At 42.8% G+C, this 117,884-nt stretch overlaps 3 protein-coding genes across 11 annotated transcripts in view; all 3 read right to left on the bottom strand.

The window, feature by feature from the left end:
- Positions 1 to 18,863: 18,863 nt before the first annotated feature.
- Positions 18,864 to 47,760, bottom strand: ADORA2A (adenosine A2a receptor). Of its 7 annotated transcripts, none has more exons than XM_042829157.1 (4): positions 38,549 to 38,778; positions 36,264 to 36,384; positions 32,990 to 33,873; positions 18,864 to 24,882 (listed from the first exon to the last, which is right to left on the bottom strand). In XM_042829157.1, exons 3-4 carry the CDS (start codon positions 33,337 to 33,339, stop codon positions 23,922 to 23,924), a joined length of 1,311 nt encoding a protein of 436 aa, XP_042685091.1. In that variant the 5' UTR covers positions 33,340 to 33,873; positions 36,264 to 36,384; positions 38,549 to 38,778; the 3' UTR covers positions 18,864 to 23,921. The 7 variants fall into 7 exon arrangements, with proteins under 7 accessions (XP_042685091.1, XP_042685090.1, XP_042685092.1 ...); XM_042829156.1 differs by lacking the exon at positions 38,549 to 38,778 and adding an exon at positions 36,918 to 37,354; XM_042829158.1 differs by lacking the exons at positions 36,264 to 36,384; positions 38,549 to 38,778 and adding an exon at positions 47,709 to 47,760.
- A 6,537-nt stretch (positions 47,761 to 54,297) lies between these two features.
- On the bottom strand, positions 54,298 to 113,027 carry SPECC1L (sperm antigen with calponin homology and coiled-coil domains 1 like). 2 transcript variants are annotated; one of them, XM_042828861.1, is made up of 17 exons: positions 112,961 to 113,027; positions 103,740 to 103,929; positions 99,006 to 99,165; positions 97,547 to 98,064; positions 96,437 to 97,498; positions 94,173 to 94,380; positions 88,802 to 88,875; positions 88,153 to 88,328; positions 87,183 to 87,346; positions 85,476 to 85,567; positions 81,478 to 81,568; positions 79,566 to 79,649; positions 78,764 to 78,920; positions 75,756 to 75,858; positions 65,170 to 65,286; positions 64,757 to 64,816; positions 54,298 to 61,799 (listed from the first exon to the last, which is right to left on the bottom strand). In XM_042828861.1, exons 2-17 carry the CDS (start codon positions 103,890 to 103,892, stop codon positions 61,710 to 61,712), a joined length of 3,309 nt encoding a protein of 1,102 aa, XP_042684795.1. In that variant the 5' UTR covers positions 103,893 to 103,929; positions 112,961 to 113,027; the 3' UTR covers positions 54,298 to 61,709. The 2 variants fall into 2 exon arrangements, with proteins under 2 accessions (XP_042684795.1, XP_042684794.1); XM_042828860.1 differs by having other exon boundaries at positions 96,437 to 98,064.
- Positions 113,028 to 116,536: 3,509 nt separating this feature from the next.
- BCR (BCR activator of RhoGEF and GTPase) overlaps positions 116,537 to 117,884 on the bottom strand; it is a 96,224-nt gene continuing 94,876 nt past the window's right edge. For both annotated transcript variants that reach the window (XM_042828857.1, XM_042828858.1), the window contains exon 23: positions 116,537 to 117,884. This exon is cut by the window's right edge and continues 3,499 nt beyond it. The gene's annotated coding sequence lies outside the window, so the exon portion shown is untranslated.

The raw sequence follows: 117,884 nt of genomic DNA, 5'->3' as shown, positions 1-117,884 counted from the left end.
GAAATAGGAAGGAGATCATAAAATGACAATAGTTTTCACGGATGTGTGTGTGCCCATTTTAGTTGCAGTGAGACTCTGATCGTGAGCCAGGAGTAAAAAATAATTTTGCCCTCAAGATGGATTTGAGACCAAATGTCATCAGAAAATCATCCCCAAAACACAGTTAATGTCCAGTAAAGGCTAGAACACGTTAAGGCCTGGATCTAAGAGAAGAAAAGAACACCTGAAGAGAAATGGCACGCGCCCCACAGCCACCCTGCCTCTACTCATGATCTCTGCAGCACTGGCCATTGCATCTCCTTCAAAATGTTACTGAAATGCAGAATATCGGCACTTCATTGATTGAAAATAACAGCTACCAAGCCCAGGAATGGGCCACACACATCCAGACACATCACACTGATTTCAAGCACTGTTTTTTGAATCTTCTAGAGGATATAACAATGTCCAGCACTTCACATCTACAGCTGTTTGCTGTTCTCAGTTAAACATTAAGCCCTTTGGACCAAAAAAAGAATATCATGGAGAGAGTGTCTAATATTTAACTTCAAACAGAAAGTGCACAGGGACAGTCAGGTGTCATCATGGCATTCTGAGATGTGACTGTGCCTTTTTTAACCCAAATGGTGCAGAGATGCTCATGGTGCACAGGGCATCGCACTGCTGCTGTGAGGGATGGGGCTCCTTGAGGCAGAAGGCCTTGAGGAGAGCCCTTCAGTCTCAGGGGCATTTCCAAGATCAGCTAAAATTAAGGGCGACAGCACATGACAAAACAAAAGCAGTGAATACGAAAGAGAAGAAATGCCATCATTTGAAAGGAAGGATGTTTAAAAAAGCCTGGATAACTGGTTTGTTATGTTAGTATTTGTCCTGTAGTCATTGGTGTAGCATTGTGTCTGTTTTTGTGACCAAGATCCTGCAAACCTCTTCTTAGTGATCACTTTCCAGGCCCAAACATACTTCTGCAGAGCAACAATAAGCAGTGGCTGACAGTTACATGGTGTTTTCCTTTTGATGATCCTAATTTGCTTTAACAGTCAATTTTAAGGGTATGTATCAATAACATTTTGTTCTCTTCGTGGCTGGCAGGTCTTTAAACATCACTGAATGAGATAGCAATGCAAAAATTCAGGGAAATTAGGAAACCAAATTACATTTATTTCCCTATCAGCATACTCAGGATGTCAACTAACAAATAAGGCATTTCTGGAGATTCGTAGAAACAAACAGAAGGGCCTGGGTTTCTTTGGGAACTATTCAAATTCTTTTCAGCCTGGCCTGCAAATTAAAAGAAAAAACAGCAGGTCTATTTTGTATCCAGCTCCTGAAGAAGGTCACATAACTGAACTTTTCTCTTCCAGCTTCTATTCTTAGTGTGAACTTTCACTGACTTGTTTGTTTGTAATTTGTTAAAGCGTGCTACATGTAGGAAACGGACTTTGGGGCAATAAAACTGAAGCCCCTGAAAAGAATACTCATGAACAGTCGAGATCTGAAAAAACAGTACATTTCCTGTGTGCCGTATCAACCATCCTGCAACAACACAGCCAAGTCCAGACTGCGTGAACAGGAAATGACAAGCCTAGGATTACTAATAATGATGAAAGGAGACCAGGCTATTCCATAGGGACTATGTGTATATAAAGGTATAATTCCAGCCAACACAATAAACCTTCAAAGCATGAAATGTTAATGTTCATCAGGAAAGTAACCTAATAAAGGAAGATGCTTTCCGTATCCCAGACAAAGCATATTAGAGAGCTTGGATCTAAATCTGAATGTTCCACCTTGGTCATTGCAATTATCTGCTAAGTATGATGCTTGAATCCAGAGCTCAATTCTGGTGTTGAATTCTTCAAATCTCTGTTTTTAAACCTCTTCTCAGTGCTGCATTACCAGGACCAAGGAACTATTTTGCAAAAAACAAAGCTCAACCTTTTAGCATGAAGTCAGCCCATGAATAATTGGTTTGGAGGAAAACACATTTTAAGGATCAGAAACATTTTTTTAAATAAGGGAAAATTCCTACAAAACACTTCATCTCTATTGCCCTCAGGTGGTCCACTAAGTCAGGCAAAGATTTCAGGACCACACGGGTGTAATGTGCACAGAAAGCAGTTTGTCTGTGCTTCTGTGATGGAGCCCTGTGCTGCAGTTGCCATCTCAGAGTTAAAACTGGGTTTGTTAACACTGGATCATATGCCCTGTGCCGTAAGACTGCTCCCAAGAGTTCCTGTAAAACCCCACAGCAGCACCCTGGCATTACTCAGAAGCACTCTGGAGGATGAGTTTAAGAGCCAAATATCTAAAGTTCAGGCTAAAGCTGGGAAAGACCCAAGAAAAGACTTAAACAAACAAAGTGTCTCCACTGTAACCCAAGATAGAAGTAAAGGCTAAACAGCATCACATATCAGAGCTAGCAGGCAGAGACTGAGAAACAATTTCCTTTCTATGTTTGTAATATGTACATACACTCTCTCTGAAGCACTCAGCTTTTTACAAACTCGGCTAATATCATGCAAATCATGTTTCCAGACACTTTCTTCTGCTGCCATTCCTTTAAATGGGTCACACAAAGCTCCCCAGAGTAGCGAAGTAAATAAATTGTGTCCCAGATGCAATAAGGGGACAATCTGTCTCAGCCCGTGCATGGGGTCATGCTGTTTGTTAACAACACCTACCAAGGGATTTAGGTGGACGTGGATCCAGGCATGTCCTGCAAGGCCACATGATATTGATGGCCTGTCTAAACTTGCTTTCTAGACACTGCAGCATTCTTCAAAATGACCTTCTACGTGTTCCTTTGCTCGTGATCACAAAATAAATTACCGAGCTGTACTGCAAAAGCGATCTCTACATTGCTTCTCCTCAAACACAGATCCCTTTGGTTCATGTAGAGGTAGAAAGCAATTATCTTCAGAGATAACTGATTCAAAACATTTCAAATGCAACCAACAGGCCATAGAGGGTAATTAGTAAGGTTGTAAGAAAAGAAACCTAAAATGCAGGGTGAGTTTCATGCTACTTAATACACAGCTACAGGAAGGAAGGCAGTTGGTAAAAAAAAGCTTTGGGTCCTGGTTTGAGTTATACACAGATACAGACAAGATGCAGGGGTGTTGCAATGTAGGAAAATTAGAATTTTGTTCTGAAGTCACTCATGTACCAGGATCTCTTGCCACTGCTAATTTTTGGTTTTGCCTTTTGTTTTGCAGGGGGATAATGGGGCTGGGGGAGCTTTACAGTGCCCACACACAAAGAAATCTTTTACTAGTTCTACTTAAATCTTCAGAAGCACTCTTATCAGTTTTAGAAATGGGCCTGCATGCATATTTAATTCAAAATGGAGATAAGGATTTTGATATGGACAAAAAAATCAAGGTTTGCATTTGGATTCTCCCACTTTTCCCATGGACTAACAAAGCCACAGGTACAATCACCTATGAAGCAGGAGAGTCAAATTATAACCTCATCATCTGCTCCTGGCTTCCTGCCATTCTGAAGGCTGGTTGAGGGGAAATTGCTGAAGAATGGAGGAAGTTCAGTGTTGACAATACATTTTGTCTGCTCTCTGGCATGCCAGGGACCAAAGGAGTCCCTAACCAACCCTTTGTCTGGGAGGCAAAATGTAGGTTTGCAGTCGCTTTGCTTGCCTCCCTCACTTTGATTCAATGAGAAAAGATCAGCTCACAGTTACCACAGAGTTAACCTACCTTTGGAAGAGATCTGTTGTCTTTTTATCGAGAAACACTCTGCTTGCTTGCTTTGACTAAATCACACCTGGAAACGCATCTGTAAACTAGAAGAGAATCACAAATCGACCACTTTGGCTAATGAAAAAATTTCATTCTACCCTGTGATATCTCTGTCTCTCTGGCACACAGGAAGTGCATTAAAGAGATAATAAACACTCATGAAACACATTTAATGACCTAACATTTAAGAGCAGCGCTCTCGTTCATTACTGTAACTTTCTGCTAAATTGTCACCATCAAGATTGCTCATGGGCTCAAAAGGTCAGTGTTATTTTTGCTGTTGAAATCACAGAGTCTGGGAAACAACTGTGTGTAAATTGCTGATAAACTGGAACAAAGACGGAGGAGAAAAACACTGAACATGTAAGAATGCAAGTAAACCAGCAGGAAAGGAGGGGAGGGGAAGAATCTCACGGACAGTTTATTAAAAGAACAAAAGAATAAAATCTGGTGCATTTGTTTTCCACTGGTGCAGGAAGCCCGGTCTTTAAGCACCTACTATAAATAGAGTGCTCTAATCCTTCATCAAAGCGGGTAGTAGTCTACAACAAAATGAATGAATTTTAAGTATAATCTGGGAAGAGGAAGATGCCACTCCCCTCATAGTAGAAGAATCTTTGTCTAAATTCTTACAGAAATTAGTTATTTCGTAGCGTAAAAGAGCTGGGGAGACGAAGCAAGGCCCGGAGCTTGATGTTTTACACTGCAAGATCCTCAGCAAGAATATTGTTAGAGAATGGAATGAGCAGTCATCTACATCAGGATCGAATAATCAGTTTTGGAGGAAGATGAACTTGAATCTACTGCATGGCGAACCTGAAAATCCCCAAGGAGTTCCATTCTGAGTGGAGGCTGTATGTGAACTCTGTACACTTTGGAGTAAGTGTTCAATAGGGTGATAGGAATACCATACAGAAAACAACAGGAACTTCGAAAACATGAAAAGGACAATCTTCAGTCATTCAGCTGTCTATAAAGGGGGTGAATAGAAAGAAATCCCAAGTATTCATCTCAGAGCCATCCAAGGTCAAAAATGCGGAATACAGAGACTTACACTGCCCTTGAGGAAAAAAAAATCACTGAAAAGAATTTCAGGAGAAAGAATGTAAATTGTCATTAGATGGCCTCAAAGCCCTAACTCTATAGGCAAGCAGCTCTGGCTAAAACTCTGGCAAAATGACTCAGTACTTTTAATTGTGTGGGCTTGGGTTTGATGCTACTCAGATGAACCCAACGAGGAAATTTGTTCAACTTGCACACTGAACCAGATGCTTAATGAGTAAATTCTAGAATAGGCACTGAATATTCTTCCAGCAATCAATAACAAGTGGGAAAAGTGGCTTCAGCTGAATTTGTCCCATGAATTGATGCACACCACCATCAGACAGGAACCCAGACTTAAGATTATAGGCATTCAGAAGCTTTATGTATGGGGTCATACATTGACAACCAGTTTGCAAACTTCTGCTTCAGAATAACTTGATCTACTTTGAAATTTACTTCTGAGTAAACAGCTTCTTGTTCCACAATGGGAATACGCACACACAGTGCTAATCAGAAGTAATATTCCACTTGAACTGCTGACTTTACTGCAATCCAAATGAGTTGCCCAGTGTAAACAAGTGTTTTCTTCAGAGAAGTGGGAAGATGACAAGCATAACAACTTTTAAGGGCAGCTCATGGAGGGGAGATTGCGAGGCCTCAATGGCACATTTATGTAAGGAAGGTTAATATCTCTGGCTCACAGCAACATGTGAAATCAGGAAGACAGTTGCAGCTGCATTTGGCAGAAAAACAGTAGTAACCTAAGCTTGACACTATAAATGATGGTTATTGAACCAGCGTCCTCATGAAAAAGCTAGATGTTGGCAAGAGGGCATGAGGAAGACAAAACAGAAGCTTAATTAACTTAACAGGAAAGAAAAATCTCCTAGATAAAAGGAAGAGAGCCATTTCTGAGCCAAGTACTTAAAGGGTTCTCAGACCTTCCCAGGCCAAAGAGTGTGTGTGTGTAATGCTGACTTCCTTCCAGCTCTGTCTGTGCCAGAAATAACTCTTCAATGGAGTATATCTCATTAGTGTACCTTTTACCAAGCCATTCTTTCAAAAGAAAGTGATACTTGCTGCTGACACGCTGCTGGCAAATGAAGAAGGAGGCTGCTTTCACGAAGAGTGTAGCACATTCCTCTATCCCTCTGCCCAAACACATACAAGTTTGCTGACTTGTAATAGCACGAGCTAAAAATTGCATTGAAAAAAATAATAATGAGAGAAAGAAAGAGGCAGAGAAAATCTGCAGCGACCAACATGAGGGTTGACTGGCCTCTTCAAGACAGCAAGGCGAGTTCAGCATCTTTCAAAGACCCTTTTGCAGCTCGTATTGCTGATGCTGCCTTTCAAGTCATTATGTTCTTAGCCACAGAAGGGTGAACCTGGAGCCATATACTGTGAATGTCACATAAAACCCTGAAACTCGGCCAGCTGGGTTGTAAGTACAGAACTTACACGTTGCCTGAAGATAATACATAACTCTTCACCCAAGAGAGGCACTGAGAGAAACATACAAAACATACTATCTATATGCTAATGCATCCATCCACCAACTAGCTGTTGCATAGTTGGTGCACTCCAGTTCAGGATCTGAGATTTAATTTAGGAATAAAAGTGCATTTCTATCTTTCATAGTTTCAAAGAAAATAATCCACCCATGAACAGAACAGAGCAGCTGAAATAGTATCTGCTGAAGTCTGTGAAGAACCTGAAATGAAAGATCTGAGAAGAGCAGTTATGTTCCACCTAAGTATCCCACTGGGCTGCAAAACTGGGCTGCAAAACTCTTTGGAGGCTTTATGAAGGAAAAATAAAGTAAAAAGTGCATGTTAACTATTTCATTGTTAGACAGCAGTTTAGGGATACTGGAAACTAGAAACACAAAAGCTAATGGAAAGAGAAAGAAGGACAGGAAGAGACTGCAGAGGATTTACTGGTAGACACAGCTTTCCTACTGAGCAAAAACTGGTATGCCAGTAATTTCTAAGGAAATTTCTAATAGTAGCTCTAGAAGAGCTTTTTGTTTGGTTTTAGGTTGTTTTTGTTTGTTGGTTTTTTGGGTTTTTTTTCTGGCTTACCAACTAGACTCCATACAGGACCTTTGGTCCAGCCTCACAGAGGACAATTCTGTGAGTCCAGAGGAGAAGACTGCAATAAATTTATCATCCCAAGTATCATTAAATATGGAATTTATTCTTTTCCTGGAATGAGTGGGACACTCCTCCCACAGACAAAAAGGGGGTTTTATCTTTTTTCTTGTACACAGAAGTCACCCCACACACAGTGCACTGCATGCGTAGAGCTGCTTCCTGAAATATTTCAAAATTTGTTTTCCTTAGATTATTTGTGCCTACAGCCACCAGCTGGTCTGTGTCAAAGCCGATATATTCAACATATTATTCCATTATCCTATTAGGTTGAACATGTCCTTCCTCCCACGAGTGCTGTTAAGATATCATTCTTATATAAAAGAGAGAACTTTAGTCCCACTGTCACCTCTTTTCTCCTTCAGAATAAGGCACTATCCTCAGTGATCAGATGACTTTTTAGCCCATTCTGACACTTCGTGTTCATATATGCAAGAAATGATTCCTGGGCATTTAACATCCAGCTCTCTCAACAAACAAGCTCCATACATACATCAAATGGAGGAAAAAACAAAAGCTCTGAAGTCTTGAAAAGACAAAGTCTGATGATTTCTTTTTTCAAATGACACTTTTCTATATTATGTTATTGGACTCTCACTTGAAACCATCACTTCTCTTCCATCAAGACAGCACTCATTTCCCAAACTGCTCTCTCAAATTCTGGTCAATGACATTTCAGCTAAGGAAACGGTCACCTTCAAGTTTTCTTCTGCAGGCTCTTCATGCCCCTGGGAATGGGAGAGCAAAAATTCCTGGCTGGTTTCCACGACCTCTGGGACTGAACATTCCTTGCTTGAAGAGCCTTCCCAACCTCTACACAAGCTATGATTAAGACTGTTAGTGTCAGCAAGGATTAGTCAAAAAATGCCATTTTAAAGTTTGATAGGAGTAGGAAGGCACTAAAGAAGTGAGATAAAGCAGAGAGCAAGCACCAATGGGAATGGAGGCAACCAACCAACACATAAATGTGCCCACGTCAAAAATGTGTAGAATCACCTGTGGGAACACTTAAAATCATTGGCAGTGGCATGAACACTATCTCTTGCTTCTCTCCTCTCCAAGATATAGCTTTGGGTGAATAAGACTCTGAACAAGGGAACTTTCTCCTTTTTACATCCTAGAAAGAAATGTATTTTGGAAACAAAGCACATCCCTCTTCATTTGTGTGCCTGGAGATTTCCAGTTAGCCCACACCATACTTTTTCACAGGATCTCAGATGTAACTGGTGAGCCAATGAACACTCCCACAGTCACATGAACAGAAGAGAAATGTAACACATTTCCTGGACAGATCATTATCAATATGCAGTCTCTTGATAGGGGAAAGAAAGAGGAGAACAGGGAATGAAGGAGTAGCAGAGGTGTGTGAAGGATAACTGGGGTATGCATATATAGAGAGCTGAGATAACACATCGTCCCATAAACCACAGCAAACACTAGCACAGCAAATTCAATCCTGCTGATCAGACAGGTTAATCATAGCCACTGGTGACAAGAAAGGAGCCTTTTTTTTCTTTTCTGATTGTGGCAGAAACAAATGCACTACTTGTCAAAAGGCAACACTACAACATCCTCCTATATATATTAAGCTTGATTCATTCTCCAGAGCAGAAAGAAGCTTGCAAAGGCTTCATACCCATGTTTTATCACCTATTTGCTCACCTCTCAGATCTTTTGTTCCATGGGAAACAGTAGTTAGTCACTCACAAACATGCTGACACAGTTCAATTTCCTCCTGGTCCCAGCACAATGGCAACCACTAGCATCAGCTCAGCTCCAGGTACTGAATAAAAAACAAAGCAACTTTATCAAGCCAAATTGTACTATCAGAAGCCTCTCTAACACAGCAGCCTCCTCCTATGTTAATCAGAAAATCAAGGAAGGACACATAATGGTTACCTACTCATCCATCTACCTCTCCTCACTCTTGCTCACCAGAAAAGCAACAGGTGCTTCACGCAGAGATGCAGACATGCACATTTATTCTCTTCAAGAGGCACCACAATCCAGAAGTGTCCCAGAAAGATAGTATTTCTTTTTGCTCCTACTGCATCCTCTCTAGGTATAGTTTTTTATGGTCTTTTGACATAAGGGCCGTATGTTCTCCCTAGGGAGGTATGCTGCCATAGGTAAAGATGAACAGACATGCAACTAAAACATAGAAAGTGAATGAATAAATGGACATCAGGGCAGTGTGGAAGAGGTTAATATTAGTACATTGGGAGCGGCTAGTGGATCGTGTATTACAGATAATAGCAGAGGGATCTGCTATTTTAAAGATTTTAAAGATCTTTTAAAGATCTTTTTGCTGAGAAGCTGTCATTGAGAGTAGTGTTTTGTAGCAGAGGAAAGCAGCACTGGTGCTGCTATAGTGGGTTGGGCAGTTATTATGGGATGCTAGAATGTCTCTCAAAGTGTGCTGTGGCTCCAATCATGCCCAGCCTCCTTGCTAATGCACTGGGGTACCATTTTTCATTTCCTTCCTTGCTGGATTGCTATTGTCACAATAAATCCAGACGTTTGGGCTTTGGGAGGGAAGAAGCAATTATACCAGGGGGCTGCTCAGCACTGCAAACCAACACTGAGTTCGGCTGTGGTCCTCAGGAATTGCAACACTTCTGAGGTTCACTCAGCCCTTGCATTCCTTGTACAAAAACACAATGCCCTAATTGTCACATCTGCTGGTTCATGCTATCTCTGCTCTTCCTGTTCACGCTGTGTGTTTAATTTCATGTTAACTACTACAGTTCTTCAAAGCTTCCTTCTAATGCAGTGTAATTTTCCACTGTAACCAAGCACTCTTTAGAAACCAGCTCCAAAGTACCTGGAGAGCTTCGTGCACACAAAGCTGCAGGCTTTGGTTCAGAAGCTCTCCCCATGGCTAGAAGCAAAATCTTAGCAAAAGGATGCCTCCCTTCTTAAAGGTACAAAGAACCATTCTCTGGTTGTGTTGAGTCACAAGACCTTGAATTACCAGCTTTAGAACAATGTTTACGTGCAAAACAATGATTTAGCAAAATGTTTGAATAAAAAAGTGAGAGAATCAGCAGCATTATTTGATCTCTTTTGATAAAACTGATTGACCACAGTTTCAAAATGTTAAAGGCAAGACCCTGGAGCCACAGATTAGTGGACAGAGACTGGGGGGAGCAATCAGGGTTGCCTGCGAATGCTCTTCATAATGATTGTGCAATTTAACCCAGCTATCATGAAGATGGATGAATGTAGCATGTGCATGTATTGCTGCTCGCAACCAATAATGGCTCAAATTGGGCAGAAGGAAAGATGACATGCTACAATTTGCAAATAATTAGTATGCCTGTAGCCTTTGTTCACCTTTCCATCTCATGCATTAGAGGCAAAATATTCACATCCCAGGCAATTTAGCCCATCCCATTTTAGACTTTCTCATCCCATTTTTTCCTCCTGTTCTGGTAAGCCTGCGATTGAACTTGATTCGCCCATATGTGCTTACCCTCTCTGTATGCCCTCAGCTACTTTCATACACTCAAAACTGAAATGACTGCCATTTCGTGTTTCAGCTGCCTGCTCAAAATCCACAGCTTCCATATGGTCTGGATAAACTCAGGCTCATTGCTACATTGATGCTTATTGTTTCTGTTAGTCCTTTGTCTTATTTCTATGGCTAATTCAATTATTTATTTCTTATACTGCATTCTCTTTCAGTTTGTTCAACATGCATAGCTGCTAGCATAGCAAGGGCCAGAGCAAGACACATTTAAGGAGATCGTTTCCTTTCTTGTATGCAGAGAGCTCAGTTTAACCCATGGAAAATGTCTCTTTGATGGTTCAGCACCAATCTAACACAGGAAACACCACAGCAGCTGATGTTGGGCCTTTGCAGAGAACTGTAGTGCAGCATTTTCCTGTCATGCTGTAGGCTGTTCTGACACATCGTCTCGCTGTTCAACTCATGACAAATAACAGAGAGAAGCATTGAAAACAGTCTAATGCCAGGCCTCAGAATGACTTACCTTGTTTAACAAGGAGCCCTTTGGGTTTATCAAGCCTCTGTTATCTTGTGCATGCTGGGACATGTTAGCAGCTTCGCTGGGGTGAAGAAAAACAGTAGTGAGAGCAAGAAAGTCCTGTTTTTATTGACCAGAGCTGCTCACCCTTCAGGGGCACCTAGCTGAAACACCATAACAAAGCATTGATTATGCTGCTGCTGAGAAACACAGGAAGGTCTTCCTGAGCGCAGTTCCAAAATGCAGCCTGGAGAGAAAGAGAATGGAGGGAAAGACACTACAACACAAATGAGAGGTATGACCCTCCAAAAGGAAAAGGAGACCTCACAGACACGAAGCAAGAGGCCAAAGGGACCAGTCCAAGGCTGAGAGGAGTTGCCACCCACTCCACCTTCTGTCTGTATTCTGGCAAGGAACCATCTGGTTCAACTGACCAAAACATTTTCAGTCTACAGCAGAACAAAGAATTACCTGGGTTAGTAGCCTTCATAAACCCAGGATGTGGAGGCTTTTTTGTTTGCTTGTTTTTTTAAATATGCAACCTAAGAGCAGAAAGCTATTTTTGCTCTTAGGTTACATATTTGCTTTGAAAAAAATCCTTCATAGTTGCCACATTCCTACCTGATTTCTTAGCATCTCCCCAAGGGCTTCAGGCTTGATGCTGTGTCAAAGTCATCTCTGAAGAAGTGTCCTGGTGAAGACAGTCGAGTCTCCATCATTGTGGGGAAAATCTGCCTGAGGTGAATGGCCTAAGAAGCCATCAGAACAATCTGCTTTAACCAGAGCTTTCCAGCAAAGGGACATGTGGATCAAACTAGTTGGATCCTGAAGTCCCACAGACAGCAGAGGGAGCTCTCTCTGCTCTCTGTCCTCCAGGATCAGACTTAAACCTGCCAGAGTTAAACAACCAAAGAGAAATTAGAAATGACATCAGTGAGTACAAAGGCTGCTGAGTTCCTACACTGAGTGAGATGCCCAAATCCTAAAGAAGGGCCACACTTTGGAGGTTGCTCCCCTGCTGTACAGCCTGGCTGTTAACAGCCCACACCAAGTGCTTCAGGTGCAGGCAGGAGATGGATTCCAAAACAGGAGTTTAGTTCACGTTCTGGTTTGAATCCAGAGTTTCACTGGGGATGAAGAGACAGGAGTGAGGTCTGGACAGTGTCCTAGAAGCACTGGTTTCAGTCCCACCTTCTCTGCTGTGCTGCTGGATAATCCTGGAGGCTTCCTCTGACCCATTTTGTGATACCTCCATCTGCTGCCCGTGTGACACAGTTCCCTGTGAATCTCAAAGACTTCTGACAATTGCTGGGTGCTGTGGGAACCGATTCCAACCAAGTTAGTAACCAACATTTCTGTAAATACCAAATGCTAAGGAGCTAAAGAAAGAAATGGTCAGGGGTGAAATGTCAAGTTTATGCTACTGTAACGCACAGCAGATGCTTCCCCGTCTGCTCACTGGCACTGGTAGCATAGTGCCTGCAGTTCTGACAGCCCAGGGCTTCAGAGGTTACCTTTCCCCCAACACGTGCTTCCCACATTGAAGAATCAGCAATCACCTCTACTCTGCAAATCCAGCAATCTTGCTTAGAAGAAAACAAACCCTTCAGGCAGCCTTTTTCTGCTCCCCTGGCCAGCAGAAGGAAATGCTGCACACGAGTGAGAAGGCTCAGTGCTGCTGCTGCTTCCTGACTCCCACACTAAAAGGGAGCATGGGGGTCTGGGCTGGAGGAGAACAGTCCCACAGATAAACTGTCACAGAAGGAGCCAGGCCAGAGACCTTTCTTCCACAGGAAAGCAGGCACCTTCAAGAAACAGCACAAGTAGCAGCTGGGTAGGCAGGGAGTGCAGAGGAACACGTCAAAGTCCGGATTTACGGGAACAAAAGGGTTTTCTTTTGTTCCTCCAATTACCTCTGCCGGCAGTCGTGCCACGTTCCTCCCCCACCCATGCAACCTCACCTTCAATTACCTCAGGAACTTTCGTTACAGGAAGATGCCCTGAATGGATCAAATTAGTGCCTTATAAAAGCTCATTTGGGAAGCATCCATGTGATCCTTATTCAGTTAGCAGGAGGGGATGGAGTGGGGATGCCAAGTGAGGAGCTGAATGCTCAAGGCACACTGACATGGCTTCAGTGTATTGAGAAGACACAGCCAGAGAATGATGCCCTGCTTCTTAGGGGGCTTGGGATCTCATAGAAACATCCTCCTCCTGCTTGCACTGCTCCAAGGAAATGGGATGTAACACGCTGCCAGCAGCTGCAAGCAAATAAGATTGTCCACACGGCAGCTGTAGAGGGAACGGGACTGGACAGAGATAAATTCCTGTCTCTGACAATAGCTAGTGGGCTCCAGGCAGACTAGCAGCTGCAAAGCACCCAGTTCCTTGTGCTGGTTCAGATGACCAGGCACCTCTGGGACTGTGCTGGTGAAGAAAAGAGGCAGAACAAGTCTGCTTCCATCTATTTTTATACTGCAGACCCATCTGCTCCTCTCCACAGCTGGCAAGGCATGGAGCTCAGCTTAGATCCTCCCAACAAAAGCCTCTTTATGAGGCATGGGAATCCCTCCCTCTACCAGCACCACTTGGCTTGGATTGCCTGGGCAGAGCTATTTCAAGCACCACAGGTGGCTTCTCCATCTCTCTGAGCACAGGATGGAGCAGCAGATGCCTCACCACAACACTGCCCAGCAATACCACTGGGGACAAAGCTGGGAAGCACACAGGACCTGCAGACGTGCCACACAGAAGAGGCCAACAGGAGGAGTGCAGGGAATGGGTTTCACAGGCGAGACAGAGCAGTGTCTACCTGCACAGAGACACAAGTACTGATACTGGGACAGAAAGACAAGAGTCACATCCAGTTTTTGCCCTTTGCAAGCACTAACTCACCCACATACAGGCCCTTTCCTTGTGACAAGGCCTGACATTTGCTTGCTCCAAGCTCTGTCCCCCAGACACACACACAGGATTGCTCCCAGCCGCTTGTGTCTCAGTTATCTGACTGCAGGGATACTATTTCCAGTGCTTATTTTTCTTGTCTGGCTAGTTGGCCTGGAGGGTCTCACCTGTTGGAAAACTGCCATTGCTTCCCCATCTGCAGCACTGACCACAGCTCAGTGAAAAACAGCCTTAGGTCACTTTTAACTTCCTTAGGACCAGGAGAGGGCAAAGGCCACAGATGCCAACATGGAGCGGGTTCCTGCATGCCTTACCTGGAAGCATCAGCAGATGCATCGGTAGCGGAAGCACAAGGACACGTGTTTTGCAGCACTGGCACACATCCGGTGCACAGCAGCCACCTGGAAAACACCAACTGCATGGCTACGTGCAGGAGGACCTCCCTTCTGACAGAGCGAAAGTGTCTGTGCGGCAAACGGAGCACAGCCTCTTCCAAGACCTGATTCACACGCAGGCTTCAGTGCTCCATGTCATCTGTAAGTCACTGACATCCTGACCCCAGAGCATGGCCTCATGCTTCTGATGGGAAGAAAACCATCAAACTCGTCCTGGGAGGACTGTAAGTCCCACATGGTGCTTCCAGATCAAGTGCTGGTCCTCCTGCAAGGGAAACAGAGACTGCTGTTAGCATGCAGACAGCACAGGCCATACCGCAGAGCCGCACGGTGAACATTTACAGAAACGTTGTTGCTACGTTTTTGGAAGCTTGGGTAGTGCAGAACCACAGGAAAGGGAAAGGCAGCCCCAGCATCTCAGATAAACTTGTGCTGCCCAGGTCTCGCATGCTGCAGGAAAGGTTGGATCACCTGCAAATGGAGAACATAGGAGGGGAAGGAACCAGCATGGGAAGCAAGTGCTTAGAGGAAGCAAGATGTAAAGATTTATTGTGAAAAGCCTCAATTCCCAAGCATTGGCTCAATTCATAAGGAAAAGGGGACCTTGGGTTTAACACAGTTGCAGTTGAATGTGACATGGGTTAGTGCTGCAGATTGGAAGGTCTCAGTGCAAGTCAGGGATATTACTGTATATTTCCTCTGGAAGGAAATCAAAATGCTATTTCTCATGAATTCAGAAAGAACACAGCTGTAGAAAAAGCAGCTGACTCTCAGCTTTAGTTGTGGCATTGAGTTACCAATGGTGGGAGAAAAGACTACTTCTGTTTTTCTAATGCAACCTTTAGCATTTTGATCCTTCTGGAATTAAGAGGATGATCTTCAGGAGGGTCTGAGATTTTTTGTCTCCACCCTATTTCTATTAGTGCTTCTGGCATGAATATAAAGGAAGGCAGGAAACACTTGGAATACTGGACTGCTCCCATATGGCAGACACCTCAGAAACGAAGCAGCCAGTTGTCCTTTACTTTAAGGTGCTGAGCACTCATGCAATCAATGCTGAGCAGTTGAGGCTCTGCCTTTGGCTAAGCCATAATCGTCGTGAACCCACTGTGTTCTCTCTGGGATGGGGAACACAAAAACTCACCTCCACCCAGCGCATTTTTGCTCTGCAGAGTAACTTCAGTCTGCTATGTTACCATCACAAAATGGCTTCAAGTTTAGCAGCAAACGATTCCAAGTTGTTCTCAAAGGAGCAGTGTGTTTCTCAGTCTCTGCCACCAGGGTTAGCTCAGAAAACCTGGCTGTGATTGCTCTCAGTCAGTTAGCAGAGGAGATGGCTTGGCAGGGATTCACAGGCAGCAGGCAAGCCTCAGAGCTGCCATTCCTGTCACCTGCAAAATTGGCCACATCCTCTGGATGATGGAGATGTTTAATATCGCAGGATCCAGAGTGCATGGCAGAGCTGCTCAAAAAGCAATACAGGAAGCAATAGTGTTCAGTGCTGATTGAAATGCTTGATGGATTATACAGGAATGTGAAAGGATGGAAGTCCTCCTTGCCCCAGGATTCACACCAGTGCAAGCAGCATTCTTACTTTGCAAGACATTCCTTTTCTTTTTCTTGCCCAGCAATTAAAGTTTGCATCAGCGTGACCTTCATCCAGCCTGGATCAGCATGGGGAGAAATGGCTGGGCCCGGTGCACCTGCCTGCAGAAGGTTCAGCATCTGCCATTTCTCAGCCCTTCAACACACCTCCAAAATAGGAACTTGGCAAACAAAGCTCACAGAGTGCATTGCTAAGCAGAACATTCTGCCGAGTCCTGACACTGGGACTGCATGTTATAAGGCACTTGCCAATTCCTGAGTCAACTTTATTTATTAAACACTAGAAAGGTCATGACGAATCTCAAAAGATAAAATCTGTGTCTGTCAAGCTGCCTTCCTTATTTTCATTGGCCCAGACACTCACGTTCCACACCAACAATAACAGGACATGGGTTCAGGAGGCACCATGAGTGCAGCTTACCCTGAGATGGCCCAGGCTTGTTTTGCATTCTTCATAGAACTGATCCAGGCCATTCAATTGTCTCTTCATTAGGCCTCCCCACACCTCTCCTGTATATAATCCTCACACTGCACAGTTTTGCTCCCCTTAAAACTCTGAAGCACAGGCACATGAAACTTCCAAATCCTAGATGATGCCAAATGCCCAAATGATGCAGCTGCAGGTTTTCCAGCAGAGTATCCAACCAAGACATGCTTAACTCCCATTTAGAATAATATCCTGGACTAATACTAGCCCAAAAGGCATCCCCGTGATCTCACCAACAGCTGAGGCAGCAAGATACTCCATGTGCATGGACTTTCTTTACTCTCATTCCAATCTGTTATCTAATCTCCTTGCCTTAGGTAAGGTAAAAAATCAGAGCTGCTCAAGGCTCTGGGTAAATCCTTGGCAAACAAAACCAGAGTGATCACAGCTCTTGTGCTTCAGTTTCCAAGCTAGCAGGCTTAAAGGCTGCCCAGAACTCTGGAGAAGTTGCAGTCACCTCTCTGGAGAGCACCAAGACACTCCCAAAAACCACAGTCCCAGGTCTGGAGTTCAGTGCATCGGACTCAGACCACACAGTACAGATCTGCACTCCAAATAACCTCATCCTTACACAGTTTACTCTGAACCTGGAGATCAAAAGTTCTTTGCCTTTCACTTGCCAAAATATCACCATGCTATTCTCAGCCCCACACTTGGCACAGCTTATTTGGTTTCATGCACTGTAAGGACTCTACTTTTCAAAATGAACCTCTGATTTTCTGAGATCTGGGTAAAACTTCCTGTCACTCAGCAGGGTCTCAGTGGCAAACACTGCAGTTTCACAGCAGAGCAATGATTCTGCTCACAGGAGTAGTGCACTCTGCAGCCAAAAAATCCTACAAAAGTCCCATCCACTGGGTCATTTCTGAGGAAATGACTCCAGTATCCAGAAGCATCCTCCTTTCTTCCCAGAACGGCACTGATGAGGAGAATGGGAGGTCAGGAAGAATAACACATCTCCATGTATATTCAGTGAGACTCCAGTCTACAGTGAGTTGCATCATCTAACTTCAGGGATCAGAAGTGGACTCCTCCCAGGATCTGAGCTGGCAGAAGTCACACATGGAGAATCTCACTTGTTCACTTTGGCCAAATGCAAAACAGTGCAGAATCTTTCCTGTGAATGTAAATTATGAGGTCCATAGGGCCCCAGAAAAGATGCTCACAGCTTTTAACCCCCCAAAATTTCTCCTTGAAATACATAGTGGCCGTGAGCACAGCAGGCAACTTGTATGCACTATTCTTAGCAGCAAAGGCTTCCTGTTCAGTGGCAGCAGTGACAAGGAAGATCCTGCTGCTTTAAAGCTGTAAAACACCTTTTAGACAAAGCACATCATCCACCTGTTTGCAGGGAAAATGCCATGCTCCACTGCTCCATCCTATTTCAACACTCAACAATGTCATCAGTTCCCAGTAATGCAGTAAAGATTGCACTGATGATGTCCCTCAGCTCAGTCTACAGCAGCAGCCCTGCAGTTCAGTTTCTCTGGGTGACCATGCCAAGGTGTAGATTTCCGAAGTGAGATTTCCAGATGAGGCCAATTGTGTTGCTGAACTGGGAGCTCTGTCTGTTCTTCCAAGTACTTGCTTTCTTCCCAGGACCAGGTACAGCCATTGTTCCCCAGGGCTCCTGCAGACTCATTGTTCCTCCCGGCTCCTGGCCTTTGATGCAGCAGAACAAAACGCAGGCTGTTTGCAAAAGGAGGGGAAAAATCAAAAAGCTTTTCAATTACACAGTTGGCTGAACAGCTCGGCACAGCTGGCTACACAGCACCAGGGTGCCGGCACCTCTCCACAAAGCAGGGCCTCCAGTGAGGCCTCCAATCCAGCTGCAAAGTGAACGGGAAGAGAAATGAGCAGTAGCTGATGGTTATCTGGTGAACTTTCATTTCAACACTTCCCAATTCCAAATGCTCCTGGATCGTACAGACTTTCACTAACCCCCCCATACTCATTTAGTAGCTGCCAGCTGTGAAAAGCTGGAAATTATTCCTGCTGCATTCTGTCAACATTGCTCAGAATTGGCCTGAGATGCACCAGTAGCATCTAGATTCTCTGCTTCCACTTCCAGACTGCTTTGGCTGACATCATGCTTGGGCAAGCCCAGTCTAAGCAGCATTGGCAGACAGGGGGCTGAAGCAATGGTGTTAGAGGGAGGTCTGATGTGTGAAGGAGTGCCAGAAGGCTGAGATGCTCCAGTCATAGCTGTTCCAGGTACCTCTTCCCGATTCTGTTATGTAACACCATTCCTGACACTGAAATGTTTTGGGAAAATACAGTGTTCTACCTTGTGTTCAGGACACAGCTGTAAACATTTTCTCTCACTGCCAGCATGACAGATCCCAGGATGTCAGAGTTGTGAGGGGCTCCCAGTCTGTCTGGGTCCATCACCGTGTCCATGCTGACATCTTTAATAGGTAGTACCAGGGAAAAGAGCTCTCTGGAAGAACGAGCCTATGGAAAAAGCTAATAAAAGAATAATAAAACGTTCATAAAATAGACAGATCTCCCTTGAACAAAGACACTCATGCTCACTTTTACAAATATATTTTATTATTTTAATGCTTATTAAGAAATGTAACCAAGACAGACTCAGCAGCACCAGTGGCTCCTCACTGCCCAGCAGTCTGATGACTTCACAGATATTAAAACTTCACAGGTTCAAGAAAGAAAACAAACTTTGGTCAATGCACTTTAAATACATATGCATGCACAGATTCTCCCACCCCTTTCCCTCCCCTCCCACTGGTAACTGACAAACAGAGGGAAAACAACAATTATATTCATAAAACATTTAAATTAAGAGAGTAAGTGTTTCTTAGTGACAGCATGTGCAGCAGGTGTTCGTAGTGTCTTGGCTGACAGACCACAGAGACAACCCTCCAAAGAAATGGGGGCAGGAACACCAGCTCCTGAGACAGAACAGGGGAAGCATAGGATGTTCTCAGATCAACAGGTTCCAGTCTTGAATGCAACACATTCTTGTGTTAAGAGTCCCAGCAGATGAATAACACAGGAAGCTATACAGAACACTGCCTCATTTAGGGTTTAGTTGCCTTGTGCAAATCAGGAACTGGTGTCATTTTAGTTACTCTGGATGTGTTTTACTGGTAAAAAAAGGTCAGACGCTCAGGGCCAGAAAGACAAAGCTCCTCGGTCTGTCTCAGAGCAATCTGATGCCCAAAACAAATCAGGAGAGAACTATTAGGCAGCTGATGTACCAAACACCTCTAGAGCATTCTACAGTTTCAATGCATCACAGCTGTTACTGTATGCTTGTCCTTCCCACAAAGCAGGGCTGAACTGATTTTCTTAGGGGTAGGATGGTGTGCGCGGGGTGATGCTCGTGAAGCAGAAGGGCTCATTTCACCTGACTGTGCTTATGAAATAAGCATCTGAAAATGAGATAATTCAGAAAAAACATCTCTTCCTCAGTCACTTATCAACCACACAAAGTCAACCCCCTGCAGTTATCAGGGCAAGGCTGCCCCTCTGCAGTGACCCAGGAGCACCATAACACTATAAATCCCTTCCAGAGTCCTTATTCAGCCATTTCCACTCCTCTGAGGCTATCAGTGCAAACCTCAGCTCTTTCCAGCGCATTCCTGCTCCCATGATAACCTCCCAAACACATACCCTACAAATCTTCCTTCTACATCAAGATTTCCCATCAAACCCTAACACCCCAGTCTGTTCCCACACCTTAAAGACTTTCCTATGCCCTCCAGCATCTCCAGAGTTTCTTTTCAATGAAAGATCAAAGATTCAGAGTATTCCTTGTAACTCCCAAACCTGTCTGCACAATAAACTTGCTAGCAGCAGCTAGGACCAGTGGCAAGTCCTTTCTGTTTACAGTACCCCAACTGTCCTGCCATGCCCTCTGTAAACCGGTATCAGCCTCACAAATCTCCTTCTCATCTCAGTTGGCTCCATTCATAAGCTGTAGTTCAAGCTTGCACAGAACTCTGAGATACTGCCGATCCAAAAGAAAGCACAGAACAAAATTCTAAGTGCATTTATTTGCTCACACAAAAAAGCAGTGCCCTACTGAGGAAAGAGACCTAAGAACTCCTCATGATAAAATTACTCCTGGCAACTGATCAGAATTTTACTTTCTCCAAAACCCTATAAAGCAGACAAACCCTGGAGCCTAGTAGTCTCAAGGGAATGGTGAAATTCATGGAATGCCCTCTCACCAAATGAGGCACTGCATCCCTCTATGGATTTTGAGTCATTTTTAGTAACGTGTTCCAATTCAATGAAATGAGGCTCTTCTTACCCCAGCTGTTACTCTCTGGACCCACTGCACCTTGGATTCCTAAGGAGATCTTCTCTATCCTCTCCTGATGGTCACCCCATTCTTCCCTTTGTCTTGCACCATCTTTGTTTATCCAGAATAGCTATTTCATCAGCTAAATCTCCAGCTGGAAGGAAAATGGGAATATGAGTAGGGAAGTTAGGAAAAAAATGTTAAATTTTAACTTTTCAAACTTGCTCTGTATAGTTTGGAAGAGGTGCATTTCTCAAGAGTGGAGAGCATATTTTATTCATGGGATTTTAAAACTTCTTTTTCAATACAAGGAAGGAAGCCTTGAAATCATGAAACGAGAAACAAGAATTCCAAAATTCTGTTCAAAAGGCTCACGCTCCCCCCTAGCAACTTCAGAAACATCTTCTGAAGGTCCATCTCAGACATATGTTTGCCAGAAGGCACGCAGCATGTGGTGCAATTGCCCTCCGCTCCTTCCTGTGACTACAGACTTCCAATTCCATACAAAACATGCTGCCTTCTTACAACCACTGCACATCCTCCTACACACATCCCCTGGCCCTTTTTCATTTGAAATCTAGATCACTAATGTTGAAAGGGACTGGATACAGTTGGGAGGCAACTCAAACAGCGACAGAGAAACTGATTTCAGGACATCTGGAAACTCTAAGTTTGCATGGCAATCTTACTTTGGTTGGGCAGGATAGTTTTCCAGAGGGACAATCTTAATTTTGTCACATCAACATAGATCAATTCAATTCCTGTGGCAACCAAGCAAGAAGAACCCACAATTGAGTGTGAAGAAGCTCAGGAAACAATAGAAAGCAACCAACCTACATCAGCTGTTGAAAGTCTGATGCAACGTGGCATAAAACATCCCTTTACAATGACAACGAAAGCTCAATAGGAGATACTTCTGCACTTGCCTGTGTTCCAGCACATGAGCTATACTGGTATTTTCCCACACTTCCTTCCCTGCTCTGCTTCTTTGTGAACCTAATTGTTATTGACATGAATACCGGATGTAATCTTGTGTTATTCTTAGAAACATTTCAGCTCCCAGCTGAGGCCTAAAGAGATCAGATCCCCGTTTTTCAGACTGAATTCCTCTGCTGCTGTTTCAGGAGGCCAGAGGAGTCATCCTGCACAGAGCCGACAGAAATATTCCATCAAGGAAGATAAAGAGCAACAAGATCCCAAGGCACCCTGCAGAGGGCCTGCCTACAGCATCAGTCATAGGGAAATGGTCATGTATTTGCTAATGGTGCTAGAGTGATAATCCACACCTCTGACGTTAGACTATGTGGTAGAGCCATGCCAAGAAAGCAGCAATTCAATTAAACTGTGAAGTCTACTGTTCTATATAGCTGCCTGTCCTTCTGCTAAGGATTGTGGTGACAAACGCATCCTCTTACCCAGCTTACAGTAAGCTTTTTGCTAGCCAAGAGCAGTCATGTACTTTGGACACATTCAGTATTATAAACCACTCTTCACCTTCATTCAGACAGACTGGAAAAAAAAGAAAACTTTCTTCAAGTAAAACTTAATTTTCATTCTAATAATTCACAATATTTAAAATAAACATGGACAGAGAACACACAAACCTAGTGTGCCATTCTCCAAATACAAAAATACAGCTCCACTTTCCTTCCTAAAAATGAGATTATCTGGGTTCTGAAATGTTAGTGGAGAGACATAAGGAGGAGCCAGGGTTGGAGGCTGACACTTCTGATATTTTTAGCTAAGGAAAAACTCTTGATTCTCAGAACTGCCAGACTTCTAACTTTCTAGTAGGACCATTATTGCCCATCTCCCTGGAAGGCTGATGGCAAGGGGCATAGAGTAGACATAGAGTATTTGTCTGGAAAACAAAGACTGGAAAATATTTAGGTAGAATACAAGCTAACATGGCACTCTGCTGCCCTTGAGCTACCACGGCTTCATAGGTGATACAGAAAATTACTAAGCTGCTGTGAAACTCCTCTATGACAAATCATATCAGTGCATACCTTTGCTGTAGCAGATTTGCCTGTTCTCTTACACACACTACTGCAGTTTCTAAGCAGACTTCTACTAACACTGACTGCTTCCAGCTCCTCAGAGTATCTTCTAACCAGACAGACTGAGATCTGTTGGCCTCTGCACTGCTGGGACACATCAGGCTTCACAGCAAAGCACATCAGGAAAAAACTGAAACCACAGGAGAAAAAGATGTTCAGACTGAGCTGGGATTCCACAAGTAAGTAGGTATGTCTCATCCTGTGTCATTCCCCACCCTGCCTTCCCATCAAAAAATGAAAAAAAGGTATCCCACAGACTTTTGAGTGAGAATGACAACTTCGGACCATGGAATTAATTTGTACTCTGGGAACCAGGGCAGGCACAGACACAGAGGAAAAAGCAGTAGCCAGACAGTGCCCACCAGCTTGCAGATACCTCACACCTGATGATTCTCCACTGCACCTCAGGGCAGGGCCACCCCTGGTGATGAAGACCATCCTTGCTCTAGCACCAAGTCCTGCTGACTGTCCTTTTGCTAAGGGAACTCCATATTAGTCTCAGTTTTCATTATTTGTTGGATAGAGTGGAGAACTATGAGGTTACATTTGTCTTGTGCATCTGGAACATTGAGCGCCCAGGGAATGGATATGAGTTCTTGTTCATCTTTATAACTTAACACAATGGAATCTAATCAAGACAAGAAAAAACATCCGAGCAACCTGTTGCACTATAAGCTTTAAAAACATGAACTGAAAGACAAAATGTCATGATCGAAGGTATCCAAAGCTCCCATCAGGTAAATTCCTTTCTTGTCCAGGCAGCTGATGGCATCCTTCCTGACCAATAGATGTTGCTATCTTCCTTCCATTTGTTGCAGGGCCAAAGAATTAGATGCTCCCCCTTGTTGCTCTTACAATCAAGTGAATGCTTTCAGCCATGGTTTTATTTCTGTTGGTAAAGACAGCAAAACAGACGTACAACCACAGACACACAGTATAGCGTAATGTCACGATATGCCCTGCTTCAGCAGTCTCCCAGTGCTTAATTTGGAATGCCATCTTTGACCCTGTCACTGCTCTTGGTGACAGGCCATCGATGGTTTATATGTCCCTCCTTTCTCAGTCTGTTTCAATGGTCTCTTGGCTTTTTCTCCAGTCTAGCACTTAGGATTGCCACAAATGTCCTGGGTAAGGACCCCTTCCTCCACAGTAACTTGAATACGTGTCTCTCCCCCCGCCCCCCAGCCTCATCTTCTGCCGTGGCAGAAGCTGCCCATGGAAAATAAAATAATTATACCAGGAAGACTGTGAACGATTCATCAGGAAACATCAGCTGCTGCAAAGGCTGTGCTTTCTAGATCTGAGAAAGATACCTGGGCATCTATTAACTCTTCATGGTGAAGCTCCCTGTTCACACATGCATCTGAGAGAATCCCATTTTTGCAGGAACGTGGGAGATGCCCATTTGTCTCCATGTCCAGAGCACTTCCATTCTGGTGCCATTCCAAGACAGCTTTGCATTTGTTTAAGTCCTGCTTTTCAGGATCCCTGTGGATCTCTCCATTGGTGTACACTTCTAACGCATACTCACTGATTCGTATGCTGGCGTTCTCTCCATCCCCACCATGCGTGGAAGTCCTAATGCTGGCTGCCCCTGCCTTGAACTGCTCCTTCCTTCCCAGGATATGCTGGCTGATGATTTTACGGAAGGTGTATCGGAACTCCCTGATTCGGTAGGCATAAATTAGAGGATTAACAACCGAGTTGGCATGAGACAGGATAATGGCTAGATACATCAGCCAGAGGGGAGCATGGGCACAATTTGGGCAAAAAAGGGTGAAACAGTTAATAATATGTAGTGGAAGCCAACAGACTGCAAACAAGCCAACAATGATGGCTAAAGATTTGGCCGCGTGGACTTCCTTCTGCAAAGTGGAACGTGAGCGTTCCCCATGCACCATCTTGTTCTCCATCTGCTTGAGCTGCCGTCGAGCTGCCATGAAGATTTTCAAGTAGATGCCAAACATGAGGAGAAGAGGCAACAACACACAGGCAAAAAAGTTGTAGTAGACCATGTACTCCATGGTGACCACAGCCTCAAAGAGACATACCACCATACTGTTGCTGCAGTTGATGGGAGAGGACTTATTAGCACCCAGCTCTTCAATCTGGGAACGCTTGTGCCACCCTAGCATTGGTGTCAAGCCAATGATGAAAGATAATACCCAGCAGATGGCAATGATACCTTTGGCTCGAGAGCCTGTCACCAAGCCATTGTACCTGTAAAGCAGAGGAAAAAATGAGAATTACACCAATGTCATTCAACAAGTCCTTGACACCCAGACAATGGTCCAGTATCCTAGAAGGAAGAAAACAGCAAGAAAGGCATCTATTTCTTCAGCCACGCCTTTGAACTGCTGTGTAGAACCCACCCAGCCCAGGATGGACTCCATAGTGACACTGCATGCCATCTACTTTCCTCCTTGCTCCTTTACGCGGTGGATAGCCTACAGAAAAGCAGGGAAATTAAAATGGTTCATTCCACCATGTCACTTGGTCATGCATGCAGATCTTGCAGTCTGAATAACTGGCATCACTGTTCTGACCCTTGGTGGTGAAGGCAACTATGGCTCCTCTGCCAAAGGCATAGAGATGGCTCATCCTTTCTGCCAAGGAAGCAGGCTTCTGGCACAGAATTCCTATGTCTGTCTCACCATTAATCCATCTGTAAGCCAAACAGCACCAAAGGACTGGAGGCACAGTGCCACTGGCCCCGTAACCTAGCTGGGTTCCAGGGAAAATCTGTTGCTGACTGAGTTGCAGAGGTCATGCTGGCATTCCCCTGCACACTACCTCACTTTGCTCCCGCTTTCAACAAGTCCTGCATCACCAGCCTTCCTTAAATAACTGAGACAAGGCCAGCAGTTTTCCTCACCAGCCCAGCAAAGCTGACCCCATATCTTTCTCATAAAATAGGAGTTAAGCTAAGGAGAGTGCTCTGACCACAGGTATACTGTGGGCTGCATTGCACACACCAAAAGCAACCTCAGTGATGAAGATACTGATATACCTAGCTCAACTCAGAGCTCCTAGCAATAAATCCACCAAGATCTGTTGAACAAGACAATAAGCAACATGGTAAGAACCTGACAGGGCAGCCAGGGACCTTTGTTTGTTTGAAATATCAGCCAGTTCCCAAGGCCTCACAGGTTACTGCAAGTCCTGAGCTGACTCCACCAGTTCTTCTCTCTGAAAATGTAAATCAGGGCAACAGTTTAACATTTCAATGCAATTTCCTTTACTTGGTAACACTTAGCATAGAAAGTAGATGGCTGGATTCCCACATTGTCCAGTGTGGGTCCCACACTGCATTTGACCCCATGTGTCTGCAATTGGACCACAGTAGCTCTGGGCTACCAGTGTTGTTTACCCAGTTCTCCTTCTCCCTCTGTCTCCAGAATTCTCTCAGCAAAATAAACATTAAAAATAATAATAATAATCTAACCAGCCACAGAAATCTTTCCATCCCTCAATGAGATAGCCCCTCCCACAGGTTCATGCTCCTATCCTAACACCAGTTCAGAGCAGGGGAAGGGGGATGCTGCTTTCCCCAGGCACAGCAATGAACAGTGATTTTTCCTGTACTTTAAATCCCTGCTGGTGGGCTCTGGAAACAACCTGGCTGATATAAAACCTGGCAGGCTCCATCCTCCATTCCACAGCTGTATTTTAAAATCAGAAAAGGAGGAACAGCTGAAGAAGCCAACCACAATTCCCGGCACTCAAAATACACTGAAATTCACCTTCCAGAAATTACAGAGGGATTCAGTTGATCCTGGGACATAAAAAGTTCCCTCTAGCAAGAGGTGAATCCTACTCAGTGCCTATAGGAGGCTGAGAGCACGGCATGGATGCTAGCTGAGAAACTGCTTACATTCAGAGCTAATTAACACAGCGAAACAGCATCTGTGCTTTGAAAAATACCCTTGGGGAACAAGAGGTTGGCCAAAGGCACTTGGAGCTTTGGAAAAAAAAGAAGAAGAAAAAAAAAAAAATCACAAAACCCTCCAGCCCTGGAATTGGCTACATCTTGTCAGAGGAATTTTGAAATTGTGCAGCTGTTATCCCACGACTAGAGATGTCCCATCCCTTTCACTAAAAATACATTCATCATTGCTCCAGGCAAACAACTCCCCTCCGCTCCACTCCAGCTTCTCCCTCCTTCTTACCCTCTGGGGATTCCTATGCAACAAACTTTACAAGGCTTAGGAACAGCACTTAACCCAAGCAGCCTTCTGCTTCCCAGCTGCACTGTACCAAGTTGGCAGTGCTATCAATTTATCAGTACATTTCTATAATGCTCAGCATCTCCATGGGCTAAGAGCAAAAGCTCACAACACCATGTGTAGCAGCTCTCTGGGTGTCTTTCTGGCCCCCAGGCCAAAACTGCTGCCTGTACCCACAGTGCTGTACAGCTCTGGATGATAAGGTCAGGGCTTTCAGGGAGCATCATGCAATTTGAGCTGCTGGCATCCTGATGCAGGAGGTGCAACCCGCTGAAAGGAGATGCTCACACCTACAGCCCATGCTCCTGCATAGCTGGACAATGACTTTGTAGCGTGTCTGATGTGTCCAGACAGCACTGGATTGCCTGTGCACAAGCAGTTCTCATGCTTCCTGGAAATACTGGACTTGCTACACAAACAACAACTGCTGGTGAAACTGCAGGCACAGAGAACACATGTGAAGAGCAGAGACACTCAGGGTGGAGGTGGATGTGGGGTTGGGGTACCTGGCTCCTCCATAAAGTGCAAATACCTGCAAGCATGGATGTTTTCCCCCAGATAATTTTGCCTGCCCTGCTGCTCTCCCACCAGCAAACCAGTGCATTGTCTCCAGGAGAGCAGCTGCTCTTGTGAATGCACAACTCCCCTATGCTGCCTAAATTAAATTGGCTGAAGATGTGATACCTTATGATCCCCCACCTTAGCTCTGCTATCAAAATAATGACTAAAGCAGAAAGTGTAGCGCTTCACCTGTCTGACCTGTAAGTCTTGAAACAGGGTGGAAGGCAGAGCTGGTATGAGAATCACCGGGTCCTCAGATAGAGGTTAAAATCCTTCCATACATTGTGTGATTTATAGCTGGTCTAACTCATCATCTCAGCTTCTGCTTGGTGTGCTGCTTGTCTTCCAAACTCAGCCCTGGCTGACAGCGTGGCTCCCCTCAGCCAAAACTCCCCACCACGTGCAGAACTCACATCTGCCACTGTCACAGCATCGCAAAGCGACGTGCTGCATGTGGAGGGCACTGCACTTCCATCTGAATTCCAGCAGTGCTCAGTGCTTCTGAACAACTCACTGCAAACACTGTTCACTCAGCACAGTGCCCAACAGCCCACACACCCCTGGCAGCTGCAGTTGCAGGAGGATATTCTAGCCCTGTAACACATATCTGAAAATGAGAGATGCTGACAATCCCAGATCACTTAAGAAATCTTAGAGCAGGATATCAAACCCAGACCTTCCCACATACCACTCAAACAACTATTTCCCAAAACTGTCAGTTAAGGAACATCCTCCCTTGTTACCTGAAGATCCCTGATACTGGTACTTAATCATGCTATGGGGATGGGATCCCACAGCCAGGCACAGGGCTCCGAGCAGTAGAAGCAATGGCAGTGGGCAGGCACTGCTCTTTTGCTCACAGCACTACCAGCTTCCAGACCACAATTTTGGCAGCAGCAAGTTCCACCACACACAAAGCCATAGACAACTCATGCTGCTCTCAAAGCCGTGCCCGTGGTTGTAAGAAGGAGAAAGCAAATTATTATTTTGTATTGGGCTGAATCTGCTCACAGTCTATTTGACAAAATATGAGCGCTTGCTTGTAGGAAATGCTTGGCATAAGGTCAAAAGGCTTATGGTGAGCAGGGAAAGAAGCAAGTGGGTCAAAGTGGCAATAAAATATTAAACCACTGATTCAGATGCTCATCTATGACCGTTTAAGAAAGTCAGCTGTCTCCAAAGTACCTTTCTTCAGAGGACAAGGTCTCCACTTCCAGCTCCTGCAGTTGGCACCTCAAGACAAGCGCATGGATTTACGCCACAGGCCCACACCTGAAGCCAGCATATGGAGCAAGCAGTAACCTGAGAAAACTTTTCTGTTTAGTTGCAGGAAGAAACACCTTCTCTCCTTCCAGTGCATCAGAGCTACCTGTCCTTCAGCATGGGAATCTCTGCACCACCAGTGCATGCACAAGAGCACGTGGCTGGGCACGGTGCCCTCGGAGCATTTCCTGGCACCAAAGAGCCTGGAAAGAGGCAATTGTTCTTGGCCCGTGACTTCATCCCAGAGCTCAGACTCACAGCCAGTTTTGTTTCAAACACCCAGGGGTTTTATATCAGTGAGTGCAGGTTTTCAGGTACCTGCCATGCTAGAGACAGTTTGCATTTAGTCCTACACAGAACAATGGCTTGGCCTCACTTCCTTGGGAGTGCTTTGTTGCCACTTTCAGAGAGCTGCACTCTCTGAGCCACTTACAGAGAGCTGGCAGGATTCAGCAAATGTTTGAGAACTTTTTTTGAAATTCTGCAAAATGTTTTGATTATTTGACAATTAACAATTTTTTTCTTCTATTTTTAAAAGTTACCTCTACCTTTCCTCACTGCCATTCCTTGGGGAAGGTTCTTTTAACCACAGAAAAATCATTCCAAACTTAACACCAATTGCGTACTGAGGTGTCCAAAACCAAGCAGAATAAGAAATCTCATTCTTCTGCCTCCTTAATGCTTATGGCTTATTCGTGTGGCTGTACACAACTACACAGATATCCATCGAGGTGCATGGTTGCCTTAGGATAAATTGGGTATGGAACAGTTAAATGATGAGAAAAAATAGGTTTGGTGCTTTCCCTCCTTCTCCCCCCATATAGGAAGGAGATCCCATTTATTTGTAAGAGTATTTATCTAAATTAATATAGGGAGTATCTGATGTTACATTTCTTACCCTCTGGGGGAGAGAAGAGGTACTCTCCTCAAAGGTCTTCCCATTAAAGAACGCAAAAGTGTTGCATTTTCAGTGGGAGAGCTTTCCTTCCATTGGTTTATGCATATTTGAGACAACCAGGTATTAGAAAGTAAAAGGTGAGATGTGAGCAGTCTGAATCATACTGCTTCTCCCTCTTGGGCTAATAGCTTTCACTTTCTCAGCATGTCAGAAGCTATAAATCTAATGTTTATTCACCCATAAACTCTTCTGAGGAAAACAGAATTGACAACTTCTTCCTTCCCTTTGTAAAAGGACAAACTAATAGAGGACGAGGAACCCACAGATCTACCTGTTGTTTCTGCAGCCAATCAACTCCACTGCTTCTGGGCTGAAAGAGGGTGTGCTCTGTTATTTCTAAAACAGAACAGTGAAACAGGTAGAGTGCCCAATGCTGGGCGAGTCAGAAAGACTTCTTCTGAAAGATACTCTACTTTGGCTAGTCCAGAAAGTTAAACTTTAAAGATAATATAGCTGCAATGCCAAAATAATAATAATAAGCAGCAATCCAGATATTTAAAATCCCTTTCCTGGAAAGTCATTCTCTAACCATATGAATGCTTAAACTTTCAGCAAAAGTTTCCAGAGTTCATTTGCAAGAGATTGAAGACATTTCATCTTTTCACAGCCAAGTCAGATGCAAGCTACCAAAGGCTGCTCTCCATGTGCTTCCTTGTGCATTTATTATCACACTCATTTGTGAACTAAAAACATTTGTCAGTAGAAACACAGAAAAGTGAGAACAGTCCAATTTACAGGTACTAACACTGATAGTTTTCCTCCGCAATGGAATAGACTCTCTTCTTACGACAACACAGTTACACAACTGTAAGTTTGGAAATCAGCAATTAACAGCAGTTGAGATGAGCCTTCAGGAATGGCTATGCTGCACTGGTCCACATGGAAAGGTAGAGCAGGGAATGGGAGATTTATATTAACCAACGTAAGTGCTGGGTGAGCAATGTATTCAGAATGGACAAAACTAAACTAGACAGGCTAGCAGAAAGAGATTTAAACTCAACAGGAGTGAGGATAACCAAAACCCCCAAGTTGAGAGGACAATAGTGAGAATTTTGTTCCATTTTTGCAGTCGTATTTATTACTCAACAGGATAGGAAGTCTCTCCACTGGTGAGAGCATGCTGCGTCCTCCTAAGGACAAGATGGGAAAGAAGGAGGCTCCTATGCTCTGCCAGCCTTGGTCTCTCCCAGGGCTTCCTCTGCATCTCAAGCTTGCTGAACAACACTCAAGCATTGCCACAAAGCATTCAGACCCAGCCCACAAAACACACTGCTGTTTTGCACCCAAAGGCAGATGTATCCAAACACAGTGCAGAAGGCTGAACTGAGTAACAGCCCCTGCACACATACTAAAACTCCTCCTTGTCCCAAATCCTCCCTGGCTGCACACCAAGTTTCAGCTAGTCACATCCAGTTTCCAAACTCAAGTATTTAAATCATAGAATCATAGAATGGCCTGGGCTGAAAAGGACCACCATGATCATGAAGTTTCAACCCCCCCTGCTATGTGCAGGGTCGCCAACCACCAGACCAGGCTGCCCTCTAAACTCCAAAGTGGAGACCATAGAACAACCACCTTCAAGGCTGGCATGGGGACAAGCCCTTCTCTTGACCTAATGCAGGGGTGCCCAACTTTTTTGGCCTGCCTGGGCTGCATTGAGTGAAGAGGAATTGTCTTGGGCTGCATCTACATACGTTGCTCCGAAAGTAATGCCTCCTGATTATTTCGATGGAAAATACTGCTGATATGAAAAGCACAATAATACTCCCTGATAGAACAACTTCTCAGCTACAAAACACTATTTTTAACATAGGCACCATCATTAGCTGCTCATTCTTCCTAGCCATGAATAAAAGCCTGTATGCTATGCCCATAAATATCTGCACCAGTGGAACAAACCCACTGTCCTTAAACTTCATAAACATCCAGCAAGTATCAGTGCATATCAATGGGGGCCATTTTTTTCCACATGGAAGAATCCGATTCCACACCTTTGTTTCATTCACACTTCCATGCCAGATGCCATTTGTCACAGTGCCCCTCTGCTGCCATCTGTCACACAGCAATGGAATCAAACAGAATATTGGTGGGAAGGTTTATTCTCTATGGCCATCCCACCAACATCTGCCTCTGACATCACAGGCCAACATCATTAGGATGCCCAACAGGAGGCCTTACTTTTGGAGCAGCCTTTGTAAAATATACAATATGGGTAATATATAAGTAACAAGACATTTATCTCTTACATTTTAATAGAAAGAGAGCAACAAATGCATAAAACTAGTGGGATATTTGGCCTTGTTTTTCTGAAACTAACTGGTTCAGTGACAGTGGCTGCCAGTCTCAGTGAGCTCTCAAGGTGTCCATCAGAGATTTTTGATGAAATATTACTCCTCCGCTTCATCCTTGAAAACAGCTGCTCATAAATGTGTGTACTGCCAAAAGAGGATGACATGAAGAAGGCGTGGTTGTGAGGGATATTTCTCTCTGATAAGAGAGGGCTTATAGAAGTCCAGTAAAGAGACATGATCAAATTGTGGAGTTGAATATCAGAATGTAGCTGTATACATTCCATTCGAAAATTCGCAGGTCGTGTATTTATAACAACTGAAAAAGGAGTTGCAAACATAAATTGATGATTTTTCTTTTTGAAATCTTGGAATCTATTCTCAAATTCCTGTATCAAAATGGAAAGCAATGCTGTGTGTTTTTTCACTGTTCACGTGACTGTGTTCAGGCAGCCCATCAAAATGCATAACATTATTTGCCATCACTTGAGTCAGCCCTGCACTGTGCCCTCCCTGTGCCCTGGTTTCAGCTGAGGCAGTGTTAATTGCACACTGATGTGCTTTGGCTGTTGCTGAGTGATGGGTGCTCACGCAGGGCTGGCCCAGACGCTTGGTGGGGAAGAGAAATCACCTCTATAGTGTGGGCTCTGAGTGGCCACATGCTGCTTCTCTTCTCTTTAGCTCCACTTTCCTGCAGCACTTGTATTGCTGGTCAGGGCTCAGAGCACAGGTTTGTGAGTGTACAGTGTGCTCCTTTCTAAATATGGAGCAGCAACTTCCAAGCAGCTCCACTGCAAAGCTTTGGGCATGTGCCATATGAGGGCTGGGTAGAACAGGAAAGAAATCACTCACAAATCCAGCAACCACGGCAGCCCCCAGGAATGTGGGTTTCAGTTTATTTTCTCAAATTACAAGGTGAAAAATGCTGCTGCTCATTAGCTCTCTCTTCTGCAGTTTACCTTGAAATCTGCTTTTACTGATGCTCATTCCCCACTAAGTGCCCCCTCTGCTTTTCAGCCCACTCTGCTTACCTGAGGGGTATGCGGATGGCAATGATTCTGTCGATGGCAATAGCAAGCAGGCTGAAGATGGAGCTCTGCGTCAAGACCAGGACGAAGCAGGCGATGAAAAGGCAGCCATAGAAGAAGGCACAGAAGCCAGTGCTGATGGTGATGGCAAAGGGGATTGCCAGCACTCCCACCGCAATGTCAGCAGCAGCCAGGGACACCACAAAATAGTTGGTGACGTTCTGCAGGTTGCTGTTCAAATAGACCGCCCAGCAGACCAGGACGTTCCCCAGGATGGCCAGCACCGCAATGATCAGTTCCAGGATGATGTAAGCTATGTCTGAGAGGAAGTCTTCTTTCCCATGTACTAGCATGGTGAGAGCGACCAGACCAACGTGAGAACGTGCCAGAAAAGCTCAGCGTTCATATCTGCAGAGCACTGAACTGCCAAAACACCTCGAAGCTGTCTGCAGTCTGCAGAGCGCTCGGCGGCTGCCGTGAGGGTGGCTCACACATCCACCTCTCTGCACATGGCTGCTGGATGTCTTCACAGGAACAGGTGTCAAGAGGAAAGAGACAGGGCTCGCTAGCTTCCGCAAGGTGGAGTGACCAGACACAGAGCAATTCAAATTCTTGCAGACGAATGGACAGAAGGACACCTCGTGTAGTCAAACACTGCTCCCCTGGTCACAGAGTTCAGCTGGCAACATGACACAGCAAGTGCTCTGCACGTCAGCATCACATCGGCTGTGGAGTTTTGTTTCCTGTTGACAGTCACACTGCTAGTCATGGCTTCCTGTCAGACATACCTACCGGCAACATCCTCCGTTCTCTTTCCCTTTTTCTGCCCAAGACTTGGGAAACTTTCTCTTCAGCCGAAGCAAACATTCAACTTCTCTTGTAGTTTCCTTAAAAAAAAATAAAATAATAATAATAACCAAAGAAAAACCACATATGCTAAGTAATCAGCTCTACGGCGGAGATGGAAAAAGCAAAATCTCATTAGAGTGGCACATTAAATTGATAACGGATATTAAACAGACCAAGAAGAATACATCATTGGCAAAAATCTCACATTCTGCCTATCCTGAAAGCTGCAAAGCCAGACCCAAGGCTCAGGAAGGCAGCATTTCGCAGTGGTGATGAGAAACAAGAGACGTTTTGTTTTTGAGGCTACCAACTGAGTTGGCACTTTTGCAGCTGCTCGATAGTCTGCCCTGAAACACGAGAGCCCCATTAATTACGCCTTGGCAAGCTCTGTGGCTGCACAGAGGAAAGGTGGAGGAGGCTTTTACATACACCTGTCTCCTTCTGATCACAAACACAGGCTCAGGCCATCACGTGCAGCCCACCCTCACATACCTTGCACAAAGGAGTGCTGCACCAGTACACAGCCCAGCAATGGCATGAACGCTCATTCATAAGAGGGTTATGCTGCTGGCACATGCATTCACTCTGTTCCCACACCCTGTTTTTCCTCCAAGTGCATGCATACTGAAATGCAATTGGCAGCAGGGAGAATAAATAGCTCAAGGCATGTCAGACAGCAGTGTCAGTACTTCCCTGCTGGGAATGGACACATCCTACAAGGGTCTTTAGGTTGCCCTCCTGCAACACCATCTTCTTGCTCGCATAAATTTTATCCTATAGGCAAACCATTTTGTTTGCTAAACCAGCATTGTACGTAGTGTTGGTTTTTTTGTTTTTGGTTTTGCATCCATAGATTCTGATACACTTCACAGAGAAAGTCAACTTGATTCTGCATCTCCTACCAGCCAGGAACACATGCAGGATATACCCCTGCTAGAAATGCACACACAGGCACAATGCCATCACCATTTCCCAGAGTGCACATTCATATTCCTGCATCACACACAAACCTGGGACTCACCATGGTGCAGGGTAACACTACTCCTACAGATGCTGTTCCACAGGAATAGGTACACACCACCTACATGCTTGTGTGCCTCATTTGCACGCTGATCCTGCAGGTATCTCTGCTTTCAGTAATGCGGGCATTTCACCACAGTTTCAGCGAAAAACATTGCCAATAGAAAATACAGTTTTCTGAGATCCACGCCACAGTCAATAGAACTGTTTGCTGTGCTACCCTGTAACTTTCAGACTGGGTTTTAAACCTCCTTTAGCCAGGCTTAGTTGCAATACTTTCTCACTAATTTCTGAAAGCAGCGACTGAAACCATCGGAGGGCTGGGAGAGAGGCAGACGTAGCACTGGCTAATAAATGACTAACTCAGGTTCTGAGGCAACACACAACTCCAAAACAAATCATTTTTGGTACCTCATCCACTAGTGATGGGCCGTGGCCTAAGCCAGCAGGTTGCATGCCTTCACAGTTCACTGTTTTGAAGTCAGAAACCTAATTTCTCAGGACAAAATAAAAGGGTAAAGACAGTGATAATAAAAGAAAATATGATTAACTCGTGATTCACATCTGATCTCAGGAATATAATCTAATTTTAGACCTTTCATTGATTTAGTGCTCTACTGCTAATGCAGCATTTGAAAGGAAAGTAAATGGCTCTTGGTGGCTTGGATACGTTTCAAAAACCCAGCTTTTCCTTCACTCCAACAATCTTTTGTATGTTTTGTTTGGTTTGCGTGGAAGAAATGAACAGAATAGATTAGTTTGTGATATAGCTATTAAGAGGGAGATAAAGATCATCCATTTAATCTTTTCTAAAGAACAAAAACCCCAAGAAGTCTCTATATTGTTTATCTTCCTTTAGCAAAAACCCTGTTTTCCACTGACCTCCCAGGGATTGCTTCTACCTCTTGGAATTTCAGGGTTGTTGGCAATGTGTTCTTACATCACTTCTCCAATGTCTGATTGTCCGTTTCAAGTCCCAATAGGTTTGTTTCAAGGCACTGATAATGAAATCTCCCCTGCAGCCTGCCTTCCAGAGAAGGAGATCAGAATATCAGATAGGGACAAAGAAAATCAGGAGGGAAAGAAAACAAAGACAGAAAATAAACGACAGCACTTTGTGTAAGAGAGAAAGACAGGGATGGGCGGGGGAACAGCAGGATAGAAGTTGGCAAAAGCCAAAGAAACAATCAAAGGAAAAACAAGAATGTAAGAGAAACACCTTGTGTTTGTCAGGTGTGTGCAGGCTCCCATGGCCCACAGAACCACGGCTGCAGAGATGGTGATGGGGTAACTAAGACTGTCAGTGAAACAGGGGATGCTCTTCCCAGTGCTAGAGTTTCCTTTGTTTGGATTATGAATTATTAATCTCTCCTGCATTTTGCTTTACCTGGCTCTTTCAGTGGCTCACCTCAAACTCGTTTTCCAACAGGACATGAAGTAAAGCAACACATCTGCTCCAAAGAGGTCCTCTCATACCAATTATTCAGCACAAAGATGATGCTGGAATTACTGACAGTTCTGCACATGTTCTGAAAAAGCACAATGCCAGAAACTGAAGCTTAATGACCACACTACATACTGTTTTCTAATACAGCAGTTTTCAACCTTCTAGTTCAACAGTTTATTTCAGTCTTGTTTTAACCTTTCAATTTGGCTTTCAATTTGTTTGGCCCCTTGTTTCCCATTCCCTTTCACAACTGGTGGGCTAATTCTTCAGTCTAGCTATTTATTGAGAAGCAGTCTGCAAGACGTTGTGTCCAGAGGAGGACATGTCCTTCCACCCCAATCTGCTCCCAGATGGACTGGAAAACACTTAGAGTTCTGCAGAGCCAGCAAATCTCAGAAGAGAAATGACCAGAGCTGAGCAGGTGTCCCAGTCACAACCAAACAACATTTTGTGTCTGCATCAGCACCAGTGCTTCTGCAGTAGCAACTGCTGCTGGAAGCAGGAATTGCTCACCACACTACACCAGCACATCAGTGTTCTCACTTACTACTTACGGAGGTGTCACCATTCAGGGGGCTCCCACATCACCCCAGACTTCCCTTGTGTCTCACTGACCTCTCACAGTGCCAGCCAGCTTTAGCTTGCAACAGCATGATGCATCTTAAATTGCAGACCCGTTTGCAGCTCACTCTAAAACAAGGAAAGGGCCAATCTTCCTGTGCATATCACTAGAAATTCACTGTGTAGAGACAAAATGAAATACAGACCACCCAGAAAAGAAGATACATTACAAAATCACTGACTTCACGCAAGACTCAAAGGCTCAGCAACCAGGTCTGACAAGACAAAATTAATTAACAACTTGTTTTACTCACTGGGGAAGTGTATATTTAACAGCTCAGGCCCTTGAGGGAGCAATATAGCAAGCCTCTTTAAACTTTAGAAAAATAATCTGTATCACACAATCAGCTGGACAGCTACAATTAGTATTTCTTCTCAAGCTCATGTTTTGTCTTGTTAATTGGATTAATTCTTCCTTGATACCCTGGGCCATGTTCTGGCTTTTTCCCTATTATTAAATAAACCTTTTTTTTTTTTTTCCCACTCACAAACCTGTAAAGCTGTTGCTCTGCTCATTTTTAGTGACTTGGAACACTCTGTTCTCTCTCACATTTCAGCCCCAGTGAAAAACTGCACCTTGAAAATTCAATAAGGCACCTGCACAGCATGTTCCCATGAAGCAATTCACCACTGGAGACCAAGCAAGCTTTTGTTTGGCATCTCCAGTTGGCTTTAGACTAAGGTGCTGCCCCTTCATCCTTCTGACCACCTAAAGCATTGGAGCGAGCCCTTGGCCACTGCTTGCTTCCCACCACCCATCTCTAAAAAACTCACTCCCTGCTCTTGGTCCCTTCAGGTAGCTCACAGGGCCCTGGGGGAGCCCTCATCCAGCTTCACTCCATGGGTTGCCATCCAGCATCTCTGTCAGACAATGCAGCCCTCCTCAGGTACCAGCTGCCTACAGATCACCTCCCTCTCTAGGAGAAATTCCTTCCATTCACACATGGCTGCAAGCACAACATTACTGCTGCTAAAGCAGTCATTTCCTACTTTCTAAAGTCCTGAGGTGGGATGCTTGTTGCTTCTTATCCTCACTTAAAGCCCTTCAGCTCAAAAAGAATATCGCTATCTTTTATATTCAAGTTTCTTAGAAAGCTCTCTCTCCTCATTTCTCTAGAGGATCAAACCACAGTGAGTCAATGTGCACACAGGCACTACACCAATTCACAAAACAGCTCAGACTGTAAACAGAGTGCAAACAGGGGAGGAATCAGCAGCACATTTCAGTGTTGCCTGCAGGTTTGTTTTCTGAACCCCAATATGTTCTATGAGCACACCTCATTTAGAGCAGCTCCCCTACAGCCCTGACCCACCACAAGAGGGCTGGAGACAGCCCCAGTGCTTCTCCTCCCTTAAGGATAAGGAATGCAGTGGGGTGGGGCAGGAAAGAGAGGAGTAAGGAGGCATCACCTTACTAACCAAGCCACACTTGTTCTGGTTGCTCTATCTGCTTTATTATTGGCTCTTGGCTAAATGATCTTTAGGTCATCTGCTTACAGTAATAGGAGGAAATTAAATATTAATAATAGACTATTTCCCTCTAGACTGTTCTTTGTTAACAAAGGATACAAGTGAAACAAAGCAGGCAAAATTATCAGCACACCATGCTCTTGGTTTTCAGGTACCTGGAGCACTTGCAGACTCCCTGGATCCTCCTGGAGCAGCAGACATCCCATGTCCTGGCACATCTGCCTGCAGGGACACCCAGAGAAGCACACAACATGGCAGTATCTTGAAATCCTTCCTCTATCAAGGGACTCTACATTGCAGCCTGACCCTTGTGGAGCATTGTTTTAGACTTTATCCAAAACAACATCCAAGCCACTGATGTTCTGACTGAAAAAAATGCAGGGCTTTTCAATTGCAGAGCTCATCTCCCTTTAGGGAGTGAAGTCTTCGTACAGTGTGAACCCTGCAGCAGAGCAACACAAGAGCTTTGCAGATTATCCAGAAACACTGAACAAGATGAAGGCTTCAGTTTCGCTGAACTGAATTCGCTAATTCCCCCTTACAGGGAAACAGCAGCTCTCTAAGATGTAAAACCAGCACTCCAAGCACCTGTGAAGGGCAAAGGAAATGGTTCTTCAAAGGTCTGAACTGCTCCTGGCAAGGAAGAGGGACAACATTTCTTACGTTTCCATCTCTACTGCAGCTCAGGACCAAAATGGAGCGCATATCACATCAAGAACAAGCATGGTGAATTTGGGTGCCCAGTCTTTATCAATGAGGGTTCAATCTCTACTAGAGATGCTGCCACTGTGATAGCAACACAACCCAGGAGCAATTGTACTCCTCAAGCCTGTCCCGTGTCTCTGCTCTTCCTGTTTATTACTAACATAAAGTCACAAACCAAAAGAAGTCCAGAAGGAGAAACCCCACTGGACAAGAGAGGTCATAGCACCAATGAGCTGGCTAACAGGAACCGCGAATCTGAAACCAATACTTCAGCTTTGCCTCCTGCCCTCCAAGTGCTAGGAGTGGATTAATTTTTATTGCTGTAGCGGAAGAGAGGATTGGAACAGAACACATTTGACCATTATTTTTTCCTAAGTGGATGTTATAAATGTTTAAAAACAAGCACGGGAAAAAAAAAAAACAACCCAACAACAAAAACAACTCGTTGTAATTATTCCCATCCTAATGGTCACTAAAAGACAGGGAGGGCAAAACTAAATAAGGCTGAATGACCAGCAGTTAAATAAGCCAGATCAAACAAACAAACAGAAGGAAAAAGGCTCCCTCGTGCCCACTAGAGCAGGCACGATGACATCCTGCCAAAAGGCACAGAAACATGGTGGATTTTTAAGGAAACCATTTGCATCCAGGAGTGGTAATGCTGATCTACCTACTGTGTCATTTCCAAAAGTTAAAAACGGAGCACTTGAATAAACTGTCATAAGGCAGACATGTAAAAAAGCATAATTAAAACAATGAATCCTGGCCAGAAAGAAGTTACTACTGCCAATATCATTCACAATGTCTCTGAGGATCCATTTTTCCTTTCCTGTGTGAGGAAAGAACTCAAAAGCAAATTTTGCCTCCGCACAGCCCTACCACAACCAGCTGTGTTCACACATTAGAAGCATTTCCTTCAAGAACAAAAGAAAAGAAATGAGGAAAAAGGATTTCAAGAAGAGGTGACCCACTGAGGAATACGGGCTGGGGAGGAATTTGCTCTGAAAATACTTCTCCTATTGCTAATGCATCCATTCTGGTATATTTTAACACAGTAAACTTCTCTCCAGATGTGACTTCATCTTTCATTCTCATACAAAGTTTCCAAGAAGGCAGTTCAGAATTGGGTACATCTGTTGATTTTGCTTTGTTTTTATCGAATTCACAATCCCATTTGCCTTCTCCAGCTCAGACTTGCTCTTTACCAGGCCTTGCTCCCTCTGTGAGCTCGTGCCCCGTGAGCTGTGAGCAGCTTTTGCCCAAGCTCTGCCTATGGAACACCAACTCACAGCTCCAGAGCAGGACTGTCAGTGTGCCAGATCGGCCAGCTCCCCGTCATCTTCCACAGCAGAAGGAACACATAAGCTCCTGCCATCTCTCCCCGTGGGACTGAAAACCACTCCTCAGCTACCCTTCCCTCTCCTGATGCGCAAAATGAACGGCGATGAGCAATATCTACCTATCTCACAGCCAAGGAAAAGCTTTCTCATCTGTGGATCATTCTCTGACCCCTCCGAGCAGGAGTTGTCACTGTGGCCCCACCAGGAAGCCGTGTTACCACCCAGGTGGTTTGACTCATGTCTACCCAGAGAGTGAAAAGCAGCTGGGCCTCTGCTGGCTTGCAAATGCAGCCCAGTACATCCTTCCTCCCTGCCTCACCCCCTTCCCTTATCACTTGGAGCTGTGACACAGCAGCAGCACTTGGCTCATGCTCTGCAGATCCTGCCCTGCCCCAGCACCCTGGGGTTCCCCAGCCTCTGCCCCCGGCCCCACTGGTCGCCACTTCCCCTACGAGAGCTGCTTATTGATCATCCACAGAAGCTGTACACATGCTCCTCATGCCCTGCAACACTGCTGGGTTTTGGCCAACACAAGACACCTCATTTCTTCCTGTGCCCTGGCCCAGTGAGCTTCACCCACTCATCTCCCCTCAGCTCATTAATCCTGCCACTGAAACAGCGCTCAGACTGACAGCGCTGTGTTGCGTGCTGATCCCAAAAGCAGACAGATGTCAGATTTTCTGCCTGCCTACTTTGTTTCCAATTACTTTCCCTCTTCCGTTTACTTTTTAAGGCACCTCCCCCACCTCACACATCCCCATTTACTATGCCACACCTCATCATGCCCTTCATGTCTGTGCCTCGTGGCCTCAAATCTATTCAAGACTTCTCAGGGCTCTGCCAATCTCTGTGGATAAAGAGTTGATGCTCTGATGATGTCTCAAGGCCACGTGCCATCGTTGTCCCTTCCTCTTCTGTTTGCTATGACTTGTACCACACTCACATCACTCTTGCAAAATGACTTGCATCTTTACCACACCCAAACAAGCCTTTCTAGAGGTTCTCCAAGTGATTTTTTTTCCAAGTCATTGACAATCCATTTTATAAGAACTCTACAGCTTTGCTGTTCATTGATCCCAAAGTCTCAGGGTTTAGCTGGTGCGTCAAGGACTCTAACAAAGTTCTTCCTTCATTTCCTAAGTCCGCGTGCTGTGGTAAAAGCACATCCTCCGACAAGCAAGCTGCTGCTCCTGCCTGCTTCCTCCTCTGCCTGCTTGGGACGGAGACACTCAGCTCTGGTGAAGAGAGCACACAGTGCTGGTGAAAATTACATTTCTAGTTAGCACTTCTACATCAAGCCATTGCATGAAGAACCAGCAGACATAGACATTTGCAAATCATTTCATGAAACATTTTTACTGGACAAAGCATCTTGTTAGCTGTTTGTGGGCTACAGTGCATCTCTACGGGCAGCAGAAAGACCATCAGCAAACAGCTTGTTAAAATAGAGATGGCTCTACCACGCTGGGGAAGTGGTCCCTTTCTCCTATGAAAATAGAATATATTTTACATGATAAGAGAAAATGAAAAGCTCTAGCTGTACAGGAACCCACAATCACCATCACAACCAACTGAGCAAGGAGAAACCAAAAAGGAACTGTGGTGTGTGATACAAAAGATATGGGTAGAGCAGAAACGAATGCCAGCGAGGCTCCTGGTACAGGCATCCCCAGACCTGAGGATAGTTTCTCCCATGCAGACTGTGTCCATCTCTTGCCTGCTGAAATCACACGGATTAACTGTATGAAAAGGAAGATCTCCCTTCAGTACTAGTAGGAAAACCTACAAAAACCGTCAGTGAATCCTCTTTCCACTCTTCAGTCCACAAACACAGCTTCTTACCTTCTATATATCCTGCAAGAGCTGGTACCATGCAAGAGTACCAGAGAAAAAGAATCACAAGCCACAGTGAACCCCCCTGAATCCTCTACATCTACATATATTGCTACCCTGAATGCACCATAATGGTCAAGCAGAGCATGGATCAGAATTTAGGCAAGCCTCAGGGTAGTATAAAACAACAGATTAACTTCTATAGGTGTCTGAGAAAAGTCAAGTGCCTCAGTTTTAACAGCTCTAAATAAAGAGTCCTCATTTCTGGGAGGGAAACTCTTTTTGGAATCAGGGTGTTTTAAGGAACTCCGACTAGGCAGCCATTAGCACAGGTTATTTTTGACCTAAAACTCAAGCCAAAAAACAACTAACTTTTGAAAAGTCAGTATGCTTCCCCCATGCATGCTCCAGGAATTGTAATGGAGCTGGTGCCTGCCCAAATCAGTCTGATGTTATTTTCCATCATCCCATTGAACCTGGGCACTGATCTGTGCATAGGACGTATGTGGAAACTCTAATTATTCCAGTTGATTTCAATCATATGACTCTTTTCTGAAGTTTGCATTAAACAGCCACATACATACCTGTTAGCTGTGCTTTTATCCTGGGAAACGTTTGCTACAGAAAATGCCAGCCTGTGCCCAAGTCTGTGAATCTCATGCTGAGACCAAAGTTGTTATCATCACAGAATATGATATTTAACAGTCTCTTTCTCTTGACTCTGTAACATCAACTGATTCATACAAGGATCTGACAATCCTATTCTGGGGAAACCTCAGCAACCAAAATGACAGGTCAGCGTGCAGAGGACTTTCCCAGTACAAGAAGGAGGATGCAGATAATAGGCCAGCATTAGTGAACGAGTGAGAATAGAAACACTCAGGCTCCCATCGTAAGAAAAAAAAAGCAAGGGAGATAAGAAGTGAGAGAAGGCTTTGTAAAAACAAACCAAAATAACTCCAAAGAAGCAGAAGCGGGAAAAAAAATAGAAGAGAAACTGAAATATGAATGCTATATGAGGCAAGTACTTACAGCAGAGAAAAGAGAGAAAACCACCACCTACAAGAGATGCATTAAAAGAGCAAAATGAGACCAAATTATATTTCCCTCTGTTTAACAGCACTACTCACCCAAACACGCAGGGCCTCTGCCCAGGAGGTATGCAGGCATGATCCCCCAGCTGGCGCTGGCTTGGATCCAGCTGAGCTCCACCAGCCAACAGCCCCTCTCCTGCCCTCCTTGACAAACTGCCCAACAAGGAGCCACGACTGTCCCTGTGAGACAGCGAGCTTGGTATCTCAGCGAGCTGGCAGATAAAAGAGTCCCAATCTGCGATTACTGACAAGGGCTGAGTGCCTTCCAGCCTGGCTTTCAGTGCAATCACAAATGCTAATCGACAGGAGCCCGGCATGTCATTCGTCACGTCTCCAGGGCTCCAGGAAAACCCCCCTTTCCTCTCCTTGTATCAGCTAGGGACAGGAAGATTCCCTCATCCTCTGCACAAGGGAGCCTTTCCCTCCCCCTATCCCTGGCTCCAACCATCTCTGCAAGAAGTTTCACTCCCTGCTAACTCCTCCATTGTCTCCAATGCATTGTTTGCAAATGTTCCCTAAAAATGCCACAGAAAGTATTCCTTATTCCCGTTTCAGGTTTTTCCACATCCCTGTGTAACACCTGGCTGTTATCTCGTTACCTGCCAGATACTGATAAACCTGCTGCATGCAACCTCTGACCTATCATCTAAGAGAAACACGATCCATCTTGTAGTTGTCATTCCTTTTCAAGTCCTCTCTTCCACTGTTGTATTTGTAGTTGTAGCAAACGACTTATCTTACACATATATGCATATAAAAATAACACTATCGAGAGCCTCAGAAGAACTTTCTATCCTGGCAGAAGATTTGCTACTGCTTTGTAAGCCAGGAGGTTGCAGCACTCATCTATCTTTTGCAATGTCATTTGCATACACTTTCTACAAGATTCATTGTATTTTATGCTACCTGGTGATTACTTTTTTAATGTTCTAAAATAATCAACCAACAGGTTTAATGATGAAAAGCATTCTTTCTCCAGAGCCAGTCAAACTAAATCGATAGGGTTTGAGTTGGTTGCTTAAATGTACATGGATAGTGAGGTCTAATGAGCTCCCAATGAGCTCCCAACTCCCACCTGAGCCTCTGCTGCCACCTCAGAAAGGCACACAGCTCCCTCAGAAGCTCTCCCATTCTGTGCCAGCCCCACTGATGTCTGTTCAAAGCACTGAATTAAACTCTGGGTGTCAGGCTTCATATGATCTGCTCCTTACAGAATTCAAGGAGGGAAAGAGATTACACCCTTAACTAACTCCCATTTACCAACTACCTGCACCTGATGAAGTAATTCTAAATTCTTCTAGCTCATCTGCTGCAAGTTGCTCACTGAGGTCAAGGTGAGGAACGAGTTATAGCAAAGTTTAAGCTGGATGTTTGGTGTTTCCTGCATGCCTGAGAAAAGTGGAGTCTGCACTACAGGTCCCTTAGGAGCAGAATGGAGGCATAGCTGCTGGGAAAGGCACAGAGCTGATTCTGCCTTTGAGCAAAGGCATGGATTAGATGACCTCGAAGTGCCTCCTGAGCATATCTTCCATAATTGAGAGTTGTATATGCCATCTGGCCATCCTGATCTAGAGAGGTTTACAATAGAAAAGAAGTATGAAAAACAACCAATAATTATCCCTGACTCAGATGCAGCCTTTGTGAGGGGAGAGGCATCTTCTGATTCTACAGAGGAAACTGAAGCCTTCAGAGGTTAAACCACCTTCTGTGCTCTCCCGAGTCAGAATGCTGCCAGTTCTTTACCCCTAATGGACCAAATCACAGCATTCAGCTGCACAAGCATCTCATTCAGTAGGTGACTTTCTCCTCATTTTTAAAATGAGCAGAGGCCAGAAACCAGCGCCGTTGTGCTCAGGTCACTTTGCCAGGGCTGTACGGATGCTCTTTGCAGAAGTAAAACCTGAAGGTGAACCACAATATAACCAAGCCTCCTGGTCCTAAATAGTAGGGAAAAAGAAAAGGGAAAGCTCTCCGCTGACTTACAAGAGCCCTCCCTGATTCTTTGAACCACGGCTCTGTTTTGCTTTGAGTCCAACAAAAAAAAAAAGCTCCAATCACCCATCTCTATTTTCAGATGGAAAGCCTATGGTAAAGAAGGACCTGGGGGGTTATTTACCATCCACACAGGGTGAGGAGAATGAACAAGAGCAGTTGAAACCTGTTTGGGCTGAAGGATGGACTCTGCAGGACAGTGAGAGCGAGGTGTCACAGGCAGCCCTGGGTTGGAAAGCACCGTGTGCTCACAGCTGCACAGAACGAGACGGAGCGCAGCCACAATGCGCGTTGGCCCATCTCACGTGTGAAAACGTGGGTGGAAAAGTCCAACCAAAGCGAAGAGCTGAAGCATAGTGAAAATAAGTGCTTCGGTGGAAAGATCTGTGAAGCCTTAAGCATCCTGTGCTGATGAGATCATACAGTCTTCAACCATACAGGCAGAAGGGAAGTGGGAAGGTGGGGGCTTCCCTCTGAGCCAGACCCTGGGCTCAAGACTGAAGGAGACGCACTGGGCCAGCTCAGACCCTTTGGAGAAACAGCTGAAAGGAAGAGCAAAGATCTGCAGCAGTCCCCAAACCTGCAGGACCGAGCTTTCCCCAGTAGTTCTTGAGAGGGCTTAACCACATGGGCTCAATATAAAATCCATTATTGAAGATTAAACAAAAAGATTAATAGCTTTCAAAAGTTGATTACGTACGAAAGCAATAGTGCCAGCAGCCCTTATGGAAACATCCCATTAAAATCAGCAAAAATAGAAACGCAAACACAGGTAGGAGCCTTTTCAGCTCGGATCTTCAGTGCCTTTTGAACCCACTGACAGAAGGACAGAAGCTAAAAACACGATGCCAGCCCCTGGTCTGGCACAGGATCCCCCTGACTGCATTTTTATGTGTAAAAATATGTATGGAAAGACAGAAAGATTATAAGTATGTAAATTGCAATCTTACCCCATGAGCAGCACTAAAAAGGAGTCCAGCTCACCTATTTTTTTTGCACCACAGAATAGACCCTTTCAATTTCATACACACACACGTTTGCAGTTTGTACCTACATGTTTTCTCTGCACACTCAAAGGTTCATAGCTTTCCTAGATAATCCACCATTGAGCCCATTTAGACAGGATTTCATTTTTATATTATTTGTGGTACGGTTGACTTCTTTCTTCATAAAGATCTATTTTCTCCTTTTCACAGATAGGTATTGCTCCCACACACACAACTCAATGCAAACACTTCTCACGTGCCCGCTGCTCACTATCTAATCTCTGTGTTGCTACCTGGGTGTATGATACGCTGGGGGTCTCTGCGGCAGGAGCTGGCCATGCTTTCCTTTCCACAGAAGAATGAGTTTATCAATTACTACAATTCTGGAGTTACACAGGCCCGAGACTTACCAACCAGATAAGAAACCTGAAAACAAATACATCCAAAGATAGACTTATCTAAGAGTTGACCATCTCCTTAGGAAAATAATTTTAAGCAGTTAAGGCAACTCTATTAACCGCTATTTACTAAATGAGTCACGGCATTTAAGTTAACCCTTCCTGTCTCCTCCGTGGCCCCTCTGCCCAAAAACACTCTGGAAGCCGACTACAAAGCTACCAGCAAAGCCCCGCGCTCGGATCCCGCCCCAGGACACGGCAGCACATTAAAGCAGCTCAAGGACAACATCTATACGACGCGGAAAGCTCAACCCCGCGACACCCGCACCCCGCACACACCTGCTGCTGCCCGCGCTCCTCCGTGTCAGGGCGGCAGTGCCCGTCCCGCTGGGCACGGAGCCGCCCCGCTCATCCCTCCGCCGCCGGCGCCCCGCACGCCGGGCACAGCGACCAAACTTTCCGCCGCTCGGCACGGGGCTCGCCGAATGAGGAACGGGACGAGGCTGCGAGCGGGGTTAGCGCCGTCTGTTAAGTCCCTGCCCTCCTCCCCTTAGCCCGATTGCAAAGCGCGTGGAAATCTCCTTTGTTAAACAGTCCTCAGAAGTTGACAGGATGCAGGGTGCTCCCGGGGAATCACTATTTTATGATTAATTGTTTTCCGGCACAAATAGCAGTCGAGGAGTTCGGAGGAGGGCTGGGTGCGGGGAGCAAAGTCCGGCACCTGATGGTTGAGGGAAAGATCCGCGGGGCAGAGCCCAGGGCGAGGGGTGTGTCGGGCACTGACAGCCGGGAGAGGACCGGTGCTCCGGCAGCGGGGCCGGGGCAAGTCGCGGCTCAGAGAAACGGCCCCGTCCGGGGGCTGCGGCGCAAGCGAGGGGCCGGGGCCTCGCGGCAAGCAGCGCAAGGGGAGTTCAGCCGCCCCAATCGCTCCCGTCCCGGCTCCCACCCGTCCCGCCGCATCACCCACCTGCCCCGGGGCGCCGTACCGCGCAGCTCGGGCCGCGCCCGGAGCCGTGCGCCGCTGCCGGGCGCTGCCCCGCTCCCGCCGCAGGACGCGGGCGGCCCGGGGTCGGCGGCTCCCCCTGCAGGGCGGCGCGGGCGGCGCGGGGCGGCTGCGGAGGGGCGGCGCGGAACCCCCCGGAGAGCGGAGCCGCCCCGGTTTACCTGGCGGCCGAGGCGCCGCGGGAGGGAAGCGGGGGATCCGCGGCACAGGGGGCGGGCGGGGCGGCATCGGCGATCCCTGCAGGAAGTCCAGCTGCCGGCGTGAGGGACCTGAGAGGGACGGAAATGGGCTTTTAGTGTGTCTTAGACAGGGCGCAAGGAAAGGAGGGCTTTTCCCACGCGTTGTTGGAAGCTTCTCTGTCTTTCCAGGCTGCCAATGCCACCCACCGAGCTGCAGCCCACAGCCGTGCCGAGTGGCACAGCACTAAGCTCCGAAAAGATTACACAAGCAGAGAAACCAACAGCTCCTTCTCTCCTCTGCTCCACTGTCACTGCCACCGGCAGCGCGAAAAGGAAACCCCGTCCGTGAACACTGTGGAAGAGCTCAAAAACACCCAGCCCAGCTACGTCTACCAGAAGTGCCACAGAATCGTTAGAGTCGGAAGGGACCCTTGAAGGCATCTTGTCCAGCTTCCCCGCAATGAACAGGGGGCACCTATAGCTCCACCAGCTGCTCTGAGCCCTGTCTCCGAGGTTGGGAACTGCTCCCATAACAGCCTCGCTCCTGCCCTGTACAAGAGGCTGTGTTTTCCTGCTCCCAGCTGATGCTCTACAATTTGTGCTGGGTCTCAGCTCCCTCCAGGGTAACGCTTCCTACATCTGTGCCACTGGTTCTCTTACTTTCAGGTGCTCTTTTCTTCTGCACACAAAAAAGTTCACAACCAGCAGCTGCTGTTTTACAACCTACTAAGCAGTTGGATAGGATGTCTTCCATTACTGCAGTGAGATTTGAATAGGTGCTGCCTTCTTTTTGAGTTCTACCTTTGCTCTCACTTGTCAAGTTGCAAAACTGCACTATTCTTCAGATCCTATTTTTCCTTTTGTATGTCAGTGTGTATTATTCTTATCTATACATTTCCTACTTATGCATTCCCTTACCAGTGGTCAGCAAGAGCTGTAAACTGAGGTTTAAGGAATACACTCAATCATCTTTTATAGTAATTAGAAAATACTATAGTTCACATTAATAACCAATGAGTAGGGGGCAGTACAATGGAGCCTTAATTATCTTTCCGTTCTTTGTGGTTGTTGAGAAATCCAGGATTGCTATGACTGCTATGGCTGGACAGTTTTAGGAGGGGCTGCTTGAAGATGAAGGCTGAAACTACTTGGAAATAAAAGAGTTTCCAGCAGCCGTGGTGAAGGTGCTGCCACTTGTCTGGAGAGCAGGACGTGGGCTTGTGCTGGGAGCTGAAAGTAGTCCAGGACTGCAAGGAAAGAAAGGAAACTTTCCAATTCTCCTGATTACAGCCAAAAAGGCTGTCCTGACAAGCAGAGCTGCAGAAGCACACAGGACAATGTCTCCTAAGAGAGCAAGCAAAAGTCCTGAATTTTGGGCAGTTCAAAAGCAGTGATATTTGCACTCCTTAGACTTGGGTAAAGCAGTAAATCCTAGGAAGACAGTGTAAATAAACCCTGAAAAGCTCCCCTCAAGAAGATGAAAGTAAAGTAAACAAGAACTTAACACTTAAAAGACCTATTGTGATGCTCACCATGCCTTCTGCTGATCCCGCTCTAGCGACAGTCTGCTTGGGCACATCAGTGAGGCCACTGCAAACACAGAACAGATCAATATAATGACTATGGCCAAAACCAGCTCATCAACCTTGTGCAGAAATCATACCCGCGTACTGCGATTACGTACGGGAAACTGTCTTGCAGTTTCAAGCATCAGTTTGTCTTGGGCAGAGTCCGGAAGAACAAATGTGTGTATTTTATTTAAGTAGAAAATGTGCTTATGCCTAATGAATACCTTTTTTTCTTTTTATTTGAGGATGCACTTTCTGCATCACGTATTTTTCAGTTACTAGACTGTCCCAAACTACAAGTTCTATTCACTGAATCACAGGCTGTGAGTTAGATATTTGCTTTTGCTATACAGAGTACAATTTCTAATGGTCTCGGTACCTGAATCATTGCAGACCAGCGTGAAGCACTGATCAGACCATGGTTAATGCATAAGTGACAACAGCAAAGTCGTGTATCAGGGCTGTGCTGGAGCTAAAAAGCTGATACCCAATCCTTTACTTCATCAAAGCTGTGGGTTGTGTCCACTAATCAGAAACAAAAACTTATTTCCACTCTTTCATAGTCACACTGAGATTACTCTTGACCAGTTTTGGAGCTGTACTTCGTTGTGAACCTTCTCATCAGACAAAATGATTCATGCCATACTGCATTTAAGAGAGGCATATTTTGCAAAGATGCTTCAAGCTGAGTAGTGCAATAGTAAACATATGCAATATTGGTATAGGAGACATTAAAAATCATGTGTTCTGACTTGCACATAATCCCATACCCGCAATTGCTGCCCACATCTCCTCAAGGACAGTGGAAAGCCCTTGTGTTAGTCTGGGAGTGGGAGTGGGGAGACAGGGTTATTTGAGGTCCTTTGGAGGAACTAGCAAATCCTTAAACATTAAAGTTACATACATATTTATATATGTATTTATGTATATGCAATTGTTTTTCTTGTCCCGTATGAAATATTTAGCAATTTAAAAATAATCATGAAAAAAATAATTCTGTGAGGAAGGAGTTCTATAACAAAGTTCCATGTGCTGTAACTGTGGAATTCTCTGTGTCAAAGCCCTCTCACAAATGGTCTAATTCCAGCAGAGAAAGCGTTCAGCTTTTACACAGAGCTTGAGGAAAACAAGCCACAGTGAAGGTAAGTCTTGTAATCACAAGGAATAAGCACAACCCTGCTTAAATTCTGTCATTTGCACTTACATCAAGAACCAGCGAGTGCTTTTAAGTGGTTTCATATCAGGAATTGGACGAGCCTTCCCAGACAGACTGGCTTCATTTCTTCAGATGCTATTCAGCGTGACAGAAGACAAGATGGGAGTTCAATCTAAATTTAAGCATTCTCTGTAGACTATTAATAGAGGAAAAACTGGTAGCATGAATCATCACGTGGGAGCTGCAGAGCGACAGCTATTTATTCTCTATTATAATAACATATAGAAGATACCCTTATACAATAAAGAAACTGTTGGGTTTGCAAGGCTCAGCGGGAAGAAGTCAAATGATTCTTCTCCACTGACACTATTTTCATTTTATTCTAAGGAGCAATGAAAGAGCAACCCTTATTTAACTTGACAAAATACACATTGTGTGTATCCAAGCTTCTGTTACAAAATCTAACTGCTGACCCTGCTCCATACCACTCCCTGCTTAGAGCAACAGTGACCTGCTAGAGGCGTGGAGAGAACTCTGTAGGTTCGTAACACTAAATGAGTGTTTTAGCTCTCGTTTCAGTGCTTATACAATGCTCCTCTGGCCAGGAGTAAAATCGCAGCACGTCCTCCCTTTATGTTACTTCTCTGCTGGAACAGGAGCCCACCTCTGTCACTGTTGAACCATCATCTTCAGAAAAGATTTGTCAGAAGGACTGAAGTCACAACAGCTCCTGAACTGCAAAACTGCAGACGCTCAGCACCCCGCATGCTCAAACCCTCCCATGTTGTGATGTTTTTAAAAAGACAGAACTGATTATGTGCACTGTGGGATTTACCTCATGCTTACTCCATTGCAGTCACTGGAATCTGAATTTGCTCTCCCAGAGACACACAGTGTTAACACACAGTGGGTTATTTATTTTTTGAAAAATATGATATTGTCAACAGCTCAGTGAATTTGTCTCCAGATTGTTATGTCTCCTTCTCAAGTTTCTTTCATTTTTAAGAGCTTAACTTTGAGGCCTCTGGCGTGAGGAGCCTAAAATGGTTTAAGGAAAGGAAGCATAAACAAGGGAATCAAGCTACACACTGCTCTGGAAAGAGGCACAAACATCTCCTCACTCTATATAATCAATGCAAAAGTCTAGCTGTAAAAATACTCCTCTATGTTCAACCCCATTTTCATAATGAGGGCTCTCCAAAGAATTTAATATACCAAAGAGCAAAGAACATATGAGAAGTTGACATTTTGTTTTTCAAACAGGGCGTTTTGTACACAAAAACGCAGTTCCATAATCACAGTTCAGTTAAACCATGGTGGTAGAAAGGGCAATAGCAGGTAAGACTAGCAAAAACCTTCACTTGGACTAGGATTGATGGTGTGTTGCTTATATACTTTGTGTTTCTTTTTTAAATCATAGATGATATTTTTTCCTAAACAAAGACTTCCACAGAAGAAACTTCAAAACAACATTTCTAAGAAAAATGAGGCTAATAAAAATGATCTAATTAGACATAAATTCTCTTCTAGCCCTGAGCTGCCAGGAGTAGGGAGGCTAATTAGCTAACCTCTCTGTTCACGTGTTGGGTTGCAGCATCAAGCACTAATTCATATGGAAGGTACTGGGGCTTTGCACCTCACAGTTATTAGCTTCTGAGCAATTTCTAGGAATTCTGTACCTCACTCAACCATTAGAGCTGAGAATGAAAAAGAAAACATACCAGTTTAATATGCCAAACACAAATGATGGTGATAAAAACATTAAAAAAAAATAGGCAGAATACTAAGTGATGGGGGCTAGGACAGGGAGAATAGTGGAGAAGGCACCACAAAGTGCAGAGAAAGCAGGTTTTTTGCTGTTGTTTGTAGTCTAAGCAGTAGCTGCTGGCTGTTAGTAATTTCCCATTTGTAGAGGGAAGTTTTTTTTTGTTATTGTCTTTTTGTGTTTTTTTTTTTTTTGTGGTTTCAAAAAGAACTGCATGGGGGAAGAACTTCTATCTTCATGACCCCTCTTGTCCATGTGCTCTGTGGAACCACCTACAGGATAGGGCTGAGTCCAAAGAAGTTCTATGCAGAACACGTGATATAACCCACGTCTCTTCCCCTGATCAAAGCCACTGTGAAACACGGTTTTGATAAGAATTTGAGTGGCAAGTTCTGCAATATTAACTGTTTTCTACACAGAAATTAATTGCAGAACAACCATGCCTCCAATCTAAGCTGTTCCAATTTAATACAATAAATATTATAATGATATTCCTTCCCAGCTTTTTATTGTACTGCTCCAGAGTGCTGCAGTTCATTACAGTATAACCTTCCAAATTGTTTAATTGATGTTATTACGTTCAATTTAATTTTATTAAAAACATGAAACTAGCACTGTGCGCTTGTCTACTGATAGCTTGTGAGATGTTCTGTGAATAAACTTCAGTTAGGGAATTCTATTCCAGTGACTGCAGTTGCAACTCAGATCGTGCAGACAAGATTGTTTTAACATACCTGAGGCCTGACCTGCGTCCTTCTTGCTGTTTCTGTCCTGACCTTCATGCTGCCAAGTGCAGATGTACAAGTTGCTTCTATGATACTGTCGTGCACATTCTACAGAGAAGGAAAACATCCACTTTCTGACACGAGGCTTTACTACACACTTTGAAATATTCTTAAAAGTATGGATACTGAAGATCTGTGCTTAAAAACAGGATATTGATAACATTTGAGAACTAAGAATTTTCTTAACTCATTCAAATTCACTGAGAATATTCCATCCCAAAAAAAAGAGAAGTCACACACTTTCTTGCAGAATAACACTACTGAGTCAAAGGCATTTCTGAACAGAGAACACCAAATCTCAAAAACCTGCAAGAAATGAGCGGAATTAAAACACCTACAGTAACATCTAAGAACCAACTGTGAAATAAAAGGGAACCTGACTCAAACCTCTGAATCCAATAGAGCACTTGGGACTTACGCTGACGATTTCCACACCATTTCAGAGAAAACTGCATTTGAAATCAGTTATCCTCCAGGACGAATGAGAACATACCAAATTTAAGGTGTCTAGTCTTTATTTTCTATTTTTTTTTTCTTTATTTTATTTTTCTAGTTTTCATTTTCACCTGGAAATTTTACTTCTAGGCATCTGTTTTAAATACACCAAACTACAGATGAAGCCCCCAGCCTTTCTCCAGCCCCAATTCCTCATGAGATGGAGAGCACACTGACTTCCTTAGTTGGGATAAGTAATATTGCAATAATTCTAATTTTGTATTACGTATTCTGTGTGACAGAAGTTGCCTTAATTGAAAGTATTAGCTAGAATTCCCTTCCCTGTTACTCATATTCAAGACCAAGACAATCCAGCCTAAGGAGATGCCTTAAATACATACCTCATCTTTAGAACATTCCATATGTTATCATTTAAAATCCTTTGAAGGTAGATATCAAATAATGCTGGTATATCAAAATAGAGGTGACTTCCTGACAACAGTGAGGTTATGGGCATGCAAACCATTGGCCTGTACTTCTCATCCATGGCACATAAACCTCCACAAATGCGTCCTGTAACATTTACTCCTGAAAAATCATGGTATCAGAAATGGTGTTAAAACATCCCCTTTTGAAGCAGCCTCAGTCAAAAAAACAGACACACGTTTTGCTATTTGCAATCTTTATTTCATGAATAATTAAGAAGAAAACATGGCAACATTGGCAAATTGAAGGCATACATACTAAATATTCATACAGAATACATTATGAAGAAACTAAATGCCCAGATCTTTAGTGGTCCTTGCAAACTAAAAGCATATTGGTCCTCCAAAAGGTTTAGCTTAAAATACTTTTGCTGACCTTTTAAGTTCCAATAACAGCTTGTGCCTTTTAAACCAGAAACAGGGTGAAATACAATTTGAACACACTTCAATTTTCCTCAGAACCGTATTTCTAAGATCTAATCAGAAACAAACAACATAGCTTTTTCTTCCTTACCTTTTAAATGTATAAGCTGTTACACCATCATAAGTATTCAAGACTCAAGCACTTCTTAAAAGATGTTCAGTTTTATTAAGAAGGTGCATAGGTACACACATATGCACAAATGTATTTGCACGTGTGTATATATGTGTACATACATACATTTATGCAAAACCTCTACACATACCTAAAATGTCTATGCATGTGAATGTGTACAGAACCTATTTGACAGGGTTCTGAGAAAGAAGAAAGTGCTTCTTGTCTAAAAGGAGGATTATTGAACCCATGTACATGTTTGGTCAGTCTAATATTTGCGTTTCAAATGAGGATAAAACCAATACAAATCAGAAAAGCTTGGATGGAAGAAGAGAAGAGCTTATAAGAATCATTGTGTTTTACATCATCTTTAAAGACCATGGAAAAAGAGCTTTAAATCAGTTATTCATGAGATGTAAGTACTGGCTGCAGTGTCATTTCAAACAAGGTTAGTCCTTATCTGATGTAGTGCTGAGAAGTTAGACTGAGACATCAACAACATTCTGTTCTTTCACCAAGTCCAAAATTCACCACACTGTTCTGTCAATTCTGCCTCACCTGAACTCAAAGTACCCCCACATCTAACAGCTAAAGGGTACCAATTAATGCCCTTCTGACTTTGACCTGGAGAGTTGTCCAACATTCAATGGGATCACTACTTTAATTCATAGACATTGAACAACTCTTGATCATCACTGACCTAAAGTGAACGGACAGCCTGGAAGCTAACTATTCTGTGTTACATTTCATAGTGTTATACTTTCTTTCCATTAGATAACATACAGAAAAGACACTTCTGTTAAAAAAAACCCTTCAGATAAGTATAAAAGTGCTACTGAAAAATAGTAAAATTGACCCTACTATACATGTAAAAACTAAAGTTTCTAACTGAAATGTAAGTTACAAGGATTAATTACTTGAGTATGTTACGTGTACTTGTGCTCTCCCTACTGAGCAGATTCCCAAGTAATCAATCCAGCTGCACATATGCAATAATTGGAAACCAGAAAAGCCTCCAGAGAAACTTCAACAATGGAACACAACAGAAGAGCTTCCTTCTCTCCATGAACTGAAAAAGTTCAGAAAAATAAAAATCAACTATTCAATTATTGCAAATGCAGTCTACTGTCAAAACAGGTCAGTTCATGTGGAACCAGGACTGCCAATGGCTCCTCTGCAGCAGGAAATGTCCACTGGGCTTTTTAACTACCATATAAATACACTGCTCACATGCTAAAATAATACAGGTACTTACTAGAATGAAAATGCTCGTAATACACTGCTATGCTGGGGCAGAGTAAGTTTTAAACCTAAAGTTCCCCAAACAACTTGTTTGTATTCTAGAACTCTATGCAAAATACAAAAGCCTTAGAAAAGTGCAACAAAACTAACTTCACGACATTTTTCCTTTAGTTTACATAAATACAATCTCATAAAAATATTATTAAACAGAAGCATACTTCTCAGTGGAGAATGAACGTGCCACCTTTCAGCTTTGAGTAAGTGATTTTGGCTGAACTGAAACTCCCTGAAAATAGGGAATTAAAATGAAACAAGCTTAATCACATCAGACTGCCATAATTCTGCAAGAAGTTCCTCCTCCCATTCTACATCCACAGTTCCTATTGGAAATGCTAAGTACTGTCTGTAACTCCGGTAGACAGTGGCCAAAGGGTAAGGAATATTCCAAGAAAAACACAAATGCCAATGGGAATGAAATCATCTCGTATTCATAGCTACTACTGAAGTCTCAGTGTGAGGAAGCAAACCTGCTATCACAGAATGAACTCATGGATAGAGGCCATAGACTTGCCAAACTGAATTCAAGTGAATGGTAGACCAAAAACTGACAAGCACAGATACATAAGGAAAAACAGAAATTCTTAGCAATGCTGACAAAAATCAGAACTCCAGAACTCCATCTTAAGAGTTATTTAGTATTAATTATCAAAAGCATACTTGCAGTACATCCCAGATACTTAACATAATGGCTTTGACAATTGCCAAGCAAAATTATGCTGATTACACAGGAAAACCTTGCACAAATAAAGGCTCAGCAAGCCAGTGAGTCACTCAAAGCCCATCCAGTCACACTTCTTCGAGGGCAGAAACACTCCTAGAGATACCTTTCTAAATAGAGACAGTTAAATGCATTAAAAGATCTCTACGACCTGATGGGCACTGTAGGGTGATGGAGATTATATGGTTGAAAAGGAAGTCAAGGAAGAGTTAAGCAGTTCTAAGGTATTTTTCCATTTAACACACACTAACCTGGGAAAGCACAATGGCATGTCCAGAACTTGTGAATGACTACCTTGTTTTAAGAGCATGTCCCACCAAATCGTTTATTGGATGGGCTAATATCATTGACTATTCATGCACTAATGCTAACTTAAGAAAGGAACTGCAGAAGCAGAGCTTGGCAGAACATAAGAATAACAGAGAAAAATATTCACCGAGTCAAGGGAAGGACCACAAATAAACTATACAGTTGAATCAGGCTGTACACTAATGCTATTATTTCAAAATCCTATTCAGTTGGCCACTTCAGCAGGAGTATTTCTTACAATAGGCAAAAAATGGTGTCAAGGTGTACAACTGGCTTCCTTCCCAAAAGGATTCTGCCCTCTAATTGCTCCTGCTCAAGGCAGCCTGCAGCTCAGCTATTCCTGCAGTGGTTGTAATAGGCAAATAAGAGGTAAAGTCACCACACGAGTCATATAAACACAATTTTAAAGGCTCAACTTTAGCCTGTGCATAACTTCTTGCCAGCCATCCAGGAAAGGCAGCTTCTGAAGAGACTGCCACATATCAGCATTCCCAAGCTGGTCACAAGCAGAACAAAGTAAGAAGTTCTCCATACCTCATACTTCCCAATTAAGCTTGTTTGAATCTAGGCTATAAGAAAATCTGTACCCAGGTCGAAACTGTACAGAAACTGCTAGAATTGAATAAAAGTCATTTTGTTGGTCATGGAAAAGATGCAACAGAGCCCAAATGGTCAGTTTTCAACTTTCTGAAGCGCTGAATGAGGGAAATGAAAAAAAACAGAGAATTTAACACTGAGATCATTAACAGAGGGGAGACACCAAGGAGAATTTTTTGTCACAGCTACAAATTTAAGGCAGATTATCAGCAGTTTAAACCACTGTGTTGTGCGCATCGTCAGAGCAAATGCATTTCTACTTATGCAGGTAAAACCAGAGGCTGAATGCAGCCAGCAGCATTTATAGCAGATTACATCCATACATCAAAGCTGAGTTCACTTTGCCCTTGCAAACAAAAAGCACGAGAATGGACTTCCCCAAAACACAAGAACAGTGGAAATACTTTACAAAATTAGCCAAATTATGAGAAACTTGAGGAACACATTTTATGCAAGAGAAAAATAATTATTTTTAAATCTTGATACACTATAAATAAATGCTACCTTGTAGATAGCCTATCCACCAACACAATTTTAAAAGGGAGCCTTTTGTGCACAACTTTTCAGAAGCATGAGGACGAGAGATCTCTCTGAGGGTCACAGAGATCCATTCACAACACCAGGGCTACAGAATTGGTGTTTCCACATAAAGTATACAAGACAGCAAAATGAATCAAACCAAACCAACTGAAAATCAAGACAAGTGTAATTCATTCTGAAGTCACCTTAATTCTGTTACTGTCAGATACTGGGTCAAAACGGACAGAATTCTCCTTAATGACCAAAATTTATCTTCTCATCCTTTCTTTTTGGTAAAGAAAATGCCACAGTTCAAAGCTTACGATTATCATGATGACAACCAGGCAACCCTAAGACACATCTGACTCTAAACTGACATCTCTGTGGTCTATGGAATCATTTCAGGAAACAGGATCCATTAGGTCATATAGCCATATCTGCACCAGTATTTTTGACAGATCCCTTCTGCCCACAGCTGGCAATAACTAGCCCTGATATACTACAGCACAGGCATTTGCAAGGCACATATTAAATTGTAGTAATAGAAACGGATAAAATATTTGTCTTTTTTCTTTCTTTTTTTTTTTTTTTTTTTTTTTGAAACACATTCAATAATATTTTCCGGGCTGGTTAAAAAAAGAGGAAATTAAATCAGCAGAAACCTCGCTCCATATGTAAGAAATAACAGGCAGTTTCAGGATTAAGTGCGAGCAGGAACCAAGTAGGACAGTATCATCCGCGTCCAGAAGGGCTACAGCTATTCTTTCACTTGAAAAATTAAATGCTGTTTGAACCTTTGCAGAAAACATGTGGCAGAGTGCAGCAGGGCATTATGTTTGTTTTTTATCTGTCATTGCTTCATTGCTTTCCTTCATTGCTTTCACTTGGACAGCTGTATGGCATCTTATTTGTAAAGGCTCAGATGTATGATTATAAAAAAATCTCTTTATGGAGCCCAATATTCCTTTCTAGATAGGCTTTTATCAGCCAGACCACACCATGAAGCTTACAGAGCACTGAAGTTCAAAATAAGGTCCTTTCTGTAGTGGCTCATAACTTCTCTCTCTGAAGACCAGCAGCACAACTTTTCAAAAGAAGGTATGAGAAAAATGTGGTTTCCTCCTCTTACTACCATGCGTTATTTAGTTAAGGGCTGGCACAGTGTTCCTGGTAAAGGAGGTGGGCCATCACACAGAACAAATCAATGTAAAAAACACAACAGCTCATGAGTGAATTTAGACCAAGAAACGCTGTCCTTGTCATTGGAAAAATACTTTCTTTATATACAAAGCAACAAATAAGACAATCACAGATAAGGATGTCTATTCAAAGGAAGAGTACAGATTTATAAGCACGAATGTGCATAAGTTGGAATCTAGTAAGAGATGGAACATAAGCCAGCAGTACCATGTATTTCCAATAGGACTGCTCCTGTTGAGACTTATTTGAAGAAGCAAAGTAAATAAAAATACTGGAAGGAATATACAGGAAAGGAAACTATATTTCAGAATTTTATTAAAATCTGTTAATGATTTTTTTTTTTTTCCATTTGAAGCCTCTCTTGCAACAACTGCCTTTAGAGTATGCTGGCTTTTCAAATGCACCAACTGATAAATTGAGGGTATCCAGCTACTTTTAGGGATATGCAGGCTAAAGAATCATAAGGATGCATGAGACACTGTTGCTCCGAAAACTTCTCCAGAGCCCCTCTAAGAAGTTGTTTTGCAACATTTCATATATTCTTACAGGCACATTTATAATGTATTCTATTACAGACGTGTCAGTGTAAGCATTTTAAGAAGTAATTTTCTATAATGCTAGCTGCTGGAGACATACTGAATTATTACTCTTCACATGGGCTATGTTCTTCAGATGAGAGCTTTTTAGGTTTGGCAATAAGTCTGAGTTAAATCTGTGCTTCTGTACCACGATGAAGTTTCACAGATGCCAAGTGGAGCTGCATTCACTGAGTTAACATCAATGACATTCAAACAGTCCTTAACAGTCGTAAGAGCACCATAGGAATAGAAGATTCTTTATAACAGGGTTACTGTGTTGAAAGAGCATGTGCTTATAAATAGCAGTTGTTACAGAACTCGCTTCTAAAGTAGGCTTCTGCTTAATATTAATGAGAGATGTTCAACTGTGGCTTAACTGCTGGAAAATATTCTGGAAAAGAAGAGGCAGAAGCAATGGCAGAGTGAAGCATTCCCTTGATTTGACGAACCAGATTACAACAAACATTTTAACAGCTTATAACAAACGGATGGATTAAATCATTCTGAGCCATTAACATTCTGCACAAAGCCCTGAAGTGCCAGGATGTATCAATCAATGATAGCTAAGGCACTTGCTTGAACTCTTTTGCCCAAGAGCTGTTACATGAATTCAGGTGCATTTTAGGAAAACAAAAGCTGAGCAAACCAAAGTTTCTCGGTTAATTCCTTGTGAGAGCAAGTCTTTTCCATGCAATATTTGAGACTGCTGGGTATACACACATTACATTAGTTCCTCCACTCTTGTCAGAGAACATCTCACCTTCTATCACTCAGATGAGGATGTGCAACATCAATGAAAGACACACAGGAAATTGCAAAGGTAGATTTTTAGACAAATATCTTCATTATTACATCTTACTGAAAGTATCTTCTCTGCAGAGGAAATGCTGTCCCAGTTCCAAAATGCTACCACAGACATCCACGACGTTTCCTCGTATTGCTGTGAAGTAAAGCCTGGGGTAGCTGTGCATGCTATACAGGCATAGGAAGAAAAGGGGAAAGAACAAGCCATACAAGGGTTGATTATTGATTCATTTTTGCTATAATGGAAGCACAGAGAGCTACTGACAGATTCCTTTCAATACAGCATAACCTGAAAACCAGGAGCTGTATATGGTAGTCTTTAGAATCCATAAGATAAAGTTGGAAGCCACAACACTGTGACAGAGGTAGGCTTATAACGAAACTTTAGAAGAAAGAGTTCTTCTGTGCCAAATTTTCCGAGGTATCAAGACCACTTTTCCACTCAAGCTGTTGTGATGAAATAAAAGCTTGTTTTCCTAGAATATTGTGCACATTTTAAAGGGGTGAAAATAGCTATAAAGGCAGTAACTAAATTACCATCAGGAACTCTACTGTATTGGGGTGCCATAGGCTGTAGGTGGAATATTTAGACTGTGGTATCAGGACACTACAGAAAGTTCAGTAATATGATGCCATGTTATCCTTTCCTTCTCAAAGCATTAGCTGTACACTCAGTCTCCCATATGCTAGAGGATCCATTCATCTCACTCTCTTAGGTAAGAAAGCTTCAGGAAGTCTGGCTGGCAAGGCGGTAGATAAGCAGTCCAGGCTCTTTAGGCTACATAATTAATCTGAATAGCTTAATTACTTGGGTTATTCCAAGCAGCGGCAACAAGTTTTTGCTTTTTAACAGTTGTTTCCAGGCTTAGTAGCTGAAGCAGTCTGAAGCAATCCAGGATAGCGTCACCGAAGTTTGAAGGGACTCAACTGATGCCAGTTTTTAGTGAAATGGGGATTAGCATTTCAGCAAGATTTCCATCTGGTAGCTAATGTCGGTTCTACTTCATGAATCTGTTGAATTATTAGGGTTTCAGGTTTCAAAGTATTTGTAAATTGCTGTAACATACAGCATGACATTCTGCCAGTCCGGACGTTCAGTTCGCACCATTTCATTGATGTCCTGTCACAGAAAACAGATTGGTCAAAAAGAAGAACCATAACCCTGTGAGGGACGTGGCAGTATTTTTACCAAGTCATGGTGATGGTAAGCCTGTAAAGTTTCCATAATTTAAAGCATTGATGAAGAAAGCTTTGTTCTCCTCCATGCAACTCGATATTACTTGGAAATAAACAGCTGTAAACAGCTATAAATAGTAAATGTAAACAGCCATAAATAGGATATATGCAGAATGCTGTTTTGCTGATTTAAGATTGAAATAGTGCATACCTAAGTTGTCCCCCTTTCAGAACAATTAGTACTGAAGATGTTACTGTTCCCCAGCCCCTTACACCAGTCTCACAAGTCAATGCAATCTGCCCAGGAGCTAAGACAAAGAGTCAGAATCAAGACCAAGACACTGACTGAACCTGAAGTTCAAAATTCTCATCATGATAGGAGTCAATAAATGACAATCCCATTTCACAGTAGAGTAGTGAACTTGGGATTACTTCAATATGTATTTTTGAGTGAAGAGGCAAGAAAGAGGGAAGTTTGCTTTGCCATCAGCTTGGCTATATGCAGGAGACAAAGCATCAGTGTGTGCCTAACTGGTAGGTCAGTTCACTCATTTCTTAACAAGTGTGCCAGATTGTCTATGGATAAGCTGAGCAAACAGCCTGATCTGCCCTTTTCAGCATATGTACACAAGAACAGAGTGAGACAGTTCCTAGACATTTCTGCCTAGTATATGGATCTGTTTTATAATCTTTGATTACTAGGATCTCCAAACTCAAAAAGAGGAAGTTGTTTCTGTTTTGTTGTTGATTTACTTTGGTTGGTTGGTTTTGATTCTCTGTATGAAAGCAGCTGAACACTTTCTTCTTCTGGGAACAAAGAAGTCACCCTTATAAACCTCTCCTTACATCACCACTGCTATTTAGTTACAGTGGTTTTCACATCCTTGCTCATTCTTCACCCATGGAAGAGGAAAAAAAAAGAAACACTACACACTGTGTACTGTTGGTATGTAAAAAGATACTAAACCCTTAAGATGGATACAATTTGCACACTGAATATTTAATTCCTTTCAATTTGTCTTTTCAGGAAGTCTGTAATTAAGTACATGGCAAAAATCAAAGGACAAACAGCAATCACTGAGACTAAAGCTAAAGCAGGACAGAATTCCTGCAGCTATTTTCCCACACTGTAGTTCTTATATCAGCACTTGGGAAGAAACTTCCAGGTTTCAAATCCCTGACAAAACTTAATGTCCAGGAGTTGCACTGCCATTGTGAGCAAACACAATGCTGGTGTAAAGGCTCTGATAGGGATCAAGGAAAGTGTTATTTTTAAAACACCTGACTTCACTGTGTTATTAGTTGCTAACTATGGCAGCTTTGTTAGAATTTAGATTGCTCAAGCATCACTTGAATATCGTTTCTGATACTGGCAACTTTAGTTGAATTTCTGCAATTAATCACAAAGGCCTGGGATACTCTCAATTCCCTACCTTCAGGAGTCTTACTTTCACTGTAAATCCTATCATGTTGAAAGTTAATTCCTTTAAGGCAAAATTTTTATAAGACACAGAATAACCAGTAATTGGGAACAAAAAAAAAAAGCTCACCTTCAATCATTTACAATGCTGACAAATTAAATCTAAACATAAAAGTCTTAACTTCTACATTTCAGTGAGCAAAAGAACAACTTACATAGCTTGATGTGTATTCCTGAAATTCCAACAAAACCAAATCATTAGAAAGTAGAACAGAGACAGAAGAGAGTTAATGGATCCTTGAAGATAGTATCACAACTATTTCTCAAATTATTCTCAAAAAAAAAAAAAAAAAAACCAAAAAACCCCAACACTGACTTTATTGTTTCTTAAAATACTGAAAAATGAGTTTTGGTGAATCTTCCTTTTAGGAGTTTATCTCATAAAACCATTGAGTATCCCGAGATGGAAGGGACCCACAAAGATTACTGGCTCTGCACAGGAGTGCCTATAAATTAAAGCCCATGTCTAAGAACATTACCCAAATGAACCCTTCTTGAACTCTGTCATCAGGCTTGGAACCCCTGCACTTGGCACCTCAAGCACTGTGCTCAGTTTTGGGCTCCTCACTGAGGTGACAGAGCATGTCCAGAGAAGGGCAACAAAGCTGTAAAGGTTCTGCAGAACAAGTCTTATGGCGAGGAGCTGAGAGAACTTGGATGGTTCCATCTGGAGAAGAGGAGGCTTAGGGAAGACCTTATTGCTCTTAACTATCTGAAAGGAGGTTGTAACAAGGAAAGGGTCGGTCTGTTCTCCCATGTAAAGGGATATGACCAGAGGTAATGACCAAAAGTTGCACAAGTGGAGGTTCGGGTTGGATATTAGGAAGAATTTATTCCCTGAAAGAGTGGCAAAGTATTGGAACAGGCTGCCCAGGGAAGTGCTGAAGTCACCACCCATGAAAGTGCTCACGAAACATAGATGTGGCACTTCTGGATATGGTTTAGTGGGAACAGCAGTGATAGGCTGACAGTTGGACTACACGATATTAGTCTTTTCCAACCTTAATAATTCTATGATCATTCTTTGGAGAAGAATCTTTTCCTATTATCTAACCTGATCTTCCCCCAATGCAGCTTCAGGCCATTCCCAACCTGCCATAGGCTGTTCTGCTGTTGCCTTTGCTGCAGCAGCTTGAGTACAGGTCTTTATCCCACTCATTATTTTACTGCAAAAAACAGTATTAGCTGAAGTGGCTGACAATATTGGATTTATGCTAGACTGACAGAGATTAAACAAAACCACTGATGTATGTGCTTACCATTTATGTATTTTTTTTCAGTCAAGTGTGATACTGAGACTATAGGCTCTAGCTGAGCTCATCTGCTGTTATTTTTGCTTCAAAATCTTTCAAAAGCACAAACTGGAATAATTTATTTTTTAAAATGAGATGTAATTTGTTCAGTATGTGTTTAAAACTCACCAGAGTGGATTTGATGCCAACGCTTTCAGCTGCCTGAAAAGCCAAAGTGAAGTTTCTCCTCTGCACGAGATATGAAAACGTATCAGAATCCAAGTAAATACTACTTCATAATAAGATGGCATTAAAAAAGTTTACAGTAAAACTGCTAATTTTGCCTCAAAGTGAGTCTGTAATTGGACCATATTAATTAATTTTAATGAACATATCCTATTATCACCCAAAAGATCTTACAACATTAAGGTTTTAAAAAGAATAGCTATAATGTAGTCTGAATTGTTTCAATTATGATTTCTAGTAAGATCATTTTTCTATTACTTTAATTAGTTCATTCTTCTTTTTTTAGCTCATATTAGCCATATAGATTCTTTATGGACATGAACATATATAACAGAATGGGAATTCTAATGTCATACCTTGTCCTGGCTGTTCAGCTCTTGATAAGGAATATGGGCTGGGAGGTAAGTATGGAGGACTGCACAGAAAGCCAAGCCATCATTCCAGCTGCTGCTGAAGTTTGTTATGTCAATATTCTTAAAAGAAAAAAAAAAATGCAAACAATATTAAAATCATATTTTAACAAGTATTAGTTCCACAAACACCTTAAAAAAAAAAAAAAAAACACAAAAAAACAACTTTGAACAGCCTGACACTGGAGTTCTGTGGTAAGGAACCAAAACACCTTCTATGGTAAATTAAAAAAGAAAAAGCAAAAAACAAGCCATGATAAGAATGTCAGGTAACCTTACACAGGTTAAAGAGAAAGTAGCTAATACTTAATTTTCTATAGTGCAAATACAGTTAAAAAGCATAAAACGATAGGCTAGAAAGGGTATTAAGAGTATAAATTTCTTACAACTGTACAGAGCAAAATATAAAAGCAAACAAGTTATGGACATATGTCAGGGCTCTTTCTAAAATCCCTGAAGTACACCACGTGGTTTTACCTCTGTTAATACAAGACTTTACTTCTATGCTTCAGCACTGAAGCAAAATTTCTAGTTAATATTGATAAGGAACAAAGTTTCATCTGCTAAATAAAACATTTCTACATGAAAACCTACATGAACAACAACACGAAGAGAAATTAAATTGTCACTGTAAATAAAAATGCTTCAACAGATTTAACAGGAACCGTGGCAAGGAATCAAATATTTGTGACTGAAACTGAAATTGAAAAATGCAGCCTTGCACTCCTGATTCTTTGGTGACACTCAGTGACACTGCTAAATGCCACTTCTAAGAACACATGCAAGGTTACTGTAAAAAAATTCAGCCCTGTCTGTACAAATCAGGAGCAAGATGCCTTGCTGGCCCTTCAGGTCACTGCTTACTTGACTGTTGGCAGCCCAGCAGTGGCAGAGCAGCTCAGTGGGCAGCAGTTTAAACTTTAAACACCGAGTCACTCGTTGACCTGACAAGAAAGTACAGACATCACTTATCTCTGACAAGCTCTGAAACTTTTCATTCATCTAGTGGAAAAATGAATGTGGAACCAATGTTAAGCTGCAGAACACTCACAACTAAGGCAGCTGAATTTCTTGTCAAAATGATGACTTGGATACAAATGGAAGACGACCGCAATCCCATCTCCAACAGAGGGAAAATAACCTCAACAAAACTAAAAGCAATTTCTAGAAGAACATGAGGGAAATCTCCATTTCCCGCTCAACTTTCACCCTTCTCACACAAAGTCTGCACGATGCAGGTTGGGGCTGCAGTGATGTAAGAGTACGTGCTGGGACTCACAATGCCAGGGCAGCGGTCTGAGCCCGGCCGGCTGCCTGCCCACAGAGGAAATGTCATTGTTGGAGACCCCCAGGCTGTGGGAACGTGGTCCTCAGTGCTTCCTCGAGCCGCAAGGGTGGGAAAAAATAAAAAAGAAAAAGAAAAAAGAAAGAAAATAGCTCTCCCTCCTTTCTCCTTGAGGGACAGGAAATTGGATTTAAATTAATGTGTGTTTAAAACTTTTTTCGATGTTACTTGAATTAGGCAAATAAATGCAAGATGCAGGAGGAGACTAAGGGAAAATATCAGCGAGGAGGGATGCTGAAATACTGCTGAGTCTGATTAACAGCCTCCAACACATCAGTTGGCTTAATGGTGGACATCCTTTCAACAATACCTGCTAATAATGACAGAACACATAAATGTGGTATAAACCACAGCCTGCGAAACCTTGCTTACAATTTGTGCTTATTTGTTGTTGTTTTGCTGTTGTTGTGACTTTTGTGCTTTTGTTTTAATTATTTTTGGTGGGTTTTTAAGACTGATGGGCTGAACAACTGATAAATACTAGCCATAGCCCATCAACTGATGCTGTACTTTATGCAGAACAGAAAGGAGAACTGCAATGAAGATTCTGTAGGAAACTGAAGCTTTGTGCCTGGCTACAGGGAGAACTGCTTCCAGGCTGCTCCACTCATTTCAGAGCGGGCACCGCAGTGTTTAAATGAAAATGTTAGAGCTGGAACACCAGCATCACTCAAGATGCATGTCACTGAAGACCCACAGAACTGGGCTGAAGACAGAACACATGATTTTAAAAAATTCTAAAAACAACAAGGAGGCAAGGAGGTGTGCTCAGCTCCAACCAGAACACATCTATAAAAAGAAAAAAAAAAAAAATTAAGTTTACTCCCTCACCCATAAAGGGCAGCAAGGAAAACAGGACCAAGTTGTGCTGAAAATGGTAAAAGGAACTAAAAGAGGAGAAATTTCCTCAGAGATGATAGCTGTGTAAAATTGAAATATCACTTCAAATATTAATAACATCTATGGAACGTTATATTTGGAATATAAACATTGGAAAAATGAGGCCATTAAAAAAGTTCACCAACACATTTGGATGGTACTCAAGAACTTGGAATCCCCTGGTTTCCTACATCATCCTGTAGGGTCCAGCAATTATTATTAAGATAACAAGCAGAAAACAAATCCATCATCCAAGAATCTTAATGAATCCAGAGGAGCTGCATTAAATACAACGGAAGGAAACAATTAAAAGGGACTGGTCTCTGTTTCCAATTCCTCCAAGCATTATGAATGGTTATTAACTCTCAGATTGAAGAATTGTAATATTGGTCAGGCACCAATCTAAAAACTGGACAGACTTATTTAAACTGGAAAATTCAATCTTTTACACGGGGCTTTGAGAACATAACTGGCACTTTTAAATACGGTATAATTTTATTTCCCAAATGCTTTTAACTACTTGTGTTTTTCCAAAAAGCTCGGTGGGCATAATGAAATCAATCTTGCATTAAGCTCTTATTTCTCAAAGAACTGACAGTAAACAGAACATCGACCTAACATCTCTGACATAATTTCTCCTTTGTTACTGCTTTTATTCAGTAATTGGCTCTATTAAGATAATTCTACTGGAATCTAGTCCGGAATTTTTCTCAAGCCATTTCAGACCACAAAGTATTAAAGCAATTGGAGGGCATGCTTTCAGATAAATGAGGAATGAGCCTTTCTAAAGAGAGGTGAAGTAGGAGGAGTTTCATCAGTCCTTGTCCAACAACATTTAATATTCAGCACAGGAGTGAAATCACTTCCAGCATTACAGATTTTCGGCAAAAACCATTTCTAACACTTATGATAAGCCTGAGTCATAAGGTTATGGAAAGCACTTGCCAATCAGGAATGAAAATCAGAGTTACAAATTTTTAGAGACAAAGTATGAGCAAGAATATAACATTTCAAATAATCAAAGAGACCAAGTTCTATAGCCTGCCCTACAGCCGAGGCAAACAGGGGAACAAACAACGGTAAAGGAACACCCACAGCAAAACACATTTCAAGCATGACTCAAGCTCCTATCAGAATGCAAAGAGTAGCAGCAGTCACCTCAAAATGAGTATCTTCTTGTGTGCACATAAGAAAAATGACTAAGAAAATTCTTCCTGAAACTCTGATTCTACTTGTCTCCCCTTCACATCGCATTCTGCAGCTAAGAAAGCTATGGAAATCATGGTTCCTAACTTACAGTTACAAACTAAGGGCAAAGTTTCCCTAATTGTCTCTTCAGCGGATATATCCACATCTGTCTTCCATCTCCTCAAACTCCGAATACTCCAATCTGAGCAGAAGAGCATCCTGCACAGCAGCTCCAGCCCTGCCCTGCACAGGGAAGCGAGGTTCCCACATCTTCACTCAGCGCGGCTCACAAATGAGCTAGGACACAGGCAAAACAGAAACATGTGTCTGTGCCTCTGTTATATTAGTTAATGAAATAAGTGGCCTGAGAAAGCATAACATGATTCTGTAGAATAATGTATGAAATCATTAAAGAGATTTGAGGTTTAACTTCACAGACCTTAGCAGGCTTTTTGCCATGGCATCGAATTACTACTAAAAAGCTTTTAAAAGCTTTTAAAGATGCACAGAAGAGAGCATCCATTAAAAAATTAGAAAGGTAAACTGCTAAATAAGTGTTCCTGTTATGCTTTTGGAAAGTCTTCTAGAGTTTTCCCTAGTCTTTCTGTGGTATTAATCAGCATCAGCATTCCTTCAGTAGGAACAGTGCCTGGTAATGCCTCCTGCGTACAGAGCTGTGACAGTAGCACCTGAGCTGTGTTCTCTCCTCGACTTTTGTCCATCTCTCTTGGATAGGTTTGGCTTTCCCAGTGAGGACAGCAGTGTCTGTTTCCAGCCACACCATACCAAAGCTCTCCCTGGAAAGAAGTCTTTTTGACTGCACATGTCAACGGGAAGCAACGACTCCCCAGAGACAAGGAGACCCACTTCTTCCTACAGAAGGCTCACCCACATTTAGAACTGGGGTTAGGCAGGAGAGGCTCTCATACTAGGAACAGCTGGATCCATACCCACCAGACAGCTTCTTTTCGAGCAGGCAGGTCAGCTCATGATGGTGGAAAGGGAACTGCTGTTGCTCAGCCTCACCAACAACACAGTCCTTCCTGTTTTCCAGCTGTACCTTTTGCAGGTAGTAAAGCAAAGCACATCACCTCCTATCTGGAGCCACGTATTTAAAGACTTTCCCCCTTCCCTTCTTATTTAGCGTTACTCAGCCAGTAACTGTTTCTAATACCAGACTCAGCTTGCCACTGGGCTCGAGGCTCCAGACAGCACAAGCCAAAGTGCAAATCCTGAGGAAAAGGCTGCGATGTCCAAGCTGGTGGTAATTCCAAATTCCTGCTGAACCTAGTGCCAGGTCAGACAAGTGTTACTTTCTTGCAATCAACAAAAACTGCCATCTGCTCCCCACTGAATCAGTCTGCACTGATTCCCAAATCGTGCATTAAAGCTGAGGCTGGGAGGATTTCAGGCAGTAGGTGACAATGTCCAAGTACTTCTGGAACAGTCCCAATCATGGCCTCCTCATTCCCAGCTCTTGGAAGGCAGTAAATAGGAAATATAAACCATCAAGTGCCTGAAATATCAGCCATAAAAGTTTCTCTTTAGACCAAAGATACGTTATTTTACAATTTTGGCAGAAAGAAAGACCATAAAAGGAGCAATCATCCTCAAAAAACTGTAATAGCTTCAGATTTTAACATATGAAGCATTTACAGAGATAAAGACAGCTCCATAATTTGCTCTAAATTTTGTCATAATTAAGTCTAACAAGTTGACATTTCTCTTGTATCAGAATCCAAATCAAACAGAAAAAGGAAGCATATCCTTCCTCACTAATTTTTGGCAAAAGCATCACTGCTTAAACCAGGGAGAGAATTGTTCTGGCAGTCAGAGTCACTTCAGTGAATCAACCAGACAGTGCCAGAGAAAGCCTGTGTATGCTGCAACCATTACCTCGGCACTAACAAAAGTGCTCTAAATTCAGCCTATGATAACCCATTTTTTGGTTTATTGTAGCCACACAGGGACATCAGTAAAAAAAAAAAAAAGGTGCCATAACTGAACACACACCTCTACCTGAAGACCACTACATGTCTGACCTGAGCAGCCCCTCCGTAACCTATCCTCAATAGAAGCACAACCACTAACACCAAGAGTAACCTGCCAAGTCTCTTGGCCTCGGGTAGAACCCTGAGCCTTTGCTTTTGTACATGAAATTGAAGTGAAGAAAATGTGACGCATGTGCACGAGAAAAGATTAAAATAAATGTCATTTGACTGATGTGCACAGAATAGATGATCTTTTGATACACTGCTCATTTGTTCCTCCTCTTCTTTCCCCTCTACAGGACAGAACAAAGGAACATATTTTAACTAGGTATCATTCAGTTGTCAAGAAATCCTCCCCCTCCACCCTGCCATGTCAGATACTTCTCCAGGTACACAGACAATGTTCTTTACAAAGCAAATGTTGGACTGAAGTTAAAAATGAAGTTTCCATTTCAAATACAAGATGTATTTACAACTACAGATATACCTCAACAATTTCATATTACATAGTCCACTAAGAGCAATAAAAGCCTGAGAACACTGAGCTAAAGCCCTATTTCTTATATAATTTACCCCAAATATCTTTATTTGATCTCCCAGCAATTCTCACTGGAAAACCAAACTCACACTCACTCATGCAGCCAGTTTCAATGTGTAAGTTACCAAGAAACCAAGACTGAACCCTAACACGTTCATTAAATACAGTGCACAGACTCTTCAATAGTGTTAGTCTATAAATAATTTTATACCTTCCTGATCAAACAACACATTTTCAATAAGGGCTCTAATCAGCTGTACCCACATCGCAATCATTTCGGATGGCAATTATCCCATTGTGAGCAAGTGCAGTAGCATCCCCAAATGTTGAACATCACTGGGGTATTGAAATACAAAAATTCAAGTTCAGTAGAACTCTATTATTTATTGCTGCCATGAAGTTTTTTTATTTTTATTAGATTATAACTATTATGTTTTTAAGATTTTTTTTTAGGAGACAAAAGTTAGGCAGCATTGAAACAATTAGAGGACAGGTGCTTTAGGGCTACATTACAGGTGTCTTTCAGTGCATCTGTAATTAGAAAGCATGGAAAGCTTCAAGAAAACTAAAAACACAGCTATATATGGTCTATTCTTGCAGCTAACTTGTGGCAACTGCTTTTTGGTACCAGACCTCTGAAGTTAATACTTTCTCAGAATGCTGACAGAAATGGAAAATATATTGAAATATTGCTGTAGATAAAAATGGGCACAGGATGTGTGTGTCCTGTTTATTGGTCCCCTGCTTAACATGGAACATGCATGCTCACATCCTTTTTTGCACTTTTATTAGTTATGTACTTAAAATGAAAGTAGCAGTACTTCAGCTGGGCTAAATGCTCTGTAACAGCTGGACAGGATTGCATTATGCTTTGAAGATATCTGGAATTTATGACAGTTTTATGACACTGCACATATTTTAGAGAAGCCAGGAAAATGCAGTACTTGGCACAGAACTCTGAATCAGCGTGTCAGCCCCTGAACCAAGCTGACACATGGTCAGATGTGACACACGGTTTGTTTGTTGTTAGCTTTCAGCACAAAACATCGTGCTGAAAACTGATGGAGACTCATTCATCCTTTATCCAAATCCTCCAAAAAAAAAAAAAAAAAAAAAAAAGAAGTCCACAACTCATCTTAAGAGACCAGTTCTCCTCTTTCATGGCTTAAGGATCTGTTGAGTCCTGAAATCAACTCACACTAACTGAAGTGAATGCAATGCTGCCTGGACTGAACAGCCTCTAGATGAAAGTTAATAAAGAACCTGCCTGCTGCTAGCTCTGCAGTGACCTTCTGCAGATTGCCATTCCCAAAGCAAAGCTTCAAGGAGAAGTTCTGCCTGCAAATAGCATTCAGACAGTATGTCTGTTACAAGGAACAATATAAGAGAAAATGCCATACAGTTTCTTGTTTCAATAACAATTTCTTATTTTCATTGGCTGTTTTGGCCTTTGTTTTTTATTCAGGTACTCCTGAAAAGAATACCAGGTTTGGTGACACAGTTAAGCATTGTTTCGTGATGAAAATATTTCTATTCATTGCTTTCCTTCCAAATTTGCTTAAATAAAACAAGAAAGTTGCACAATGAAGTAATTTATTAACCATTTTAGAGTAGTTATTATTTTTTTTGTAATGCATTCATAGAAGAGAGAGATGTAAGATGGCTTTAAAAAATATACTGCGTGGTATTCCATGTTTGTCAGAAGGGAAAAGAACAGTTTGACAAATTCCTGTGAATGTGTATGAAGAGTTCTAAATAAAATCCTCCCATCATAACGGGCTGAAATTAGAGCTTCACAATGCCATAGTCTTTGAGTTGTGTAGCATTCACAACATTTCAAGCTTCTAAAAGAGACAGATAAGACTCTTAATCAAAAGCTTGAAAGTAATTTCCTGGGGGGATAGGAGAGCAGAAGTAATTCTTCTTCCACTTTATTTCAGCAGACAAAAAAAAAAAAAAAACCACCAGTTGCTGCAAGCAATTAAACAGTACTATATTCTCCACGAGCATCTTATGGATACAGGAAACCTTCTGTCTTTGAAGCAGCACAGACCTTGATTGTGTTTTTTTTTTTTTTTCCCCCATTTAGTATTTTTAAATGGAATAAAAATGGAATAAAGTGCAGCTCAAGAGCTACAGCTGGCCTTCACAGAGAATCATGTTGAATCATATGCTGCTGCTTGTTAATAACAATAAACCAACCACATGGTTGTTTCTAATATTTTAAGCAACTGGCAGCTCATCCATAACTCTGTACATTAAAAACTTTTTTACTCATATCTGGTTATCTGTTCAATTTCTATTCATTGTTTCTTCAACTGTTTTCCCAGTCTGAAGTGCCTAACACTGTCTGGAATGAGAGCTAAAACACCACCAGGAGCAAGCATAGCACTACATCAGAAACGAGGCTTAAACTCATGTGCATGGTTCCACCTCCATTGGTGAAATATGAACAGTTGGAATAATTCCTCAAATATTTTAAGCACACGTTTGTACAGAAGGCTACATCTGTCAGAGTCTCCAGATGAGGTGAAGAAAAGAAAACCAAAGTGTCTGTATTTGAAAACTAAAGAAGATGTGAACACAGCTTTCCCTGTGGCAAAGACATACTTAATAAATATTGGCTTTCAGAGCAGAGTTTACTTGCACATCAGTAATTTTACGAGATCGGCATTAGAAGTAAATTGCTATGATATTAGGAGGACAAGATGCACGTATGGACAGGGATATTCAGTCGCCTGAGCTCTGCTCGGCTAACGTGGCAGCTCAGACAGAAGCTGGCTGGCAGTCAGCTTGCAGGTAGCTCTAAAAGCATGGGCTGGCTCCTGCCCAGGTGGCGAGCCGAACAAAAGCAAGCAGTGGTACAGGAGAAAGGTAGAATTTACACAGATGGGAAATGCGGAGGATAGAAGGGATTGTCACAGAGTAAAGGACACTAGGAGGAGCTGGAGGTGTGAAAAGGTACCCTGGCAATATCTGGGGGAGAGGGAAGCAGAAGGAGAGCTAGAGTGCCCGAAAGAGAACTGAATGAGGAAGAAAGATGTTCCTTGTTCTGATGCTTGTTTACTGCATGTTACTTTTGAAACCACGTAGTTTTAACACAAAAATAAAAACCACTGAAGGCTCTTCTTTCTAGACCAAGGTCCTTATTCTGGTACTGATAATGGTTTTGAGACATCAAAAACTAGATAAGCACTATTCACTACGAATGCAATGTTAGACACGTTCTTATCATTACACCACTTACACTGCATACAACCAAAACTGAAATTCAGGAGATGCTGAAAATAACTGAATTCTATACAACAGAGATGTAGATAAAAATGAGTGTGCTTAAAGCAGAAGACATCCTTGTCCAAAAAAGTAACTCCTTACAGCCTCATGATTTTATTCTACTACTCCAAGAGAAGGCATCCATTGCTTATGCAGATGCTATATGCCACAGTTTCCAGCAGTAACATAATCAGAGAACCTTACTACAATTGCTGAAGTATAGTAAGCGTCAGAAGTTATTCTTCTACTAGTGTTTATAAAACTCAAGAAGAGTAATTCGAAGCAGCAATCTACTTAAGCAGAAGAAAGTTGCTTTACATTTTGCTTGTATGTGCACACAACTGTAGAGTGAAAAAATTGGCAGGCTTTCTATTACTTTTCCTAACCAGGTGTTAAATTTATGTATACCTCACTTCAAGGCACTATGAGAAAATACTTCTGTATTTTGTTTTACAGGATTTGTAAAGAAATATAACATCCTGCCTTTTTTAAAATGTAGGGAAGGAGAAAAGCTCTGTCCACAAAGCAGCTTATCCTCAGAAATAGCACAGTTTAGCACTAGACGTGCCACAGGAAGGGGGGGAGGGGGATTATAGCACAAGCCTCTCCATTGTACTGAAAGAAGACTTTTCCTATGGATGGGCCATCATCCTGTTATGTGGCTCTGAACTTCCTCCTGCATTGTGAGCCTCAAGTCATGGAAACAGTAAAGTTCTTAAACTGAGGATTGTGTTGGGAATTCCAAAAACTTTCAATACAAGTTAACCAAACAAATACATCACGGTCAGATTGTTAACATCCTGGTTTAGTTTGCTGAAGCCACCATTCTTTTGAAAAAATAATGTAATCAGGAGAACTCTGGATAGATATCTTGCTACTTCTTCCAGGTTCTGATATCATTCAGACTAACTTCAAAAACCACACTAGAAAGCTAAATACAAAACGCAAGACAACGCATTTGTCTAAAATCCAAGGCATCTTACTATATCTGCATTTAGGAAACATTAGCTTAAAAATTAAAACGCTGAAGTTTCAGTTTCAAAAGTGCAATCTGTAAAAGGCTGTTGTAAAGCACCTCAATAGGAGGTCACCTGCCCCCTTAAGAAAAAAAACACATTAACAACATGGAGCAAAGTGACTAAGGAGCTATTAATGTTAGGTTAGAACTTGTAGCACGTGTTCCAAGAAGAGAGTACAGTACATACCAGTGCCATTGCAATCTATGCAGTCAACTGTGGAGCAGCCTGGCTTATGCCACTGGCAGAGTCTAATTTGTTGCAGCTACAAGTATGCTATGTTAAAACAGCTCTACAATTACCTGATATCCTTCTGTTTTTTTCTGGCACCATTTCAGCAAGGCATTTCTCTTCGATCCTCCATATTCTCTTGCAAGGGCAGACAAAGGATCTTTCCTTTCTTCCCTAGGAATGAGGGAGAAGTGCAATTTATAGCTAATTATTTTTCATTCACAACAGATACACATATTACAAATGCTAAAAAAAAAAAAAAAAAAAAGCTATCATGAATTATTGTGACTGAAAGTAGTAAGGTACAGCACTAGTAAGAAAAAGAATACAGAGAGATACCTGCCAGACTTAAGAGTTACTTTGGTGAAATACTTTCATTAGGAAACCACGTGTGTTTTTCCCCCTTAAACTAAACTTCTTCTAGGTATTTCAATCTCAATGATATTATTTCCTAACAGTTTGGAAAGTAAACTCACAATATTGTAAGTTCCAGCTTGAACCATTAAGCTAACTCAAGTGACTTTATTTTGTATTTAGAAAGAGAATAAACTGATGTTATCTCTTCTGCAGCTCATGGCTGATTACAAGTGTCACCTTGAAGCAACAAGTTTGCATATTAGCCACATGTCATTACTAACAGAATACTTGCCTGGGATCTGGAGTTCTCAAAAAGGACAGGGGAGATCTACTTTGTTGATCTGCTACCTGGTATACTGGAACAGTAACGATTCACCCTTTTTAAAACATCAAAGTTCAATTCCCAATAAATGCCCTCTGTAATGAAGATATTGATGAAAAGACTGCTGTTATGCAACTTAGTTGCCGGATGCAAAGTGTGCGAGCAGTTGCTCTTGTTTTTTACAGAATGTGTGAGGTCTGAAGGGACCTCTGGGTCCACATGGCACTACCTGTGCTGAGGCAGGACCATCCACAGCAAGGTGCCCAGGCTTATGTCCAGGTGGCTTCTGAAGATGTCCACGGATGTGGCCACTCTGGGCAGCCTGGGCCTTTGCTATGTTACCTGCACAGCATGAAGTGCTTCCTGATGGCCAGACAGAACCTCCCTGGCAGACAGTTCCCCCTGAACCTCCTCTTTTCCAGTCTGAACAGTTTTTACTGTCTTGGCACTGGCAGTTTTGTGCCATCTTCAAACTTACTGAAGGGTGTACTCTGCTCCATCACCCAAATGGTTAATGAACACAGCTAACAGAACCAGTACAGAACCCTGAGGTAGGCTGCGAGCAAATGGCTTCCAGCCAGACTTCACCACTGAACTTCTCACCAAGCCCACACAGAACAGCCTGATTATGAGAATCCTATGGGAAGAGCATCAATGGCCTTACTCAAGTCCACCTCAGAGGAGATCAAAGAAGGTCACCAAAACAAGTAACAATGGGGCTGCATATTCCACCTACAATCAAGATCATGCAACTGCAGAGAGAGAGCTTCAGCACAGAGGTTTGGGAGTTTGGGACATTCTATTAGAACTCAAATTTAAAGTTCCCTCTCTTTACATTAAACCATACTGTTTAGCTGTGAGTGAGCCGTACAACCTGTCTTCAGATTCCAGTAAATGCACATGGTTTATATTGAGTCCTCCCAGTTAAGAAAACATTGCTGAAGGAAATAAAGTAGTGTAAATTGTATGGAGACAACGAGAAATATTATGACAGACAAATCTTATAAGTTAGTATATCAGGTCAACTGAACTCCTACCCAAAATAAGCCAATAAAGTTACAGCTAGAACAGAGAACAGTAAGCTGCAAATGTTTGTTTTAGTGCTTATTTTACCACAGCGTTCAGAAAAAGGTAGGGGAGAAAAACCTCCATTCCAAAACCACACAAGTCCAGCAGCAGTGTCATGAGGAGTGTTCCCAGAAATCCATCTCTCACTGCACACACACTGCTGCAGACTGCAGTGTTGCTCCTGTTGGAGAGCTGGGCCTTTCAGTCAGTGCTCAGGCAGCACAGTATCACAGCTGTACAATCACACCATGAAATGATACATCATCTGCCACGGTCTGCAGGCTATCATCAGTGCAAGTTTATGTTATCAGTTCACACTTCGTACACAAGTCTTTGAATCTTTTTTATTGCAGGGCTTACCTGGTCTAAATTCTGGTACTAACACACACATTATTCACTGCTGCTGGTAAAGTAACCACAGATCCAAACTCAACTTACTTTCTGAAAGGAGAGCAGCAGCAAGGCATGTTTCAACTGATTTCAGGGAAACATTTTTATTATCCCCCACAGTTGTAAATAGCTTCACAATTTCATATTGTAATTATTACAGATTGCAATGACTCTGAAGGCTAAGGATATAATATTATTGCTGCATAAACACTGTCAGTTCTGTGCTAAACAGACCTGAGAAAATAACTGAGTCTCTGTCTGCCAGTTTCCCAGTGTAAGAGGCAGGGATAAGAACATACTTTACTTGCGTAACATGAGGCTTAAATACTTTGAACTCCTTTAACTGATAACATTGATAAATTTAAACATTTTCCTATCTGTCAAGACTTTTCTTTTTAACATGTAACAAAAAAGGGGTGCCTGGCCAGTGTTACCTAGGTTTGCATTATGACTTCATGTGTGGTGCAAACGACCCAGGCCCATTGACTCCTGGCTACTCAGAAGGCTTAGCACTGTCTGGAATTAAGACCTAGTTGTGCTGCTTTTCTTCAGCTGTGATTACTAAGGCAGAAGTTTATCATGTGTTCTCCCCTGGACCAAATCACTCTGAAAGGTTTGTTCAGCATGCTGGAGCTCACTTCTTGGACTCAGCTTTACAGTATTTTGAGCAGATGTGATGTTATTATTTAGTGGCATTGTTTAGTTTGGTTTTCTAGTGTAGCATATAGTTCTGTCATTGAGCCTATAAGCTCTAAAAACTATACTGAGCTGCAGTGAACTTCAGAAAGCTTCACTTTCTGAAGTTCTCAAAGGTTACTGAAGATTGTTTTCAAGGAGAGGCAGTAAAATCTGCAGTCTTCCTGCCAACATTATATTCTAGATACTTGCAGACAGATAGCTGCAAAATTAAAATCTTACTTTATCACATAAAAGGGCTTTTACCTTATTCGACTTCTGGTTGTAGGGGTGACTGATGCTGTAGGGGAGGATGAGAGGGACAGCTGTGGTGAGGTGGTACCCATTGCCATGAGAGATGCTGGAGACCCTCCATCGGGTGCACTGATATCCCGTTTGATTTCTTCACTACTTCTTCGAGACACTGCGTGGTAAGAAATGTCCACGTATTTAACATTTCCAACATTAAATCCACTGCTTCAGAAACCACCAGTGGAAATCCATACATGACACATTTACTTCACATTTCCTATCTAAGAAGTACCAAGGATTTAGAGATCAACAGTACTGATAAAATTTGTGTCCGAAAGCAAACAAAATTTGATGAATGCATCTAACAGTGTATCATTACTTGCACTGGGAGAGGGACAACGTGTTTCCCTGCCTCCTTATCTCTGTTTAAAGAAAAAAACCCCTACATTTAAGCAGTAAAGTGTAACAGCCAGCTACAGTTTCTTGGAACATATTCTTCTACGCCAAAATTACTTCTAATGCAAGGAAAGGGTGACATTGAAGCTGTCTGTTACATGCAACAATAAGGACCTAGAAATGCAATTAAAAATCTGTTCAGTTTCAATTGATGTGATAGTTATTATTTTTTAACCACCAGACTTATTTTTCATTGTTTAATTTTTCTGTTGTGAGGACAGCTACTCCAAAAATCCAACCTATTGACAAAATCTTAATGGTGTGAACATAAAAGGTCTCTCTTGAAAAAGTAAGACAGATCTGGAAGTACACGATTGAAATCGGAGTTCCTAATTTTGTCATCTAAAAAACGTGATATTACCTGAAATAGATTTGGCACTTTCCATTGCAGGAACTCTTGGCAAAGATGCTGGTCTGCTGGTAGAAGACGTTCTCAACAGATGTTCTGCAGAAAGAAAATGAAGACAGAACACTGTTTTCAAAGATGCCAGTTAAGCACAAGAGATCAGGTACGCATTATGAATACTGCCTACCAGTGCCTGAGTTTGGCTGTTTTACTGAGAGCAATATATCCTTTTCTATACGAAAGAGGCCTAAAATTTGCACATTACCAATGTAGTTCACTCATGTATGATGATACATTCTTAATCCTTTTACAGTATGGCCTCTCTTACACGTTCAGCTGCCCTAGGCTACTGTAAAGGAATTGTTAAACCTGAAGTCCAAGCAAGGAATCCCCACTTAGAATGCAGCAAAAAATGCTTGATGTGTCACTCACAACGTGGATTGGCAAAGCACATTGTTTTGTCTGTTATGTGAACTTATTTTTGTTGGTTTTGTTAGTTTGGTTGATTTTTTGTTTGTTTTTTAAACAAAATCTTGCTTTCTTGTCTCCCCCTGCAGTGGGATCCAAGAGGTACCTTAACAAACCATAGGGAAGATCTGTTCTGCCCACTGCCACTGAGTGAAATCAAACTGCAACAAAACTAATTTATGAAGCATTTAATCAGAAGTAACACCCTTTTAGTTAACTACCCTCCTAAATAAGTATTCCTTCAGCTAACACCTTAAGCTGTATGCAAATGTTTACATATTCCTGTTGCTGCAGAAACACACACAAGGCAGTAGTTTGAGTACAAAAATCAAGAAAAGGACAAATTGTGATTCAAAATAAAATGCTAAACCCATTTCAATACTTGACCAATTATTAGCATACATTGCTAATAAAGATACTTTAAAACTATATACAGTTATGAACAGGAATTCTGTCTGGCATATTCTCTGTTGGAATGTAGTCCTGCTCCTGTGTTGACTGCAATGAAAACGCAAAAACTACATAAAGCATACCACTCAATTTGGGTCCAAGTTTATGTCTACTCATGAACTCTGTAACAATTAAAGAATCCTAAACTATCTTCTTGGAAAGGCATTTCAATATTTCTAAAAATGTCAAAGTTTCTAAAATTAAAACTCCAGCTGCATTGAGCAAAACCTCAATATGCATTGAACAAAAGCAAGAAGGAAATCTGGCACATCCAGACCATTACAAAATGTTACACGCACAAAAAGTACCCTTTATAAAGCATCAGACCTCAGGAATACCAAATTGAGAGGAAATATTCAGTCTGGAGTCATATGGGTATTATCTTGAGAAACATCTACAAAAAAAAGCCTAAAACAGGCATAAATCAGAGAGCTACGCCCAACACATGATAGCCATTCATTCTCACAGGAAGAGCACATTGTGAGCAGTGCTTTTAGAGACAAAACAAAGTTCACAGAACGGGGAATTATTGGAAAACAGATAAATCAACACTCAATTTAATTCCATTCAATTTTTCTTCTGACTCCTAAAGATTCAATATTTATGAAGTTTATATTTGGTTATTCACATGCAATACAATGCCAAGTATCATCCCAGTTTCTGTTTGGAAAAGAAAACCCAAGCACAATACATCATATGGCCACAGAGGTGAAAACAGCAGCACAAAGTCATCCTGAATGTCTCACATCTTGATTTTGCAAGTATCAGTTTATGCACACATGAAAAACAGATTCATGCCCAGTTATCTGGACAAAAATGTGGTTGAAGATTCACCGTGTTTGATGAAACAAGTAAAACCTTTTTGTTTCTTGTTTTACATTTAAAATATAATGAAGACAAAATAGTTCGCTTTAGCCCTGTACAATACAGTAATGCTTTAGATAGTAAACACTGTAAGATATAGAAAAGTAGCACTGCTAAATAAGTGTAAATGAACTCGAGTGATTACCTTGAACAGGGATTTCAGCATAGCTTGGTCTTTTGTCTGTCAGTGTAGCAAGGGGTTTAGAAGCAGAGATTGGTCCGCTTATAGAATGCCTCTGAAACAGAAAACACAGTGTGCCAAACATTGTGGTGTACACAAACCCAGTAGAACAGAATAAAACATACAAAACACAACTTCTAAACATGCTTTCAAGAGGGGAAAAAAATGAAGTGCCTTTTTTCAGGTGTTTATCCTGAACTCAGTTTCAACCTTTCAGAGAAGCTTAAATGAGCCTTATCTTCGTGAGATAATAAAGCTCTGATGTTTCTCACCAAATCATGTAGTCCAGATAGATAAATCCAAAACTGTGATAGAAAAGTTCACAGTATCTATACACTGCAGCATCCTATAGCATAGGCAGGATTACAGGGCTACTTATCTAACATTTGGAGTCTAACTAACACTATGCTTTTGTGCTCAAAATCAAATGCAGAGCAAAGAGCTGCCAATCACAAAGAATCCAAGTACAAAATACAGTATGGAGAATTTTATCACTTTGTATATCAAAAGTCTTGTATGCATGCAGCAAAGACTATTCCCTTAAACATGTAAATGAAAGTGACTGTAACCATGAGCCACACACAGTTCTCCCTATAACAGCATCCCACGAGAATTGGTATTTCAGGTCAGGTTTTTGTTACCTTTAGAGATTATTTCATTTCCTTCAGGTTCTGGTTTTTTTTTTTGGTTTTTTTTTTTTGTTTTGTTTTGTTTTTGTTTTTTTTTTAAATAATAAAACATTGCATCACAGCGACAGCCTCTTTGTTTCTAATAAAGAAGTAAATAAAGGAAACGATAACAACAGTAAGGTGATGAGGCTGGATAACATCATGCCACCTGGCCAGCTTTGGCACTGTCACTACGAAGGCAGAGCAGTACAGAGCTTGGCCAGGAAAGGCAGGTACACACAGAGCAGGCACACTGCAATGCTTTATCACGTTCTCAGCTTCCGGGTATCACTGAAAAACAAACATCCTTTACGGATATTGGCAGAAAATGACCACATTACTCAACTGATAGCCTGCTGTATCTTGGTCCTGTCTCCTCGTTATAAAACAAAATGTTTGTTTTGTTGCTTTTTACTCCTATTGACACTGCAGACTGAGCTTAACTTCGCTGTTGCTAGTTCCTCGTTAAATATCTTACTGCTACAACTATCAGTAGTAACATACTGACTCAGGAAATGAGAGGAAAATGAGCCAGCTAATATGTTCATACATCAAGTTCTGCCCGGCAATACTCTGGCAGTAATAGTGCACAAGTGTCTCATGAAGAATTACTTTTCCTGAAGCGTTTTACAAGTATTAGAAACATTTCTGCTCAAGTGAGCTTCTGTTGAAGCTGCAGATGAATCATTCACCATTTCTCTTACATCTGATGCACAGTGAAACATGTATGGATCCTACCAATTCCTTGATAAACAGACTTTGTTTTCCTTCAACTAGAAATGCATTCAAGCTTGTTTAACTACTAAACAACAATTTTCCTTAACACCAGTGATAAAACAAGATCCAAAGTTTTCCCATGCTTTTTGAGGCTACTCATGGAGACTCCCAATGGGACAGAAATTACTGAAGATGCTTTACAATCTGTTCTCCTGGTTTTCATTCACCCCATGCTGAGGTCTAGCAAAGTAATACTTCAGATGAGGTGCAATGAAGAAAATTGTTCACTTAGATGTTTTTATGTAGTAGTCTCTGTATAATGTAATCACAATAAGAGATAAAATTAGGGTTATTAAGATCATCACCAGTTACTTTCCCACAGCCATTTCTGGCCTCTGCTAGCTGCCTGTTACTCTCTTCTTCTCCTTTTGTAACAAGAGTTAACAGCCCCAGAAGAGGAAAAGGCACACAAGACAGAAAAAAGGAGAACAAACATCTGACACTTCAAATTTGAGGCAGAACTACTGCAAGAAGAAAAAATCCCTTCAACTATCCTGCTTCAGACTCTTAATTGGTGCAATCTGCTGTAGCTGTGACAGAAATGTGACCCTCAGCTACTATCCAGATATCTATTTCTGACCACTCTGCACTTCAGTAGGTACTTAAATGAGTACCTCAATAAGATGTTCTGCCAAATTCAAAGAAAGCACAGCTCTTTGCACACCAAGTAGTTACACTGTGGAAGTTTGACACTGAATAGGCTGGAGCCTGAAAGCTTCTTGCATGCTCAAAACAGAACTGGACATTCACTGGTGAGCAGGGAATCTGAAACCACATCTGCTTCTTTCAACTACAAAACTGAAAAAGAAATTACTTGGGGAAACCAGCAGTGATAATTCTCCATTCTTATAAACCTTTCTAGGAAACTGCTTTGTCACTTGTGGGTTAAGTTTTGCTGTGTTCTACATTCTGAAAAGCAATGTGTTTATGTATGTTTTTCCCAGCTGTTTTGCAATATTGTTAAGGTCTGGTATAAAACCACTAAGCTTTACTATGGGCTCAGACCCAAAGCTAGAAAGGGGTTTTTGGCTGGTTGTTTTCCATTTCTCAGTAAGTGCCAACTCTAGTATTTCCTGTGACAGCTTTTAAAATCTGATGATAAGCACTGCAACAGTCATACAGAGAACAACCCTTCCACCTTTACTCAAGATCTTAAAGCATAGATTAGTACTGTAAGGTGAGAGATTCTATAGATCAACTCATACAGCAACCACTTATAAAAAGACTGCTTTACAATTGCAAGAGAGCAAAAAAAAACCCAAAAAACACAAAACTAACTTCTTACAAGAGAACAGAAATAAACAGAATAGAAAGGAAGACCAACAAAAACAAAGCACCTACCAGAGATTGTCACATTTAAATACTTCAGAAAACTGTCATCAAGAGTGACAGACCTCAAAAAGAAATTATTCAGGTAATACACTGAAGACAACAGGAGGATTACTGACATTAACAGCATAAGGTGCAACAATTCGTAGGGGTTTTTTTTGAGAATCTGGAGCCATCTTTGTCCTTAAGCTTGTTTGCTTTTGCTGAAATCTCTTCAAGCAGCTAGTGTGACCATAAAAACAGCAGCCATCTATCAAGCTGAGCATTAATGTATTGATGATACATTCTTTAGTGTAGTGTTGTCTCCTTTACCTAGACTCGTATAGCAGCTGAACACGTGGACAAAGCTTCAAAGGAGACACAACAGAACACACAGTACAGTCAGCAGCTGGACAAAACTCTCAGCCAGTACGAAATGAACACAGATAATCAGTTTACAATGACCCCATTCCTCTCTGGTCAGGTCTGGTAAGAAAAGCCCATGCAACGTGGGATACATTTATACTGATGACTGCTGACAGACTGCATAGATCTCAGTCCACTTCCCAAAGGAGGTAACTGCTGCTTCCATGCAAGGCACAAGACTAAGAGCTGATAAACAGTGAGTCTAAAACTAGGCAATGTAGATAGTTTTCCTCTCATACTCCTCAGCAGTACAGGAATCGTAAGAATTTTTAACAGGTACCAATAACCTTCAAATTATGTTGTCATATCTTGTATTTACAATAGGGTTTGCCATGCAGGACTCCCTAGGGAAGCACAGGGCAGGCTAGAGCCTTCTGCAACTTCTCTTTAATTGCAGTGCTTAAACAGACATCATGCAAAACGGGACACATAACAAAACACACCTATATTATGATTACGCCCCTAACAAGAAAATTAGCTTTTAAGGAGATATGTTCACATGGACCTGAGCAGTGGGGATCAAGAAGGAAGAGACATAGGCTGTATGTGAGCAAAACCACAGCATTTTTTCATTTCTCAAATACAGCTGCCTAAGTGCCATTTTCTCAGAGGACTCCTTGGGGGAAATATGCTTTCATAAGAATGAACATTTTAGTAGCTGCTTACTTGCAGCATCATTTTATCATTATGTCCCCATAAAGGCAACCAACATTTGTACATCACTGCCTGCAGGTTCACGTGCTCTTCTTCACAGAGAATTAAATGCAGCCATAAAATACGTACCTGCATGGGGGATACAGCAGCAGCTGGGGGCGTCTTCATGGGACTCGGGCTCAGAGGAGTGCGAGGAATTGTGGCAGCAGCAGGACTTGGAACTGGAAGAAACACAGCCATCAGGAAGCACTGCCCCATTTTCAATGAACAAGCAGACTGGCTGCATGTAGCAAACTCTCCATTTGTGTTTTACTCCCCTAATTTTACGAGATCGCATCTTTAAAAACTGCAGGTAGAGACTGCCTGCAAAACCATTTAGAAGTATGCCATCACAGTCACTCCTCCACAGTTACTTTCATTTTCTGTACTGAATATCTCAGTCACAGTAAAAACATTTCTAAGTTTACTAAGAGGTGTACAAAGCTAAGCTATAGGATGCTGTTAAGCTGGCAGATGAGAGCATAACTAGTTCTCTGATCTCCAGATAACTGAAGACATGGCAGCAGGCTTCTGGGTCTGCCAATAAGACAACCCCTGTATCTGCTTTCCAGCTTTCAGTTCAAGTCCCATAGCTAACGCAGACCTACTGTTGTGTAACACGCTTTCTGAAATTTTGAATTAAACAAATTCCAGGTTTAGGAACGTATGAGAACAGAAATACTGAGCTGGCGGGTTACTCATCTAATTCCATAACACCATGATTAGGCATAAATGCTGAAGAAGATAGATACCAGCTTAAAATAAAAGGTGAAAAAAGGTAGAAAGGCTTTGCTGTTTTACCAGACTAACTTTGGCAAAAGAGCACTTTCATGAAGAACAGATTAAAAACCTTTTAAGTTAACTCAATGAAAGTTCAAAAATGTAAATATATATGAAAAATGAGAACACAAACTGAAATTGAACCATTTACAGAATCGTCAAGTAATACAGAGGAACTTTTATAATAAATATTCAGGCAATAGGTATGGAGAAATAGATCTGTTGTGCACAGAACACTTATTGCAAATATTGATAATATAATCTACTTTTAGCCAAGCCTTTCTGCATCAAAAACTTAGTGACACTATCAAAAATGACACTCAAGGCCAAAAGGCTCGAGGCATGTAAAATATTTCCATCACCACTTCAAATGTCGTCACACCTAAAATCCATCTCCTATTTTAGGGTAATTACTCAGATTCCTTATTCTGCTTATCCTTAACAGAGGACAACAATGGCTGTTTTCACAACCAGAAAATTACAGTCCATTGTCTCAACAGTGAAACCCCTCTCATTTCAAAAGATATCCTTTATTTATTTCATGGTGAAATAACTGGCTGGAGCTTGTTTTTAACTTTTATTAGCACCGACTACAAGAACATGAGTTACAAAACGAAACAAACTCAGTTCTGGCTATTGCATGCATTTAAGTATGCTTAATTCAGCACGTAAGTTCGCAGCTTAACAGAAAGGCTGAAGTCAGCTGTGCTTCCAGCTACAATTACGTCGTGCGAGTTTCCGTACTTCCAATATGAGGCAGCACTGAATCAAAGTGTGTAACATACGAATCACTGGCAATTTGACAGAGAAGGAAAACTAAGGATAAAAAACGATGCTTGCCCTTAGCCACTGGGAATAACCTGCCGTGCAACCTAATGTAGGTTGATTTGTTTCAGCTATCGCTTATGAATCACGACGGCACAATAAAACAACTCATCTGTGAATTAGCTAAGCCATTAGAAGTATTCATGTCCACACATCCAAAATCAAAACTTGGCACTGGCTGCACATAGTTACCTTGGGAGGCACTGTCAAAGGACTTGATGAGTGTTTTGACAGTCGGAGTTGGCTCTGAGGAGGTGGACGACCTGCGGCTCAGGCCCATTCCCTGTCTCAGAGCTGCCAAATCTCTCTCTACAGCATTCATGTAATTGTACACTCGCCCGCGTTCTTCTTCCTGCCTGAAATCAATATGCAGCCTGTTTAAGGCATTTAAAGCCACCTTAACATACAAAGTGTTAAAACAGGAACATAAATTTGAAGTCAAACTAAAATCTGTAGAGAAAAGAATTAGCCATTAACCCAGTTTCCTTTCCACTGTGATTTAGGAACAGATTATCATCCTACATTATCAATTTAAATCAACAAGAGAGCTTAAGCACCAGACAAAAAGTCTATCAAATCAATACTCCATTTAAGGCTTAATTTCTGTTGATTTCTGTTCCTTTCACATACACAAATACACACACATGCATGTACGTATTGAAAATTTAAGGCTCAAAAATCCCACCATTTCACATGAAAATAATCAGCTCAGAAATAATTATGAGTGGAAAGAAAACAGGACAAGATACATGCAAAACAAGGGCTCTTCTCATATAAAACAACATCTGTATTTATCATAGCAAAAGCCCTAGCTACTAAGGAGAAGAACTCATGATGCACAGAAAAGTTGACACTGCTTATTTTCCATACTGAGGGTAGATAAACCAAGTCCAGACATTAACTGGGAAAAAACCTCTATGAGAAACAGGTTTATACCAAAGTGCCAAACTAAATACTCTTGGAGGAGGAGGAGCATATAAAGGAGAAATAACTTTTTCATTTCCATTTACCTACATTACTCCTCAAAGCCTGCATAAGGCAAGTAGTTTACAGTGAAAGGAAGAATTTACAGTTTCCAGAGTCTCAATAACACATGCTGGATTTTCAAAATCAGATCTCCCCCCGCACAAAACAGACAAAATTCCCATTATCTCTTGCATACTTGCGTGACTTGATTTCCTCCAACTCTTTAGTGAGCTTCTCATTTTTCTCCTGAGCTTCATGTAATCTTCGCTTTAGGTCTCCTATCTCTTCCTGGGCCTCAGACTTTATATCATTTGCTATAACCACCGCAGTCTGGAGATCAGCTTGGAACTGACGCCATTCTGCTGACTCCTCCTATAAGCAAATAAAACGTTAAACTGAAAGCAGCAGCAAGAATTTTGATGTTAAAAAAAAAAAAAAAGTTACGCATATTATTCATATTTTCCCCATGTTACTACAACAAACAATTTTCAGGAGTGATTAAGGCACTCACCACTGGTGCTGTGCATAACCTAACTTACATTCCACAAGTTTTGCTAGAAACAACCTCAAAGGTCAAAAATTTCTGCCCTAGAAATTGAGAGAATGTTCATAGTATTGCAAATGTACGTATTGAACATACATCAGCAGACACAGGAAGATATTCACCCAAGTCCAACACCACATTTCTGGAACGCTAAGAGTTTTTCAGAATTAATCTTCAGTCTCTGTAAATTAGTAAATATATTTCCCTGTGATGCCCTGCTCTCACCAGTTCCTTTAATGACATTACATTTAATCATATTACTTTTTCCATGATTTATCGTGCTTTTCGTTTTTCAACTTACCCGGAGTCTCCTGTGAAGATTCTTGATCTCTCTTTCCATGTCATGCTTTTGGTCCTGAAGTTTTTTAACAGTATCTGGAAAGAAAATGAAATTCCCTGTAACATCGTAGTCAGGGCTCTATTTACTTAAGAAACAGTAACTGAAACAACCTATAAATGTTTTTTAAAACTTAGTCAGAGAACACTTTTGTATAATCAAAGCCATCCGGAGAAAAATAGTATTATTAGAAGTAATTTGACAGAAAAACTCTGCTCTGTGACTGGTGGGGGAACAGCAAAAATGAACAATTCCTGTCACAACATCAAGATGACAAAGCAGTAACAAAGAACAAATAAAAACAGTATGTACTATTTTTATTTGGTAGGTGGGCAAATTAACATGGAAAGATCCTAACACGGGTACGTTCAACTGTAAGCTGCAGCTACACTAAGCCTCCTGATCAATTTCCTCCTTTGCCACAGCGCAGCTGACAGAACGCCGCTGTGCCTTCAGTGGGGACAAACTTCCACTTGGGTCCACAAGAATTGTACATTCTTGTCTATCAAGCTCTATTTGGAGTAGAAACAAGCTACGTTTACAGCGAAGGGACAAACAGTGCAATTGTGTTATGAAGGAGATGGTTCCTCGATTCTGTCAGCAGCTGTACAAAAGGGGACGCAGGGTGATCAGCACCAGCTCCTAACGCGGCGTCTGACAGGCTGGCTACAGCAATTACTATTCATTTGGTTCTTTATTCAATACACAGGGACAGTGTGATTGATTACTCCATTCTTATAACTAAGCAACTAATGAAGAAGAACGCAGCACAAGCCTCTCATTAGCGTGTCCCTTCACTGATCCTGGACTGGAAGATGTTTCATTTCTATAGCATCGTGTATTTCCAAAAGGTAAAACTGATAGGCCAACTAATTAACTGTGTTTTAGTTGAGGTTCATTGCTCCAAGTTTTGCTGGAAAGAAACACTGTCACTATGTATGGCAACAACCTTTTCACAAAGACTGAAGGTGCATAATACACACATTCATGCAGATAAATTGATACCAAAAGGTTTTGGAGGTCTCATTTCCCAGGATGAAACACTCTCCAGGATTCTGACCTGGTTATTAGGGCTCAGGAAAAACACTGAATCCATGCTTTGCTTCAAGTCAATGTTCTACTACCACCTTCTCCGCAAGCAAGCCTATCACTTCAGCACTCCTTGTCTTCTGCCAAATTGCTCTCCCTAACAATAAAGATGAAGCTGTGGCAGACTAAGTGGAACACAGTTAGCATTTCAAAATGTTTAAATCAAATGCAACAATGACTAAGCACACATTTAAGCCCATTTATGCTGATATGTACGTTCAAAAGCCTCAGCTAAGCTCACAGGAACATTACAATTTTTCAGCCATGGAATTCTTTCTAGTTTCTTCATCAGAAGAAATTCTTCAGTGTTGTCTCAACAGCCCCAATTCAAAGGCTTTAAAAGCCATAGCTGATTTCTGTACAAGGATGACATAATCCTCAGTTGGTCTGAAACCATGATAACTTCTCAGGCTTGCAAGAGTTGGAACAGTAAAATTAGACAGATACTTCTGTTTGAATCTCATTCTTACAAGACTGCACAATTTAAGATGCATCCAACTGATCTTCAAGCTTTGAAGACAACATGCTGTTGTGACACTCAAGAAAAGTCCTCCTATTTTTAGCTTGTCTGCATATAAAACTTGGTTGAGATAAAGTCAACACTGAAATGGCAGCTTCAAGTGAAAATTACACAAGTTGCTCCCACTCCACGCTGTTTTTTTTCCTATAAAAATATGCTAAAAACCACCAGCAGCTAAAAAACAACAGCAGAACACCAACACAACACTGCAAATTAGGCACCTTTCAGCTGCGATGGCAAGCATAAGGAGCTTTCAGTAGCACTTGAAATGAAATTGAGTGGATGGTGGTCCTTTTAACAAGAGGTTCAAAGAATGTTTTTAAAAATAAAATTTGTTCTACTACTGAGAGCAAGCTGCAGTTCATCTAAAAATAACCACAAACCAGAAACTGTAAATGCATCCAGAGCTAAGGTTGTACAATGGCATTGTTTTGGGCTTCTGTGAGATATGAAACGCACCATTAAGTTTTAGTATATTTATGCTTTGAAGTAAAACACAATGGTCTGCAGTTACCATAAACAACAGAGAGCATTTCACAGCAGTTGTTGGAAACAGTTACCTCTGCACAAACCTCAAATCTGTCAAAGAGATTCAGAAAAACAGAACGGAAAGGAACTTGAAACTTAGCGAGACTGAGACAAGGGATTTCCCCTCTTACAGCTCAACTCCACTCTTCACATTGTGTTACCAACTGCAGGCCACAAAGCCAAGCAGTAACAACAGGCAGGGAGCAGCAGCTTCTGTGCAGCTGCTCTGTGGTACCTTTCCTCACTGCATCCTCGCTGCCTCCCCAGTCTTCTCTAAAATGCACAACTAATTAAAAACTAATGCTCAATTTACTTTTCCAACATTATGTAGAAAAGGATGAAACATCATTTGAAAAGCGAGCTTGATAACTGCTGTCAAGGTCCTTTTGAAAAGGAGATAATATGAAAAAGTAATTCTGACAGCCCTATAGTAGAAGCACTCATTCACTCCTTGTTCACCTACTCTCGTCCAAAATATGTACTGACAGAAATACTGATGGATGAAGAGAATTGAAATGTTGAACACTCACACCTTGCAGTAAATGAACGTACAACAAACATTTTCAGGCATCAGAGCATCTGACAAACAAGCTAACCTACAAACATTAGTTTTCTGCAAATCACAATACAAAATCCTCCATACCAATTCATCTGTTCACTGCTGGGAAGAACAGAAGATTTATTTTTTCCCTCCCTTAGCAAAGATGATGACTGTGCCAGCTTGGCGACCTGACTACCGAAGTCTGTCTGAAGTGGCACACGAAAAGCAGAGCACAAACGCCACCTAGTGCAAGGCTGTGCTGCAGCCCTCCTGCTCAGCAACACCTCTGTGTCAATGCTCAGCCCCTCACAGGCTGCTTCAGCTTGCTGTGCCTAGTGATAACATGGAAGTTATGGGGTATTTCAGTATTTCTTTTCCAGATTCAGTCTGGAATCACTACGGCTAAGATTCCTTATCCCACTAGTGGCATGTTCAGGTAGCACTGATTGCAGGCCCTGCCACACCTGGGCTGACTGCAAGGGCGTACTGCATGCTTTCAATGTCATTGACATGACACTGGAATTCCACTGTCCTTATCTAAGAGATCACTGTTTCTTTTCAGGCACTCATTTTCATATAATAACAGCTAAAATGTGGTAACTTAATATTCCAATAGCTGTGAAACATGTTTCATTGTATGATCCTTGAACTATTTCCTAGAATTAGGGAAGCCTGCAGCAATGAAGCAAGTCCCCAAGCAGTCAGGCCAGAGCATCGCATGATCCTACGTGACTCTTTAGTGCAGTGGCTCATCAACACTGACTGCAAACTCATCAGCTCATAAATGAAGCATCTTCCTCCTAATTGTAAAGTTTCTCCTCTGTAATTTCATTAAGAGATAATTTTCTGCCATTTAACACCTGCCACTTCTCTGTCATCTCACCACCACTCTCAATTAGCTAGCAAGTTTGTCATTACACAAGCTCTCACATTCTCTTAAATTCTCCCATATTTGACACTGGATAAACGAGAGATTGCCATAGTTTAAAAGCTTAGAAAAAAAAAATCTTATATTGCTCTTATTGCATTTAGTTACTTAGGCTAAAAAACCACCATTCCCCTGACTAGTGCTCACATAAACCTGCAACACATCTCCACGTTTAAAAGCACAGTATTTGTCTGGTAGAAAACCAGACCTGACCACAAGTCTGATCAACATAAGAGAACTTAGTAAGTAAGATGTACGTTTCTGTGAGTTCAATACAAGTTATTAAAATGTTGTGTTACACGCTGTATGCACTCCCACAATTCCTCCTGTGCAATCCCTCCTTACGGTCGCTAGATGCCACTCTCCAGATGCTTGTTTCCTCCAGAAGTAACCACAGCAAACAGCCCAGCTGACTTTTCAGAACTGTTTCTGCAGAGATGAGTAACAGACTACAGCAATTTTTGTTGGAAATCTCAGCACCAATAGATTTTTTTTTCCACCAGCATGTTTACCAGTTCAACTGTTACAGCAGGAACATTCTTACATAATGTCTGTCGAAACGACACGCCCTATTCCCAAGGCAAAAGCATCTAAAACTTAGAGCTGCCTTGTAATTAGGTATTACTAAATAAACACCTAAACAGTTATTTGACTGTATGAACGGATTTCAGTTAAGACAAAGAAAAAAATGCAAGTAGAGAAGCGTTCATCTTTCGCAGTGTTTGGTATAAAATGACTTCAGGAACAACATCAGAGCTGCTGCCCACACACCTGACCTCCCATTCCTGAATATGTTCCTTTGGTTTGAGCACAGAAAGAGGAGGAAAAAGAATAAAAAGCTAAGCCAATTTTGCAAAGTGAAACAGGAATTGTCTTGCAAGATAAGGGAACACTGCTTGGGGAAACTAAGCTGACACCCACATCTGAAAATACTGCTCTTCAACTGAATGAACAGTTTTGATTACTTAAACCACCATCTTTCCTTGATAGCAGACCGATTTAAAATACTTGCTACAAACATTTTACTTACAGTGAAAAGGAATAATACTTTGACTTTTCATTATCTGATTTAGAATAGCAGACATTTGAATTCCCTAAGTAGCACAGTGCAAATAACAGCTTTCAGAAGGTACAGCTGCCCAAGCTCTTGTTCAGATGGAGACTAATTGCAGAATTCCAGCCTGTGGTAGGAATGTCTGAGCAGGTCTCAGAGATCAGAGAGGGAACGTAGGCACAGACAGATAGGTGAGTGTACAGTAAATATGAATTTCATTACAGGCTCCAACCATTTCTCGTACAGTGAGTCAACAGAGGGAAGAGATCATCAGTTATTCACATTCTCAAGCTATCAGGTAAATCCTGGGATTTAGGCACTTGAAAAAGAGAGCTTATTTAAAAAATAAAAATAAAAAAATCAATTATCCAGTTTCCAAAATGCACACTATTATTTAGTCTGTAACTACATGTTTTCCTACTTAAAAAACAAAAAACAAAACTTGAAAACAGCATTATCAGATTTCAGATTTATTCTCAATTCACAGGTTTTGGTTCACCAACTGACACTGAGACTGGAAAACAAAATCTGGCTTTTTTTTCCCCTTAGCATTTTAAGGGTGACTTGAACTCAGACAAATGAGAGACAAATGAGAATATTTTCACTGTTTCAGCGTTCTGCTTCATAAGTTCTTAAATTATCATTACCCTTCCACTAGTAACACATAACACTTACTCTCCAAATCAGATATGATGAGATTGTCATGAAGCTTCACAGCCCGATGCTGCTCTACTTCATCCTCCAACTCGAAGATGGTTTCTTTCATGTCACTTCTCTCAGTTTCTTTCTCATCGAGCTCTGCCCGAAGTTTTTCTAGAGTCACATTAAGATCCTCTATTTGTTTCTTGGCTTCTTCTTGGAATACTCTGTATTCATCTTCAACCTGAAAAAGAAACACCACGTGTCATAACCAAACTGAATCCCTTTAAAGATACACTTCTAGTTTTCTAGCTAGCATACCTACAATGTATTTTTGGAACCATAGGAAAGGGCATTGGCCAAGAAGTTAAACACAAACTTTAAAACTGTACGTGCAACTATTTTTCTGTGCCAGAGTCAAGCTCTTTTCTCCCAGGTTGAACAAATGAGCTTCCCTCAGCTACGCCAGCAGCAGAATCCTGTACTCAGGGAAAGCAGTAAGAACCACAGTACTGAGGTTTCAAGAGCAGCTGATGCAACTTAGCATCTAGCTGCTATGGAAGTGGGGGAAAACTCTTCATCCTTTCTTTATCCTGCCAAGAGAAGTCAGTTCTCTTTTGTGCATCGATATCACAGAATCACCCGGGTTGGAAGGGACCTCAAGGATCATGTAGTTCCAACCCCCCTGCCCAGCAGGGCCACCAAACACACACATTTAGATCAGGTTGCCCAGGACCCTGTCCACGTCCAAGGACGGGGCATCCACTACCTCCCTGGGCAGCCCGTTCCAGGGCCTAACCACTCTCCTTGTAAAGAACTTCCCCCTAACATCCAACCTAAATCTTCCCTCCTTCAACTTGGATCCATTTTCCCTAGTCCTGCTATTGTCAGCCCTTTCGAAGAGTTTACTCCCCTCCTGGGTGTCCTGGATGATATCAGTGCTTGCTGATTCCTTAACCTATATCAAGATTCATATTTGTGCATGTGATGTGTCAGTGATTTGAAGCAGTTGCCAGAAAAGTCTTAGAAGCTACTGATCTGCTTAATTGAAAAAAACACCCGACAGGGAAAGGAAAAGGCAGCAGACCTCTTTTCAGGAACAGCAAGACCATTTTATTCTGCCTTATGAAGCTGCAGCTTAAATAACAAGCTGAGATCAGAGGCTCTTTAACATTCACTCCCATGCCCAACAGCAAAAAACAAGGTCATGGCTTAGGGCGGGTCAGCACAGGCACCAATTTTAATCCACAAAATGCCCTGCTTTAAATTACCTGCTTCAGTATTTATTTATCTTAATAGCACTACCCAACCTTAATTATTAAAATTTTATTTTAATTTTTTTTAAATCTCTAATTAAGATTAATTCTAACTGGCTATTGATCTGCAGTTAGCATATAGCTCAGACAACATATCTGAGAAACTTTCTTGTCAGGAAGACTTATCTTCAAATGGATAATGGCTAGGACATTTTTACTAGATAAATCAATTTCATTTAAGTCACAGTAGGTGTTCTAGAACTACAACGTTTGGATCCAAAACACAACACATAAGGTGCTCCTGGATGGATCATTAGAAAAAACCTTCATGTATTTGCCATATTTAATGATTTTTTTTTAAAGCTTAAATGTTCTTTTTTCACTCAAAACTAAAACATTTAGATAGCAAATTAAATTACATGGAATAACCTCCCCTACGAGGACAGGCTGAGAGAGCAGGGGCTGCTCAGCTTTGAGAAGGAAAGGCTCCTGGGGGACCTGACAGCAGGTTTGCAGATGTTTTCAGTATCTGTCAGAGGCAGTAAGAAGGAAGGGGACAACCTCTTCAGCAGGGACTACTGTGACAGGACAAGGGGAGATGGTTTCAGACTAAACAAGGGGAGATTTAGACTGGATATAAGGAAGAAGTTTTTTATAATATGGGTGGTGAGACACTGGCACAGGATACCCAGAGGAAGCAGAAGCTCCATTCTTGAAGATATTCAAGGTCAGGCTGGATTGGGCTCTGAGCACCTGACTAAGCTGCAGAAGTCCCTGTTCACTGCAGGGAATTTGGACTAGATGACCTTATGGGTTCCTTCCAACTCAAATGCCTTACCTATAATTCTGTGATTCTATGACATACTTCTTTAAAAAAGCCTGCAGCACTTTCATAACAGAACTGAAGAAAGCCATTAATCCTAACTTTACCACAATCCAATTAGCCTCATAATTAATCCTTTATTTCTGAAAGAACTGCAATGACCAACAATAAATGTCTTGATATAGAAGTGATGTTAAAAACACAGCAAATGCAAACACTACCTTAGCAATGGCATCTTGCAATCGATTGGCATCATTGCGAGTGTGCGCCAGCTCCTCTTGCAGACCGCTGGCCAGTGTCTCTGCTTTTTCTTTATCCAGCCTGACACTCTCTAGCAAATCCTGTATATCTGATTTGTCTCCAGAGTTGTGTATTGAATACAACTCAGCCACCTTCTGCTTCTCGTGCTCTAACTGAGCCTTCAGCCTGTTCATCTCTATCTGGTCGCTGGCTACCGTGGCTTTGTACTCCTCTAAGGTCGATGCTATTGCTGTTTTGCTTTTCTGTTCTGACTCAATGATCCGTTCCATGTGGTGATTGCGTTCCTTCAATGCCCCTATCATTTCTTGGGCCTCCTTATTGTCTTGTTCTGCCATCTTCAAAGTGTTGCTCAAGTGCTGCTGAACACCTAACAGCTGCTCCCGCTCAAACCGGGCGTTCTCTGCAAGGTCCATGTAGCGCTGCTCCAACTCCATGTAGCGACCACTTTTCATATCTTCATCAATTACGTAGGAAATATGGTGTTCATCTAAAAGAGACCGAAAATACTCTATCTGACGGCTAAAATGTTCCAACTTATCACTTTGCTGGCACAGAGATTCCATCAGGATGACTTTTTCCTCTCCCAGTCTTTCGTTCTCGCTGTTTAGCTCTTGCGTTATTTGCTGCAGATCTGCAAGCTCTTGAAGCGTGGCTTGGAGCTCTTCTGCTGTGCTGTGCTGGTTCTCTTCCATCTGATGTATCCGCTCTGTCAGACAAGCTACGGACACTTCGCTCGCGTTGCCACTGCTTCCTTTTCTAGATCTTTCTATACTTGGTACGCCTTCAGACTCTGAAGATGACGGAGCATCTAAAGCATCATCACTCGATGTCAGTGGCTGATACACTTCACTGCACTCGCTATCTAAATTATCCATGGAGTTACTATGCTGGTTGTCCATCAGAGTGTGTTCATCCTGACTTAGCAAGTCTTCCATTGACCCAGGAGCAGAACCTTCCACAGAAGATGTCAGAGTACCACCACCATCACTGTGGTTGCCAGCTGTAATCTCTGGACTCAAAGACTGGTAACCAAAGAGTTTCTCAGAGTTGTCCAGCCTTTGTTCCAAAGAGAAGCCTAATGCATTTAGTCTGTCTTTTAACATTCGGTTCTCATTCTTCAGCTGGTTGAGCTCTTCTCGGATGGCAGTGTTTTGTTCCTGTAACTGTAGCAACGTAGACTCTACATCAGTCGGCTGATGGACAACAATGGCCTCTTTTTCTTCAGATTTTTCATCACCTTCAACTTGGTCTTCATTAAGTCCCAGCTGAGCACGCATGTCCCTTAGTTCATTTCTCAGATGCAAGATTTCCACATCTTTAGTTTTTGCTAGCGTCAGAAGATCATTCACCTTTGCTTCCAATGCAGCTTTGTCACTGATCTGATTGTCTGATTTGGACTTGCTCATCCGAATATCCGATTCCGGATTGGTGCGACTGCGGGAACGTTTTGCCAGGACCGCATCATTGCTGCCCTGTCCAGCCAGAGGCAGTTTCTTACTCTGGCTTAAGCGGGACCGATCGCGTATTCTCTCCCTAGAAGAGCTGGATTCTTTAGTTCCAGATGAAGTGCTACGCTTAGCTGTGGAACCTGCATGGTTTTTGAAAGTTAGGAATACTCATTTAGAATACTGCATTTGGAACGTAAGACTGTGTATTTTTTAGCCATACAATGGTTGATTTTCTGAACTATGCTGGCAAACACATCCTAGAAAATAAATCTACAGTTAATGTTTAAATAAACCTACTTATGAGGTAAAGCAGCTGTACTTTATTTGATGTGTGCTTTTCAACTGCTATACTGCTCCAGTATTTTAAACCTCAAAGCTTAGTTTAACTGTAACATTTGCACATTTCTTTTTTTCTGTCTTTAAAAGCTTCTGACAAACTGCACAAATATGATAGCAGTACTTTCCTGCAAGTTCAAATTTCACTCTTTTCAGTAGATTTGAATGCAAGCATTTAAGTGATGAATTGTGTATTACGATTAATAAAATATTAGGGTACTTTCTACTCTATCTTCATCACACTTCATAAGGCATAGATGAATTATTGCTATTTTATTCCCAGATGATTTACAGCTTTGCAAGCATTACTGAATCCAAAACACAGTGAGGAAGGTATTTCCATCTGTATTGAGAGCACATTAAATAGTTCCACTTCTCTAAACAGTTTATGAAAGCTCTCTTACTTCTTTACTAAAAAAAAAACAAAACACATTGACTGTAACACGCAATCACATCTTATGTTTGCAGCTTGAATCTTCTAAAGACAAATTAAACCACAACCCTCCAGATTAACTACATGATGTAGTATTATTATATAGTACTTACATAAGCAGTACTATTAAAAGGAGCAGCCTCCAAAAAGGCAATTACAATATTACAAAATACGTAAAGAAGATCAAGGCCAAAGCACAGAAGAGATTTTATTTGACCATGGTCTTACCAACCACTTCCTAAAGCAGTCTGCATCCACACTGCATGGCAGGAAAATAAAATTCTACCTTCAAGAACCAGTATATCCATCTACCTGCAACAGTTTTAGGTTTATTTTCCAGAGTGTTCATGGTTGTCCCTGTAGCTGAAGACACTGTTGGTGCACACGTGCTCTTCTTTGCCTTGACACCGTTGGTCATTGTCACTCCACCGCCACTGGCCATCCCTGCTAAGAGGTCATCGTTGCTCTTAGTCTGAAAGAAAGGTAAGATGCAGCTTACAGACAGCTGGCTGACAAGTTTGCATAGCCAATATTTCTTCTGTGAAGGATTCCATCAGTTTAACAAACACACATTTGACCAGTCTTATGTCTGCGCAGGTATGCTGAAGAGTAACTGCACTACAGCGTGCAGAGCAGGTGAGCTGAAACTGAACTTCAACTACTTACTCACAGCTGACCATAGAAACCAAGTCCCTTCTCTCCCAAGAGAGAGGAAATAATCAACATTTCAATACCTGAAGTGGAGAAAGAAAAACAAAAAGAAGAAATCACAGGGAAGTGTAAAAAAAAGAAATTACAATAAAGTGTAATTTTTCTCAATTCTGAGAGAAAGGTTCCCCAGGTATAAAAATAAACCAACAAATACTAGGAAGTCTGCCTAATGTTCTTCAAGAGAACACGATCAAGCATTTTCTGTTGGACAAATTCTCAACAAAAATGAAAGCTAACAGCAATAAAAATCAATCCAAGACAAATAAAATACCATTTCTAGCTCAAAATGCTAAGCCACAAACCACTAGAGACAGTAGCAAGAAGGGGGAAAAAAACCACCCTCACCGTATATCCCTGTCTTGTTTTCATGCCCCTTCCTAGGCACTCTCAGAGACAGGACATTTGTTTCATGTACTTTTTGTCTGACCTCTTAACATCATTCCTGAAGCGACTGTTAGACACAGCAGCTGCCTGGAATGTGACAAGAGTAAGCACAAGGACCTCAAGAGCCAGATTCCCAAATAGAGAATCCATCTTCCAGAGTAAAGCAACATCTAAAAATACCAAGTACCCAAGTACGAATTGGCAGACAGCACCACTCTTTAAAATGCAATTTGTCAAATGGAGAAACAATCATAATAGGCTAAACATTCTTCCTATTATAAGGCCCAAAAATTAAATTTAAAAGGTTAACAGCGTTCCCTGAGTAATTGTATTATTCAATTAGATAACACATTTGAAGTCCCAACTAGCATTCCTGCTAAAAGGTCCCAGCCAGGAGCTCTGCATCAGGACTTAAAATTCTGCAGATTTGTAACCTCTCTATCACATACATATCCATGGTACAGTGTTAGCCAGACACAAGCATTTTATACATTGAGAATGAACTTACACATGCTTAGTTAAAACCAGTGTTCCATCTCGCTCTATTACAAAGTTTCCTTTTGCAGCTGAGAATTTGACAACAGCTAGCAACATTGATAACAGTGATTCTACGGAGTCTGACATCAGTCAGACAATTAGCTCTTGGCATTTGTACCTCGCTAAGAGAGCGAAGAAATTAGATTAAGCTTTCAAACACTTGTAGCACATGTTATCAAGCCAAATAGGTCAAGACGTGACTCAGCTTGAAGAAAGAAAGAGAACTACGTTAAATGCAGGCTTTCTGACATTAGTCATCTCCAGCCCTTTGCTGAACAAAGGAATTTCAGCCAGCCCTTCTCCCTCTCACTTACCCATGCACTATTTCCAGGGTAGGTTGGAAGGCGCTGCCTCCTCTGCAGCCAATTAGTAAACAGTTTAGAGAAACTGTAACACTACACTATTGGCAGGAAAAACTATTTAGCAAAGCTTTGGAAAAATTACAAACCAGCAGCTCTCTTCTAAATGCTCCCTAATAGCAACACTCTTGACTTGAAAAATCAAACTATTTTTACAGTATGTATTTTTATTGGAACTGAAATTAACAGTTTTCTCAAGGAAAAAGTTTCTCCCATTTACTGGAAATGTTGCATCCCTGCTTAGCAAAAAAAGCCCTTCTTTAAAAACTAAAAGATTAGAAAACCAAGTAATTGAAGTGCCAAAGCAATACAATTGACATTCCATTTTCCCCCACAACTTTATTTCTTTCAGTGCAATGAAACCTGAACGATTGCCTCTATAACTCATTTCACATTAGTTTCCCAACATGCATATCCTATTTACTGCACCTCATTCAAATCCTTTTTTTATCTATCTACATAATTATTCCTACGTGGGATTTTCTTTGATGCTCACTGTTGCTGCACTGAAGTACTTCAAATACTAAACTTCACAACAATCTGTAATTAAGTTACTGCATTTTGCAAACAGATTGCTGAAGCCCAGACACAGGAATCCTGAAGATACTTTCTAAGTTTTGATTTTCAAATGTTAGGGCCCACTCTGACTTTTCAGGGACACTGGATTTCTGCAATTCATTTGCATCAAGTGCAGCTGCTGCCTAATTACAGCTGTGACTGTTAACAGGGCTGAAAGCTCATTGGCTAAAGAAGTCAAAAAATGCTTATCTTTAAAAAAGGAACACAATGCTGTTTGCACAAAATATTTTTTGACAGATTAGAAAGTTGAGGTGGGTGGCTGTTAGCTGTCTGTTGTAATAACGTGTGTGTGCAGGTGGGAAAGTGGAGGATGTTTACAAAAGTCCTGAGTGCAGTGGGAACCAAAATGTTCTGAGAAAGGTCACCTGAAAGAGTTGGTCAGTGTCACACAGGCATCCTGCAGCAGACAGAAACAGCATCCAGCTGCACTGAAGGAGGGGTCTCCCATTTTCTTCCTGCACTCACTGTCTAAACACTTTGAACAAGACAAAACCACAGAACGATGCGTGGTTAAAGACCCCCCACCTCTCACCCAAAGCACAGCACCACCCTACAGCTGTGTCATGAAGGAGATAGAAAAAAATGTACTAGAATTAGAAAGCCATTTTCACCCGCACTACTGATTAAGCAATGTGCCTGTGCATTTCTATTCCTTAATACCTGCCTTTCGTTCAACAACCAACCCAAAGGTTTTTGTATCTGAATGCACACTTATTTTGAGGACTGCATAACTCAGTAGGCTGCTGCAATCAAATCTCATGCCAGCCATGTTTTGTTTTCAAGGAATATTAGATGAAACTTACCAAATGCACACAAATGTACGTCTAAGAGCAGATTCTAGAAACTACTTTAAGGAAAGCAATATGCCAAAAGCTTAATTGATAAGATCAAATATAGAACCACACAAAATAAATTGCTGGCATTTCTTTCAAGTCAGAAATTATACAGGTGATTTGGCAGCGACCTTAAGTCCAAAAATAAAAGCTATAACTTTTTGTTTGAGTATGGAACACTTAGAGAAAACTAAATAAGCAAAAGTCATTAAGTCACACAGCTGGCAAAGCAGCAGCTTGACAAGGAGGAGACACCCAACTGCATGAATAAGCCTGGCTGTAACATAAAGCTGAGATAAATCACAGTAATTATAGGGAAATTTTTCATTGTACCTCAAACAGACGATTGTCAAATTCTAATCCAACACCCAAACATAGCCAGAAGTGTTACTAAAGTAAGAAGTAAAATTGTGAAAGCAGACTGGGTCAGATTTCTTCAGTGTTAGATCATCCTCCTCCTTTACCTCACTGAGAGGTATCGCCTCAGAAACTTGATCAGTAAACTACAAAGGGGTTTTGTTTCTCTGTTCTTTGAGAGGTTTCTAAAAATGCAAAATGAGAAGTGTCAACAATCATCAAAAGATTATTTCAAGTTAAGAAAATGGAGCGGTGGGAGTAGAAGGGGCACAGGGGGAGAAAAATCTACGTGAAAGCCAGCTTGGCAGTTCAGTGCAAAAGTAGTAACTGTTATTCCATAACAGAGAAAAAAGAGTGAAAGACAGACTTTGGCAAATCTGCAAAGTTATTACAGAACAGCTTCAACTACTACAATTTCTTAATTCTACATCTTGCCAGCTACGTATACAGCCTATCTAGGCAGCACAGATACAGGACCCAGCTGCACACACCAGCCCTTATTCTCAGCATGCTCCTCTGCTCCAGGGCAGCTGCAGAAATGCTACAGCTCTGCACACTGGGCTGCAGACAGGCAGCAGGAGGGGAGCCCAGCCACATCTCCACCAGCACAGAGAGGCAGAACAGGCAGACTCAGAACATCACTCCAGCCCCGACGTGATCTCAGGCCACAAATTCTGCACCAGCACAACTTGCTAAGTCCTATTTCTTGGTTGTTGAAAAACCTATGATCCTAAATCCAGTAACATATGAGAGAACCTCTACCTTTGAACTTGTTTTAGGAGCAAGAATCAACTTGTGCATGTTCAGCTCAAGCAATAGTTCACACAAAGGAAAGGTCAGAACAGCCAGTAGAATGCAGCTGCGCTGACCTGACACGGATCACCAATGTCAAAAAGTTTCTCATGTCAGCTACCTCATTAGTTCTTATTTCAGAATGGTGCATAGCTCTCTTCAAATCCCATCAGTCACTGACACACCATTCAAGCATAACACGACACTACTAATAACACTCATTCCAGTGCAACTTTCACCTCACTCCTTTGCAGAACAACCAAGTTCTGCAAAGTATACTGCCTTCCATCCCACCACAAACTGCAGTGTGAAAATGCAGCACGAACACCACACAAGACCCTTCACTCTGCCCAGTGCTGTATAACCACCTCAACTCCCTTCAGTTCCCCATGTAACAAACATCTAGTTGCACTGAAAACGTGTTGTAAAATACTTCACTTCTAAAGCCTTCTTGTCAAAAATTGAAATAGTCAGAAAGTTGTAGTAGCTGTTACCTTCAAAAGGGATGCTGATGTCCCGGGTTTGGAGAGTTTTGTTACTGCAGACAGTGAGGAGCCGCTCTCCGGTTTGGTTTTTTCAGTTGTTTGAGTCTTATTTACTCCAGGCACTTTGGGCACTGAGCCAACACTCCTGCTTGCTTTCTTCATTCTGGGCTGTCTGTTTATGATGCATTTACAAACAAATCTGCAAACAGAAAGAAGTCTTCAGCACGAAATACAAATGAAACGCAGCGTATTTTTGTAACACTCTATTTAAGAGCGGAAGTCCAGAACAGCACTAAGAACCACAAACCAGAGCCAAACAGCATATATATGGAACTGACCTACAGGTTTTATGCTTTTATAAAAAGGATTTTATTTTTTTTTACCACGAGTTCCTACAGCTCCACTCCAAGATTTATTTTTTCCAGCTCCCTTTCCACAAATGGCTCTGAACCAAAGATACTCTAGAAGTGACCCATGTTACTGAGTTTGCTTGTTAGCTAGCAAAAGAAAGGCTTATTAGGGCTGCAGCGTTCTTTAGTTCTGACTGTGGGAAAGAAAATACCGTGGGAGCATGAAGGCAACAAGCTGACTCCCAACAACAGCGGATCTGAGAAAAGATTAGCTTGGTAACTGAAGTACTGAAGAGTATCAGCAGTTGCAGAGAAAATGGGCTTATATAACAAGTCAGAGAAGATGAAAAATTCTTATCCCTTGAAACCAGTTATTATTAAAAGTCATGTTAATAAAGATGTGGGATTTCAAGTGCCTTGAATGTAAGGTTTCATACTGTCACATGATTATGATGACTGTCTCCAAGAAGTAACCCAGCAGCCCTGCAATGGGATGCCTGAGCACCTCCTCGCCTTCAAGCTCCCTCCAACAGCAGACAGCTGTCAGACCTGTGGCCCAGCCACGAAAAACCAAGCTGACTTTGCACAAACATGGAGCAGCTGCAGCAGACAGCCGCACTGCCAATTCCAGCAGAAAGCCATAGGAATGGCAGAAGAGCTGACAACTTGGTGCAGGGACACAAGAAGGACCAGACACGTCGTGCTCATCCTCTCTCTTGCTGAAGCAGGACAGCTGGCAGCTGCCTTCCTCATCCTGCCTGAGCCAGCAGACAGAGAATGGAGCAGGAGACAACACCCTCGCTCCCCTTTCAACCTCCCAAGCTGGATGGAGCAAGTGCTCTGCTCTACCTGAGCTCAATATCCCACAGCTAGTTAGAAACACAAAGCCCATTGAGTTCTCCCCATCTCTTCCAAAGCAAAAAGCTTCAGAGGCACAAAAAGCAGATGGGCAACCGAGTGCATGAGAAGTGCCACACACAAGCACGGGAATCAGAAGCAATGTGTTACACTACCAAAGTGACACTGAACACCAAGCATGCACTCCTCCGGCCCAACACCACTTCTGCACACAAGCAGATTCCAACTCTGACCTCCCTCAAAGTCAGTAAAACTCCCAAAGCTTTACATCTTCAGATCCCTCAGCGCCATTAATACAAAGTCTCATTTTAAGACACTGAAAATATTTGTTTATAGCTTCCAGACTCTTGAACTCTGGCACGAACAGACACAGAAAACTTTGTCCACTGCTGCAGTTTCCCCCATCAGAATGTCAGCAATGCAGCAGTGCTGTCATGCTGCTACCAGGAACCAGAACGCCCATGCAGAGCAACACATCACGGAGGGATCATCTGAAATGGGACACTCCTAAGAAAAACACAACAAAGCCCAAACCAGAAAAGCCCCCACCAGAGAAGCCCCGTGAAGGCGAAGCGCTTGCTGTACACCAACACCTCCCCAGAATGTGATGTTTAGAGGCAGGACCAGGCTGCCATGCTCACGCTTCTTGCCTTTTCCATGTTTGTGAGTCAAACGCTTCCACGTGCTTTTGATCTTACTCCACTGAAAAGAAGAACTGAAAAGAACAAAGAGGACAGCGAGTGTGAAGAGAAAATGGTGCAAAGCTGGCTCCATGACAAATGATTGTAATGTCCTACTGATTACATAAAAAGTGACCCATAGCACACTGGAGAAACAATAAAACTTCTATTCTTGCAACATTCGCTTCAACAGCAGTGATTTCAATAAGTGAAAATAAAGTAAGCTGCGCGAGGTTAACGTGCAACACGATGTAATTCAGGTAAGAGCTAAAATAACATTTCATCATGGTTTTAAAGAGCAAACATTCCATATAGGACTGCAGTTCATAACTCATCCCAGGGAGAAAGAAGTTATCAAAGCCTTCCCTCTCCTGACACTCCCTCCTACCTCAGAAAACCCAAAGCAAAGAGCAGAGAGGAGCTCAGCACAAACAGCAGAACACAGCCTGCAACCCCCCGAGCTGCTCCTGGGAGTGCCCCCAGCACACACCAACAGAACACCGACCCACCAGCAGGGCACAAAGCATTACTGCAGCCATTTGATTAACGCCAGCATTACAGTATCAATTATAGCATTAATCAGGATGGAAAAATGCCCAAATGAGCCCCAGCTATCAGATAGAAAGACCACATTCCTGACATGCAATGCAAGTGCTGCCTCCAACCTGTATCCCCTTCCAGAGCTCTCTCTCTCAGCAGCACACATGACACAGGACACAAAGGCAGATCCAGCAGGGATGCAGCTCTGGCAGTGTGTGGCACCAACCCGGTGCTTCATGCAGCTGCAAACACGGCACCATAAATAATAATTTGAGAGCTCCCTGCCCAATAGCACGACGCTGCTCCTGAGGCTCCTGGGCTGATGCACCCAGCCTGGTGGTAGGCAGCGCTCACAGGGCTGCCCCTGTATGTACCTACAGCTTTTAGAGACCTGACTGCTGGGGTGATTTCTTACCTTTCTTGATATGCTTCTTTATGCAAATCTTGCTGTCACAGGGGTAAGAGGAACAGAAAGCACTTTCCTGAGCCTGTAAGGCAAGAGGGCATCCAGCAGCAAACAAGGCACCAGCTGTCTGCTGCTTGCTGAAGATACCTCATCGAGGAGTACGTTGTTTCACCTATTAACGTTTTCCAATAAAATGTGGTAAATAGTATCAGAACGCCTCTCAAAAGTTACTTTAAAAAGATGTGATCCCTCACATCTGAGGACACAGCCTTTTTGGAAGCGCTGATGAAAAAAGCAGATGTCCAGAATGCAGAAGGAAATGGCTATCTTCAAACCGAGCCCTGCACTCGGTTCGCTCACTCTCTGTGTACAAATTCCTTGGATTTGATGTATGCAGGCTGATGACTTCTGCCCAAACAAGCAGGGAACGACATTTTTAGGCCACAAAGACAGTCTCAAAAGGCGGAAAAGCAGAGGAAAGATTATGCAACACAACCCCTCCAGCCTCCTGTAAAAGGCGCATCAGAATGTCTTCAAGTCTCTGCAGGCAAGAGAGCATAACTACCACCAACTCCACGGCTGGAACATGAAACAAGCTACGAGGGCAGAGACACATAGCATGCACTGCTCACACCCCCAGCCCACAAAGCTGCACAGCACAGCAGTCAGATGGAGGCATGTTCTGAACAGATCAACACTGCTCAGCGTGACTTCAGTGTTTTGATTCGCAGCATTTGGGAGAAGTCAAAAAAGTAAAAGCAATTCCAGGAATTACTGAGAAAGCAACACAAAACCATAAAGCAAACGCGGAGCTCAGCAAATCCATCTCTCCTGCCCACCCACACATCAGCTGGTACGTGCTGTTCCCCAGCCCCAACCTAAGGGCTGCATTTGGACTCAAAGGAGCCCCAGCGAGGGGCAAACATGAGATCAAAAGCACTTCACAGCTTCTACAGGACATCTCCTGGGGAAGGTGATCAACAGCCCAAATGGCACAGAGTGGGCAGAGCGGGGCTGCCTGCGAACCACCACCACTGCACTGAAAGGCCGACAGCCAAAGCCAAGTTCCAGTGAGACAAATGAGCAGTGCTGTTAAGGCAGTACTGATATTGCCATTTTTCTTTTGAAACCCAAAGGAAGAAAGAAGAGAGCTGTGGGTGAGAAGAGGCCGTTGTGCACCTCCATTCCTCTGCTCCTTGTTTGGAGAAAACTGCAGAGCTGTAAGTGCTGTGAGCAACGTGCACCCGTTGCAATGCTTCGCATTCCAGACAAGTGACAAGAGCAGCTCAGAGCTTCTAACTAACAGGCCGTGCTCTAAAAAAGCCTTTTCATAACAAAATTAAATAACGCCTTGTTTCCAAGCTCCTACCTTAAACAGACGTTATTTCAAACCACTGCTGAGGACAGAAGAAAACAAGCATCCATCAGACGGGCTCCGCTGCCCCTCCCAGCGCAGACTGTGAGCAGCACCTGGGGAAGCTCTTCTGGCAGCTCTGCCGAGCAGATCAACGGCCCCAGGGACAGTGACCCCAGCAGCCCCTGGGCAGCTGCGCCAGTGCATCACTGCTCTCTCAGAGAAGAAATTGTTGCCAAAATCCGACCTGAACCCGTCCTGTGCACCATGACACCGTCACTTCTCATCCTATTGCTGTTCCCCAGGAGCAGAGGCTGATCCCCACCTCACCACCACCTCCTTTCAGGGTATTATAGAGAGCGATGTAGTCACCCCTCAGCCTTCTCTCCTCCATTCCACACCTCGTAGTAAAATTCACACTTGCATCCAAACTTTAAACTACACACATACAGATACAGTACAGACCTATTTCCTGGATTGTCATTACAACTCTCTGACAGACTTAAAAGGTTTAAGCAGACTTGGCAGAAGTATCCACCTTCTCTACAAAGCTCTCAGGTTAGCACTGCATTAGAACAGAAGCACTGTTTTGGCACTGCAGGCTTTCTGGGTTAAAAACATAAGCAAAATTATTACACATTTCCTGGCCAGAGGACTGGCTGCCTTAAACTGCAATCAGCAAGTGATAGGTGGTAGGTAACCCTGTGATCCCATCGTCACCTACCAGCTATTTCACGGAGCTCCGAAATAACTGTTATTGCACAAGCCAATCACCCTCCAGCTACAAAGGTGTATTTAGAATCACGTAACCTTAAGCACATACTCTATTATTTAACCCACACTTAGGTTGCCCTGTGGAGATTCTCCTTCTGCAGCCAAGGAAGCACTTGCACAAAGAGCAACATGCTATCTGAAGAGCAGGGAACTTGGCACGACAGCTTCCTTCCCTTTCAGCTCAGCAGTAACACCTCATGGCACTCCTATACCCAGGACAGAGTGCAACAGTGGCCTTTCCCCTGTCTCCACTCACCTCTGCCAGCTGAACTCTGCTACCAGCAGCTGCACTAAGCCTGTAGCAGCATGAGACCAACAGGGAGAGGAATGAGGTCGGTATGCTGGCTCCCATTAGAAGAAGGGGGACAGAGAACACTAATAGACAAGCATTGTGCTGCCTGAGGAGCCAGAGCAGTGCTTTCCAGCACAAGTATGTACAGGCCAAGCCTGAAAGTGAATAAATTCGCCCCAATCAAACATTCATCCAAAATACTCTATCAGATCATCGATTTGTGCAAAATCCCCAACGCCTGCTTCCTGTTTGCAGCTCGGTCCCAGTTATCAATCTGTTCTTATCAGCTGCTGATTCATGCATCCTCAACTTGAGGACTAATGCTGCCTGCACTGCTGCTGCTGAGAGACAGCAGGGTGCTCACCATGCCCATTCCATCGCTGACCTGGCCCGGCAGCATTCCTGAAGGGCCGCACCACCACCTGAAGCCATCCCAGCCCCAGGGCTCACACCTGGATTTCCAGCAGGGGATGTCCGGGTTCTGGTCACAGCTGGGCCGAGCAAACGGCATGGGTGTGAATAGCCCATCTGTAAACCAGTCCTGCTGGGGCTGGGGGAGGGAAATGCCTCCTGGGGATTGCTTAAGCCGGTTGTGAAAATCATTTAATTGTACCCTGCCACCAAAAGAGACAGTCCCACCCCTTCCTCTGTCCTCTCCCTCGCTTCAGTTCTAGAGATCGTAGCTCGTTTTCTGATGAGTTAGTTTTTTTCATCAGATCAGGGCTGATCTGACTCACCTTATAATTACCAGGCATTACGCAGAGCAGCAGGCCACGGAACTGGGAATGAGAGGAAGGCTCCCCCCGTGGGGCACTGCTCCACACCAGCCTGAGCTCAGAGCGAGACCACATGGCAGAGCTGCCACCCTGCTGGGAGCAGCCCCATGCTGCTGCCCCACCACCACTCTGTGGGGCCACATCAACTGGATGAGGAAACCCATGAGCAATCTGAAGACAGAGCACAGAGGCTGCTAGCAGGGCTGAAGGTCAGCTCTGTCTGGCTATGAGCCCTGCACTCTGAGCCACCTTCTCCTAGTCTCTGAAACCTGACAACTGCACACTCATGACTTGGTTTTAAAACCATCAGGCTTAGCAGACAGAGATGAGACAGAACTGCATGCAAATCCTTCCTAAACACCACGCTAGCACCAGGGACATTTACCTGCCTAAATGTGAGCCTGCAGATATGCATTTGAGTCACACAGAGTTGCTAGGGATACTATGGAGCCTCTCATGGCTAACTGGAGAGAGCCAACCTGTAACAGATCGCTCCTCCGGCTGTGTCCCTGCAGCCCTGGGGCTGACAGCACCTCACAGGGAATGCACTGCTGCAGGAGAACCCAGCGCAGTCTCACACTGCAAATCATTCCAGAGCTGAATGTTCAGGAAGGCTCTGTCTGCCAGAACTACTGCGAGTGCTTTTAATTAAGAACACACACACAGCAACGGGTTAAGAAGAACACGAAGTTTGAGGGAGAACTGGAAGGAAGGCACATTCCTGGTCAAGCTGTCCACATCCCAAATACACATCCCATCGGGCCATGCACTGCATGTGTGCAAAGAAGCACCCCATGTGGGCTAAATGGCCAAAATGAAGACAAATCATAGCATTACTTTCAGGCTGATGTCATCAAATACATCACCCGAGTACTTCAGTACTACCTTTATTCACCTTTTTTTTTTTTCCTCCTTTAAGAGGTCTCTTTTCACCTACCTTCACCATTTACTTGTGATTTCCTCTTTTTGTTACTCCCAGTTCTGCCATGTATTTGTCTGTTCTTTGCAAAATTATCAGGAGCCGTTTACTTACAATAATGAAGATCAAAAGTCCCAGCGCCCTTACAGAAGCTTTTGTTCCCGAAGAAAACCATGCAAGTCCATGAGCATGTGAACAATGAATTATTTATCTGAAGAGGGACAGGATCCTATGATCACTCTCCGGCTGCACTAAGCTGCTAAGTGTTCCAGAGGCTGGGTTGCTCTGATCGTTTCAGCTGGAGTAAGCTCAAAAGAAACAAGAAGTGCACTCCCTGTGAGTCGTCAGTTCAGGCCACATCCAAGCTTATAACTGAGCCTCTAAGGCCTGCTTATTTTCCCTTTTTCAGTAAGAGGACTAAAAATAAGATCAAATGGGGTGATTTCTGAAGTCAGGAAGTACAAGCATAACATTTGTGATGCTGCTTTTCCCACTGCGCCATGGAGATTTGGTCACGCTAACAGCATTACAAGTTCCTAGAACTGGATCCTGGTCGGCAAGACAGGCTCTAACATTACAAGATCAAGGAGAAAGAACAAAAAAAGGAACTTCTGAAGTATGTCTGTGAAAGATCCCTTTAGAAATTCCCAACGCTCGCTCCGTCTCTTCTTTTGTACTGGAACAAAAACAGCATAAACTCACTTCCCTACACCGTGCTACCTGGAAGCATGCATTTATTCACACCTCGTTTATGCTACCTCATCTATTACTCAGTGCAATGAAAGTTATAACAGCCCAGAGATCATTGTCCACTGAGGACAGAAGTGCTGGTGCCAGCACTGCACTGAGGATGTACAGCAGGCAGCTAGGCCCAGCCTAACGCCCCAGGTTTCTTGGAGGGACTCCTAGGGACAGGCCCAGTGTGCCTAAATGCCACAGGACTCTACTGCCTTCAGGTAGAAGGGAAGGTGAAACTTCACCCAGCTTCAATACACCAGAAGCACAGTCCTGGAGATCTGGAGGTGCCGCTGTGACGTTCTGCCACTGTCACACTGTAATAAAGCAGTGCTTCATAGAGCTAAAGTCAATAAAACCACAGATTACTATCAACGTCCATGACAAAAGTCCCATCAACGAGCTGCTCCAAGCAGACAAAAAGACTGGGAAATATGGGCTTTGGGGTTTAATTACACAGCATTGTATTTGACAGAAATAGGAGAATGAATTAAAAACATCTCAGATGCTTTGTTCTCCACAGCCACGTCCTGTATTGAGTAAAGAAATCAGACATGGGGTTTCAGCAACAAGAAAACAACTGAAAAAAAAAATGCAGATTCTTTCTTTCCTTACTCCACACAGCCCAGGGGCCTAGGAGCTGACTTTTCCATCAGCTGAAAACGTAGTGATACCATCACACAGTGTACTCCCATCTCACTTTTTCAGATCATTATGCAAGACTATCTGTTCCCAGCCCTGGAACCACTCAGGCCACATCACTCGGTGTGATACCTGCCCTGTTCCCCAGCACCTGTGGGGTCAGCGACCCCAGCACCCCATGGGCAGGCTGTGTCAGAGCCTGACTTTTCTTGTGGAGAAGAAAACCATTCTTTGCATTTTTGTTAGCTACCACCTAACAGCAACCTGGAGGAGGCTTTATGTACTGCTGAGCTCCTGCAGGGCTCACAGAGCGTTCCTGCCTCAGTTCCACCTCAGGCAGCCGAAGTCCACGCCGAGCAGGGCTGTGCAGGAAGCACAGGGCTGTGTTTGCCTTTAGGGCGAGCAGAGCTCTCCCTGGCCGCGTCCTCAGCCGGAGCGCACGGCACTTTTTCACGCAGAGGAACAACAACTCGAAACACATCTGCCGCTCCACAAGCACCGTTTGTGGCTCCTGGCACGGAGCGGATCGAGCGTCGCTGCTGCGCTGCCGCCCTCAGAGCCGCTCTGCGCTGTCACTGCGGCGCAGCTCCAGGATCCCTTTCCCCAGCCCGGATAACGCCGGGCAGCAGCAGCAACGCCCGCTGCGCACCGGCAACAGCGCTCCGCACACGGGAACAGAACGTCGGAACGCAGCTCTCACCCCCGCCCCACAATCCGGCTCCGGTCCCTCAGCGCGGCCGCGCCGCCCCGCCGTTCCTTCAGGCCGCCCCCGGGCACGGAACGGCCGCCGGACGGCGAGGCCCCTGAGGGCGAGGCGGGGGGAGGAGCCCGGGGCACGGCCTGCGGGGCCTTCGCGGCCCTGAGAGGGGACCCTCGGGGGTCGGGGCCGGCGCTCGGCGCTTACCGGGCAGCCGCCTCCTCCTCCTCCTCCTCCTCCTCCTCCTCCTCCTTCCCGCGTCTTCGCGGCGCGGCCCGACGTGAGGGGACGGGGCCGGGCCGGGCCGGGCCGCGCGCGCCGCCGGCGGGAGGCGGAGGGGGCGCGGAGGGGCGCGCGCGGACGGCAGGGAGCCCCCCCCCCCACCTCGCCCCGTCCCGCCCCTCGCGGGCGGTGCCGCCGCAGTGCGCGTGCGCCAGCCGTCCCACTCCGGAGCCAACCCGGGGCCGAGGAGGCGCGTGCGCCGTGGCGCCGTGCGCGCTCCTATTGGCGGGCTGCGCTCCGCTCGTGCCGCGCGGCACCTGAGGGAGCGGCCGTTCGCTGCCCGGTGCTGCAGCACAGCTTGGTTACCTTTACAGGGAAAGCGTTTCTTACGTGTTTATGGGATCAGGTTGCGATGAAGGTGTCGTTCCCCATCTTTCCGTGCTAGCAGGGGTTTCTCTGGAAAATGGAGGCACTGCTCAGCCCGGGTCTTTGTGAAGGGGGAGAGCTGAGGCAGGGCAGCAGGGCAGGCTGAGCAGAGGCCCGGTCAGGAGGCAGCCCTGCGTATCCTGATCTGCTGCAGTGCAAGTCTGCTAGGTCAGCAAGAGCCATTTTACAGAAGGATTCCGCATTGAAGCTCTAAGAAAGCAAATCCAAAGCTATATTATACAGATCCACAGTGGGGAAGAAGTGTTAGTAATGCCCATCGAGTTCCCTTGGGAGAGCCTGATCTAAATAAGTGATTCCATTCGCACCTCGATTGCTACAAAACGCTCATTTAATGCAATATTTAGCGAGGCCAAAGCTGACTTCATAGTAAATATCAGTGATGGAAAGCTGTGAGGTGTGAGGCTGGCTGCATCAGTAAATAATCCTGGTAAGGGATTAAAGGGATGAAATACCTGATAATGTTAATTACATACCTGCTAATGCAGCATTTTGCCCAGCTACTTCCCTGCCTTTCGTGCTGTTACTGTATATTGCAGTTGCTTTAATTCAGCAATGGCCTTCTGCTAGCCTGTAGATTTCACTGAAGTCGTACAGCTTTTACCTTGTAAAACATGCAGTAGCTCTAATTTGGAAGCAGTAGGAGTGGTCACTTCCAGACCTTTGGCAATCTCAGTCAAGCACAATTCACATTAAATAAGACCCAAAGAACCCTGACGAACAGATACAGGAGATTTTATTTAACACTGTGTACAAAGAAAGGCTACAAATGCCTTAGACTTTTTCCCCCCAATACAGTTTTTGTATCCCTTTCATACCACTTATCTCAGAAAATAAAAAAAAAGAATCCTGAATGATTATTTTCCCCCTTTTTTCCATTTTTCATCACATGTGCCTAAACTGAGAGATATTCAGTCGTTTCAACACCTTTCAGTAGTAAGCTCTTAGGGTTGGTTTTCTTTGCAAAAACAGAGCACTGAGATACCGAAGCACTGACAACAGCAGTATGAAACGTCAAAACCAGACTGTAACACGGTGAAGTTACAACAACTCCAGCAGTATTAATTCTGAAGAAACCCCAAATTATCCAAACAGTAACAAGTTGTTTTTTCTTCTACGCCTGATAAATTATCACTAATTATATAATTTAATTGTATTTATATTTAGTCTTATGACCTCCTTTCACTGGCATTCTTCATGGATTATAAACACATGTCATAGAGATAAGAACAAACTATATAACCAATATAGGCAAGAGAAGGCTTTGTTTTGCTCCCATTGCTTTTTGCTGGACAGACACAGGAAGGACAACACGTCACATGTGTCCTTCCACGAGATCATACTTAACTTCACCCAACCACTGTGCTGCTCTTTGTCATGCAGCATTAATTCTTCACCCTCTTTTTGCTGCCTTGGATAGTACCTAGTCACTTTTAGCACTGATATCCCATCTCTGTAAAAAATCTGTCCTTGTGTATCCGGGATTCCAAATTACTGTGACTAGCAGAAGTTTTTGTATGTTGCTGTGGAGCTCAAAACAAGATTTCTCCTAGGCTGTGAGAAGCAGTGAGGAAGAGATCAGAGTGGATGCATTAGAAGAGGCTGTTATGAAGAACCTTTCTGCTATGTCAGCAGTCAGCATTTTCATTATGTTACTGCTGTATTTGAAGGAGTTTTAATATTCAGATCAGTTTTCAGCTATTTCCATAATCCCATAATGGTTATGGAAGTCCTCTCCCAAAACATGACTAAAATGGAAGAAATTTGAGCTTGCCTATTTATATTGGCGGTTGATAATTCAATTAGGCACTATAAAAAGATGGGTCTGACCCCATAATTGCTTTCTGGGCTTCGCCTCACCAGGGAAAACGTGAGCCTCTAAGGAGCAAAGCCATCTGCTCACTGGTGGGCTCTTCCCATTGTGGTTCTTTGGCCATCTGTGGGAAGCAGCTATGTTCTCTTTCCAGGCAGGAAGCTGTTTTGTATACAAGCATGCTCTTCCACACATCCACAGGGATATAAACTGGTCCTGCAATAGAAATCACTCTGCAGATAAATGGTTGATCTGTAGAATGCCTTGAAATCTCAGAACATCTTGTCACTGCAATAATTACACAAACACAAGCCCTAGCAAAAAATCCAAGAAGAATTCTCCATTCTGATGAATCATTTCAATGAGATGATTTGAACATGACTGCAATTAAGGCAGAGCAGTAAAACAAATATTTTTTCTAGGCTTGGGCACTCTGTGATCATATTCATTCCCAAGTATGCGTGAGCAGGCAAAAAAATAGAACATATCTTACTTGCAAAACAAGCCTGCATAAGCCTGGAGCATTAACACTACCTGGTCCACTCTGTACCAGAAAGCTGGAAATATTCCAGCCATCTCCAGGAATAGCCCTGCTATAAACTCATTTCTGCAGTATAGGATGATGTGGTTTCTGATAGAAAAGGAGAGCGGGTCTCTTACTGAAAGAGGAAACGTGACAGTAGAAAGCAAAATGATGTTGCATGTATTTGCACAGGTCACTGCATGCTTTTACAGTGGTGTCCTCCAATTCTACTATAGAGTGGCAGTGGAGGCCCTTGAACAGTTTTCTCGTTCTTGCATTAGCACGTTTGCTTGACCCAGGCCTAAATCTAGCACCTGCTCATGGCAGGAGAACCGAGATAATGCATACGTTCCTTTTGCCTTGGCCCTACTGCTTGCACCATTCAATCACTGCAGGGAGTTGTGGTATTCTATCCTTGCAGCTCAGAAGCAGCCTCTTCCAGCTTAAGCTGTATTCTAACCTCCTGGTTCCATTTTTCTTTGCAGTAGCTTTTCACCTTTGGTTTAACACAGACTCTGGTGCTCTGTTGCCATGGAGGAAAAAAAAATGTACAGAGCATGTGATAAGCTTTGCTTTCTTGGCACTGAACTGTGAAGATTCAGTAGTGAGAAAGAGGGCTGCAGCACATCAGAAGGGAGGCTGCAGCAGCTGAATTCCTGGCATTCCTAAATTAATGTTTATTTACTGACAAGGCAGACAGTTATTGAGGCCACAGGTCTTCTTCTGTAACTTGAAAGGAGAGCTTCTGCTTTGTACAGTTCCAGATCATCTTATCAGAGTGATTCCTAATTGTTTTTTGGTTGTTTTTTTTTTTTTTTTTTCAATTTATGTCATCTTTCTTCCCTAAGACTTTGGTAAGAAATAATACTTAGCTGTGAGTACCTCCTATCAGCAGTCCTTTCTTGATTTTAAGGAAGATCCACGTACTTTCATCTACCCAGTGAAAACTTCGATGGAATGCACACAGGTATCCATTTAACTCTGGCTGCGAATGGAAGATTGCTGATATTAATTGTAAGGCTCCGTGATCTCAGCTGCAAGAACCCCGTGTTAAAGGAAGTGGATGGTATCTGATTTTTCAGGCAGCACTACAAAGGGACGTTAGCAAAGCTTCCAAAGCAAAACGTACCTGGACTAAACAAAAACCTAAGGAGGAACAAGTAAGTGACTGACTTGCCAACGACTCCAAATTTTGATTATTTTGAACATATTTACTTCCTTTTTCAGATTTTTCTGCAAGGAACAGAAGCAAATCCCTCAAATCTAGCGTGAATGCGTTGGTCTTCTATTACTGCAAGTTTCTCTTTTTGAATTGAAGAGAGAAAGAGTGGGAAATGTTTTCCACTTCTTCCTAACATTGCCATGGTGGGAATGCCACATCTGACAGCACTGCCTCAGCAGAACAAGCCCCGAAAACAAAGGACTCAGCAACCAGTGAGGAACCAGAGAGGGTCGCTTTTTTCTCCATCAGATTTTCAGTATCTCTGAAAGCCGTGCTGGTCAATTTACATTCTGTGCATACTTCAAGAACGGTACATTGAGAGAAATGAACAAGTTGCCATGCCTTCCAGTGTTACAGTGGGTGACAGGCAAGCTTAGAGCTCCACGTATGCTTTGCAGAACAGTACAGCCATTTAAATAAACTCATATAAAAGTAACTCAAAGGTGAGACACAATTTTAAACAGCTAAAATGAATAAGCTGTGGAAATACTGCAGCTTCCATCAAACACTCTGTGGTTCCACCACCTCGTGGCCAACGCAACACATTGCAGTTCTGCTTCATCTGCACGCTGACAGCCTTACTATGAGCAATGGAAAGGTGGAATCAAGGCGAGCAGTTGGCATCAGCAAATACAGTCAGTGCACAGCTGTACTTTGCCCTTAGCTGATATACAAAAAAATAGCAGCGTTAGAAGCCTGCAATAGCTTGGCTGCACCTCAACTTGCTTAAAGTTGTGCAAGGATAAAGAACACCAGCAGCATTTCAATGGATGTGTTTCAGTTTAATTTCAACACCCTCCCACGAAAAGCACACACAAAACAAAGCTCAGAATGATGTAGCACTATTTTCTTCTTGCCCATCATTAAAACCTTTTCCCTTATTTTGCTTTACTTTTTAATTAAAAAA

Source organism: Centrocercus urophasianus, unplaced genomic scaffold (assembly GCF_019232065.1).
Source record: "Centrocercus urophasianus isolate 14NV4802_14NV808 unplaced genomic scaffold, USGS_Curo_1.0 seq_30, whole genome shotgun sequence".
Taxonomy (NCBI): domain Eukaryota; kingdom Metazoa; phylum Chordata; class Aves; order Galliformes; family Phasianidae; genus Centrocercus; species Centrocercus urophasianus.
Note: the sequence above shows the minus strand (reverse complement) of the source record. Positions and strands in the feature narration are given on the sequence as shown.

Excerpts from the sequence above, each read along its gene's own strand:
- ADORA2A (XM_042829158.1), bottom strand. The coding sequence starts at position 33,339 with ATGCTAGTACATGGGAAAGAAGACTTCCTCTCAGACATAGCTTACATC. Across the intron at positions 24,883-32,989 it reads GCCATCCGCATACCCCTCAG|GTACAATGGCTTGGTGACAG; the intron begins GTAAGCAGAGTG and ends TCTGCTTTACAG.
- SPECC1L (XM_042828860.1), bottom strand. The coding sequence starts at position 103,892 with ATGAAGAAAGCAAGCAGGAGTGTTGGCTCAGTGCCCAAAGTGCCTGGA. Across the intron at positions 87,347-88,152 it reads GAGGAAATCAAGTCACGCAA|GCAGGAAGAAGAACGCGGGC; the intron begins GTATGCAAGAGA and ends TATTGATTTCAG. Across the intron at positions 61,800-64,756 it reads TTGGCATCAAATCCACTCTG|GACATCAATGAAATGGTGCG; the intron begins GTGAGTTTTAAA and ends TTTCTGTGACAG.